Source organism: Apteryx mantelli, chromosome 34 (genome assembly GCF_036417845.1).
Source record: "Apteryx mantelli isolate bAptMan1 chromosome 34, bAptMan1.hap1, whole genome shotgun sequence".
NCBI lineage: Eukaryota > Metazoa > Chordata > Aves > Apterygiformes > Apterygidae > Apteryx > Apteryx mantelli.
The window spans coordinates 2,166,949-2,288,876 of NC_090011.1; the positions used below are offsets into that span (position 1 = coordinate 2,166,949).

Below are 121,928 nucleotides of genomic sequence, written 5' to 3' on the forward strand. Positions count from 1 at the left end.
CGAGCTGGTGCCGGACGGTGCCCAACTGGGACCGGGCGCCCTGGTTCGAGACGGTGCTGGGGCTGGGGCGGGCGCAGCGCAACCCGCCGCCCCGGCTCATCAGCTCCCACCTGCCCGTGCAGCTCTTCGCCAAGTCCTTCTTCAGCTCCAAGGCGAAGGTGGGGGCTGCTGGGGGAGGAGGGGAGGAGGGGGGGGGTCCTGCCGTGGGGCGCCCCGACCCACGCCGTGCCCCCCCCCGTGCCCCCCCCAGGTCATCTACACCGTGCGCAACCCCAAGGACGTGCTGGTCTCGCTCTACCACTTCGCCCAGATCTTCCGGCCCTACAAGGACCCCGGGAGCCTCGACCAGTTCCTGGACAAGTTCCTGGAGGGCGACGGTGCGCGGGGGGGGTTATGGGGGGGCTATGGGGGATACAGAGGGGCTATGGGGGGTCTGTGGGGGTCATAGAGGGGCTATGGGGGGATGTAGGGGGCTGTGGGGGGTCATAGAGGGGCTGTGGGGGGACATAGGGGCCTCTGGGTAGACATGGGGGGGCTATGGGGGACAAGGGGGCTATGGGGGGATGAGGGGGCTATGGGGAGAAATGTAGGGGGCTATGGGGGGCTGTGGGGGGGTCATAGAGGGGCTATGGGGGCAATATAGGGGGCTATGGGGTGCTGTGGGGGGAACCTGGGGGGCTCTGGGGGGGGACATAGAGGGCCTGTGGGGGGACATGGGGGGGCTATGAGGGGATGAGAGGGGGCTATGGGGGTCATAGAGGGGCTATGGGGGACAAGGGGACTATGGGGGGACGAGGGAGCTATGGGGGGGAATGTAGGGGGCTGTGGGGGGAACATGGGGGGCTCTGGGGGGAACATAGAGGGGCTATGGGAGGACATGGGGGCTATGGGGGTAACATGGGGGGCTGTGGGGGGACATGGAGGGGCTACAGGGGGGGTGAGGGGGCTATGGGGGGGGAATGGGGGGGCTACAGAGGGTAACATGGGCTGTAGGGGGGGAACCTGGGGACTATGGGGGGGACATGGGGGGGCCTGTGGGGGACAAGGGGGCTATGGGGGGGCTGTGGGGGGGGGACACGGGGGGCTGCAGGGGATCAGTGGGGGCCGGCAGGGTTGCTATGGGGGGAGCTTGGGGGGCTCTAGGGGGTAGCAAGGGGGGAGTGTGGGGGGGACGTGGGGGCTGTTCGGGGCCCCCCCGGCCCCGGGGGCAGAGGCGAGACGTGGGTCGCCCCCCCCGCCCCCCCCCCCCCCCCCAGTGCCCTTCGGCTCCTGGTTCGACCACGTGCGCGGGTGGCTGCAGCTGCGCGGCCGCGACAACTTCTTCTGCATCAGCTACGAGGAGCTGCAGCAGGTGCCACCGCCGCCGCGACGCTTCCGACCCGGTTCCGACCCGGTTCCGACCCACTGCGGGTGGTGCTGGGGGGATCCGGGGGGGCTGCGCCGGTTCCGACCCGCTGCGAGCGGTGCTGGGCGCTGGGGGGGTCTGGGGGGCTGTGACGCTTCCGACCTGGTTCCGACCCGGTTCCGACCCGGTTCCGACCCGCTGCGAGCGGCACTGGGCGCTGGGGGGGATCCGGGGGGCTGCGACGCTTCCGACCCGGTTCCAACCCGGTTCGGGTGGTGCTGGGTACCGGGGGGCTGCGCCGGTTCCGACTCAGTTCCGACCCGCTGCGAGCGGCGCTGGGCGCTGGGGGGATCCGGGGGGCTGCGCCGGTTCCGACTCGCTGCGGGCAGCGCTGGGTACCGGGGGGCTGGGCCGGTTCTGACCCGGTTCAGGAGGTGCTGGGTACCGGCAGGGTCCGGGCTGCTGGGCCTGCTTCTGACCTGATTCGGGTGGTGCTGGGCACCAGGGGGGCCCGGGGGGCTGCGCCGGTTCTGACCCGGTTCGGGTGGTGCTGGGCTCTGGGGGGTCCCGGGGGTCTGGGCCCAATTCTGACCCGTTTTGGGTGGCGCTGGGTACCGGGGCGGCTGCGCCGGTTCTGACCCGGTTCTGACCCGGTTCGAGTGGTGCTGGGTGCCAGGGGGGCCCGGGGGGCTGGGCCCAATTCTGACCCGGTTCGGGTGGTGCTGGGCGCTGGGGGGGCCCAGGGGGCTGCACCGGTTCTGACCCAGTTTGGGTGGCGCTGGGCGCCAGGCCAGCCCAAGGTGCTGGGCCCAATTCTGACCTGGTTCTGACCCGTTTTGGGTGGCGCTGGGCGCCGGGGGGGTCCCTGAGGCACTGGGCCTGGTTCTGCCCCGGTTCTGGCCTGGTTCTGACCCGGTTCGGGTGGTGCTGGGTGCCGGGGGGGGGGTCTCCAGGGTGCTGGGCCCAATTCCGCCCCGGTTCGGGCCTCGTTCTGCCCCGGTGCCGGGGCCGGGGGGGGGGTCCTGGGGTGCGGGGGGGTTTTGGGGTGGTCCCAGGGGTTTTGGGGGGTCCCGGGGGGTCCCGGGGGGGTCTGACCCGGTCCCACCCCCACGCAGGACCTGCGGGGCAGCGTGGAGCGGCTCTGCGCCTTCCTGGGCTGGCGGCTGGGCCGGTTCCGCCCCGGTGCCGGGTGCTGGGGGGTTTCGGGGGGTTTTGGGGTGTGGGGGGTTTTGGGGGGGGTCCCGGGGGGTTTGGGGGGTCCTGGGGGGGTCCCGGGGGGGTCCTGACCCGCTCCCGCCCCCCGCGCAGGACCTGCGGGGCAGCGTGGAGCGGCTCTGTGCCTTCCTGGGCCGGCGGCTGGGCTGGTTCTGCCCCGGTGCCGGGGGGTTTCGGGGTGTGGGGGGTTTTTGGGGGGGTTTTGGGGGGTCCCAGGGGGTTTCGGGGGGGTCCTGACCCCGCTCCCGCCCCCCGTGCAGGACCTGCGGGGCAGCGTGGAGCGGCTCTGCGCCTTCCTGGGCCGGCAGCTGGGCCGGTTCCGCCCCGGTGCCGGGTGCCGGGGGGTTTCGGGGGGTTTTGGGGTCCCGGGGTTTTTGGGGGGTCCCGGGGGGGGTTGGGGGGTCCCGGGGGGGTCCTGACCCTTTCCCGCCACCGCGCAGGACCTGCGGGGCAGCGTGGAGCAGCTCTGCGCCTTCCTGGGCCGGCGGCTGGGCCGGTTCCGCCCCGGTGCCGGGTGCCGGGGGGTTTCGGGGGGTTTTGGGGTCCCGGGGTTTTTTGGGGGGGGTCCCGGGGGGGTTTGGGGGGTCCCGGGGGGGTCCTGACCCGGTCCCGCCCCCCGTGCAGGACCTGCGGGGCAGCGTGGAGCGGCTCTGCGCCTTCCTGGGCCGGCGGCTGGGCCCGGCGGCGCTCGACGCCGTGGTGGCCAACGCCTCCTTCGCCGCCATGCGCCGCAACCGCATGAGCAACTTCAGCCTCTCGCCCGCCTTCATCCTCGACGTGCGGCGCACGCCCTTCCTGCGCAAGGGTGCGACTGGGGGCACTGGGAGGCACTGGGAGGCACTGGGAGCACTGGGGGGGACTGGGGATGGGGATGGGGAACGCCCTTCCTGCGCAAGGGTGCGACTGGGGGCACTGGGAGGCACTGGGAGCACTGGGGGGGACTGGGGATGGGGATGGGGAACGCCCTTCCTGCGCAAGGGTGCGACTGGGGGCACTGGGAGGCACTGGGAGGCACTGGGAGGCACTGGGGGGGACTGGGGATGGGGATGGGGAACGCCCTTCCTGCGCAAGGGTGCGACTGGGGGCACTGGGAGGCACTGGGAGGCACTGGGGGGACTGGGGATGGGGATGGGGAACCCCCTTCCTGCGCAAGGGTGCGACGGGGGCACTGGGAGGCACTGGGAGGCACTGGGAGGGACTGGGGGGACTGGGAATGGGGCTGGGGGGGGGGCCGGGAGGCCTGGGAGTGGGTTTGGGAGACTGGGGACACGGGACACTGGGGACACTGGGGACACTGGGAATGGCACTGGGGGCCCTGGCCCAGGTTGGGGGTTGCAGGGTTGGGGGGGTCTGGGGGAGTCTGCAGAGGTCGGGGGGATCAGGGGGCTCTGTGGGGCTGGGGGGGGTCCTGGGGGGTCCCAGGGGGTTCAGGGGGTCCCGGGGGGGTTCAGGGTCCCGGGGGGGTCCCGGAGGGGGTTCGGAGGGGCGCGGGGGGGTCCCGCACCCCCCCCCAGCGCCCCGCGGCCCGCAGGCATCGCGGGGGACTGGAAGAACCACGTGACGGCGGAGGGGGACCCGGGGCTCCGTGGGGCTGGGGGGGGTCCCGGGGGGTCCCGGGGGGGTTCAGGGGGTCCCGGGGGGGGGGTTCAGGGGCGCGGGGGGGGGTCCCGCACCCCCCCCCAGCGCCCCGCAGCCCGCAGGCATCGCGGGGGACTGGAAGAACCACGTGACGGCGGAGGGGGACCCGGGGCTCCGTGGGGCTGGGGGGGGTCCCGGGGGGTCCCGGGGGGGGGGTTCAGGGGGTCCCGGGGGGGGGTTCAGGGGCACGGGGGGGTCCCGCACCCCCCCCAGCGCCCCGCGGCCCGCAGGCATCGCGGGGGACTGGAAGAACCACCTGACGGCGGAGCAGAGCGCCCGCTTCGACCGCGTCTACCGCGAGCGCATGGCCGGCCTGGGCGTCGCCTTCCCCTGGGACGCCCCCGCGCCCCCCCCGGCGCCCCCCCCGGGGGCCCCCCCCGGACCCCCAGCCCGGGCCCTCACAGCAGCCCCCCCCCGCCCCCGCCGACCCCCAGACCCCCCCGGAGCCCTGAGCCGCGCCGGAGCTGGGGGCCGCCCGGACGCCTGGGCCCTCTGCCCGGCCAGGGGCAGGCTGGGGGGGGGCGGGCTGGGGGGGTTAGGGGCCCCCCCCGGGGGAGTGGGGGGGCCCTGGGGGCCCCAGATCGCACGCTTTGGGCCTATTCCAGCGGTTTTTAATAACCTCTGGGCCCCCCCCCCCCCCCCGTGGCATGTGATGGGTTTAGGCCCCCCCCGACCTGCCCGCCCAGGGGTGCCACGGGGCTGGGGGTGCCCTGAGGGGTCTTGGGGGGCTCCTGGGGGGGTTGGGGCGTCTCTGGGGGCCTTGGGGCCCCCCCAGGGGGTTTTGGGGTGCCCTGAGGGGTCTTGGGGGGCTCCTGGGGGGGTTGGGGCGTCTCTGGGGGCCTTGAGGCCTCCCCCCAGGGGGTCTTGGGGTGCCCTGAGGGGTCTTGGGGGGCTCCTGGGGGGGGTTGGGGTGCCCCCGGGGGGTTTTGGGGTGCTCCTGGGGATCTTGGGGCTCCCCCAGGGGTTCTTGGGGTGTCCCCTGGAGGGGTTGGGGTGCCCTGGGGGGGGCTGGGGTGCCCCCCCAGGGTTTTGGGCTTCCCCCCCAGGGGGTCTCAGGGTGCCCCCCCGGGGTTTTGGGGTGCCCCTGGGGGTGTTGGGCTGCCCCCCGGGGGTCTCAGGGTGCCCCCCGGGGTTTTGGGGCACCCCCGGGGCCGGGGCTCGCCTGGACGCAGGTGGCGCTCGGGGCCGGTCGACGAGGCTCCCGCGACGGTCCCGCGTCCCGGCAGGCGGCGAAGCCGAAGGTGTCGGGGTGCAGCTGGGCGGCGTCGGGGGGGACCCCGAATCCCCCTGCCCCCCCAAACCGCCCCCCACCCCCGCCGCGGCCCCCTTGCTCCTGTGGGGGACGCGGGAGACGACCCCCCGGCTCGGCAGGCGGCTCGGGGGGGGGGCTGGAGTCCGGCCCGACCTGCGGGGGGAGAAACAGGCGCAGTTTGGGGTGAAACAGGCGCAGTTTGGGGGTGACGCCCCCACTGTGTTGTGCCCCGGCTGTATCCCTCTGTCCCTGCGTCCTTCCATCCCTGCGTCCCTCCGTCCCTTCTCCGCCCCGGGGGGAGCCACCCCCCCCCCCGGGGCCCCCCAGCCCCCCACCGCTCCCCGAGGCGGCACTGGCCCGGACGCCTGGGTCCCGTGAGCACAACACGCTGCTTCTCCCCCCCGGGTGCGTCAAGTTCAAACTTTATTTTGTTCTTGTTGTTCCAAAAACAAGATTTTTTTTTTAAACCCTTAAAAACGATAAAAAAGGGGCCGAGAGGGGCCCGAGTCAATAAATTACTGCGGGCGGCGCCGGCCGCTCCGGCCCGGGCTCCGCGCCGCGTTTTCCCGGGCGCCGCCGAGCCGCGGCCGCGCTGCGGGCCCGGCGGGGCGCGAGGGAAGACCCGGCGCGGAGCCGCGCGCGCGGCTGGGAGCGGAGCGGAGCGATTAACTTAAGGCATTAAAAAATAACATTAATTAATTAATAATAATAACAATAATAAAATAAAAATAAAATAACGACAATAATACAATAACGGAGACCCGACGGTAATAAATAAATAAATAGCGCGTCGCATAAATAGGCCGGCTCGGCTCGGCTTGGGGGGGCCCGGACGCCGGGGCCCCCGGGCGGCCGCCCGCCCGCCCCCGCCCCCCGTCACAGCTTGTTGCGGAGGAGGACGAGGGCGCGCGAGGCCCAGTCCAGGTAGAGGTGGAAGCTGTGGAAGACGGCGTGGCTCGCCTGCACCGCTGCCCAGGGCGAGCCGGCGGGCGGCAGCGGCGGCAGTGGCGGCAGCGGCTCGCTGGGACGCGCCACGCTCAGGCGGGACAGCTGCGCGGGGGGGGGGGGGCGTCAGCCGCCGCCTCCGCCGCCGCTGGGGGGGGGGGTCGTGCGGGCAGAGCCACCCCCTGCGTGTGCAGCCCCCCCCCCCCGGCCGCCCCTGTGGGCGCACACATGCGTGGGCAGGCACCGTCCCAGTCCCTGCAGCCAGCAGCTGCCAAAGCCCCGCCCCGGCACGCAGGCCCCGCCCCGCGGTGCAGAAGCTGCGCCTCATTAATGCAAGCCACGCCCCACCAGGTGAAGCCACACACAATGCAGAAGCCCCGCCCTTCAGCCCCACCCCACGATGCAGCCCCCACCCAGCAGAAACCCCGCCCCACCCAAGCCCCGCCCCAAGACACAGAAGCATGGCGGTGCATAAGCCCTGCCCACTCCAAGCTCCGCCCTGCTGTGCAGCCCCTCCCACCCTGCTTAAGCCCCACCCACTCCACTGAAGCCCTGCCCACTCAGAGAAGCTTTGCCCTGCAGTGCAGTCCCACCCACCCCATTGAAGCCCCGCCCACCCCAGAGAAGCTGTCCCACGTGCAGCCCTGCATAAGCCCCGCCCCACCCCAGAGAAGCCCCGCCCACCCCAGAGAAGCTCTGCCCATGTGCAGCCCCGCTGAAGCCCCGCCCCCCCCACAGTGGGCACCCCGCCCACCCCAGAGAAGCTCTGCCCCACATTCAGCCCTGCTGAAGCCCCGCCCACCCAGAAGCCCCACCCACCCCAGAGAAGCTCTGCCCCATGTGCAGCCCCGCTGAAGCCCCGCCCCCCACAGCAGGCACCCCGCCCACCCCAGAGAATCTCTGCCCCACATTCAGCCCTGCTGAAGCCCCGCCCCACCCTACAGAAGCCCCACCCACCCCAGAGAAGCTCTGCCCTGCATGCAGCCCTGCAGCTCAGCCCCGCCCACCCCAGAGAAGGCCCGCCCCACCCCGCAGCTCAGCCCCGCCCCCCGGCTCAGCCCTGCCCCTACCAGGTGGTCGAGGCGGCGCAGCAGGCGGTCGAGGCGGGCGTGCAGGGCGCCCAGCTCGGGCTCCAGCGGCCGCAGCGCCGGCCCCGCGCGCCGCAGCCACTCCAGGTGCCGCTGGTAGCGCTGCAGGTCACCGCTGAGCCGCGCCAGCACCCCGGGCGCCTGCGGGACCCGTGTCACCGTCAGGGCCCGCGGGGGACCCCCGGGGGACCGCGCTCCCCTTGCAGACCCAAACCCGGACCCCCGGGGGACTCAGGCAGCCGGGAACCCCCCGCATCCCCCCCGTGGACCCAGGCGTCCGGGCTCCCCCCCCCCACGGACTCACGGGGGTCCCAGGCTCCCCCCCACTCCCCCATTGAAGGACCCCTGGGGGACTCAGGCAGCCGGGGACCCCCCTGCACCCACTCCCACGGACCCAGGTGTCAGGGCCCTCCCCGCGGGGGTCGCAGGCGTCCCCCCCCCCCCCCCCCCCCGCGGCGGCGGCTCACCTGGATGTTGGCCAGCTCCAGGGCGCCCATGGCGAGGACGGGCAGCGAGTCCAGCTTGTGCTCCCCCTCGGCCGGGAACCGCGACCTCTGCGGGGCGAGGAGGGCTCAGCCCCGCGTGGGGGGCACAGCGGGCCGGGGGGCAGAGCTGGGGGGCAGAGCTGGGGGCACAGCGGGCTGGGGGGGCAGAGCTGGGGGGCAGCGCAGGGGGCATGGTGGGCCAGGGGGGCAGAGCTGGGGGGCAGCGCGGGGGGCACGGCTGGGGGGCAGAGCTGGGGGGCAGCGCACGGGGGGCATGGTGAGCCTGGGGGCAGAGCTGGGGGGCAGCGTGGGGGGCACAGCGGGCCGGGGGGGCAGAGCTGGGGGGCAGCGCACGGGGGGCACGGCTGGGGGGCAGAGCTGGGGGGCAGCGCAGGGGGCACAGCAGGCCTGGGGGGCAGCGCGCCGTGGGGTGGGAGACCTGGGTGGGCCAGGGGGACGGGGTACGGGCGAGATGGGACAGAGTGGGGCAGGGTGCCGTGGGGCAGGATGCCATGGGGCAGAGCAGACCCAGGTGGGTCAGGGCACCGTGGGGCAGGCGGGATGGGGCAGCGGCGTGGGCAGGAGGCCGTGGGGCAGAGGAGACCCAGGTGGGCCGGGGTGCCGCAGGGCAGGTGGGCCGGGGCAGTGGGGGCAGGTTGCCGCGGGGCGGGCGCGGGGGCCGCGTGGGTCGCCGTGGGGCGCCGTGGGGCGCGCGGGGCGCGGCGGGTACCTACGAGGTGGGCGAGGAAGGCCTTGGTGTCGCTGAGCAGGGCCTTGGCCAGGTTGACGACGCTGTCGAGGTCGGCGCGGGCGTCGGGGGGCCGCGGGCGGGGGGCGGCCGCCGCCGGGGCCGGCCACAGGCTCAGCAGCGCCAGCAGCACCCGGCACGTGGCGCCTGCAAGAGGGGGGCGTCCGTGGGGCTGCGGGGGGGGCGGGGGGTCCCGCTGGGGGGGGGGGCCACGGCCGCGGGGGGAGGGTCCCACGGAACGGGGGGGCCCGACGCGAGGAGCCCGGCGACACCCGGGGAGCCCCACAGCGAGGAGCCGGCGGCGAGCGGCGGCCACGGAGTGGGGCCACGGAGCGGGGTGAGACCAGGAGCCACGGAGCGGGGCCACATCCCGCGGCCACGGAGCGGGGTGAGACCAGGAGCCACGGAGCGGGGCCACATCCCGCGGCCACGGAGCGGGGTGAGACCAGGAGCCACGGAGTGGGGCCACGTCCCGCGGCCATGGAGTGGGGTGAGACCAGGAGCCACAGAGCGGGGCCACATCCCATGGCCACGGAGCGGGGTGAGACCAGGAGCCACGGAGCGGGGCCACGTCCCGCGGCCACGGAGCAGGTGAGACCCCACAGCCGCAGCCGGGGGCCGGACCCTGCAGCCCCGAAGCAGCGCGGGACCCCCCAGCCGTGGGCGGAGCTGCGGCACCCAGGGAAGCGCTGGGCCGGTGCCGGTGCCGGTGGCAGGAGCGTGGCGCGGCACAGGGCACCCCGGCGTGCTGTGTGCTCCGGCGCATGGGGAAGCCCGGTGCCGGTGCCGGGTCCCGGTGCTGCACGGCGCGTGGCGCTCCGGCACGCTGCAAGGTCCGGGCGCGTGGGGAACCCGACGCAGCACCGCATGGGGCCACCCGGCGCGCGGAGGTCCGGCTGCACGGGGAAGCCTGGTGCCGGTGGCAGGTCCCGGCGCAGCACCGCATGGGGCCACCCGGCGCGCGGAGGTCCGGCTGCACGGGGAAGCCTGGTGCCGGTGGCGGGTCCCGGCGCGGCGCAGGGGGTCCTGGCGCGCTGAGGTCCAGCGCGCAGGGAAGCCTGGTGCCGGAGCCCAGCGCATCCCGGCGCACTGTGAGGTCCGGTGCACGCAGGGAAGCCCGGTGCCGGTGCTGGGGGCCTGGAGCATCCCGGCACACTGTGAGGTCTGGCGCACGGGGAAGCCCGGTGCTGGAGCCCAGCGCATCCCGGTGCGCTGAGGTCCAGCACGCGGGGAAGCCTGGTGCCGGTGCCGGGGCCCGGCGCATCCCGGCGCACTGTGAGGTCCGGCGCGCAGGGAAGCCCGGTGCCGGTGCCGGGGCCCGGCGCATCCCGGCGCGCTGTGAGGTCCGGCGCGCAGGGAAGCCCGGTGCCGGTGCCGGGGCCCGGCGCATCCCGGCGCGCTGTGAGGTCCAGCGCGCGGGGCCGCGCGGCACGGCGCGGCGCGGCGCAGCTGGAAAGAGTGATGCGGGGCGGTGAGTCAAGGTGGTTTCATGGAAAAGGAGCCGTGTGCGCCGAGGCGCCGCTCCCCGCGGAGGAGCCCGCGGCACCGCTCCAGCGCCCGGCGCCGCCCGCCGCACACGCGTGTGGGGCACGCGCATGTCTGTGTGTGTGTGTGTGCACGCGTGTGTGTGTGGCAGGCGTGTACCTGAGACACCTGTGTGTGTGTGTGCGCGCGCAGGGTGTCCGTGTGCGCCTGCATCTGTGGGCACACTGTGCCCGTGCGTGCACACGCGTGTCTGCGTGTGATGTGGCTGTGCATGCACGTGTGCCTGTGCGTGCGTGTGCCCATGTGTGCACGCGTGTCCGTGCAGCACCTGTGTGTCCACGCAGGCGTGCGTGTGTGCGTGCACGTGTGGGCGCCTCCAGGTGTGCTCACACCTGGGTGTGCGTGTGCACACGTGTGCACCTGCATCATGTGTGTCTGCACGCACACGTGTGTCCATGCGTGCACACCTGCGCGTGTGCGCGTCCGTGCACAGGAGCGGGTGTCCGTGCACGCACAGCTGTGTCCGTGCACACGAGCAGGTGCCACCGCGCGTGTGCGTGTGTGTGTGTGCGCACAAGCGTGTGCTGGTGCCGTCACGCGTGCGTCTCCCCGGGTGCGAGCGCCCAGCGGGGCCGGGAGGGTCCCTGTGCCGGGTGGGAGCTGGGGCCGGGCCGGGTCTCACCGCGCCGCACGGCTCCAAGCCGCACGGTGCCGCACCGCACCGCGCCGTGTCACACTGCCCCGCGCCGTGCCGCACCGCACCGCGCCGTGTCACACTGCCCCGCGCCGTGCCGCACCGCACCGCGCCGTGCTGCACCATGCCGTACCGCACCACGCCGCACCACACCACGCTGTGCCGTGCCACGCTGCCCTGTGCTGTGCCACACGTCGCCACGCCGTGCTGCACCGTGCCGTGCAGTGCCACACCACACCGTGCCAGCCGGGCCGTGCCACGCCGGGCCACGCCACGCCACACCACACCACACCACAGCGTGCCAGGCCGGACCACGCCATGCTGGACCATGCTGTGCCGAGCTGCACCACGCCGTGCGATGCCAGGCCGGGCCACGCCGGGCCATGCCGTGCCGAGCCAAGCCGAGCCGAGCCGTGCCGGGGGGCAGCGAGGCGCGGCCGCCGCGGGCAGGTGCGCTCAGCGCCCAGGAATGAGCGGCGCGGGGCGGCTCGGCGGGCCGGGGCCGTTTGCGGTTTGAGGCGCGGCGGCGGCGGCGGCAGCTGCTCGCGCCCCCGAGGCCCCGGGGCGGTGCTCGCCAGGCCCCGCTCCCCCCACGCCGGGCACCGGGGCTCCGAGCGGCGCGGGCGCGACGGCACGGCCAGGATGCGGGGCTGCGCTGCAGCCGTGCGGGGCAGCGCCCGGGACCCCGGCGGGACACCCGGGGGCGCTGGGACCCCCCGCCCCGCGGCATGGGACGCCCCCGGGGGGCCGAGGCAGCACTTACTTGTCATGACGGGGCGGCGGGCGCGGGCGGAGGCGGCAGCGTCCTTCCCCGGGCGCCAGGTAGTGCCGGGGGTCGCGGCCGGGACGCCGGGGCTCCTCGCGGGCTGCGGGCGCCGCGCGCCGGGGCTGGGGGGGCCGCGCCGCAGCCCCGACCCTTCGCACCTGCGCTGCCACCCCTCGCCGGGGCCGGGGGGGCTGCGGGGCGGCGTGGGGGGGTCCTGCCCTCGCCCCGCGCTCGGGGGCACGCTCACACTCGCTCGCACACTCGCTTGCACGCACACACTCGCTCTCTCGCACACTCGCTGGCGCTCACACACTCGCTCTCTCGCACAGCCGCTCACTCTCACTCACTCTCACTCACTCACTCTCACTCACTCTCGCTCTCGCTCGCGCTCGTGCTCCCGCTGGCGCCCCGAGCCGCCCCGAGCCGCGGAGCGAGGCGGCCGCCGGCGGAGGGCCGTGGCCGGGCGGGCGGGCGGGTGGGTGCGTGCGTGCGGGCGGGCGCCTGTCCCCCGCATGATGCCCCGCCGCGCTCCGGCCCTTATATCCCGGCGCGGGTCCCGCTATGTGTGTGTTTGCGGATGACACACGTTTGAGTCATGGCTTTTCCATTCAGCAACACACACACCAGGCGAAGGGAAGGGAGAGAAAAAAAAGCCCGAAAAAAGAAAAAAAGCAAAAAAGCCCCAAACACGCGCGACCACTGCCCGGCGCGGCGCGGGGGGGGGGGGCCGACGCGCCGGGGCCCCCCGGGCGGGCGCGGGGGGGCGGCGGGTCGCGGCCGGGGGCAGGACGGCGGCGGGGCCGGGCCGGGGCCGGGGCCGGGCCGGGTCGGGGCAGCCCGGGGCGGGCGGGGCTCCGCGGTCCAGCCCCCGCCCGGCCCCCGCCCCGCCCGCCGCCGCCCCGCGCCGCCGCCGCCGCCGCCGCCGGAGCCGCCGCTGCGCTGCGAGCCGCGGGCGCGACCCGGGGGGGGTCGTTGCGCCCCGGGGGGGGGGGGGGGTCGCTGCCCCGCAGCCGGGGGTCACGTCAGTGCCGCCCACGCGCGGCGCCGGGACCGAGCTTCCCCCCGCGGCAGGGCCGGGGCAGCGCGGGGACCCCCCGCTCCACGGGCAGCCGCGGGGTTCGCTGGAGCCGGGCCCCGACGGACGGGGCCTGCCCGGACGCCGGGGCCCCTGCACCGGGGGGGGGGGGCCGGACTCCTGGGCCCCTGCCCGCGAGGGCGGCTGAGTCAGGGCGGTGTGAGCGGCCGGGGGGGGGGGGGAGCCCCGTCCCCCGCCCGCCGCGGCGCTTCAAAGCGGCGGCCGGAGCCCGCGGCCCGCGTGGGCCGGCGCTGCGTGCGCAGCTGCCCCCCCCCCCCAATCCCCCCCCGGGGCAGTTGCACAACGGCCCCGCGCAGGTACCCGCCCCCCCCCCCGCGCTGACTCAAAGCCCCCCCGGCTCCGCGCGGCCTCCGAGTCACCGGCCCGGCCGCAGCCGCGGGACCCCCCGGCCCGGCGATGTGTCACCCCCCCCCCCGGGCCGCCGCGCGCGTCACCGCCGCCCCCCCCCGGCCGCGGGGCTCCCGGGGGGGGGGGAGCGGCGGGGCCCCCGCACCCCCGGGCGGCCTGCAGGTGCCTCGGCGCGGGGCCCCGGCTGGGGGCCGCTGGGGCAGGGCTGCCCCCGGCGCACAGCCCCCGCGGCGAGGGCGCCCGGAGCCCCCCGGGCGCGGTGGCCGCGTGCGGGGCGGGGGGCGGCGGGGGGGCGGCGCGGACGTGCGAGGGCCCGGCGGCGGCGGCGGCGGCGGCGGCGGCGTGCCGGGGGGGCCCGGCGCCAAGGCAAACACCCGCTGCGAGGGTAAATATTTGGCTCCCAGGTGACGGCGGGCAGCGGCGCTCGCTGCTGGCCGCCCGCCCGCGGCCTCCTGCCCTCACCTGGCGCCCGCGGCCCGGCCCCGCCGAAGCCTGCGCCGCGCTGTGCCGCGCCGGACGCGCTGCCCGGGGCTGTGGCGGCGGCGTGCGCCCGCGCCGCGCTCCTCTCCCCGCCGCCGTCCGTCCCTGCGGCGACTCGGCGCTGCCGCCGCCGCCGGACGGCACCTCGGGGGCGCGCGGGTGCCGGGCGGGACGTCTCCGCGCCGAGGTGCCCCCGGCACCCCCGGGCGGGGAAGCCCCGGCTGCGACCGGGCCCCCGCGGAGGGGCGGTGCGGGAGCCGCGGCAGAGACGGTGGCACCGGGCGGGACGCGGCTGCGGGGGTGACTCTGTGAAGAGCCCCCGATACGGGCGGGAAGGGGGCGACCGCTCGGAAGAGCCTCCGATCCGGGTGGGAAGGGGGCGACCCCTCGGAAGAGCCCCCGATCCGGGCGGGAAGAGCCCCCGGGAGCCTGGCACTGCTCAGAAGGGCAGTGAAACCCAACGCTGAAATCCGGGACAACCGGCGGCAGCCAACACCGCGCGCTACAGTGAACTGCGGCACGCTGTAACGCTCTGTCGAACAGGCAGAAAGGACTCAAGGGAGGCTGGATGGCTCCCGGCACACGGAGCCCGTGGGGCTGAGGACACCGGACGCTGCGCGGCCACGCGGCTGGGACGGGCCCCCGTGGCACCCGCTCTGCCAGGTGGCGGAGGGCTGCGTGCGTCTGGCTGTGCGTCTGGCTGTGCGTCTGGCTGTGTGTCTGGCTGTGCATCTGGCTGTGCGTCCGGCTGTGCTGTTGCACAGGGCACGGGGTTGCTGGCACTGTGGCAGTGTCCGGACACCGCACGGGCCTGGGGAGACCGGTCGCTGCCGGAGGCATGAGCCTGGACCAGGGCGGACGGATGAGCCACACCGCGCCGCGCTGTGCCGCGCCGCGCCGGGGGGGCTCCACGGCAGGCCGGGTGCCGGCCGCGGCAGGAGCGAGGGAGCGGGCGCCGCAGCCCGGCTTCCCCCTTCCGCCGGCGGCTCCCTCCGCCTGCCCTGGGGAGGAAGCGGGCAGGGGACGTGCGTCAGGGGAGGCCAGCGCTGACGCCCGAGGAGGCTGCGCGGAGCGCGGGGGCCCTCGAGGACGCACGGCTGCACCGGCGGCCCCGGCCCCCACTGCCCTCCCGGCGGCCCCCCCGGGCCTCTGCGCCCCCAGGGCTGCCGGCCGCCCCCCGGCCCCCCCCGGCCGAGCGCGAGCGGGGCGGTGGCGTCAGCGCCGCGGCTCGCACAAACATATGGTTCATATCCGCGGCCCCCCCGGCGCGGCCGCGCACACGCACCGGGGCGCGCGCACACGCACGCAGGCACACGCGCCCGCCGGCGCTGAATACACAGGAAGCCGGGGCTGCCCCGCGGGGGGGGGGGGGGGCGCCTTTGACGCAAATGCCCCCGGCCGGCCCTGCCGGGGCAGGCCCCGGCGCACCGCAAGGCGGGGGGGGGGGGGGCTGGCCCCGAGCCCTGAGGTTTGGCCGGGGCGGGCTGGCGGGGGGACGGACGGGGAGGGGGGCCGGCCGGACAGATGGAGAGCCGCGTGGGGGGAGCCGCGCCGGGAGCCGGGAGCCGGGAGCCGGGCGCGGGGGGGGGGCGCCCCGCGGTGCTGGCCCCCCCGCCGCCGAGCCGGGGCCCACCCGCGGCGCTGCCCCCTGCCCGGGGACGCCCTGGCCGGGCGAGGGAATCCCGGCGGGCTGCCCCGCCTCCGCCTGCGTCTAGACATGCCGGGAAGCGCCGGGCCAGGGCGGGCGGGGTCTGGCGCCCGCCCTCGCGGAGCTGATGAGTCGGGCCGCGCCGGCAGCGAGCGGCGGCCGGGGGAGGCGCGCGGGGCCCCGGCGTCCTGCTCCCCGGGGCGCCCCTGCTCCCGGCCGGGCGGCGCTGCCGGGGCGCCGTTCCCCGCGGGCCCCGGCGGCCTCCGCAGACCCCCCCGGGCCCCGGTTGGGCTCCGGCACTGCACAGCCCTGCCCGGCGGCTGGCCCGGCTCCGGCTCCGGCAGCTGAACCCTCCTGAGCGGGAGCACGGACGGGACCTGCCGGCGGCTCCCTGCCCCTCGCCTGCCCAGGGGCTCGGCTCCCGGCCCCCTTCCCCTTTCCTGTCCCCCCGGAACGGGGCAGGAACCCAGAGTGCCGGCGCCGCTCCCGGCAGCGCTGCTGTCAGGGGCGCTCGGGAAAGGGGGAAGCGGCGCGGTGCCGCTCCGCTTGGGGAGGCTGTTTGGAGACGGCCACGTGCGGGGCGGCGCAGCAGGGCACCGGGAGGGCAGCTCCGCACATCTCAGCACCACGCGGGCCCTTACAACACCCCCCGACAACCCCTCACAAAACGCGGTATCGATAGGGACACAGTACAACGTGCAGTGTGCGCACAACGCAACGCAACACAACACAACAGCACACCCCTGGGGTTCGCCGCAGTCCCGCGCAGCACCCGTGGGGAGACGCAGCACCGCACGGTCACGCCTGGGCCGTGGGCCGGTGTTGCGGGGGGGCACGGAGCTCCCCGCTGGCAGAGTCGTGCAGCGCCGCGCAGCACGCCAGGCCGCGCGCAGGCCCGGTCCTGCCCACTGACCCCTACGCTCCTGGAGGAAAGGTGCGCACCGCAGCGCAGCCCAGCCCAGCCCAACCCAAGTATGTGGAGCGCGCGGGCTCCTCCGGAAAGCGCCCGCTGAGGCGCACGTTACGGGACATTGCGGCAAGGAGCAACGGGAGAGGGAGGGAGCCGGTGCGAGTACTGTGTGTGTGTGTGCATCACGCGTGTGTGCCTGTGTGTGAGCACATGTATGTGTGCACTGGGGCGGTATGTGGCTCTGTGCACCAGCATGTGCAGATGTGTGTGTATATACGTGTGTATCTGCATTTCTACATGTGTGTATGTGTGCATGTGCATCTGTATGTCTGTGTGTGTGTGGGGGGGGGTCTGTGTGCATTCCTCTGTGTGCGTGTCCGTGGCCCTGCGTGTCCGGCTCCCTGGGTGGCTCCGCGTGTCCACGTGGGAGCGCCCGCGCGGCCCCGGGCTTCCGCAGGCCGCCGCAGCGGCGCCCCCCGGCGGCGCAGCCCCGCACCGCAGCGAGCCCGGCGCAGGGCGGAGGGGAGGCGGGGCCGGAGCGGCGGAGGGGCGGGGCCGGAGCGGCAGGTGGAGAGGCGGGACCAGGAGGCGGAGAGGCGGGGCCGGGAGGCGGAGAGGCGGGGCCGGAGCAGCGGAGAGGCGGGGCCGGGAGGCGGAGAGGCGGGGCCGGAGCAGCGGAGAGGCGGGGCCGGGAGGCGGAGACGGACAGCCGGGCACCGCGGCGGCGCCGGGCCGAGGGGAGCCGCAGCGCGGGGGCTCCCGGGGAGGGGAACCGGGCCCGGGGGTGCCCGGCGCGGGCAGGGCGGCCCCCGGCGAGGCGCGGGGGGGGCAGTGCCCGAGCCCCCGCGCGGAGGTGAGCGCCGGCCGCGGGGGAGGCGCTGGTCAGCTCCAGGGGGCTCCGGGCTCCCCCCCGCGGGGGCCGGGGCGGGAGGGGACGTGGACGCGGCCGCGGCCCCGTTCCCGAGCGCTCGCTGGCTTCTCCCGACGCAGCGTTTCAGAGACAAGGCGCCTCCTCCCCGGGCAAAACGCTCCCCGTTCCGAACAAGTGGAACTGTCTCGCTCACTGTGTCCGAGAGTCCTGTCGCCCGGGAGCGGCCCGCGGTCCCTCCGGCTGTCAGGGCGCAGCTGCCGCGGCCGGGTGCCGGGGGCGGCGGCCAGTCCGCTCCCCGCGGAAACGCTCCGGCGGCATCTTCAAGTCTGCGTTAACCGGGAGAAAGAGCTGAGCGGCCTCCTCGCCTTCCCCGAAAGCAGCACCGAGGGACTGGAGCCCCCCGGGCAGCCCCAACGTCCCCTCGGAGCCCCCCGGGCAGCCCCAACGTCCCCTTGGAGCCCCCTAACCAGCCCCAACGTCCCCTTGGAGCCACCAATGTCCCCTCAGAGCCCCCCAGGCAGCCCCAACGTCCCTTCAGAGCCCCCCGGGCAGCCCCAATGTCCCCTCGGAGCCCCCCAGGCAGCCCCAATGTCCCCTCAGAGCCCCCCAACATCCCTGTCCCAGGGGATGGAGGTTTTCTGGTGGAGCCCGCGAGCCGGAGGAAGGCTTGGACGGACGGCATTTCCCTCAGGGGGAAGCGGACAGGGCGTTTCAGGGGCCGAAGCTCTCACCATGCTGCCTGTGGCCTCCGATGCCGGTGCTGGGGGGAGCGCGGCGAGGGGTTGCTTTGATTTGGGGGCGAAGGGAGAAGAGGGGAGATGGGGAGGGTGGGATGGGGCAGGAGGGAGCAGGAGCTCTAGGGAGGTGAGCCTGGGGCTGGGTCCCGGCCCGGGGGGGCTGCGGGGGCTGCTGAGGGGAGCTGATTTGGGGGGCTGGTTCTGGGGCGGGGGGGGAAGCCAGGTTTGGGGTGAGGACCCCCAGTTAGGGGGCTGTGGGGAGGACGAGGGACCATGGCTTGGGAACTGTGAGGTGGAAGGGTCCTGTTGGGGTCTCTGAGGGGAGGTTGGGGTTTCTGAGGAGATATTGGGCGTCTCTGAGGGGAGGTTGGGGTCTCTGAGGGGAAGCTGGGGCTGACTGGGGTCTCTGAGGGGAGTTTGGGGGATCTGAGGGGAGTTTGGGGTCTCTGAGGGGATACTGGGGGTCTCTGAGGGGAGTTGGGGGTCTCTGAGGGGAGGTTGGGGTCTCTGAGGAGATTTTGGGGGATCTGAGGGGATACTGGGGGTCTCTGAGGGCAGGTTGGGGTCTCTGAGGGGAAAGTGGAGGTCTCTGAGGGGAGGTTGGGGTCTCTGAGGGGAGCTCGGGGCGCTCTGAGGGGAGTTTGGGGGATCTGGGGGGATATTGGGGTCTCTGAGGGGAGGTTGAGGTCTCTGAGGAGGAAGTGGGGGTCTTCGAGGGGAGTTTGGGGGATCTGAGGGGAGAGTGGAGGTCTCTGAGGGGAGGTTGAGGTCTCTGAGGGGAGCTCGGGGCGCTCTGAGGGGAGGCTGCTCGGGGGGCGGGGTCAGCCCGCTGCGCGTTCTGATTGGCTCGGGCTCCCCCTTCCCGCCAAAACACCCCCCTCCCCTGCCCGCGAGGGCGCCGCCACCGTTGCTCCTAACGGCCACGAGGGGGAGGGGAGGGCGGTGCAGCGCGAGAGGGCTCTCCGCGCTCTCATTGGCTCGCGCCCTCGGCGGCGGGAAGGGCTCGGCCAATGGGAGCGCTGGCCGCGGTGCCGTGGGCGGGCCCGGCTCTGAGGGAAGAGAGGCAGCCATGGCGGCGGGTGCCTGCGAGGGTCGCGGTCGCGGTCTGGGGTTGTGTGGAGGGGGGGGATCGGGCAGGCCTGGAGGGGGACCGGGCCGAGGGTTATGTGTGAATGTGGGGGGAGCCCGGTGGGGCAGGCGCCTCCCTTCTGCGCTGGCGCCATCTGGGCCGTGTGACAGTGGGGCCGCAGCGGCTGCTGTGGGCAGGGTCCGAGCCGGGGCTCTGGGGTCCCCACAGCTGAACCTGCCTCCTTCCCCGCAGCCGTGCAGTGTGTCTCGGACGCCGGGGACAAGAAGGGTCCCAGGGGAGCCCTGAGCCATTACTTGACGGCCCCGTTCGACTCCCGCTTCCCCAACGCCAACCAGACCCGCAACTGCTTCCAGAACTACCTGGGTGAGTCTCGGGGGAGGCCGCGGGGTACCCAGGGGTCTCTTATTGCGCCTGGGGAGCCGGGATTTGGGGGGCAGAGGCATCTTGTCTGGGAGGGACAGGGGTGCTTGACCCCTCACTGATGCCCCCGCAGACTGTCACCGCTGCATGAAGACCCTGACGGCAAAGCGCCGGGACGTCACCCCGTGTCTCTGGTACTTCCGGGTCTTCAAGTCCATCTGCCCCACTTTTTGGGTAGGTAGGGCAGGGCCCAGGGGCGGCTTGGGACTGGGAAGCCTGCGTCCCCCTTCTTCTAGCTCCGCGTGGCTCCGTGAGCCAGGCCTGCTCTTCCCCGAGCGCCTGGGCCGGGATCCGAGCCGGTGCCCTCAGGTGGACATGCGCCTGCCGCCAGGCCCTCCACCCTGTCCACGCGTCTTCCTCCCAGATCCAGTGGTGGGATGAGCAGCGGGAAGAAGGAACCTTCCCCGGCAGGATCTAGGCCCAGGCACCAGTCGGACTGAGCGACCCTAGGCATCCCTGGCTCCGGCCTCCTTCCCCGCCGCGGGGACATCCGCGCTCGCTGCCGCCTCACAATAAAGCGCCTGTGCACCGTCCATCCCGCGTCCGCGTGTGCCGCGCTCTGCCTGGCCCGGGGCCAGCCCCGCCGCTCCTCGCCCTCGAGCGGGGCGGCCTCAGCGCTGCCTGCGCACGTGCTGGCGGCCCCCCTTCGCCGCCGGCTGGCCATGGGCCCGCTTCCCTCCCCTCCCCGGCCGGTCCTCCCCGCGGGTCCCCTCCCAGCCCCCCAGCCGGTGCTCAGCCCGGCTTCCTGGCCTGGCTCGCCCTTTCCTGCCCCCCCGCGCCGCGCCGCACCAGCCTTTCTCCGAAGGGAAATCCTTGCTCAGTGACCCTGCCGGAGCCGAGCCGGAGGCGCGGAGACAAAGAGGGGCCGCGGAGCCCCGAGGTGGGCTGCAGGGTGGGGGCTCGCTCCAGCTCCGGGAGCCCATGGGGCAGCGCCGGGAGCCCCCGCGGCGCGGCTGAGCGCGGCGACGGCCGGGACCACGAGGGATTTACCGCGAGACTGGGTAACGCTTGCGATTCTCGGCGCGGGGGGGAGCGCGGGGGGCACCCAACCCCGTTTCGTGTCGCCCCGGACGGGGGCCTCGTCCCCTCCGAGGGGGGGCAGGGGGTGTCCTGGCGCTGGCGTCCCCTCCTGCTAACCCCCCCCCACACACACTCCTTTCTCCGGGCGCTGGGAATCCCTCCCGGCACGTCCCCAGTGGGGTGCAGCCGGTGCCCAATCGTGGCCTCTGTGGGACCCAGAGTCCGGGCTGCCCCCCGTCCCCGCCGGGTCCCCTCGGCACTGTTCCCACATCGGTAACCCGGGGGTCCCGGCGCGGTTCGGGGGCTGAAAGGGGGGCTTTGGGGCGCGGTGCCCCCCCCCGTGCCCGCAGGAGCCGCCCGCCCCGGCGCCATGTTCCCGGAGGAGCGCAAGGAGGGCAGCCCCCGCTTCGGGAAGCTCCACTTCCCCGTCGGCCTCTGGATCAACTCGCCCAAGAAGCGCCTGGCCAAGATGAGCCGCCGCTGGCCCAGCGTGGGCTCCGTCAAGTAAGAGCGCCGGGCGCCCCCGCGGCGATGCCGACCCCCCCACGGCAACGCCGAACCCCCCCACGGCGGCGCCGAGCCCCCGCGGCGGCACCAAACCCCCCCACGCCCCTTCTCCGCCCCAGGTCCACGTCGTCGGACACGGCCAGCCGCGGCAGCGAGACGGTGGAGCTGCGGCCCCCCGGCAAGAGCAAGGCGGCGCGGCACAAGCGCCTCTCCAACCTCTTCCACCGCAGCGCCAGCGCCGGCGGCGGCGTGGGGGCGGCGGGCGGCGGCGGCGGGCGCTGGGCCAGCGAGAAGAAGCTGGCGGAGCTGGCGGACCCGGTGCCCGAGGACCTGGCGGAGCTGTGCGGGCAGCGGCAGCCGCCCGGCGTCCTCAAGATCTTTGGGGGCGACCTGTCGCGCGGCGCCAACTACAAGAGCGTCCTGGCCACGCCGCGCTCCACCGCCCGGCAGCTGGTGCGCGAGGCGCTGGAGCGCTACGGGCTGCCGCCGGAGCAGGGGGCGCCCGGCGACTACGTGCTGTGCGACGTGGTGGGCCGGGCGGCGGGGCCCGGCGGCGCCTGGCAGGCCGAGCACCTGCGCCCCGTGGGCGACGCCGAGCGGCCCCTGGTGCTGCAGGACGTCTGGAAGCCCAAGGCCGGCTGCTCGCGCCGCTTCGAGATCCGCCGCCGGCACGAGGTGGAGCGGGCCTGCGAGGCCGAGGACGAGGAGCCTGCCGGTGAGCCCCGCCGTGCCGCGCGCACCCCCCAGCACCCCCCGGTGCCCCGCGCTGACCCGCTCTCCTCCCGGCAGGCGCGGAGGCGCAGGCGCGGCGGCTGCAGAAGAGCCGCTCGCGGGCGGCCTCGGGGGGCCCGGCGCCGCCCAAGGAGCGCGCCGACAACCTCTCGCTGCGGCGCAGCATCAGCGACATGAACCTCAGCGCCAAGAAGCGGCGGGAGCGCAAGAACGTGCTGAGCGTGGCGGGGGGCGAGCCGGGGCCGCCCCCCTCCTCCGCCGACGCCGGCAACGGCAACGCCGCTGAGGAGCCGCCGGCGGAGCCCGGCGCCGCCGAGGAGCCGGCCGAGGGCCTGGAGCAGCTCTCGCAGTGCCTCATCCGGCCGCCCAGCCGCCACCCCTACTTCCTGCTGCTGCAGGGCTACGACCCCCAGGTGCGCGCGGGGCGGGGGGGGACGGGGGGGGACGCACGGCGCCGGCCCCCTCCCCGAATCGCCCCCCTCACCCCCTCACCCCCTCCTCGCGCAGGACTTTGTCATCTACGTGATGACGCGGCCGCAGCACGTCTTCGGGCGGCCCGAGCGCCGGGGGCCGCTCGAGAAGGGCAGCGGCGGCGGCTGCGGCGTGGACACGTTCCTGGAGGCCCCCGACATCCTGCCGCGGCACTGCGTGGTGCGGGCGGGCGAGCCGGCGCTGGTGCGGCCCTTCCGCGGCGCCGCCGTCACCCACAACGGGGCCCCGCTGCTGCGGCAGGCCCCGCTCGGCCCCGGCGACCTCCTGGGGCTGGGCCGCCACGTGCTGCTCGTGTACAAGGACCCGCGGGCGGGCGCCGCCGCCGCCGCCGTGCCGCCCCCGCTGCCGCCCTGGGTGCCGCGCGCCGGCCCTGCGCCGGGCGCCCTGGGCTGCGCGGCCTGCGGGCGCTCGCCGCAGGAGCGCCAGGAAGCCCTGCGGGCCTACGTGGAGAGCCGGCGGCCCGAGCTGCGCTTCCGGCCCCAGGACGAGGAGGCGCTGCTGCGCGAGATCCTGCGCCTGCCCGCCACCGCAACCGCAACCGCGACCGGCACCACCGGCACTGTGACCGGCACTGCGACCGGGAGCGGCGCCGGAGCGGGGCTGGCGCCCGCCTTCCTGCTGGGGCTCTGCCTCGAGCACTCGGCCCGCGCCCTGGAGCCGGCCCACTTCCCCGCGCTGCTGGCCCGCGTCGCCCGCCTCGTCAAGGAGGCTGTCTGGGTAACGAGGGGGGCACGACGGGGAGGACGGGGGGGGGGGGGGCCGCGCGCCCCCTCCCACCCGCCTCACGGCTCCTTCTGCCCCCCCCCCCAGGAGAAGATCAAGGAGATCGGCGAGCGGCAGCCGGAGAAGTGAGTGTCCCCCACGGGGCTCATCCCTGTCCCCCAGCCCTGGGGACGTCGCGGTGACGTGTCCCCCCGCCCCAGGGACATCGCAGTCCACCATGGGGACGTGGGGGGTGACGTGTCCCCCTGCCTTGGGGACATCGTGGTCCGCTGCGGAGACGGGGTGACATCTGCCACCCTGGGGACGTGGGAGCGATGGCTCCACCCGCCCCGGGGACATCGCAATCCACCACGGGGACGTGGGGGTGACGTGTTCCCTCACCTTGGGGACACGGGGGTGACATCTCCTGCCACCTTGGGGACATGGTGGTGACGTGCCCCCCCGCCTTGGGGACACGGGGGGTGACGTTCCCCCCGCCGCAGCCAGCAGGAGAAGGGCGCGGAGGCGCCGGGCATCGCCGAGGTGGCGGCCGACCTGCGGCCCCTCATGCTGTGGCTGGCGAACGCCATGGAGCTGCTGAACCTGGCGCAGGGCTGCGTGCTGGAGCTGGAGAAGGAGCTGGAGCTGGAGCTGGAGCTGGAGGGTGAGGGCGGCGCCTCCGCTGGGGGGGACGGGACGGGGACGGGGACGGGGACGAGGGGGGGACACGGCACAGCCCCGGCTTGCGCCCCCCTCCCCACCCCGCGGCCCCCCCCGCAGGCCCCGGCCACGACGCCCCGCTGGCCGGCGACCTGGAGGCGTGCGACGAGGCCATGGCGGTGCTGGACGAGGTGATCATGTCGACCTTCCAGCAGTGCGTCTACTACCTGACCAAGGTGAGCCCCCCCGCCGTGCCCCCCCTCCCGGGGCACCGCGTCCCCCCCCCACGGCGCTCACGGCCTCCCCCAGTGCAGACCCTGTACGCGGTGCTGCCGAGAGCAACCCCTTCCTGGGGCCGGGCGAGCCGAGCGCGGCGCCCGAGCTGGGCAGCCTCCCCGAGGGGCTGCGACCCGGCGCCCTGCCCCCCCCCGGGGCGCCCCGTCCCCCCCCCACGGCGCTCACGGCCCCCCCGCCCCCCCGCAGACCCTGTACGCGGCGCTGCCCGCCCTGCTGGAGAGCAACCCCTTCCTGGGGCCGGGCGAGCCGAGCGCGGCGCCCGAGCTGGGCAGCCTCCCCGAGGGGCTGCGAGCCGCCCTGGCCGTCTACGGCGCCACCCTGGAGCTGGGCCGCGACTGCCAGCTGCACCCCGACCTCGTCTCGCAGACCTTCGGCTACCTCTTCTTCTTCTCCAACGCCTCCCTCTTCAACACTCTCATGGAGAGAGGTGGGCGCCCCGGATGCCTGGGCCCCCGCGGGGGCTGTGCGGGGGGCGCCCCGGACGCCTGGGCCCCCATGGGGCGAAGGGGGGGTGTCCCAGATGCTTGGGCCGCTGTGGGTTGTGGGGGGGGTGCCCCGGACGCCTGGGTCCCCAAGGGGGCTGTGGGGGGCGTCCCGGACGCCTGGGTCCCCAAGGGGGCTGTGGGGGGTGCCCGGACGCCTGGGCCCCCGTGGGGCGAGGGGGGGCATCCCAGACGCCTGGGCCCCCACGGGGGGAGGAGGGGCGTCCCGGACACCTAGGCCCCCAAGGGGATGAGGAGGGGAGTCCCGGACTCCTGGGCCCCCGTGGGGTGTGAGGGGATGTCCCGGACGCCTGGGCCCCCCTGCGGAACACAGAGGGCCGGGGCTGCAGGCAAGGGGGGGGCCCGGACGCCTGGGCCCCAGCCCTACGCAGCGGCGCCCCCTCCCTTCCCCCCCCCACCCCCCCCCCTGCCCCGGTGCCCCCAGTTTCCTCCCATTGTCCAGGCCGGTATCTGCAGGAAGCCGCCGGTTTCCGTCCCGCTCCTTCCTGCGGGAAGCGGGGCCCGGAGGGGGGGGTTGTGGGGGGGAGGGGGCGCAGCAGCAGCGGCCCCGCCCCCCCCGCTGACCCCCCCCCTCCTCGCCCCCCCCCCCCCCCAGGCTCCGCAGGCCCCTTTTTCCAGTGGTCGCGGGCCGTGCGCATCCGCACCAACCTGGACCTGGTGCTGGACTGGCTGCAGGGCGTGGGGCTGGGCGACATCGCCGCCGAGTTCTTCCGCAAGCTCTCGGCCACCGCCAACCTGCTCTGCACCCCCAAGAGCAGCCTCAGCAAGGTGCGTGGGGGGCCGGGGCTGGGGGGGGGGCTGCCCCCAAAGCGGGACCCCCCCCCGACCCCCCGCTGTGCCCCCCCTCCCTTCCTCCGCAGGCCACGTGGGCCCGGCTGCGCGGCGAGTACCCGGCGCTGACGCCGGCGCAGCTGCACCACGTGCTGAGCCACTATCAGCTGGGGCCGGGCCGGGCCTATCCCGAGGGCTGGAGCCCCCCGGCCGAGGAACGGGAGCAGGTCGCCACCGGTGAGTCCATCCGTCCGTCCGTCCGTCCCCCCGCGTGCGTCCCCCCCCCCTCTCCGCGGCCCTCGCCCCGCGTCCCGTCACCGCCCGCCTCCTCCTCCTCGCGCAGGCGACATCTTCGAGAGCTTCACGGAGCACCCGCCGCTCATCCTGCCGGGCGACGGCTTCCGGCTGCGGCCCGGCGAGGCCGTGAGCGACGAGGCGCTGCACCGCCACCTCTGCCGCCTGCGCCGCTTCCTCTGGGAGCTGGAGCAGGGAACGCTGCCCGCCAACCAGCGCGCCGCCTATGGCCTGGAGGGCGCCGCCTGACCCCCGCCCGCGCCCCGGGGGACAGCCGGACGCGCCGAGGGACCGCCGGGCACCCCTGGGGAACAGCCGGATGCGCCGAGGGACCGCCGGGCACCTCAGGCCACTGCCGGCTCCCCCGGGGAACAGCCGGACGCACCGAGGGACCGCCGGGCATCTCAGGCTGCTGCCAGCTTCCCCGGGGAACAACCGGACGCACCGAGGGACCGCCGGGCACCCCTGGGGAACAGCCGGATGCACCGAGGGACCGCCGGGCATCTCAGGCTGCTGCCAGCTTCCCCGGGGAACAACCGGACGCACCGAGGGACCGCCAGGCACCTTGGGCCGCTGCCGGCTTCCCCGGGGAACAGCCGGACGCACCGAGGGACCGCCGGGCATCTCAGGCTGCTGCCAGCTTCCCCGGGGAACAACCGGACGCACCGAGGGACCGCCAGGCACCTTGGGCCGCTGCCGGCTTCCCCGGGGAACAGCCGGACGCACCGAGGGACCGCCGGGCATCTCAGGCTGCTGCCAGCTTCCCCGGGGAACAACCGGACGCACCGAGGGACCGCCGGGCACCTCGGGCCGCTGCCGGCTCCCCCGGGGAACAACCGGACGCACCGAGGGACCGCCGGGCACCTTGGGCCGCTGCCAGCACCCCCGGGGAACAGCCGGACGCACCGAGGGACCGCTGGTTGTCTCAGGGGAACAACCGGACACACCAAGGGACCACCGGTTACCTCGACCTGTTGCCGGCACCCCTGGGGAACAACTGGACGCACTGAGGGACCGCCAGTCACCTCAGGGGACTGTTGGCACCCTCAGGGAACAACCGGCTACACTGAGGGACCGCCAGTTGCCTTGGAGGAACAACCAGCGACCCCGGGGAACAACTGGACGTCCCAAGGTACCGCCGGATGCCCCGAGGGACCTGTTGCCCCCCAAGGGCGCCCCCGGAGGACCCGTGGGGTGGGGGCTCCAGCTGCCCCCCCCCCGGCACCGGCCGGCACCTCCGTGTCCCCCCAGCAGCCAATAAACAGCCTGGCGCCACCGCTGCCGCCCGGACGCCTGGGTCCTCACCGGGGGGGGAACACGCCTGGCACACGCATGTGCAGCCCCTGCGTGTGTGTGGGGGGGGCCCGGGGGGGGGAAACGCCGCCACCAAACCCTATCGGCCACATTGGGGCTGGGGGGGGGGACAGGTGGCATCTGCCACTGCCACAAAGGACCCCCGTGCTGCCCCCCCCGGATGCCTGGGTCCCCTGGGGGGGGGTTGGGGGGGTCCCGGATGCCTGGGCCCCGCCTTTCCCTGGGGAAGGCGCGGAACCCTGGGGGGGGGGAAGGGGCTGGTGTTGGGTGTCGCAGCAGATGGTGGTGCCCCGTGGTGGGGGGGGGGCAGGAGGGGGGAGGTCCCAGCTGCTGCCCCCCTGAGTGATGTCACCACCCCCAAAAAGGGGGGGGGTCCCTCCACCCCCCCTGGACAGACAGACCGCAGCCCCCAATGCTGGTGGGTGTGGGGGGCCCTGGGACCTCCCCCCCCAGGACCCTGCCGGGCCCAAATCCCCCCCCAGAGCTCCCCAAAACAGAAAGGACCCAGGCGTCCGGGAGCTCTGCGGGTCCCTTTATTGCTGCGGGGGGGGGGTCCGGGGGGGCCCCGCCGTCCCCGGAGTCGCCCCGGCGGCGCAGGCAGGCCCTGGGGAGGGGGCGGAGACAGCGGAGTGGGCGGGGCCAGGCCACGCCTACGCCCACCCGGCCGCGACCACGGGTACAGTGGCACCTCGAGCCCCGCCTTCTATCCCTTTGGCCACGCCCACAGAGGCGGAGCACCTCCGCGGGGAGTCCAGTGGGCGGGGTTGGGGGAAATGGGCGTGTCCTCTCAGGCCCCGCCCCCTCCCCCTCTCACCAGGCGGCGGCTGCGGCGGCGACAGCGGCGAAGCCGGAAGCGGCGGCGGCGGCGGCGGCTCGGGCGGGCGCGGGGCGGCGCGGCGGCGGCGGGGCCGGGGGGCGCCAGCGGGGCTCCGCCGCCGTCACTGCAGGGGGAAGGGGGGGGTCAGCACCGGGACGCCGCGGGCCTCCCCTCCCCCGGACGCCGGGGCCCCCCCGTGCCGTCCCGTCGCCGGCGACCTGTGACGGTGAAGCGGAGCTCGGAGCAGAGCTCGCCCCGCGGGTTGCGCATCTCGCAGCGGTACCGGCCCGACTCGTTGCCCGTCACCTGCTTCTGCACCAGGAAGGCGTCGGGGCCGGACACGAGCCGCTGCTCCCCCGGCGGCGCCGCCTGCGGGGCCGGGAGCGTCGGGGGGGGGGTCTGGGGGGGTCTCCCGGTGCCCCGGGGGGGGGGTCTCCGGTGGGGGGCCCAGCCGTACCCGGTAGAAGATGTAGGTCTTGGTGCCGTGGGCCGCCCGGTGCCAGGCCAGGCCACAGTCCAGGATCAGGTCTTCGTCCTCCGCCACCGAGAGCCGCCGCTCTGCGGGGGGGGGGGCAGAGTCGCCACCCCCGGGACCCCCCCAAACCTGCGCCCCCAGGATCCCCCAAACTGCACCCCAAAACCCCCTCAACCTGCCTCCGCCGGAACCCCTGAACTGGGTCCCCCGGGACCCCCAAAGCTCCCTCCTCCAGGACCCCCCAAAATCTCCCCTGGGCCCCCCAGACCTGCATCCCCTGGGATCCCCCAATCCTGCCCCCTGGCACCCCCAAACTGTGTCCCCCCAGGAGCCCCCAAAGCTGCATTTCCCAGGACCCCCAAACTGGGTCACCCGGGACCCCCAGTCCTGCCCCCCGGGGCCCCCCAGTCCTGCCCCCCGGGGCCCTGCTCACCGCCACAGAGCAGCCCCCGCATGCAGGAGAAGAGGGAGGTGTTGCAGGACCAGCAGTCGATCCAGACCTGCTCCATGCGCCCTACGCGGGGGCCGACCAGGTGGGGGGGGGTCGGGGGGGGCTGTGACCCCCCCAACCGGCCCCCCCCACCCTGCCCCCCCCCCACTCACCGCAGTTATTGGGGCAAAATGCTGCAAGAGGAGAAAAGGGGGGGGGTGAGACCGCAATGGGGCTGCGGGGGGGGGATCCCAGGGGGAGGTCGGGGTCTTGCCTTCGCTCTGGAAGCGCCGCATGAGCTGCTCGAAGTGATCCTTGACCTCCTGCAGCATCCAGTAGAGCTCGTTGAAGACCCGCTCATCTGGGGGGGGGAGGCAGCCCTGTGAGCCGCCGCTGCCACTGACCCCACCATTAGGTTCCAGAGTTAACACACCCTCCTGCTAGTGCCCGCCATTAGGTTCCAGAGTTAACATCTTCCTCCCTTTTGAGCTGCTGCTCCTGCTGACCCCCACCATTAGGCTCCAGAGTTAACACCTCCCTCCCCTGTGAGCTGCTGTGCCTGGGACCTGTGCCTGAACTGGGACCATTAGGTCCCAGAGTTAACACCCACCTCCCACTGATCCCCACCATTAGGATCCAGAGTTAACACCCCCCCGTGGGGTTCCTGGTGGGGTTAGTGGTGCCATTTTGCACCCCCCCCCCACTGGGGGGGGTTCTGGGGGGGGATCTGCTGTCACCTTGGTAGTTTTGCTCCATGACGCGACCCACGGTCCGGCGGAAGTGGGTGGAGGCTTCGTGCAGTGTGTTCTCGTCTGGGAAGGGGGGCGCAGGGTTTCGGGAGGGGTTCAGGGGGGTTTCAGGGCGCCCAGCCGGGGACGGGGCCCCCCCTCACCAATGACGCCCATGAAGGTGGCAGGGTGGCGGGGCAGGGCGGCCAGGCCGCGCAGGCCGCTGCGCAGCAGGGCGGCCACCCGGGCCCGGAGCTCGGGCTGCCGCGGCAGCGCCCGCGCCAGGTAGGGCCCCACCAGGGCGCCCAGGGCCCGCGCCGCCCCCGGCTCGCACAGCAGGCACCCGCCGGCCCCCGCCGCCGCCGCCAGCGCCAGCGCAGCGCCGCCGCCACCACCCCCCCGCATCCTCCCCGTGGGATGCGCCCCTGGCAGGCCACGCCCCTGGCAGGCCACGCCCTGGCAGGCCACGCCCCCAAGGGAACACCCCCCCCCCAAGCCCACACTCCCTGCAGGGAGCCCTGCTGCTAGGCCACGCCCCCTTCGGGGAGAATCTCTGTGAGGCCACGCCCCCCAGAGAGGACCACTATGAGGTCACACACTCTAGGCCTCACCCCACAGGGAGAGCCCACTAAGCCACGCCCCTGCTAGCTCCTCCTCCCCCCCACGGTGCCCTCCTACTTGGCCAAGTCCCTGCAGGGAATCCTGCCTAGGCCACGCCTCCCCGCTAGGCCACGCCCACCAGGGGACCCTCCATGGGGTCATGCTGCTATAAGCCACGCCCCACTCTAGGCCACGCCCCTGCTAGCGGGGGGGGCAGGGGAGCCCTTCCACTAGCCCAAGCCCCTGTGGGGAAACCCTGCTAGGCTCCGCCCCCTCTAGGACATCCCCCAATAGGCCACACCTCCAGCAGGGGACCTCCCATCAAGCCACGCCCCTCATAGGTGCCCCCCCTTGCCAATTGGCCACACCTCTTGTGGGGACCTTCCTGCTAAGCCCCACCCCCTGTGGGAAGCCCCACCCCCTGTCCTGGCCACACCTCCAGCATGGAGACACCCCCACCATAGCCACGCCCCCCCAGAACTGCTCCACCCCCAGCAGCACCCTAGGCCTGTCTGGGATGACATCACCGCTAATCTGTTTCCATGGTAACAGGCTGGGTGGGGCTGGGGTCCGGGTGACTGTGTTCCCCCCCAGCCAGCCTGTTTCCATGGTAACAGGCAGGCCAGGACTCTATGGTCTGGATTCTGGAGGTCCAGGTCTCTATGGTTTTTGGCTGGAGGGACCAGATCTCTATGATTTTGGACCTGGAGGACCAAATCTCTATGGTTTGGAGCCCGGAGATCCAGATCTCCCTGGTTTTGGGCCTGGAGGTTGGGGCGCCGTCACTGCCAGCCCGTTCCCACGGTAACGGGGCAGGGCGGGTGGGGGTTGCCGCTACCCCTAGGTCGTGTCTCCATGGCTACGGGTCAGGGGTCACCCCTGGGCTGTCTCCATGGTAACAGGCCGGGGGTGGGGCCCACAGTGACACTGGGGGGGGGGGGTGACAGCTTCCCGCATACCAGAGCGCCCCACACTCGCCCCATGGACCCCGACCCCACCCCCCAGGGGACCCAGGCATCCGGGCGCCTCCCCCTTCCCCACGCTCGGGTTAAAAACAAGAAGTGCGCCTGGCCCTTTAAGGGCTCCCTGCTTACGTCACCACCACCGCCCCCTCTTCTGATTGGCGGAGCTGCTGCTGGGGGCGTGGCCTTGAGAACTTTCCACTAATACCGCTGATGCGACCTCTGACAGGCTTCTGGGGAGCATGTCCCGCCCCCTCCTTCTCTGATTGGCCAGTGCTCCATAGGGGGCGTGGCTTAAGAGGCCGGCAATGGGGGGGGTGGAGGTGCTGCTACTCCTCTCTGATTGGGCAGAACTGTGTCAGGGGCGTGGCCAGGAGGAGAGCGCTGCTGGGGGGGCGGGAGCGGCGCCTTTTGATTGGCTGGGAGCGGGAAGGGAAGGGGCGGGGCCTGGGGGTACCTGGGGCCCGGCGGGCAGCGGGCGCTGATTGGCTGCGGCAGGGGGTCGCGGAGCGCAGGTGAGGGGGGGGCGGCCCGGGTCAGGGGTCACGGGGGGGGGGGGCGCCCACACGTGTGCATCACGGTGCACACGCGTGTGCCGGGCGCGAGGCAGGAGGGGCCTCCCGGCCCGTGACCCCCGGGTTGTGTCCTCGTGCGGGCCGCACGTGGGTCGCGCAGCCCCGGCGTGCACGGGGGACAGGTCACACGCGTGCGCGGGGCAACTGACACGCATGTGCAGGGCGGCTCACGCGTGTGCGGGGCAGCTTGCACACGCGTGTGCCTCACGCGTGCGGCGCTCGCAGGGCGGCCATGGCCGGGGCCCGGCTGGGCAAGGTGACGCCGGCAGCAGCATCCTCTTCCTCTGCGACATGCAGGAGCGTTCCGGCCCAGCGTCGCCTTCTTCCCCCAGATCGTCGCCGTCGCCGCCTCTGCTCCAGGTACCCGGGGCCCAGGCGTCCGGGAGCCCGACGCCCCTCTGACCCCGCCCCCCCCCAGGGCCCAGGCGTCCGGGAGCCCGATGCCCCTCTGAGCCCACCCCCCCTAGGGACCCAGGAATCCAGGTGGTCCCACTCCTCCCTCCCTGCCCCCCCCCCAGGGGACCTAGGTGTCCGGGCACCTTTGCAGGGGACCCAGGCGTCCAGGTGTCCCTGATCCACCCCCCCTGGCTCCCCCAGGGGCCCAGGCGTCCGGGTGCTCCCACTTCTTTCCCCCCTGCGTCCCGGGGGGCCCTGGCATCCGGGCGCCCCCGCTCCTCCCCCCCTGCCCCCTGGGGGGCCCCGGCGTCCGGGCGCCTTGGCGGGCAGTGACGGGTGCCCGCAGGCGTGCCGGGAGCTGGGGGTGCCGGCGGTGGTGACGGAGCAGCACCCGCGGGCGCTGGGCCCCACCGTGCCCGAGCTGGGCGCCCACGACCTGCCCAAGCACCCCAAGACCTGCTTCAGCATGGTGGTGCCGGCCGTGGAGGCCGAGCTGCGGGCCCGGCCCGGCCTCGCCTCCGTCCTGCTCTGCGGCATCGAGACCCAGGCCTGCATCCTGGTGCGCCCGCGCGGGGGGCCCAGGCGTCCGGGGGGGCCCATGGGGAGGGGGGGACCCAGGCGTCTGGGGGAGGACTTGGGGGGGAGGGGGAGGACCCAGGCATCCAGGGGGGGCCCAGGCGTCCGGGGGGGTCCACGGGGAGGGGGGGACCCAGGTGTCTGGGGGGGGACTTGGGGGGGAGGGGGAGGACCCAGGCATCCAGGGGGGGATGCGGGGGGAGGGAGGGGACCCAGGTGTCCGGGAAGACCCTGTGGGGAGGGGGGTTGTTCCTGGAGCTGGGATCCAGGCGTCCGGGGGCCCCCAGTGGGTGCAATGCCCCGTGGGTGGTGGTGGGGGGGATGGGCGGGCTCGCCCGGACGCCTGGGCCCCCGGACGCAGCGTGAGTGTCCTCGTCCCCCCCCAGAGCACGGCGCTGGATCTGCTGGAGCGGGGCCTGGACGTGCACGTGGTGGTGGACGCCTGCTCGTCCCGCAGGTGGGGACGCGGGGGGGGGGATGGGGACGTGGGGGGACACACGGCGCTGTGGGGCGCCGTGGGGTGACGTGGGGTGACGCCGAACCGCAGCCAGGTCGACCGGCTGGTGGCCCTGGGCCGCCTGCGCCAGAGCGGCGCCTTCCTGACCACCAGCGAGAGCCTCATCCTGCAGCTGCTGCGCGACGCCGCCCACCCCCGCTTCCGCCAGGTGAGCCCCGCCCCCCGGGAGCCCCGCCCCCCTGGGCCACACCCAACGGGAGCCACACCCACCAAGCCCTGCTTGGCCACGCCCCACACAACACCCCCACCCGACCCAAACGCAGGGTCATGGTTGGCCACGCCCCCAGCCCCACCCACCTGCTAGACCCGCCCACCAGGTTGCCCAGCCCCACCCACTAAGGCACTGCCCTTAGCCCCACCCACCAGGTAGCAGCACTTAGCCCTGCCCACCCAGTAACCTGGCCCCGCCCACCAGAGCACTCAGCCCCGCCCACCACACAGCACCCCCCTTCCCAGCCCCGCCCACCAGGTAACATGGCCCCGCCCACCAGGGAGCTGCCCCAAAGCCCCACCCACTGGGTAGCCCCGCCCCTCCAGCCCTGCCCACCACATAGCTACCTGCCAGCCCCGCCCCATTGGCCAGTCTGGCCCCGCCCACCGGGTGTGCTGGCTCCGCCCACCACAATGCCACCTCCTAGCCCCACCCACCAGGCACCCCCCCCCAGTGCCACCCCCAGGGAGTCCTGCTGGGCAGATAGCCCCGCCCCCTCCATGTAGCCCCTCCCCTAGCCCCGCCCTCCCCCTAGCCCTGCCCCCCACGGGTTCGTCAGCGGCTCGTTAGCAGCGGGGGGGGGGGGTCTCATTGCAGGTCCAGCAGCTCATCAAGGAGCCGGCGCCGGACAGCGGGTTGCTGGGGCTGCTGGGGGGCCCCGGCGTCCTGCCGGGGGAGCAGTGAACCGCCACGGTCACGCGTGTGCACACGCGTGTGCAAGGCGCCAGGGAGCAATAAACTCCGCCATGGTCACGCGTGTGCACACACGTGTGCAAGGCGCCAGGGAGCAATAAACACCGCCGTGGTCATGCGTGTGCACACGTGTGTGCGGGGCACCGCTGGGAGGGCAATAAACTCCACCATGGTCATGCGTGTGCACACGCGTGTGCAAGGCGCCGGACGGCAGGGGGACCATGTCGGCATGGTGGGGGGAGGTCGCATCACGCGTGTGTCGGCGTCGCGTCGGGGTCACATGTGTCGCGTTATGGGGGGCGTCACACGTGTCCGGCTGTGGGGGGGGAGGTCACGCGTGTTGGGATGTGACCTGCCGGGGGGGGGGCAAAGATGGGGGGTTTCCCCGGGGGGGGGGGTGTTCCACCCCCATCGCCCCCCCCCCGCTCCAGTGTTTTGGCCCCGCCCCTCCCCCGCGGCGCCCCGCCCCCGCAGATCGACAGGCGCCGCGGCCAATCGGCGCCGCCCCCCCGCCCTCGCGGGCACCGGCCCTTTTCTTAATGAAGCCCCGGGCTGTGGAAGGGGGGGGAGGCCCCGCCCCCCGCCCGCCCCCCGCCCGCCCCCATTGGCTGCGCTCAGCCAATGAGCGCCGCCTCGCGCCGCCCCCCCCCCCCGCGAGGATCCCCCCCGCCCCCCGGGTAATTACCCCGGCGGGTCCGTCCTGCCGCGCCGGGACCGCGGCGCCGCGCCGCCCCCGCCGGCACCGGCACCGGCACCGGCACCGGCACCCGGGGGCAGCGGCGGCAGCGGGGCCGCTTCGGCTCGGCTCGGCTCGGCTCGGCTCGGTAAGCGGGCGCGTGGCTGGGGCTGGTTGCCGTGGCGACGGGGGGGGGATGAGCGTGACAGCGAGTGTGATGGTGATGAGCGTGACACCGAGTGTGTGTGTGTGTGTGTGTGTGTGTGTGACACCGCGACACCGCGACACCCCGTGCGCGAATGTGTGTGTGCGCGCGGCACCGGGTGTGATGGTGAGTGTGACAGCGGGTGCCTGTGTGACACCGGGTGTGAGACACTGTGCGACACTGTGACACCGAGTGTGTGTGTGTGTGACACCGAGTGTGACACTGTGAGAGCGTGACACTGTGTGGCTGCGTGTGACACCCTGTGTGCGACTGCGTGTGTGCGCGACTGTGCGTGTGGCACCGAGCGTGTGACGATGAGTGTGTGTGACACCGTGACGGTGTGCATGACACCGTGTGAATGCGCGTGACACCGTGACACCCTGTGTGCGAATGTGTGTGTGTGTGTGCGGCTCCGAGCGTGTGCCACACTGAGCGTGACACCGTGACAGTGTGTGTGTGACACCGAGTGTGACACAGGAGTGTGACAGCATGTGACACCGAGTGTGTGGTGATGAATGTGACATGGGAGTGTGACTGTTTGTGTGACAGCGAGTGTGACACCATGATGCTGTGTGTGTGACATTGAGTGTGACAGTGTGTGACAGCATGTGACTGTGTGTGTGTGACACTGTATGTGACACCATGACACCCTGTGTGTGACTGTGTGCGTGTGCACGACTGTGTGTGGCACCAAGTGTGACACCGTGACACCGAGTGTGTGCCACCGTGGCAGTGTGTATGACACTGTGACTGTATGTGACACCGTGACACTAAGTGTGTGCGACTGTGTGTGTGTGCGGCACCGAGTGTGACACCATGACAGCGTGTGTGTGACACCAAGTGTGTGACGATGAGTGTGACATGGGACTGACTGTGACAGCGTGTGTGTGATACTGTGTGTGTCTGGGTGACAGTGAGTGTGACACGGGAGTGTGTGACTGTGTGACAGCGTGTGACACCGTGCAGCTGTGTGTGACGTGACAGCGTGTGACTGTGTGTGACTGTGTGTGTGTAATGTGTGGCAGCGAGTGCGACAGCAAGTGACACCGTGACAGCGAGTGTGACAGCGTGTGCGACACGGTGTGCGACGCGGGGGTGTGCAGCGGGGTCCAGGTGTGACACGGACGGTGATGCTGTGCGCGCGCGGCCCTGTGTGTGCGGCCGTGTGATGGGGCAGCGGGTGACACCAGTGGCGGGTGACGTGTGTCCCGCTGCGTGTCACCACGCGTGTGCGCCTGGTGCTGTGTGTGCGACGCGTGTGCGACGCGTGTGCAGGCTGCAGCCGTGTGCGTGTCCGTGCTCCGTCACATCCGTGTGCACGCGTGTTCGCCGGGAGCGTGGGGGAGCGTGTCTGCGAGCACACGCGTGTGCTGGGCGCGGCCGGGTGCTGCCGCTTGTGCACGCGTGTGTCCGCGATCTGGGGCTCACGCGTGTGTCAGGCGTGTGCGTGTGCCCCACGCGTGTGCTTGGCGTGTGCCCGGTGCGTGTGGCAGCGTGTGCGGGGGGTCCCGGCGCTGGGGGCACCGTTGGGAACCACCGGGGGAGGGAGGGAAGGAGGGAGGGGAACAGGCGGACGAGGAGGGAGAGACGCAGGGATGCAGGGATGGAGAGTGGAGGGATGGGTGGGGGATGCAGGGATGGAGGGACGATGGAGGGAGGGATGGAGCGGATGAACAGATGGAGGGATGGAGCGAAGGAGGGATGGGGATGGAGGGAGCGAAGGAGGGATGCAGGGATGGAGAGTGGAGGGATGGGTGGGGGATGCAGGGATGGAGGGATGGGGATGGAGGACATGAACAGATGGAGGGACAGGACAGAGGGATGGAGCGAAGGAGGGATGCAGGGATGGAGGGATGATGGAGGGAGGGATGAAGCGGATGAACAGATGGAGGGATGGAGCGAAGGAGGGATGGGGATGGAGGGAGGGATGAAGGGGATGGAGCGAAGGAGGGATGCAGGGATGGAGGGACGATGGAGGGAGGGATGGAGCAGATGGACAGACGGAGGACGGGGATGGAGGGATGGAGCGAAGGAGGGATGGGGACGGAGGGGTGAGGATGAGGAGGGATGGGGATGGAGGAGGCAGGTTCGGAGGGACGCTGATGGAGGGATGGGGATGGAGGGATGGGGGATGGAGGCAGGACGATGGGATGGAGGGATGAGGATGCATGGAGAGATGGAGGGATGGATGGAAGGATGAATGGGGGGATGGATGGGGATGGGTGAAGGATGGAGGATGAAGGGGGGATGAAGGATGCATGGAGAGATGGAGGGATGGATGGAAGGATGAATGGAGGGATGGATGGGATGGATGAAGGATGGAGGATGAGGGGGGATGGGGTGACGGGGGGTGACGGGGGGGGGACGGAGGGCGGCGAGCGGGGGAGGGGCCGGCGGTTGCCGGGGCGCCGTTGCCATGGCGACGGCACAGGCTGCCTGGCTGCTCCGGCGGGATGAGCGGGGAGCGGGGGAGGGGCCGGACGCCTGGGCCCCCCCCCCCCCGGGGGGCGACCCGCCGGGAGCGGGGCATTGTGGGTAACCCGGGCCTGGGCCGGGGCGCAGCAAAGCACTCTGGGTAACTGCTGCCCTGCGGGGCGCAAGGCATTGTGGGTAGTGCCCGGGTCCCCTCCCCCCCCCCCGTTTGGGGACGTTTTGCCCCGTTTCGGGGCCCAGGAGGGACGTTGGCTGTGCGAAGCGGCGCGGGAGGGCTCCCGGCGCGCACACGCCTGCACACGCCTGCACACGCCCGAGCGCATGCTTACACACGCTTGCACACACACGCTTGCACATGCTTGCACACGCTTGCACACACACGCTTGCACGCACATGCTTGCACACGCTTGCACATGTTTGCACACACACACGCTTGCACACGCGTGCACGTTTGCGCACACACACACCTGCACACACTTGCACATGTTTGCACACACACACGCCTGCACACGCCCTGAGCGCACGCCTGCACACGCCTGCACACGCCTGAGCGCACGCCTGCACACGCCCAAGTGCATGCTTACACACGCTTGCACACACATGCTTGCACACGCTTGCACACACATGCTTGCACACGCGTGCACATGTTTGCACACACACACGCCTGCACACGCCTGCACGGCTCAGCGCGGCTCCTCCCTCCGCAGGTCCCGGCCCGGCCCCGGCTCCTGACCGGGATCCCTATTCCCATCCCGGCGGCTCCCAGTTCCAGTTGGGGACCCCCTTTCCCTACCTGGGACCCCCCCTCCCCAATTGGGACCCCCGTTCCCAGTCTCAGGGACCCCCCTCACCTTACTGGGACCCCCATTCCCAGTGCTGGGACCCCCATCTCCTAACTGGGACCCCTGTTCCCTTACTGGGACCCCCATTCCCAGGTCCAGAACCCCCCATTCCCTTTCTGGGACCCCCCCTGCCCTAACTGGGACCCTCATTCCCTAACTGGGACCCCTGTGCACTTACTGGGACCCCCAACCCCAGCCCCAGGACCCCCCATCCCCTATCTGGGCCCCCCATCCCCCAACTGGACCCCCATTCCCAGCCCCAGGACCCCCCATCCCCTATCTGGGCCCCCCATCCCCCAACTGGGACCCCCATTCCCAGGTCTAGGACCCCCCCTCCCTAACTGGGACCCCCATTTCCAGCCCCAGGACCCCCCATCCCCTAACTGGGACCCCCCTCCCCTAACTGGGACCCCCATCACCTTGCTGGGACCCCCATCCCCAGGTCCAAGACCCCCCCTGCCCTTACTGGGACCCCCATCCCCAGCCCCAGGACCCCCATTCCCAACCCCAGGACCCCCCTCCGCACCGCCGGGCCCCCCCGTCCCGGTGCCGCCATGCACCCGGCGGTGGCGGCGCTGCTCTGGGCCGGCCTGGCCGCTCGCCCGGGGCTGCTGCCGCCGCCGCTGCCGCCCTCGCTGGCGGCGCCGGGGCCCCCGCGGTCGTCACCGTCGTCACCATCGCTGCCGCCGCCGCCGCCGCCATCGTCGCCGTCGTCCCCGGCGCCGGCGCTGGGCCACCTGCGGCGCGCGGGGAGCGCGGGGGCCGAGCTGTGCCAGGGCTACTACGACGTGATGGGGCAGTACGACGCCGCCTTCAACTGCTCCACCGGCGCCTTCCGCTTCTGCTGCGGCACCTGCCACTACCGCTTCTGCTGCGAGCACCGCGGCCGGCGCCTGGAGCAGGCGCGCTGCACCAACGTGGAGACGCCGCGCTGGGCCGCCACGCCGGCGCCCGGGGCCGCCGCCGCCGCCGCCGCCGCCGCTGAGCCTGGTGCGCCCGCCCGCCCGCCCGCCGCCCGCCCCGGCAGCACCGTCTACGTGGTGTGCGGCGTCGTCACCTTCGCCCTGGCCGCCGGCGTGGCGCTGCGCGTGGCCTTCGGCAAGGCGTCGCGGCGGCCCCGCGCCCGCGACATCAACGTGCCCAGGTGAGCCGCCGCCGCGGGCGTGCGCGCGTGCGAACGGGAGCGCGTGCAGACGTGCGCGCGGGTGAAGGTGCGTCCTCGCGTGCACACGTGCAGACGTGCAAAAGTGCAGACGTGCAAACATGCACCCGTGCAAGCACGCACACATGCAGACATGCAAAAATGCACCCATGCAAAACATGCACCCGTGCAAGCATGCACACCTGCAGACGTGCAAAAATGCACACGTGCACATGTGCAAGCATGCAAACATTCACATGTGCAAACATGCCTGAGTGTGAAGGTGCATCCTCACATGCACCCGTGCAAGCATGCACACCTGCAGACGTGCAAAAATGCACGCGTGCATGTGGGAAGTCGCGCACACGCAGGCATGCGCACATGCACATCTGCAAACATGCAAAAATATACATGTACATGTGCAAACGTGCACACGTGCAAAGGGATCAGAGCCAGATCCCGACCCATGTGCAAAGGGATCAAGGCCAGATCCTGATCCTGGCCCACATGCAAAGGGATCGGGGCCAGATCCCAGTCCAGCCCACGTGAAAAGGGTCCGGGGCTGGATCCTGACCCACATGCAAAGGGATCGGGGCCGGATCCCAGTCCCAGCCTACGTGGAAAGGGATCAGGGCTGGATCCCGACTCACGTGCAAAGGAATCAGGGCCAGATCCCGATCCCAGCCCATGTGCAAAGGGATCGGGGCCGGATCCCGACCCACGTGCAAAGGGATCGGGGCCGGATCGTGTGCGTCCCCCCCCCCCCCAGGGCGCTGGTCGACATCCTGCGGCACCAGGCGGGGGGCAGCGGGCGCCCCGAGCGCCCCGAGCGCCGCAGCAGCGCCGTCCTCGCCGCCGGCCCCCCGGACAACGGCCCGGCCTGGCCCCCCACGACCCTCTACGGCGCCCCCAAGGCCTGCAAGGGCAACCACGGTGGGGCTGGGGGGGCTGGGGGGGGTCCCCGTGGGGTTTGGGGGGTCCCATGGGGCAGGGAGGGGGATTTGGGGGTCCCATGGGGCAGGGAGAGGGGGGCTATGGAGCAGGGAGGGGGATTTGGGGGCCCCATAGGGCAGGGAGAGGGGGGCTATGGAGCAGGGAGGGGGATTTGGGGGTCCCATAGGGCAGGGAGAGGGGGGCTGTGGGGCAGGGAGGGGGATTGGGGGGTCCCTGTGGGATTTGGGGGGTCTCCATGGGGTTTTGGGGTTCCATGGGGCAGGGAGGGGGATATGGGGGTCCCACGGGGCAGGCAGAGGGGGGCTATGGGGCAGGGAGGGGGGTGCTGGGGGGTCCCCCTGGGGCCTGGGGGTCCCGTGGGGCAGGACGCGGGGCTGGGGCCCCGGTAACGAGGGGGGCTGACGAGCCGGGGGGGGTAATTAGCCCCGGTGGGGGGGGTAACGGCGCCCCGTCGCCCCGCAGAGAACTTGCACAACTACCTGCACCTCAGCGTGGGCAGCCCCGAGCACCACGGCGCCACCCTGGGTACGGGGGGGGGGGGCTGGGGGGGCTGCCCCACGGCGCGGGGGGGGGGAGGCTGGGGGGACTCTGCCCCACGGCGCGGGGGGGCTGGGGGAGACCCACGGCGTGGGGGGGGGCTGGGGGGGCTCTGCCCCACGGCGCGGGGGGGCTGGGGGAGACCCACGGCGTGGGGGGGGGCTGGGGGGGGCTCTGCCCCACGGTGCGGGGGGGGCTGGGGGAGACCCACGGCGTGGGGGGGGGGCTGGGGGGGCTCTGCCCCACGGCGTGCAGGGGGATGGGGGGGGTCTGTGCCCCATAACATGGGGGGGGGGTCTGGGGGGGTCTCTGCCCTACAGCATTGGGGGGGGGTCTGGGGCTGCCCCATGGCACAGGGGGGGGACGGGGGTGCCCCATAGAGGGGGGGGCTATAAGGGGGCTCTGCCCCGTGGCAGAGGGTTATTGGGGGGGGGTCCCTGCCCCATAACATGGGGGGGTCCAGGGGGTCCCTGACCCATGATATGGGGGCTTATGGGGGGGGTCTCTGCCCCATATTGTGGGGGTGTCGGGGGGTCCCTGCCCCATGACATGGGGGGGGTTATGGGGGGGGGGGTCCCTGCCCCATATGGGGGGGGGGTTATGGGGGGGGTCCCTGCCCCATGGCATGGGGGGGGGGTCGGGGGTCCCCGCGCCCCACGGCTCCCCCCGCGCAGACTGGCGGGTGCCGCCGACGCCGTCGAGCCGCCGGGCCGGAGCCCTGAGCTGCTCCCGCTCCTTCCACAACCTCTCGCTGCTGCCGCCCCCCCCCGAGAGCGGCCTGCGGGGGGGGGGCCCGGCGCGGGGGGTCTCGCTGCAGCGCCTCGGTGAGCCCCCGCGCGTGTGCGTGTGTGTGCATCCATGTGCATGCGTGTGCATCCATGTGCATGCGTGTGCGTGCGTGTGCATGCGTGTGCATGTGTCTGCACCCATCCCGCGGCCCCCACACCCCCCCTGAGAGCAGCCTGTGGGGGGGGGGGGCCGGCGGGGGGGGGGGTCTTGCTGCAGCGCCTCGGTGAGCCCCCGCGCGTGTGAGCCCATGTGCATGTGTGTGCGTGCGTGTGCATCCGTGTGCGAGCATGTGCATGTGTGTGTGCACATGTGTGCATGTGTCTGCGCCCATCCGTGGCCCCTGCGCCCTCCCCGAGAGCGGCCTGCGGGGGGGGGACTGGCGGGGGGGGGTCTTGCTGCAGCGCCTCGGTGAGCCCCCGCGCGTGTGCACCCATGTGCATGTGTGTGCGTGCGTGCATGCGTGTTGCACCCATGCGTGCGCATGTGTGCGAGCGTGTGCACGCGTGTGCGTGCGTGCATGTGCCCCCCCCCCCGCTGGTGCCCCCCATGTGCTGGCGCCCCCCGCACCCTCGTGCCCCCCCCCCCGCCTGACGCTGTCCCCCCCCCCCCCGCAGCGGAGCAGGAGGCCGAGGAGGGCGGCGCGTGGTGGCGCCCGGCCTGGGAGGCGCCTCGGGGGACGCTGCCGCTGCCGGGGGGCCGCGGGGGGGTCGCGGGGGGGCCGCCGCGCCGCGTCGCCTCCCAGGAGCTGCTGGCCGGGGGGGGGGGCCCGGGGGGGGGCGGCGGCACGATGCCGCGGGCCTGGGGCGGGGGGGCATCGCGGCCCCCCTCGCCCCGCCGCCCCCCGCCCCGCGCCGCCTCCCAGGGCAGCCTGGCGCCGCCCCCCCCCCGGCCCCCCCCCCGCCGCCGCCCCCCGCCACCGCCGCCCCGCCGCCGCCCCGCCGCCCGCGGCCCCCCCCCGCCGCCGCCGAGCAGCTGCAGCTGCTGCCCGGGCCCCCCCCGGGCCCCCGCCTGCGCACCGGCAGCCGCAACGAGGTCACCGTCTGAGCCCCCCCCCCCGCCCCCCGCCGCTGCCGTCCCCCCCCCCCGCACCGCACCGCACCGGGGGACGCGGCACCGCGCTGCGTCACGGGACACGGCACCGCACCGGGGGACACGGCACCGCACGGTGCCACGCGACACGCTGCGACACGGCACGGTGCAGCACGGCACGACGTGTTGTGACACAGCGCGGTGCGACCCGGCACGACGTGTTGTGATACGGCGCAGTGCGACACGGCACGGTGCAACACAGCACATGTGATACAGCACGGTGCAGCACGGCACGACGTGTTGTGACACAGTGCGGTGCGACCCGGCACGACGTGTTGTGATACGGCGCAGTGCGACCCGGCACGGTGCAACACAGCACGGTGCGACGCAGCACAGTGCGACACAGCACAACCTGTGATACAGCACGGTGCGACACGGCACGAAACGTTGTGACACGGCACGGTGCGGTGTGACCCGGCACGATGTGTTGTGATATGGCGCAGTGCAACATGGACCCGTGCAACGCGGCACGGTGCAACACGGCACAACGTGTTGTGACACAGTGCGGTGCAACGCGACATGATCGGTGCAACACGTCGCGGTGTGACACGTCGCGGTGTGACACGTCGCGGTGTGACACGGCACGGTGCAGCGTGGTGCGGTGTGACGTGTCGCGACGCGCTGCGGTGTCACAGCCTCAGACTCAGCTTTGCGGCGCTCGGCTCAGCAGCTAATGATGTCACGGCTCCGGACTTGGTGGCTGATGACATCACGCCGTTCAGCTCAGCAGCTGATGACGTCACAGCCTTGGGCTCGGTGGCTGACGGTGTCACCTCCGGACTCAGCAGCCGGTGATGTCACAGGCTTGGACTCGGCGGCTGATGATGTCACAGCATCCAGCTCGGCAGCTAATGACATCACGGCCTCGGGCTCGGCGGCTGGTGGCGTCACCCTTGGACTCGGTGGCCAATGACGTCGCAGCCCTGGACTCGGCAGCTGATGACGTCACAGCGTTCGGCTCGGCAGCTAATGACGTCACGGCCTTGGACTCGTCAGGTGATGATGTCACAGCCTCGGGCTCGGCAACCGATGACGTCACGGCCTTGGGCTTGTCGGCCGACAGCACTGCAGCCTCGGGCTCGGCGCGCGATGATGTCAGCCTTGGCCTCCGTGGCTGATGACGTCATCGCACGGAGCTTGGCGGCTGATGACATCGCAGCGTTCGGCTCAGTGGCTGACGGTGCCGCAGCCTTGGACTCGGCGGCTGATGACGTCACGGCCGCGGACTGTGATGTCACAGCACTGGACTCCCCGTCTCATGATGTCACAGCGCCGGACTCGCCGTCCGATGATGTCACGGCAGCCGCTTCTCGATGATGTCAAGCCCGGGGGTCCCGCGGCCCCCGATGATGTAAACACTGTGGATGCCCCCCGATGACGTCAGCACCGGGGACTCCCGTCGCCCCGCCCCCCGATGACGTCATCGGCCGGGGCGGCGGCGTTGGCGTCGGTGATGTCACAGCGGCGGGGATGCCCCTCCCCCTGGCGGTGATGATGTCACAGGGCCCGGGCGCCCGCCTCACCGCGATGTCACTGCCAAGACTCCGCCTCCCCGTGCCGCGGGGGGGGGTGTGGGGTGGGCGGAGCCCTTTTTGATGATGTCACCTCTCTCCGCTGATGTCACCGGAGAGAGCGCCCGTTTTTAACCCCCCCCATGACGTCACGGCCCCCCCCCAGCCTTGTACATATCCGTCCCAGTGAGTTTGTCAGGTCTCAGCCCCCCCCCCGGGCCAAACCAAGGGCTCCCCCCCCCCGCCGGGCCCCGGCACACGCGTGTGCACACGTGTCCCTGCACCCACACGCGTGCCCAGGGCGCTCACACACGCGTGTGCCCCCCCCCGTCCCCACCGAATCGAAGCCATAGAAAAGGGGGGGGGCCCAAATCTGGAGCCGGGGGGGGGGAAGGGGGCTGCGTGTGCGGGACGCGGCGTGCGTGTGCGTGCACACACGTGTGGCTGCATGTGCGGGAGGCGGTGTGTGCGTGTCGCTGCACACGCGTGACCCCCCCCTCCGTGTCCCCGCGTTCCCCCCCCCCTGAGGCCCATGTGCCTTAGTGTCCCCCCCCCCCCCCGGGCAGGGGACATGAGGGGTCCCGGGGAGGGGCGGCAGCACACGCGTGTGCGCGTTCCCCCGCGACACGTGGCTGCGCGTGGAGGGGGGAGACGACCCGTGACACGTGTGCACACGCGTGTGTGCCTGCGGGCAGCGTGTGCTCGCCCCCGTGCCGGGTCCCGCTTGTACATGCGTGTTCCCCCTCGCACACGCGTGTTCCCTCCTCGCACACGCGTGTTCCCCCCTTGCACACGCGTGTTCCCCCTCTTGCACACGCATGTGCCCCCCCCTTAGCACGGGGGTGTTTTTAAGCCCGATTTTAAGCAAAAAACCTCGTGGCCTGCGGGGGGGGGGGGGGAGGGGGGGCGCCCCGAGGGCGGGAGGGTTTTGGGGGAATAAACGGACATTTCCTGGCCTGGGACTCGCCTGGATTCAATGGGGAGACGGGGGGGGACCCCAAATGTGGGGCCTGGGGGGGGGCGCCGGGGGGCCATGGGGCTGGTCTGGGGTCCCGGTTTGGGGGGTCCCGTGGGGCTGGGGGGGCTGGTTTGGGGGTCCTGGTTTGGGGGGTCCCGTGGGGCTGGGGGGGCTGGTTTGGGGGTCCCAGTTTGGGGGGTCCCGGGGGCTGGGGTGGGTTTGGGGCGGGGGGGGACACTTCACCCCCCCTCCCCGGACGAGGCTTTCCCATGAGCCCCCGCGCCAGACCTTATTTGCATACTTCATTTGCATACATTAATATGAATGAGGCAAGGAGAGGCCGTTCCTCACGCCTTCCTCGCTGATTGGCTGCTCCGGCTGCCGCTCAGTGACGCACACCCCTCCCGGCACCGGAGGGAAGTCCCGCCCCACCGGCGAAGCCCTCCCCTCCCTCCCCCTTCCCGTCCCACCGCCCCGCGCGGCCTCTCGCGCCTCCCATTGGCGGAGCCGCCTGCCAATCCGCCATTTCAAATGCTCCCGCCCCGCCCCTTCCCGCCGACCGTTACGGCGTAAACAACCGCCGCTCCCCGCCCCGCCCCTTCCGCCTCGCGACCTTCGTATTCCAAACCCACCAATCAGCGCGCAGCGCCCGCCCCCTTCCCTCTTCCCCCATTGGCCCGCGTCCGCCGTTGACATCGGAAGCCAAGCTCCACCCCCCGCCGGGAAGGGGCGGGACCGAGCCGCCAGGCCCCGCCGGCACTGATTGGCGCGCGGCGCGGGGAGGCGTGGCCAGCGGGGCCCGGAGGCTATAAAGGGCGGCGCTGGGCACGCGCCGCGCTCAGTGCGACGGGTGGGCGGCGGCAGCCGGGCCGGCGGCGGGAGCGAGCGGCGGCGCCGCGGATCGGCAGGGACCTGCCGCTCTCCGGTGGGGAGAGGGGGGCCCTGCTGCGGACCCTGCCTCTCCCCACCCCCCTGGCCACCCGGCGAGGCCCCCCCGGGGGAAGGGGGGGCCCCTGCGCGGCCTCTGCCGGGCCCAGCGCCATGGTGAGTGCTCCCCGGACGCCTGGGCCCCCTCCGTGCATTTGGCGGGGGGGAGGAGGGGGGTGGGACCTGCTGTTTGTGGCCCGCCCTGAGCTGGGCAGGGTTTGAGGGGCGAAAAGGACCCAAATCCCCTCCCTAGCTGCCTCCCCCTTTCCCCCCAGCGCCCCTTTCCCCTCAGGCTGACCCGGGGGGGCGGATATGGCCCCTTCTTCCCCCCCCCCCCCCCCACACTCCCCAGCGTGGTTGTGTCGGACTCTGCCCAGAAAAGGCTGAAACCAGCCCAAAGAGGGGGAACAGCCTGAAACTTTCTGCCTCTGTTCCTCTGGGCCTGTTTATTTTGGGAGGGGGGTTAAACGCAGCCCCTGGATCTCCCCCCCCCCCCATGCCATGAGCTGCTGGTGCAGCAATGTCTCATTTCATCCCTTTTCCCTTCTTTTGCAGGAGACTCGAGGCGCCTGGCAGGTGAGTGTGAAAGCAGAGTGGTTTGGGGCTCGGGCCTGGCACCCCCCTTTCCTCCCCCCCCCCCCCCAGGGCCTGGTCTGGGGGAGCCCTCAACCCCCGGGGCAGCACCAAAACCTCCAGGCGCTGCCGCCCGTTTCCCCGCTGCAGGCCGGGACGGGAAAGTTTTGAGCGCGTGGAGTCGTTCCCTTGGGCCGCAGGAAGAGGAGGAAAAACAGCGGCCGTGGGTGCTCGAGCTTAAATAAAAACAAGGGTTGCGTGAGGCTGCCCCGAACCCGCAGCCCTCGCCGGCCGGGCACGGCCAAGCCTCCGCCGCTTCCCCCCTTTTCCGGCCTGTTTGGGGGGCTCAAATCCCGGTCCGGGCCTGCTCTTGCTCCCGCTTTGGCAGGCCGAGGCCGGAGCGGGGGGGGGGAAGGAGGTGCCGGAAGCGACCTGCCCTTGCGTGAGGCCTTTGCTCCCGATGGACGTTCTCGCTCCCGCTCCGTTTCCCCCCTCGCCGCCCCGTCGAGGCGGCTCTGCGCCTGCGAAGGCGTCTCGGAGGCCAAGCGCCGGGCGAGAGCGGCCCGGCGGCCGCCTAGGCCTCGAGGACCGTCCGCTAAATCGACAACAAGTCACGGGGGGGGGGGGGGGGGGGGGAAGGGCCGCGCTTGGCCGCGGTGCCTGGCGGAGGTGGGCTTGTGGGGGGGGGGGGCAGCTTGTTTTGCTGCCCGAATCGTCTTTTGGAGGCTCCTTCCCTGCGCGTTGAGGTCCGGGCGGCCCCTGGGGGGGGGCTCAGGATGGAGAAGAGGGGGGAGTTTGGGGGCATTCGGGGAGCCCGGAGCCGGCAGCGGCCCCTTTCTCGCCGCTCGCGGTCTCGCCGAGGCCTTGTTGGCCTTCTCGGACGTTTCGTCTCGAGCGCGGCGCCGCTTCTCCGGCGCTTATTAGCGATGGTGGTTGGGGGGGGGGGGCAGGCTGCTAACGGTCCCCCCCCCCTCCACCGGCAGCACCCGCTGCCCAAACTTTTGCCGGCCCGGGCTGGCGGGTGGGACGCGCTCGGAGGTTCGTTCCTCGTGCGGCTGTTTGCAGGCAGGGTGGTGGGGTGCCCTCCCCCAAAATATACCCCCTGTCGGGGGGGGGGGTTCTGGCATGGAGCGAGTTGGCCGGTCTCAGCTCGGGAGGGGGGGCCCCTTTGGTGCTGACAGAGATGGGCCCACGCGGGGCGCGGAAGGTGCTGCCGGGGGGGGTCTCTGACACTCCCTTCCCGCCCCCCCTGGCAGAACTCCAACGTGGAGAACCTGCCCCCCCACGTGCTGCGGCTGGTCTACAAGGAGGTGTCAACGCTGACGTCCGACCCGCCCGACGGCATCAAGCTCTTCCCCAACGAGGAGGACATCACCGACGTGCAGGTCACCATCGAAGGCCCCGGTGAGCCGGCGGGGGGGGGGGGAGGTGGCCCCCTTTTCCCCCCCCTTCCCACCCAGCGTGGGGCTGGTGGGGGTCCCTGTCCCCGAAGCAGCCTCCGTCCCGGGGACGGGGCCCCCCCAGACCAAGCGGAGCGGGAGGGGAGCGCGCGGGACCGGCTCTCACCCCTCTCCCCTCTCTCCCCCCCCCCCCAGAAGGGACCCCCTACGCGGGGGGGGTCTTCCGCATGAAGCTGGTGCTGGGCAAGGAGTTCCCGGCGGCCCCCCCCAAGGGCTATTTCCTCACCAAGATCTTCCACCCCAACGTGGGCCCCAGCGGGGAGATCTGCGTCAACGTGCTCAAGCGGGACTGGAAGGCCGAGCTGGGCATCCGGCACGTGCTGCTGGTGAGCGGGGGGCAGAGCCGGGGGGGGGGGGGCTGGGGGACCCTGGGGCCTCGGATCCCCCGGCTGCCCCCACCGGGCACTGGGGGGGTTGCGGTTAAATTAGGGGTGTCCCAGGGCCAGACTGGGGTTAAATTAGGGGTGTCCCAGGGCTGCACTGGGGGATGTGGGGTTAAATTAGGGGTGTCCCAGGGCTGCACTGGGGGATTTGGGTTAAATTAGGGGTGTCCCAGGGCTGGACTGGGGTTAAATTAGGGGTGTCCCAGGGCTGCACTGGGGGATTTGGGTTAAATTAGGGGTGTCTGAGGGCCGGACTGGGGGATTTGGGTTAAATTTTAGGGGTGTCCCAGGAATGACCTGGGGGATTTGGGGTAAATTAGGGGTCTCTTGGTGACCTCAGAGGGGCTCTAAGGGCTGAGGCACCTTGTGGGAGGTCAAAGGGGGGGTTGGTTGGGCTCCTGCCCCCATGGGGGGGCACCTGGCAGGGCCCCCTCCCAGGAGAAGAGCCCAGGCGTCCGGGTCCTCCCCCCTAACCCCATTTCCCCCCCCCCCCCCCCCCCCCCCGCAGACCATCAAATGCCTCCTGATCCACCCGAACCCCGAGTCGGCGCTGAACGAGGAAGCGGGGCGGCTGCTGCTGGAGAACTACGAGGAGTACGCAGCCCGCGCCCGCCTCCTCACCGAGATCCACGCCCAGGCGCCCGCCCTGCGCCCCGGGGGGGCCCCCCGCGACCCCCCGGACCCCTGCGCCTCCACCTCGGCCCCCGCCACCCTCCCCGAGGGCCCCATGGCTAAGAAACACGCTGGCGACCGTGATAAGAAGCTGCTGGCCAAGAAGAAGACTGATAAGAAACGGGCCCTGAGGCGGCTCTAGGGGGGGGGCCGGGGGGCCCCGTCTCCCCATGGACCGGGGGGGGGGCCCTGTCCCCGTCCCCTCCCCACACAGACCCCGGTGGGGGGGGGGGGTGGCCTGGGCAGCTGCCTAATAAACTGTCCCTTTTCTCTTCCCACCTACTAATTTTTTGTTTGGGGGTGGTTAGGGGGGTTTGGGGGTGTTTTTTTGTTTTTTTTGGGGGGGGTGCAGGGGGGTGAGATTTCCCCCCCTTTTCTCTTTAAGTTATTTAAATTATACAAAACACCAAAAAGGACAAAAAAAAAACACACTGCAAGTTATTAAAGGCATTTTTTTTTTCTAGTGCTGCTGTAGTCTCTGTTCCCTGTTGCGGGGGGGGGGGGGGGAATCTGCCCCGGGGGGGGGCAGATTTGGGGGTATTGGGGCAGAGCCAAAGCCTGGCCTGGACTCCGGGCTGGGCCCTGGCAGGGGGCAGAACCCGGCCTGGATTTCCTCGTGCCTGGGTTGGACTCAGGCTGCTGGAGCTGGTTGGAAGCAGAGTCCGGCCTGGATGTGCGGAGCGGGCTGGAGCTGGGGGTGCAAAACCAGGCCTGGATCACGGAGCAGGATGAAGCCTGGATTCAGGTGGGTCGAGGCAAAATGCAGCCAGGATCATGACCGGGATTGGGTGCTGGGTGCAGACAAAACCCGGCCTGGTGGTCCGGACTGGATGGGGGTTGGAGAAAAAGCCCGGTCTGGATCCCCACCGAGCTGGGCTGAGGGCCAAACCTGGCTTGAGTTTCCCTTTGGGGCCGGAGCGGATTCAGGCTGAGGGGGGGTCAGACCTGGCCTGGATCTTTCTCCGAGGCCGGAGGCAACTCCCGGCTCTCCCCACCCGGTGCTGCCCCACACTGGGGGTCTCGCGTGGATGCTCCCACCCGTGCGTGTGCTGCACACTTGCCTGCCCTCGTGCGCTCGCGGTCCCTCGTGCTGCCCATCATGCCTCTGCCCCCCCCCACCCCGGGGACTCGCTCTCCCATGATGCTCTGTGGCTCCCTGCCAGCTGGGGCTGGGGCCTGGCTGCCCCGGGGCATGCTGGGAGTTGTAGTTCCTACACTGCCACCTCCCATGATGCTTTTCAATCTGATTTTTCTCCCTTCCCACCCCGTTCCCCCCGGCTGCCCCCCCCCAACGTTGATTAATTGGCCCCGACATTAATTAGCTTTTGCAGGTGCTGCCCCCCCCCCCCCCACAGCACTGTGGCCATCTGCTCCTGGCACCTGCTGCAATGGGCTGGGGGCTGGGTGGGGGGCGGGGGGGGGGGGGGCTGCACACTCATGACGGGGCCCCGGATGCCTGGGTCCCCAGGGGGCCATGGAGGGGAGCAAGGGCCTCCCCCCCCCCAAAATGCCTGGGTCCCTGGGGGGCGTGGCCACAGACAGGCTCCACCCCTGCATGTGCGGTTGACTTCAAAATCCACCTGGCAAATTGCCCCAATTACCCCCCGGGGGGGGGAAATTACATAAGAGCTTCCACCTGCCCCCCCCCCCCATGGTCCCTGCTTTGCTGGGAGGGGCCCAAGCACCTGGGCTCCCTGGGCTGGGAGGGAGCTGGGTAGGAGCCCGGACACCTGGGTTCCCCCCTGCAGATGCCTGGGGGTCTCCCCCAAACACCTGGGTCCTGCCCAGATGCCTGCCCCCCCCCCCCCCCCCCCCCGGGTGGAGTGGAGTAGGATTGGGGGGGGGGGAGCACAACCCTATATTAGCCACTAGAGAATCCCATTGCCCAGGTTAATCCCTGCCCTGTCCCCCCCCCCAATGTGTGTATATATATTGGGGGGGGGGGGGTGTCTGGCTGCCTGAACCCTCACCCCAGCCATGGGGGGGGGGGGGGGGAATCTCCAGGGAGGGGCTGCTGAGTTGGGGTGGGGGGGGGGTCAGCTGGGTCCGGCTCAGCCCCTCCGGCTCCCGCTAAGCCCAGATCACCCTCATCCCCCACAAAGGTGCTCAGCAGGCCCAGAATAGCCACCCCGGGGGGGGGGGGGGGGGGGGAACGCAACCCCCCCCCCCCCCCCCCCCCCCCGGGGTGGTTATAAGAGGCGGCGCGGCGGTGGTGGCGAGGGGGGGGCTCGCAGGGGCGCCGCGGCCATGGGCAACAGCAAGAGCGGGGCCCTGTCCAAGGAGCTGCTGGAGGACCTGAAGCTCAACACGCGCTACTCGGAGCAGGAGCTGTGCCGCTGGTACGAGAGCTTCCGCAAGCAGTGTCCCGACGGGCGCATCAGCCGCGCCGAGTTCGAGAGGATCTACGGCAACTTCTTCCCCAACTCGGACCCGCAGGTCTACGCGCGGCACGTCTTCCGCAGCTTCGACACCAACGGCGACGGCACCCTCGACTTCCGGGAGTACATCATCGCCCTGCACCTCACCTCCTCCGGCAAGACCCACCTCAAGCTTGAGTGGGCCTTCGCCCTCTTCGACGTCGACCGCAACGGCGAGGTCAGCAAGAGCGAGGTGCTGGAGATCGTCTCGGTGAGCCGGGGCCGCCGTGCCGCGCCGCGCGGGGGCATGCGGCTGTGTGCGTGCTGCTCCGTGCACACGCATGCGGCTCCGTGCAGGCACATGCACACGCACATGGCTCTGTGCACACACACACGGCTCCATGCAGGCACATACATACATGCACATACACACGGCTCTGTGCAGGCACAGCTCCATGCTTGCGTGTACGCACGCAGCTCTGTGCAGGCACATACACACGCACACGGCTCTGTGCAGGCACATACACATACGGCTCCGTGCTTGCATGTAGAGATGCATACATGTACGTACACAGCTCCGTACAGGCGTGCACGGCTCCATGCACACGCATACAGCTCCGTGCATGCACATACACACACACACAGAGCTCTGTGCACACGCACACGGCTCTGTGCAGGCATGCATGGCTCTGTGCAGGCACATAAACGCACGCACACAGCTCCGTGCATGCACACGCAGCTCCACGCTTGCATGTAAAGATGCCTACATGTACGCACACGGCTCTGTGCAGACACACACAGCTCCATGCTTGCACACACAGCTCCGTGCATGCATATGGAGATGCATGCACATATGTGCACAGCTCCGTGCATGCACATAGACACATGCAAACAGCTCCGTGCACATGCACATGGCTCCGTGCAGGCAGAGCTCCATGCTTGCGTGTACGCATGCAGCTCTGTGCACACACATGCGGCTCCGTGCACATATACACATGCACATGGCTCCGCGCACACACATGTGGCTCCATGCAGGCGCACACGGTCCCACGCTTGCATGTGGAGATGCATGCATGCACACGCACACAGAGGGATCCACGCACGCACACCCGTGTGGCTCCGTGCACGCTCATACGGCTCCACGCTTGCACACGCACAGATCGAGGCACACGCAGAGCGCACGCATGTAGCTCTGTGCTTGCACGCACAGATCCCTCCATGCACACACAGATCCATGCACACATACGGACACACGCATACGGCTCTGTGCACACGGACACACACACACACACAGACCCACGCACGCATGTGGGACCCTGTGCACGCACATACATGCATCGATGCATGCAGACACGCACACGGGAGCCGTGCATGCATGTGCATGGACCCCCCCACGCACACGCGTGGAGCTGTGCATGTGCACATACATGTGCATGGAGGGGGGCAGGCACTCGTGCACGGGAGCCGCGTCCCTCACACAGGGGCCGCACACACGTGTGCACAGCATGTAAAATCCCCCCCCCCATAGAGCAGGTGGCCGGGATTAATCCCCCCCAGCAGCTTTAGGGTTAATGGGATTACTGCCCCCCCCCACCCCCCCCTGCACCTCGTTAGGGCAATTAAATCCCCCCCAGCTAATCTCCCAGGATGGAAAATTCCCTGGGGGGGGGGCCGAGGCACCTCCCCCCCCCCCGGGGGTAAATTTAGCCCCAGCTCAGGTGGCTCCATGGGGTTAAGCTGCTTGCGGGGGGGGGGGGGGGTGTCACATCCTCACCCCCCCCCCCATAGGGACTGACCCATAGACCCCCCCACGGCCTCCTAATGCCGCAGGGGGCCCAGGCATCCGGGCAGTTCCTGCACAAGCCCCAAAGTGTGTGTGGGGGGGGGGGGGCTGGGGGGCCCTATGGGGGTCTCTGTGGGGCTGGGGAGCTTGGGGGGGGGTCCCTGGGGGGCTCCCTATGGGAATGGGGATGCTATGGGGCTCCCTATGGGGTCTGTGGGTCCCTGGGGGCTCCCTATGGGGCCTAGGGGGCTCCTGGGGGTCCCGGGGGGGGGTTGAGGGCTCCCCCCGGCGCTGACCCCCCCCCCCCCCCGGCGCCCCCCAGGCCATTTTCAAGATGATCCCGGCGGAGGAGCAGAAGCTGCTGCCGGAGGACGAGAACAACCCGCAGAAACGGGCCGACAAGCTCTGGGCCTACTTCGGGAAGGGCGACAACGGTACCGGCCCCCCCCGGCCCCCCGATACCCCCCCCTGCACCCTGATACCCCCCTGAGCGCCCCCCCAGCCCCCCAATAACCCCCCCAACCCCTCCCCACACCCCCATATCCCCCCCGGCTCCCAATACACCCTTAGCACCCTGATACCCCCCCCAGCACCCCGTGATATTCCCCCCCCCAGGCTCCTGGTACCCTCCTGGCACCCCAATATCCCCCCCAGGGCTCCTGACCCCCCCCAGCACCCCAATATCCCCCCCAAGGCTCCCAATACTCCCTTAGCACCCTGATACCCCCCCCAGGGCTTGCAATACTCCCCCCCAGCACCCCAATAGCCCCCCCAGGGCTCCTGATCCCCCCCCAGCACCCCAATGCACCCCCCCCGGGCTTTCAATATCCCCCCCAGGGCTCCTGATTTGCCTCTGGGACCCCAATATCCCCCCCTGGGGCTCCTGGTACCCCCCCCAGCACCCCAACATCATCCTGGGGCTCCTGATCCCCCCCCAGCACCCCAATATCCCTCTATCGCTCCCAATATCCCCCTGGTATTTGCCCTGGGCTCCCCAATATCCCCCCCAGCACCCCAATACCCCCCCCCAGCACGGAGGGCCCAGGCTGACCCCCGTTTTCTCTCTTTTCCCCCCCCAGACAAGATCGCGGAGGGCGAGTTCATCAACGGCGTCATGAAGAACGACGCCATCATGCGCCTCATCCAGTACGAGCCCAAGAAATAGGGGCCGGGGGGGGGGGTTGCGGGGCCCCCCCACGCTGGGGGGGGGGGCCGGGGCAATAAAGAGCATCCTGCAACCGCCGCCGCCTCCGAGCTGCTGCTGTGGGGGGGGCCCCAAAATCCTGCTGCCGCCTCCCAGCCCTCCACCCCCCCCCCCAGGTCAGCGAAGGGCCCAGGAATCCGGGCCGTTATGCAACACAGCGTCATCTTCCCCCCCCCCCAAGTTGGATTAACCCTAATCCTCAGCACCCAAATCCCCCCCCAGCAGTGAAGGGGGGGGAAGCAGGACGCCTGGGCTCATGGGAGGGGGGGGAATTGCTGCACCCGGATGCCTGGGTCCGCTCTGGGGGGGCAGCGCTCCGGATGGGTTCCCATCCCCGTCTGACACTCCGGATCTCGTCCCCCAGCTCAGACACGTGGGTCCCCGCGGTGTCCCCCCCCCCTCCCCGGACGCCTGGGCCCCCCCCCCCAAAAACAGAGACGGAGCCGCGTTTCGGGGCCATCCGGAGCCTTTATTGCGCTCAGGGAGCCTTGGCCGCGCGGACCCGCTTCTTCTTCACCACCACCGGCTTCTGGCTGCGCAGGATGGCGCTGGCGCGGCGCAGGGCGGCCTGGGGACACCGCGGGGGGGGGGGGGGGGGCACATGGTCACGGGGGGGGGACACGCAGGGATGGGACCCCCCCCTGCAGGGCTGAGCCCCATCCCAGGGATTCCCCCCCCCCCATCCCGCTCAGCGCAGGGATCTGCAGGCCCCGGCTCCCCCCCTGGGGTCACCCCACACCCAGGGCAGCCGAGCGCCCCCCCTTCCCCCCCCCCCCCCGCGGCGAGGGGCCCCGGCGTCCGGGCGCTCACCATGCGCAGGTCCTTGCGGTACTTGTTCTTGCGGATGATGTGGCGCAGGCTGCTCAGCGTGGCCCGCGCGTTCTTGTTCACCGTGATGCGGTCGTAGGAGGTGGCCGGCTTGCGCTGGCCTGCGGGGGGGGGACACGCAGGGGGTCAGGGCTGGCGGGGGGGACACGCCACACGGTGTGGGGAAGGGGGGGGGGGCCGTTGCCCACCTGCCCGTTTCTTCAGCACCACCACGACGCCTTTGCCGTCAGCCGCCGGCTCCACGCCGACCGTCTTGCGGTGGATGAGGCCGTTGTAGCGGAAGGAGTTGCGCGCCTTGAGGTTGTTCGGCTCCTGCGGCGGGGAGGGGGGGGGGGACACGCTGGCGGGGGGGGGGGGCCCGGACGCCTGGGTCCCTCCCCCTGGGGGTGGGGGCACCCGGGTTCTTTCCCCCCCCCCCCCATTCCATCTGGGTCATGGAGGGGCACCCGGACGCCTGGGTCCCTCCCTGTCCAGGCTGGGACATCGGGGGGGGGGCCGGACGCCTGGGTCCCTCTGCCTCCAGGCTCAGCCATTGTGGGAGGGGGCTCAGACACCTGGGTTCCCCCCCCCCAAATCCCATCTGTGCTATTGTGGGGGGCCCGGACGCCTGGATCCTCCCCCCCCCCCCTCACTACGTATGGGTCGCTGTTGGGGGGGGCCAGGACGCCTGGGTCCCTCCCCCTCCGGGCTCAGCCATTGGCCGGGGGGGGGGGGCGGACTCCCGGGTCCATCCCCGTCCGGACCGGGCCGTGGGAGGGGAGGGGAGGGGAGGGGAGGGGAGGGGGGCCCGGACACCGGGGCCGCTCCCGCCGGCGGCGGCGGCACTCACGGTGCTGTAGGTCTGGTTGTTCCTCTTGATGAGGAAGCTGGAGCAGTTCCGCACGATCATCCACTGCAGGTGGGACGACATGGCGCCTGCGGGGGCACCGAGAGCGCCCTCAGCCGCCGCCCCGGGCCCGGATTCCCCCCCCGGATCCGCCTTCCCGCCGCCCCGGGCCCAGATCTCCCTCCCCCGGGCCCCGATCCGGCCGCCCGGGCCCAGATCTCAGCTCGGACCCGCCCTCCCGCCGCCCCGGGCCCGGATCCCCCCCCCCTCAGACCCGGATCCCGCCGCCCCGGGCCCGGTGAGGCCTCTCGGGCCGGAGCCACGCGCGCTACCTCCGCTCGCCGCTGCCGCCGGAAACGGAAGGAACGCGCGAGCGCGCCGGAACCAGCCTCCACTCGGCAATCTCCGCCCCGCGCTCGGCGAGCCCCGCCCACCGGCGTTCGGCGATCTCCGTCAAGGCTCGGCGATTCCCGTCAGCGTTCGGCGATCCCCGTCAACGCTCGGCGATCCCCGTCAAGACTCGGCGATCTCCGTCAGCGCTCGGCGATCTCCGTCAGAGCTCGGCCATCCCCGGCGCCGCTCGTCCATCTCCGCCGCCGCCTCGGAAGCCGCCGGGCGGCGTTCGGGCGCCTTCGGCTCCGCTCGGGGACTCCCGGCGGGGTGGGCGGGGCTTCGGCGGCCGCCCTGCCCGCTGGGCGGTTTTCGCGCCTCGCGCGTGAGGCGTCGGGGCGCGCGGGCGACCGTTGGTGGCCGTTAGAACCGTTGGGGGCTCGTGTGGAGCCGTCGGGAGCGCGGACTCCCGTTAGATGTGCCGGGATGAGCCGGACCGGCTGGAGAGCGGGTCTGTCACGGCCTTCCCAGCCCCTCAGTCCTGGCTTCAGGGGGGCTCCGTCTCCCCTGGTCTAAAAAGGGGCAGGAGAAGGGGGCCGTGGGGCAGGAGAAAGGGACAGTGGGTCAGGGAGAAGGGGCTGTGGGGCAGAAAGGGAGACAGTAGAGCAGGATGGGGGGGCCGTGGGGCAGGAGAGGGGGCTGTGGGGCAGGAAGGGAGGCCGTGGGGCAGGGAGGGACCCGTGGGGGCAGGAGGGCGAGGACCCAGCCGCCCGCTCGCCTGCCCGAGGCTGTTATCGATGGCGAGGACGGAGCGGCCGTGGGGGGTCGATAGTCCCGGGGGGGGCGCGGGGAGGAGCCGGGACGCGGGGCTGTGCCGTGCCGTGGGGCGCAGTGGCCATGGGGCCGTGGGGCGCGCTGGCGCTGCTGGCGCTGCTGGGGGCCGGGGGGGCCCCCTTCGAGCTGCGCGAGGCGCTGCGGGCGCTGCGGGCCGAGAACGCCCGGCTGCGGGGCGCCGTCTCCGACCTGAGCCGGGCCCTGGGGCAGCTCCGCGCCCGCCTGCGGGACCCCCGCGGTGAGCCGGGCCCCCCCCCGGCCTCCCCCCCCCCACACACATCGCCCCACATTAACCCCACGTCCTTCTCCCCACAGATCCCGCCCGGACGCCGGAGCCGCCGGAGCCGCCGCTGCCCCCCCGCTGCCGCCTGGATTCGGCCGCCCCCGGCCCGCAGCCGCTGGGGGGGGCCCCTCGTCCTGGGGGCCGCCACCGTCGCCGCGCGCCGCCTGCTGCTGCCCTGACGCCGGGCCGGGGCTGAGGGGGGGGTGGGTCCTGCCTGGCCCCCCCCCGCACCCCGCCGGACCCTTCTAGGACCCCCCCCAGCACCCAGGACCCCCCCCCCGGAGAGGACACCCCACCGCCGAGACCGGCTCAGGACCCACCACCCTGCTGGTAGGTGCTGGGGGGGGGCGCAGGGGACCGCGGGGGGGGCGCAGGGGTGTCCGGGGTCATCCCCCCCCCCCTCCAAGGGGCGCTGCCGAAATGGGGATGGGCTCGTTGGGGGGGGGCGATTGATTGGGGCCCCCAAATCCTACCTGGGCTGGAGCGGGTCCTGAGCCCTCCCCATTCCCTGCTAATTAGCAGCCACGGTTAATTACACGGGGAATGTGGGTCGGTCGATGGCTCTTTCCATCCCTCTGGGCACAACCCCCCCCCCCCAGCTCCCACAATGCCCTGGGGAAGCCAGTTTTTGTGGGGGGGGTGGGTGGGGTGGGGGGCGCCCGGACGCCTGGGCCCTGCTGCTGACGGCGTGGCACCCACAGGGCGGCCTGGCTCCCCCTGGCGCTCCGCACGGCGCTGACCCGCGACTCCCGCACCGAGACCCTCCCGGAGCGGTGGCGGCCCCCCCCGGATCGCTGCGGCCCCCCCCGCAGCCCCCCCCCCCCCCGCGGCTCCAAGTAATTAAAACTTCATTAAAGCTCAATGAGGCTCTGGGGATTGAGAGCGGGGAGCGATGGGGGGGGTCACGCAAGTCCCTGGCCCCCCCGGAGCCCCCCGGCTTTATTGTGCCCGTGAGCGCCCCGGATTCGCTGCCGGATCGGGTCCGGAATGGGTGCAGCGGGGCCGGAGCACCGGGATCAGGTGGGAATCGCCTCGCGTCGGGTCCAGATAGGCTGAATCAGGTCAGAATCACCTTGGATCGGGTCTGGATTGCTGGGATCAGGTCAGAATGGCCCCGGATTGGGTCAAATCGCCCCAGACTGGGTCAGAATTGCCACGGATCGGGTCAAATTGCCCTGGATCAGGTCTGGATCACCCCAGATTGGGTCAAATCGCCCCTGGATCGGGTCTGTGCTGCAGGATCAGGTCAGAATTGCCCCAGATCAGGTCTGGATCGCTGGGATCACGTCTGGATCACTGGGATCAGGTCAGAATGGTCCCGGATTGGGTCAGAATCGCCGCGGATCGGGTCCAGCAGGGCCCCAGCCCCGCCGGGCGCCGGGATCGGCTCCGGATGCGGCCGGGGGCGGTGCCGGGGCGAGGTCGCCCCCGCGGCAGCCCGGACGCCTGGGCCCTGCCGGGGCCTAGAGCAGGGCGCAGCGGTCGGGGGGCGGCGCCGGGGGCCACTGCGCCCGGGGGGCGGCGGGGGGGGCGCCAGGGCCGTGCGGGGGAGGCGGCGCGGGACGGCGGCGGCGGGGGGGGACGCACGGCGCGGGACGGGGGCGGCGGGGGGGGACGCACAGTGCGGGATGGGGACATGTATGCGGAGAGGGACGCGGTGCGGGATGGGGACACGGATGGGGACATGGATACGGTGCGGGATGGGGACACGGATGGGGACAGGGACACGGTGCGGGATGGGGACACGAATGGGGACACAGATGGGGACGCAGATGGAGACAGGGATGTGGTGCGGGATGGGGACATGAATGGGGACACAGATGGGGACAGGGATGCGGTGTGGGATGGGGACATGGATGGGGAGAGGGATGCGGTGCAGGATGGGGACACAGATGGGGACATGGACACAGTGCGGGATGGGGACGCGAATGGGGACATGGATGCGGCACGGGATGGGGACACGGATGGGGACACGGACGTGATGCGGGATGGGGACAGGGATAGAGACACGGATGGGGACAGGGATGCGGTGCGGGATGGGGATACGAATGGGGACCGGGACATGGCGCGGGATGGGGACACGGATGGGGACAGGGATGCGGTGCGGGATGGGGATACGAATGGGGACCGGGACATGGTGCGGGATGGGGACACGGATGGGGACACGGATGTGGTGTGGGATGCAGCTGGGGACAGGGCCCGGGACACGACGGGGGACGCGAGAGGGGATGGGGCAGGGGACGGGGCAGGGGACGTGACCGGGGACGCGAGAGGGGACAGGGCAGGGGACACGACGGGGGATGCGACAGGGGATGTGACCAGGGACGTGACAGAGGCCGGGGCAGGGGACACGACGGGGGATGTGACCAGGGGATGCGACAGGGGATGGGGCCGGGGACACGATGGGGGCCGGGGGATGCCGCGCAGGCCGGGCCGGGGGCCGGAGCAGGGGCCGTCCCCGCCGGCAGGGGGGCGGCTGCCGTGTCCCCCGGGGCGCGTCCCCTCTCCGCGCGCCCCGGGGGCGGTGGCGGTGGCGGCGGCGGCGTCGGCGTCGGGGGGCGCGGCGGCGGGCAGCACGCGGGTCTGCACGCCGCAGCCGCGCAGGCGCACCACGTCGGGCAGCTGGCGCAGGCGCTGCTTGGCGGAGGCGGCGGCGCCGAGCGGCAGCGGGCGCTGGAAGGCGGCGCTGTAGGCCGCCCGCAGCTCGAAGAGCGACAGCCCCCCCGGGCGCCCCCGCCAGCAGCGCCGCCAGCTCCCGCCGCAGCGCCGCCAGCTCCCCCTCGCCGCCGCCGCCCCCCCCGCGCCCCCCCCCGCCGCCCCCGCCTGCGGGGCGCTCGGCCGGCCCTCGGACGCCTGGGCCCTCGGCGCTGCGGAGGCGGCGCTGGGGCAGCTCTCGGGCGCCTGGGCCCTCGTCTCGGCCCACGGCGCCGTTGAGGTGGCGCCAGACTGCGGCCCGGACGCCTGGGCCCTCGTCCCGGACGCCTGGGCCCTCGTCTGGGCCCAAGGGGCTGCGGAGGCAGTGCCGGGGCGGGTCCCGGACTCCTGGGCCCTCGTCTCGGCCCACGGCGCCGTTGAGGTGGCGCCGGACTGCGGCCCGGACGCCTGGGCCCTCGTCTGGGCCCAAGGGGCCGCGGAGGCAGCGCTGGGGCAGCTCTCGGACGCCTGGGCCCTTGGCACCGCAGAGGTGGTGGTGGGGCGGCTCTCGGACGCCTGGGCCCTCGTCTGAGCCCAGGGAGCCGTGGAGGCGGCGCCGGGGCGGGTCCCGGACTCCTGGGCCCTCGCTCCCCCCGGGCTGGAACGGCTGTTTTGCAGGAAAGGCCCAGACGCCTGGGCCCCTCTGTCCACGGATGCGGCTGTTGGCGGCGGTGCGGACGCCTGGGTCCCGTTTACCAAAGGGCTGCAGCGCTCGGCGCTCCCCGCTCCCCGGACGCCTGGGCCCCTCCGTCCGAGGAGGCGGCTGGCGACGGCGGCCCGGACGCCTGGGCCCTTCGGGTAGGTTCTGCGGCGACAAGCGAGGGGTCAGCCGGGGCGGGGGCGTCCCGGGGGGGGGGGGCGGCGGGGGCTGCCGGACGCCGGGGCCCGCTTACCGGGGCCGAGGCGGATGACGAAGTCGTGCTCGGCGTCGGGCCGGTGCCACTCGAGCGCTGGGCAGGTGGCGGCGCAGGAAGGCGGCGGCGTCGCCGTGGCCCCCGGCGCGGGGCGAAGGCCTCCAGGTCGAGGCGGTGCCACTGCGCCAGCAGCCCCTGCAGCTTGCTCAGGCGCAGGCCGGCCCGGAAGCCGCCGGAGCTCAGCACCGCCCGCAGGGTGCTCAGCACCTCCGCCAGCTCTGCGGGGAGGAGGAGAGGGGGGACGATGAGCCGGGTAAGCGAGGGCATCGCGGCCCCCGAGCGGAAGCCGGGGGGGGGGGGGGGCCCGGACGCCTGGGTCCCCGGGGCGGTACCTGCGTCGGCGCCGTCGCCGTCGCTGCCCGGGGAGCCCGGGCGGGCGCTGGGCACCAGCAGGTCCAGCGTGTCCAGCCCGTCGCCCTCCACCCACACGAGGGGCCCTGCGGGCGAGGGGGCTCAGTGGGGGGGGGGGGGACGCGCACACGCCTGCGCACACGCACACGCCGCTCCCCCCCCTCTTTGGGAATTCCCCCCCCCCCCCAATCCCAGGGTGCGGGAGAGGGACAGCCCGGACGCCTGGGCCCCCTGTGGCCTGATGGGTGGAGCAGGGGGAACCTGGATGCTGGGGTCCCGGGGGGCGCGGGAGGCTGGAAACTGGGGTCCCCCAGGGTGTTGGAGCCCGGACGCCAGGGCCCTTCTCATCCCAGGACACCGGGGTCCCCTGGGGTGCAGGGTCCCGCCCGTCCCGGATGCCAGGGCCCTTCCCGTCCCGGCCGCCGGGGTCCCACCTGTCCCAGACACCGGGGCCCTTCCTGTCCCAGACACCCAGGTCCCACTCGTCCCGGACACCGGGGCCCTTCCCAGACACCGGGGCCCTTCCCATCCTGGACACCGGGGTCCCACTTGTCCCGGACACTGGGGCCCTTCCCATCCCAGACACCCGGGTCCCACTCGTCCTGGACACCGGGGCCCTTCCCATCCCGGACACTGGGGCCCTTCCCGTCCCGGACACCGGGGCCCTTCCCGTCCCAGACACCCGGTCCCACTCGTCCCGGACACCTGGGTCCCACTCGTCCTGGACACCGGGGCCCTTCCCATCCCGGACACCGGGGTCCCACTTGTCCCGGACACCTGGGTCCCACTTGTCCCGGACACCGGGGCCCTTCCCAGACACCGGGGGCCCTTCCCATCCTGGACACCGGGGTCCCACTTGTCCCGGACGCCGGGGGCCCTTCCCATCCCGGACACCTGGGTCCCACTCGTCCCGGACGCCGGGGCCCTTCCCGTCCCGGCCGCTGGGGTCCTCACCGTGGGGGCCGGGGGCGGGCGGCAGGACGAGGGGCCCGTGGGGGGGCGGCCCGGCGGGCTCCACGTGGGCGCCCAGGTCGGCGAGGAGGGCGCGGAGCGAGGGGAAGCCGCCGGCGCGGGGGCGCAGCGGGCGCCCGTGGCGCTGCAGGAAGGCGCCGGCCACGTGGCCCAGGGCGATGCCGTCGGGGTGGGCGCTGAGCACCGCCAGCACCCCGCGCCGCAGCTCGGCCCGCTCCGCCATGGCTGCGGGGAGGCGCCGTCAGCGGGGCGCCCGGACGCCTGGGCTCACCCCCGCGGGCAGGGAGGGGGGCGCCCGGACGCCTGGGCCCGGCCCTGTGGGGGGCACCCGGACACCTGGGCTCACCCCGGCATGTGGGGGGCGCCTGGATGCCTGGGTTTGTCCCCATGGGGGGAACCTGGATACCTGGGCTTGGCCCCACGGGCAGGGGGGCGCCCGGACGCCTGGGCCCGGCCCTGTGGGGGGCACCCGGACACCTGGGCTCACCCCGGCATGCGGGGGGCGCCTGGATGCCTGGGTTCGTCCCCATGGGGGGAACCTGGATACCTGGGCTTGGCCCCACGGGCAGGGGGGTGCCCGGACGCCTGGGCCCGGCCTTGTAGGCAGGGGGGGGCGCCCGGACACCTGGGCTCACCCCACGGGGGGAACCCGGATGCCTGGGCCCGACCCCATGGGGAGCACCTGAGGTCAGCCCCGTGGGGGGCACCCGAACGCCTGGGCCTGACCCTGTGGGCAGGGGGGGCGCCCGGATGCCTGGGCTCACCCCACGGGGGGAACCTGGACACCTGGGCTCCCCCCACGGGCAGGGAGGGGGGTGCCCGGATGCTTGGGCTCCCCCCAGCACGTGGGGGGCACCCAGACGCCTGGGTTCCCCCCATGGGGGGCACCCGGACGCGTGGGCTCACCCCACGGGGGGCACCTGGGTGCCTGGGCTCACCCCAGCACTTGGGGGGCACCTGGACACCTGGGCTCCCCCCACGGGGGGCACCCGGATGCCTGGGCTCATCCCCGTGGGCAGGGGGGGGGCACCCGGACGCCTGGGCTCACCCCAGCACGTGGGGGGCACCCGGGGGGAGCGCAGTGACCCCGGCTCGGCCCCCCCCCCGGCCTTGCCCCGCCCCGCCCCAGCTCGGCCCCTCCCCGGAGCTCGGTTCCCCCCCCCCCCCCGTCCCGGGCCCCCCCCCCCCAGCTCGGTTCCCCCCCCCCCCCCAGAGTTCGGGACCCCCCGGCGCGGCGCCCCCCTAACCTGGAGCTCTCGGGGCTCGTCCGCCACTTTCTGTTTCGTTTCCCGGGGAAACTTCCCGCCCCCCACGTGGCCAGGGGCGGGGCCTCCCCTGGCCCCGCCCCCTCCCCAACCCCGCCCCCGCTCCCACCCCCTCCCCTCCCCGGCGTGTGCACTCGCGGGAACTTTGCCCGGACGCCTGGGTCCCCTGCGGGGGGGGGAACGGGGGGGGGGGTCCCGGACGCCTGGGTCCCCTGGGCGCGCCCCCACCCCCCAGATCAGCCCCCCCGCCCCATAGAGCCCCATAGAACAACCCCAAACCTCCCCCCCCCGAGGGCCGGGCCGGGGGGGGGGGCCCAGGCGTCCGGGAGCAGCGGTGCCCGGACGCCTGGGTCCCTCGCAACGCCCTTGGGGAAGGGCGGGGGGGGGCGGGGGGGAAGGGGCGGGGCTGCGCCCGGACGCCTGGGCTCCTCGGCGGCGCGGGGGCTGCTGGGAGCAGCCATGGCCGGGCTGGGCAGTGAGCGGCGCCGGGGCCGGGGGGTCCGGGGGGGGGGTTACTGGGGCTGCAGGGGGGTATTTGGGTGCCCGGGGGGGGCATCTGGGGTGCAGGGGGGCTGTGGTGCAGTATTTGGGTGATGGGGGGTTATTGGGGCTGCAGAGGGGTATTTGGGTGCCCGGGGGGGGCATCGGGGGTGCCGGGGGGGTTATTGGGGGTGCAGGGGGGCATTTGGATGCCCGAGGGGGGGTATCGGGGGTGCGGGGGGGTATTCGGGTGCCGCGGGGGTATTTGGGTGCTAGGGGGTATTTGGATGTTGGGAGGCCTTTGGGGGTGCAGGGGGGTATTTGGGGGCTGGGGGGGCTTTGGGGGTGCAGGGGGGTATTTGGGGGCTGGGGGGGCTTTGGGGGTGCAGGGGGGCATTTGGGGGCTGGGGGGGCTTTGGGGCTGTAGGGGGGTATTTGGGGGCTGGGGGGGCTTTGGGGGTGCAGGGGGATATTTGGGGGTGCGGGGGGGGGGCTCTGAGCCGCTGCCTCCCCAGGGATCGGGGCCGCCCTGAAGAACCTGTGGGCGAAGGAGCCCGTCATCACCGTCAGCATCGCCATCGCCGCCGTGGGTGAGGCCCCGGGGGGGGGGGGGAAACACGGGGGGGGCGCGGGGGGGGGGGACAGGGGGGTCCCCGCGGCCCCCCCCGACCCCTCTGCCCTCCCCAGCCGTGCTGTCGCCGCTGCTGAGCCCCTACGCCAAGTACTCGGGCATGATCAACCGGGCCACCCCCTACACCTACCCAGGTAGGACCCCCCCCGGCACCCCCCCAATTCCCCCCCGGACCCCCCAATCCCCAATCCCTCCTGACCCCCCCAGGGCCCCCCAATGTCCTTGGGACTTGCCCAGGGCCCCCCCAGGACCCCCCAATTTTCCCCCAGGGCCCCCCTGGGATCCTCTTGGGGCCCCCCAATCTCCCCAGGACTTGCCCAGGGCTCCCCAATTCCCCCCCCCAGGACCCCCTATTGCCCCCCCAGGGCCCCCCAATCCCCCTTGGGCCCCCCAATTCCCCCCAGTTCCCCTCCCAGGTTCCCCAATACCCCCCAATCACTCTCAGGACCTCCTATCGCCCCCCCAAGGCCCCCCAATTCCCCTCCCAGGACCCCCCAATCCCCCTCAGGACCCCCTATTGCCCCCCCCGTGCCCCCCAATCCCCTCTGGGACCCCCAATTCCCCCCATTTCCCCTCCCAGGACCCCCAATACCTCCTAATCCCCCTCGGGATCCCCTACCGGCCCCCCCCTGCACCCCAATTCCCCCCCATGGGGTCCCTCAGCGCTGGGCAGGCCCAGGGGGGAGAGAGGCCCCCGAGGGACACGCGGGGGGGGGAGTTGGGACCCCCGCGGCCCCCCCCCGACGTGCCGTGCTCCCCCCCCAGTGCCGCTGCGGGACGACGGGAACCTGCCGGACGTTCCCGCGCACCCCTGCGACAAGGAGGGGCCCAGCCTCGAGTGGCTCAAGAAGCTGTGAGCGGCCCCGAAACCGGGGGGGTGTCGCCCCCCCCCTCCCCGACCCCCCCAGCTCATAAACTGGGGCTGCGGCGGGCGGGGGGGGACCCAGGCGTCCGGGCTCCCCCCTTTTCCCCCCCCATAAACACGTCACGTTCTTGGGAAACGTCTGTTTATTGAACCCGGAGCAGCGATGGGGGGGGGCCCTGGGGTGTGTTGGGGGGGCGAAATCCGTGTCCCCCCCCCCCAAATCCATGCGGATCCATCCTGGGCTTAGTGGTGACTGCAGTGCCCATGGTGCCGGGGGGGTCCCTGCACCCCCAGGTCCGTCCCAGGCTCCTCGAGGGGAGGGGGGGGGTCCCCATGGCGTGGGGGGGTCCCACAGCGCCTGGAGGATCCCTGGGCCCCCCCAATCCATCCTGGGCTCCTCGGGGGGGGGGGTCCCAGTGCCCCCAGGTCCGTCGCAGGCTCCGTGGGGGGGGGTCCCCACATTCCTCCCCCCCCCCCGGTCCGTCTCAGTCGAAGTCGGCGCAGCCGCCGGGGCTGGAGAACTTGGGGAAGCGGAGCAGCTTCTCGGGGGGGCTGTGGGGGGGCCAGGCGGGGGGCAGCCCGGGCGGGGGGCACAGCTCCTCCTCCCCCTTGAGCTGCGAGAGAGGCGTCAGCGGGACCCCCCCCAAATCGCCTGGACCCCCCCCAGAGCACCTGGGCCCCCCCCAAGAACCTGGGTCCCCCCCAAAACACCTGAGCCCCCCCCAAAGTATCTGGTTTCTCCCCCTAGAGCATCTGGGCCCCCCCCCCAAAGTACCTGGGTCCCCTCCTAGAGTGCCTGGAGCCCCCCCAAAGTGTCTGCCCCCCCCCAAGAGCTCCTGCCCCCCCCCCAGAACATCTGGGCCCCCCCCACGCCTCCCCCCCCCCACCTAGTTACCTGCGGGGGGAAGTCGTCGGGGGGCAGGAGGGCGGCTGCTGCCCCCCGCCGCCCCCCCCCCGCCCCCCCCGCGGGGCTCCTTGTCCTCCCGGCCCTGGCGCCGGCGCCGCTTGGTGCTGGGGGGCTCCGGGGGGGGGCTGGGGGGCTCGGGGGGGCCGGGGGGGGCCCGGCCCGGCTCCTTCTCGGGGGGCTCGTTCTCGGCGTTGCCGGGGGTGGGGGCGTCGGTGCTGCGGCTGCCCTCGTCCTGCGCGGTGGGGGGGAAGGGGAGGATGTTAGGGGGGGCGTTGGGGGCCTGTAGGGGGGGACATGGGGGGGGCCCGAGGGGGGGTCCCTACCTCCAGGACGATGGTGAGGTGGCTCTGCCTGTACTCGTCCCCGTAGGAGTCCAGCACCTTCATGAGGAACCTGCCGGGGGGGGGAGCGGGGTCGGCGGCGCCGTGGGGCAGCGCCGTGGGGCAGGGAGGGCTCGGGGCTGCCGGGGCGCCGCGTTTGGGCCCTGCGCGCGGCTGTTGGTGCCGCGGGTGGGCGCTGCGCAGCGCTGTGCGCGGTGTCGGTGTCATGTACGGCGCTGTGCGCGGTGTCAGTACCACATACAGCGCAGCGCGCGGTGTCGATGCCGTGTGTGATGCTGTGTGCGGTGTCAGTACCACATACAGCGCAGCGCGCGGTGTCGATGCCGCGTGTGATGCTGTGTGCGGTGTCAGTACCACATACAGCGCAGCGCGCGGTGTCGATGCCGCGTGTGATGCTGTGTGCGGTGTCGGTGTCGTGTACAGCGCCACGCGCGGTGTCGATGCCATGTGTGATGCTGTGTGCGGTGTCAGTACCACATACAGCGCAGCGCGCGGTGTCGATGCCGCGTGTGATGCTGTGTGCGGTGTCAGTACCACATACAGCGCAGCGCGCGGTGTCGATGCCGCGTGTGATGCTGTGTGCGGTGTCGGTGTCGTGTACAGCGCCACGCGCGGTGTCGATGCCGTGTGTGATGCTGTGTGCGGTGTCAGTACCACATACAGCGCAGCGCGCGGTGTCGATGCCGCGTGTGATGCTGTGTGCGGTGTCGGTGTCGTGTACAGCGCCGTGCGCGGTGTCGGCGTCACCGTGCCCCCCGGTACCTCCGCTCCTGCTGGAGGCGCCGCGTGATCTTCTGCACCTGCTGCAGCCGGTTCAGGACCCTCTCGTTCACCTGGGGGGGGGGGGGGAAGGGGGCGGGTCAGGCCCTGCTTGGGGGCGGGGCCAGGGGGCAGTGGGAGGGGCTAGATGTGTGGGCGGGGCACTGCAGGGAGAGGCAGAAGGGAGAGCTGGGGAGCAGGGGGAGGAGCTGCCTGCAGGGGGTGGGGCCAGAATGGGGCAGTGGGAGGGGCTAGCTGTGTGGGTGTGGCTAGCTGTGTGGGTGGGGCTGTGCCCTGCAGTGGGGGGGGCTCCCTGCAGGGGGTGTGGCTTCCAGGTCCTGAGGGGCGGAGCCAAACCTGAAGGACAGAGCTGTTGGCATGTAGGAGGCAGCTCCCTCCACTTGGTGGGCGGGGCCAGAGGTAAAAGGGGTGGGGCCTGCCCAGAGTGGGTGGAGCCTGATCGCTGGGGGTGGGACCAGCCCTATCAGGGCCTGGAAAAGCAGGGGCAGCTCTTAAACAGGTAAAGCTCCCAGAAGGTGGGGCCCAAAAGCGGTAGCCATATCAGAGATGTGACTTAGTGAGGGTGGCCGTGTTGGAGACGTGGCCTAGTGGGCGTGGCCACGCTGGGGTGTGTCCGGTGGGCGTGGCCGCACGCACAGGGGGCGGGGCAGGCACCTGCTCGATCTCGCGGCAGCGGCGGCCCAGGGCCTGCAGCTTGCGGCGGGCGAGCTGGCGCTGGTGCTGGCGGCTCTCGTCCTGCTCGGCGCCGGGCAGCGCCTCCCCGCTCAGGCCGCCGTCCACGAACTCCACCTCCGTCTCCAGCTCGCTCTCCAGGATGTTGCCCCCGAAGAGCGGCGGCAGCGCCAGCTCCGAGCCCGGCGGCGCCGAGAACTCCTCGAAGCCCACCCCCGCCATGGCGCTGCGGGGGGGGGGGGGGACACGGGACACCCCCCAGCCCTGTTAACCCCCCCCAGTGCATCCTGGAGGCCTCCCTTCTTCTCCCCCTCCCCCTCTGGTGCCCCCTTCACTGCCGGTGACCCCCCCCCGGTGCCCTTCTGCCCCCCCCCGGGCACCACCCTTGAACCCCACAGTCTCCCCCTGAGCTGCCCCTTCACCCGGGTGCCCCCCTGCCCGCCCTCCGTGCTCCCCCTTCACCCCCAGGGCCTCCCCGGTACCCCTGCACCCCTGTTCCCTCCCCCCCGGTACCTTTCTGCCCCCTGCCGGTGCCTCCTTCACCCCCGGTTCCCCCCCCCCGGTGCCCCCTTCACCCCGGTTTTCCCCCCCGGTCCCTCCCCCTTCCCCGCCCCCCTCCCGCCACATACCCGGCGATGACGTCACCCGCCGCCGCCGGTCCCGGCGCGCGCCGCCGCCTCGGCGACGGGCAGGGGGTGCGTGTGTGTGTGGCGGGAGGCGGCGCGCGCTGATGACGCAGCCCCCGCGGCGGGGGAGGGAGGAGGGGAGAGAGGAGGCGGGCGCGGCGGTGATGACGACGCGAGCGCGGATTGGGCGGGCGGGGAAAAGGCTCCGGGGAGAGAGGGGGAGGGAGGGGAAGTGACGTTTTCGTAGCGCGCCCGGCCGGAAGTGAGGTCATCAGGCGACGACGCGGCGCGGGGAAGCGGCTCCCTGAGGTAACAGCGGCGGCGGGAAGGGGGAAGCGGGGCCGCGCCGGCGGCAGCAGCAGCGGCGGCAGCGCCTTGAGCCCCCGCCCGCTGCCGGCGCAGGCCTGAGCCATGTCGCTGGCGGACGAGCTGCTGGCCGACCTGGAGGAGGCGGCCGAGGAGGAGGAGGAGAACTTCGCCGACGAGGAGGACGAGCCCGCCATCGAGGATGTGCAGGAGGAGACGCAGCTCGACCTGGCCGTGGACTCGGTCAAGAGCATCGCTAAGCTGTGGGACAGCCGCATGGTGAGGGGGGGCCCAGGAGGAGGAGGGGAAGAGGGGGGACCCGGGGGGGGAGGAGAAGGAGGAGGGGAAGGAGAATAAGGAGGAGAAGGAGAAGGAGGGGGGAACAGGGGGGTCCTGGGAGGAGGGGGAGACCCGAGGAGGTGCAGGGGGGGTCTGGGGAGAAACAGAAGAAGAGAGGGGGGGTCATGGGAGCAGAAGAAAGAAGAGAAAAAGAGAAGGATCCTGGGAAAAGAGAAAACTTCTAGGAGAAAGAAAAGCAGGAGAAGCAGAAGACGCTTCTAGGAGGAGTTGGGGGGGTCCAGGAGGACAGGAAAGGTCCTGGGAGGAGAAGGGGGTGGCCCAGAAGGATGGGGTGTGGGGGGAGAGCGGGAAGCCCCCCCAGGAGCCCTGGCGGCGCTGTGGGGGCCCTGGCTGCTGCTGCCGGTGGCGGCGGCGTCTCCGGCCGCGACCCAGCGCCCTGTGGCCCCGCAGTTCGCGGAGATCATGCAGAAGATCGAGGAGTACATCAGCAAGCAGCCCAAAGCCACCGAAGGTGCGGCCCCCCCCCCGATCCCTGACCCCTGTCCCGGGGGGGCCCCGCGCCGCCCCATGGCAGGGATCGCTCCCCCCTCCCCGAACCGCGCCGGGCGCTGAGCTCGGCCGCTCTCCCGGCAGTGCTGGGGCCGGTGGAGGCGGCGCCGGAGTACAGGGTCATCGTGGACGCCAACAACCTCACCGTGGAGATCGAGAACGAGCTCAGTGAGTGCCGGGGGGGCCCGGGGGGGGGCCGGCTGCCACGGGGGGGGGTTCCCCACCCACTTCTCTCTCTGCGGAGGGACTGGGGGGACACTGGGGACGTCCCGGCACCCCCAGAGCGTCCAATGGGGGGGGGGAGGCTGCTCTTTCCCCCTCCCTGTGGTGCCGGGAGCCGCGTCTCAGCGCTGACATGTTTTGGGGGGCTCCGTCGTTCCCCCCCAGACATCATCCACAAGTTCATCCGGGATAAATACTCGAAGCGCTTCCCCGAGCTGGAGTCCCTCGTGCCCAACGCCTTGGACTACATCCGCACCGTCAAGGTAGCGGGGCCGGAGTGGGGAGACGGCCCGGACGCCTGGGTCCTCTGCCGCCTCCGGAGAGAGGCAGCCGGGAGCCCGGATGCCGGGGAGGGGAGGGGAGGGGAGGGGGGGCTGTCTCAACCCTCTCCCGCCGCCCCGTCTGCCCCCCCCCCCCAGGAGCTGGGGAACAGCCTGGACAAGTGCAAGAACAACGAGAACGTGCAGCAGATCCTCACCAACGCCACCATCATGGTGGTGAGCGTCACGGCCTCCACCACCCAGGGGTGAGTCTTGCGCGGGCGCCGGGGGCCGCGGAGCCCGGACGCCAGGGCTCCATCCCGCTCCGTTCCGCTCCGCTCCGCAGGCAGCAGCTCACAGAGGAGGAGCTGGAGCGCATCGAGGAAGCCTGCGACATGGCGCTGGAGCTCAACCAGTCCAAGCACCGCATCTACGAGTACGTGGAGTCCCGCATGTCCTTCATCGCCCCCAACCTCTCCATCATCGTCGGCGCCTCCACCGCCGCCAAGATCATGGGTGAGCCCCCCCGGCGCCCGCCGTGCCCCCCATCCCGGGGCCGGGGGCCGCTGCCTGACGCCTCCCGCCTGCCCGCAGGCATCGCCGGCGGCCTCACCAACCTCTCCAAGATGCCGGCCTGCAACATCATGCTGCTGGGGGCGCAGCGCAAGACGCTCTCGGGCTTCTCCAGCACCTCCGTGCTGCCCCACACCGGCTACATCTACCACAGCGACATCGTGCAGTCGCTGCCCCCGGTATGGCAGCCCCAGCGCCCCCGTTTTTCCGTTCGTCCCCCCCCCAGTCCCGCGCTGACGCCCCCCTTTTCCCCCAGGATCTGCGGAGGAAGGCGGCGCGGCTGGTCTCGGCCAAGTGCACCCTGGCGGCGCGGGTGGACAGCTTCCACGAGAGCCAGGACGGGAAGGTGAGGGGCGGGGGAGGTTTGGGGCGCGAGGGGGGGGTTCTCCGCACCCTCCCGGGGTTCTCCGCACCCTCCCGTCCCCTCCCGGCAGGTCGGCTACGACCTGAAGGAGGAGATCGAGCGCAAGTTCGACAAGTGGCAGGAGCCGCCGCCTGTGAAGCAGGTGAAGCCGCTGCCGGCGCCGCTCGACGGGCAGAGGAAGAAACGGGGGGGCCGCAGGTGAGCGTTGGGGTCTCCCCTAGGTGGGGGGGGGACTTGGGCCTCCTGGGGAGCGTCCCCCCCCCCCCCCAACGCGCTGCCCTCTGCTCCCTCCGCCCCCCAGGTACCGGAAGATGAAGGAGCGGCTGGGGCTGACGGAGATCCGCAAGCAGGCCAACAGGATGAGCTTCGGCGAGGTGGGACCTGGGGGGGCGGCGGTGGTGGTGGTGGTGGTGGGGCCCCCCCCTCGCTGCCGCCGCCGCCCCAGCTCGTCACCGCCGCGCGCTCTCGTCCCCTCAGATCGAGGAAGACGCCTACCAGGAGGACCTGGGCTTCAGCCTCGGCCACCTGGGCAAGTCGGGCAGCGGGCGCGTGCGGCAGACGCAGGTCAACGAGGCCACCAAGGCCAGGATCTCCAAGACCCTCCAGGTGAGGGTTTGCTGGGGGCGGGGGCGGCCTCCCCGTCCCCCTCCGGAGCCGGATCCGGCTGCGTCCCCCCTTCCCTGGGCCCCCCCTGGCTAACGGCCGTCTCTTCCCAGCGGACGCTGCAGAAGCAGAGTATGGTCTACGGCGGGAAGTCGACGATCCGCGACCGCTCGTCCGGGACGGCCTCCAGCGTGGCCTTCACCCCGCTGCAGGTAAGGGGGGGCGACCGGGGCGGGGGGCTCCTTCCCTCCCCGGCCTCCTCCTCCTCCCTGGGGCAAAGGTTCCCCTCCAGCCAGTCCCGGTTTCTCCATCGCCAGAGCTGTTCAGGGACTGGGAGATACAGGGATGGGATGAGATGGGATGAGATGGGATGGGATGGGATGGGATGGGATGGGATGGGCCTTCTCATGTGGAAGCGGGGAGAAGCCGGTGCCAGGGTTCAGCCGCTCTCCCTCCCCAGGGCCTGGAGATCGTCAACCCGCAGGCGGCCGAGAAGAAGGTGGCCGAGGCCAACCAGAAATACTTCTCCAGCATGGCCGAGTTCCTCAAGGTGAAGAGCGAGAAGAGCGGGATCCTCACCAACTCCTGAGCCGCCGCACGCGCTTCCCACCGGATGCGTTCCCACCGGACTCGCCCCCGCCGCCCTTCCTGGGGCCGGCAGGGGGGGGGACCATACCCTCGGGGGCTTCCCCAGCGCCGGGGCAGGACAAGCCCTGGAGCGTCCCCCTCCCTGGCTCCGGGATCTCCCCCTCCCTGGCTCCAGGATCTCCTCCGGCTCCGGGACGGGGCTCCGGCGCATGGGAAGGGGGCCAGGAGCCGCCGTTTCCCCCCCTTCCATCCGCAGTTGGATCGGGTTTTTCAGCCTCGATAAATCTCTGCTGCTGGACCAAGGCGCCGTGTGGGGCCGCGCTGCGCCGTGAGGGGCCCAGGCGTCCGGGGAGCCCCCTCCCCCCCCCCCCGGGGGACACCCCAAGGCTTGCAGGCTCCACCCCCATGGCTTGGCTGGCCCCGCCCCTGGGGTGTGTCCACACGTGCCATTGGCTGCTTCCCCATTGATTTGCTTCCCCATTGACTGCCAGCTTGGTGAATGGTAGTGCTGCTTGGCCACGCCTCCTCCGTGCGTCGTTTGGCCATTGGTTTTCTCATCTGACAGTTCAGCCTATTGCTGTTCAGGAAAGAACTGTGGGCGGCCCCCTCCGGGGTTTGGCCAATGGGGGCCCGGAGGCAGTGGCGGCGCCGCCCCCGCCGCTGGGGGAGCCTGCCGGGGAGCGCTGCGCTGTGAGTGGCGGCGGTCCTGGCCAATAGGCCGCCTCCGCTCCCAGGTTGGGCTGGCCTCTTACTTCCTTGTCTCTCGCTTGGGGGCGTGGACTCCTTGTCGCCCCGCCCCCTAGTCTATAAACACAGCAGAGGGTTGACGGGTCCGTGGCTGAGCCAATGAGGAGGGAGAGCGGCGCTGAGTGACAGCAAGGGAAGGAGGCGGGGCCCCGCGGGCTCACTCCCCGCCCTTTCCTGGCCGCTGCCAATCAGAGGGCGGGCTCTCCTAACAGACGCGCGCGTTGGCCAATGGCAGTCAGCGGAGGGGCGGGCTCCGCCGCCGGGGCGGAGAGGCGGACGCAGGGAGCCCGCCGCCATCTTGGATGCCGCGGAGACCGAGTCGGCGGTAGGAGAGGGGGAGGGGGCTGCGACCCGAGCGATCCGCGACACTATCGCGATAATCCGCCTGACAGGCAGCGGCAGGGGACCTCGCCCCGGGCCCCGTCGACCACAGGAGCCTCCGGTGAGGACCGGCGGCGCTGGGCGCTACCGGGGCGCCGCGGGGGCCCGGGGAGGGCAGCGGGGGCCGCCGAGGGCCCTGTGGGGGCCGGGGGGGGGGAGGGCTGCCGGGGCCCGTCCGGGGGGGAACCTATAGGAGCTGGGTCTGTCGTTCCTTTGAGATATAGGCGCCCTATAGGGCCCCCGGGGGCTGCTGGGGTCCCGGCGGGAGGAATCCCGGAGGGGAGGGGGGGGTCTATAGGGCTCTATAGGGCACTGGGGGGGAAGGGTCTATAGGGGCCCTAGAGAGGGGAGCCTATAGGGGCGGGTCTATAGGGGTCCTGGAGGAGGAGCCTATAGGAGCCCTGGAGGAGGAACCTATGGGGCGGGTCTATAGGAACCTTGGAGGAGGATTCTATAGAGGCGGGTCTGTAGAGACCGAGGAGAGACTTATGGAGCAGCTCAGTAAAGACTCTGGAAAAGGAACCTATAGAGCCAAGTTTGTAAGGGTCTAGTAGGAGAAAGCTATAGGAAACAGGTTTATAGAGGTTTATAGGGTGCACAGTGAGTTACCATAGGTGTGTAGGTGCTTCGAGGCTGTGTCTAGCAGTGACATGGTATAGGGAGCAGGGGCTGAGGGAGCAGGATCTATAGGTGACGTGGGGGGCTGTGGGGCAGGGGGCTCCATACGTGCCTGGGCAGGGCGGGGGGACACCGGTATAGGGGGCAGACGGCGCGGCAGCAACGGCAGGGAGAGGCGGCAGAGCGGGGCCTGTATAGCGCCGCGAGCGCAGCCGTATGGGGCAGAGCATCTGCGTGGGGATGGGGCTGCTGTGGGGCGGGCGGTTTTTGGGAACCCCACGGGGATTTGGATCTATATATGAGTATTTACATGTAATAAAACTGCGTTTAGAGATTAAGGCATGTTCGGTGCCTATAAGAAAAGCCCCTACAGACAAGATTTCTATAGGGGCCTGAAAGCGGGAGCTGCCGGGGCCTGTCCCGGGCAGGGTCTGCGAGAGGGACCTATAGGGGCTGTGGGATCCGGGCGCCAGGAGGGATGAGGACCGTGCGGGCGCCGCAGCAGGGCTCCCGTGTCCCCGGAGCGGGGGGGCCCCGGCGTCCGGGGGGCTCCTGGCCCCGCTGTGACCCCCCCGTCCCCCGTGTCCCCCCCCCCGCAGCAGCCGCCCCCTGAAGTGATGCCGAGAGCCCCCCGCTAGGCACCAACATGGCAGACAAGAGGAAACTCCAAGGTAAGGGGGGGGCGGGGGGCCGCCCGGACGCCTGGGCCCTCTCCCCGTGCGCGGGAGGGGGATAACGGCGAAAGCGGAGCGAGCCCGGAAGCCTGAGCTGCCTCCCGACGCGGCTTGGGAGGGGAGGGGGGGGCTGCAATTAGCCTAACGAGGCCGGGGGGGGGGCCCGGCTCCGTCCCTCCCGCAGGTGAGATCGATCGGTGCCTGAAGAAGGTCTCCGAGGGCGTGGAGCAGTTCGAGGACATTTGGCAGAAGGTGAGCGGGGGCCCCCCCCGCCCCCCCCCCCCACAGCGCGGGGCTCCCCGGCCCCCCCCACGACCCCCCCTCACCCCGTTTTCCCCCCCCCCCCCCCACAGCTCCACAATGCGGCCAACGCCAACCAGAAGGAGGCGTTGGCCGCATTGTGGAGAGTCGAGGCGCGGGAGGAGGGGAAAACGGAGGTGAGGGGGGGACGTGGGGGGGCGCCGGGGGCCCCCGCGCGTGGCAAGGGGAGGGGGCGGGGGGCGACCCGGGCGTCCGGGCGGATCCGTGGGGGCTGCCTGTCCCCCCCCCCAGGGACCTGCCTGACCCCCCTCGTCCTCCGCAGAGGCTGAGGGACCAGATCAAGACGTGGGTGGCGTCGAACGAGATCAAGGACAAGCGGCAGCTCATCGACAACCGCAAGCTCATCGAGACGGTAATGGGGTGGGGGGGACCCGGGGGGGTGTTTGGGGTGGCGGGGTCCCAGCTCTGACCCCCCCCTTCTCTTTCCTGCCCCCAGCAAATGGAGAGGTTCAAGGTGGTGGAGCGGGAGACGAAGACGAAGGCGTATTCCAAGGAAGGGCTGGGGCTGGCCCAGAAGGTCGACCCGGCCCAGAAGGAGAAGGAGGAGGTCGGCCAGTGGCTGACGGTGAGGAGCCGCAGGGGGGCTCAGGGGGTCCCGCAGGGGGCTCAGGGGGTCCCGCGGGGCCCCCAAACCCGCCCCGTCCCCGCCGCGGGCCGGGCCTGACGCCGCTTCCCTCTCCAGAACACCATCGACACGCTGAACATGCAGGTGGATCAGTTCGAGAGCGAGGTGGAGTCGCTCTCGGTGCAGACGCGGAAGAAGAAAGGCGACAAGGACGTGAGTGGGGCCGGGGGGGGGGTGTGGGGGGCGTCGGAAGGGTCTCCGGGAGCGCTGAGCCCCGCCGCCGCTCTCCCCGCAGAAGCAGGATCGGATCGAGGGGCTGAAGCGGCACATCGAGAAGCACCGGTACCACATCCGCATGCTGGAGACCATCCTGCGCATGCTGGACAACGACTCCATCCTGGTGGACTCCATCCGCAAGATCAAGGACGACGTGGAATACTACGTGGACTCCTCGCAGGACCCCGACTTCGAGGGCAACGAGTTCCTCTACGACGACCTCGACCTAGAAGACATTCGTAAGTGGCCGCCAGGGTCCCACCGCGCGGAGCGTCCGGGCGCTCGCTCCTGTTTTCCGAGCGTTGGGGTTTTTTTTTTCCCCCCACGTTTGCAAGGCTGCCGCCTCGCTGGGGGCCGGCGGGACGCTCGGCGGTGCCCGCAACGGCCCGTCCCCCTGTTCCCCTCCAGCGCAGGCGCTGGTAGCCACCTCCCCGCCCAGCCACAGCCACATGGAGGACGAGATCTTCAACCAGTCGAGCAGCACCCCGACCTCCACCACCTCCAGCTCCCCCATTCCTCCCAGCCCGGCCAACTGCACCACGGTAAGGGCCAGCGGGACGGGATGGGACGGGAGGGGAGGGGAGGCCGGGGCCTCGCCGCGGGGGCCGCGCTCCCCCCGGAGCCGCCGCTGACGCCCCTTCGCCTCCCGCCAGGAGAACTCGGAGGATGACAAGAAGCGAGGGCGCTCCACGGACAGCGAGGTCAGCCAGGTGAGGAGGGGGCCCGGCGCGGCGGAGGCGCCCCGCGTTCCCGTGTCCCCCGCGCCGCCGCCTGACTCTCCGCCGCTCCTTCCTGCAGTCGCCGGCGAAGAACGGTTCCAAGAGCCTCCACAACAACCACCACGCGCCGTCGCCGGCGGTGACGCCCAGCTACCCGCTGGGAGCCGGTTCCGGCGCCTCGGCCTCCCTGGGCAACGGCCCCAACGGGGGGGTCCCGGCCGGCGCCTCGGGGGGCTCCGGCGCCGCCGGGGGCAAGAGCAACCCCGCGGCGGGCCACGCGCCCAGCACCCCCACGCCCTACGCCCAGGCCGTGGCGCCGCCGCCCCCCGCCGCCAGCGCGGCTCAGCCCCGGCCCCCCAGCGCCCAGCAGAACGCCAGCAAGCAGAACGGTGCTACCAGTGAGTGCTGGGGGGGCCCGGCGCCGCGGTTCCCCTCGCCGGGGGTGCGTCCGCGACGGGGGTAGTGGGGGGCCCAAATGCTGGGGTTCCCCTCGCTGGGTGTGCGCCTGGAACGGGGGTACGGGGGGGCCTAAATGCTGGGGTTCCTCTCGCCGACTGTGTGTCTGGGACGGGGGTACGGGGGGGCCTAAATGCTGGGGTTCCCCTTGCCGGCTGTGCGCCCTGGGCAGGGGTATTGGGGGGCCCAACACCGGGGTTCCCCTCGCCGGGTGCCCACCTGGGACGGGGGTACGGGGGATCTGGGGCATCCGGGTGCTCCTGGTTTGAGGAAGACGGAGCAGGCAGCTGCCACCAGGCCGCCTGGGCTCCCTCGGGGCTGGGGGGGGATGCGGGGGGGGGGTCTGTTAATTTTGGGGGCGGCGGGAGCCCCCGGCCCGGCCTGGCCTGGCCCCGCTGAGCCCCGTCTCCGCCCAGGTTACAGCTCGGTGGTGGCCGACAGCTCGTCGGAGCCGGCGCTGAGCGGCAGCTCGCAGCCGCTGCCCAGCCAGCCGGCGAGCCACAGCGCGCCCAGCAGCGCCCCGTGAGTACCGCCGGGCCGGGATGGGGGGGGGCGCGGGACGACCCCCCCCCCGGCTCAGCCGCCCTCTTCCCCCCCCCCCCCCCCCAGGAAGGAGCCCAGCGGGGCGGCGCCGCCCCCCAGCTCCGGCGTGGGCTCCGGCGCCGGCTCCAGCCTCCTGGTGCCGCTGACGGCGAACCCCCCCAGCTCGCCCACGCCCAGCTTCTCCGAGGCCAAGCCGGGGCAGCCGCTCCTCAACGGGCCCCCCCAGTTCAGCTCCACGCCCGAGATCAAGGTGAGGCGGGGGCGAGGGGCTCGGACGCCTGGGCCCTCCCCCGGCGGGGGCGGGGGAGGCTTCCCCGGCACCTGGGTCGGGGCAGGGATTAACGGGAGGGGCCGGGAGGGGCCAGGAGGCTCCGGGAGGGCAGCGCCCGCTTCCCACCCTTCCGCCTCTGCCTCTGCCAGGCCCCGGAGCCCCTCAGCACCTTGAAGTCGATGGCGGAGCGAGCGGCCATCGGCTCCGGCCTCGAGGATCCGGTACCGTCCCTGCACCTCGCCGAACGGGGTAAGGCTGCCGCCGCGTCTCCCCGAAATCCGCCGGGGCTCCCTGAACCCTGCCCTGGCTCGGAGAGCACGCTGGGATGAGGGTGGTCCCAAAACCTGCTCCAACTTGGAGCACGCTGGGATGGTCCTGAGACCCGCCCTGGCTTGGAGCCTGCTGCAGCCGGGGCTCCCCGAATCGCAACAGGGCTCCCTGAAACCTGCCCCAGCTTGGAAGCACGCTGGGATGAGGGTGGTCCCAAAACCCGCTCCAGCTTGGAGCCTGTCCCAGCTGGGGCTCCCCAAAACCTGCCCCGGCTTAGAGTGCGCTGGGAGGAGGGTGGCCCCGAAACCTGCTCCAGCTTGGAGCCTGCCCCAGCCAGGGCTTCCCAAAACCTGCTCCGGCTTGGAGCGCACTGGGATGGTCCAGAAACCTGCTCCGTCTTGGAGCCTGCTCCAGCTGAGGCTCCCCAAAACCTGCTCCAGTTTGGAGCACACTGGGATGGTCCCAGAACCTGCCCTGGTTTGGAGCCTGCTGTAGCTGGAGCTCCCCAAAACCTGCCAGGGCTCCCCAAAACCTGCTGCGGCTTGGAGCACACAGGGATGGTCCCAAAACCTGCTCCAGCTCGGAGCCTCCCCTAGCCAGGGCTCCCCAAAACCTGCTCCGGTTCAGAGCACACCGGGACGGCCCTGAAACCTGCTCCAGCTCGGAGCCTGCCCCAGCCAGGGCTTCCCAAAACCTGCTCCGGCTTGGAGCACATGGGGATGAGGGGGGCTCCGAAACCTGCTCCAGCTCGGAGCCTGCCCTAGCCAGGGCTTCCCAAAACCTGCTCCAGCTTGGAGCACATGGGGATGAGGGGGGCTCCGAAACCTGCTCCAGCTCGGAGCCTGCCCCAGCCGGGGCTTCCCAAAACCTGCCCCGGCTCGGAGCCTGCTGGGATGAGGGTGGCCCCAAAAGCTGCTCTGGCTCGGAGCCCTCCGGAGCGCGGGGGAGCCCCGGCATCGCCCCCCCCGGGCCGCCTCCGACGCTGCCGCCCCGCAGACATGCTGCTGCCGAGCAGCGCGGCGCCGCCGGCCTCGAGCCAGGCGCCGCTGCCGCTCTCGGAAGTGAACATCCCGCTGTCGCTGGGCGTCTGCCCCCTCGGCCCCGTGCCCCTCTCCAAGGAGCAGCTCTACCAGCAGGCCATGGAGGAGGCCGCCTGGCACCACATGCCCCATCCCTCCGACTCGGAGCGCATCCGGTACGCCGGCGGGAGCGGGAGCGGGGCGCCGGGGGGGCGGCGGGGAGGGGAGGGCAGGGGGCCTCGCTGACGCTCTTGCCCCCCTTGCCCCCCCCTTCCCGTGCAGGCAGTACCTGCCCCGGAACCCCTGCCCCACGCCCCCCTACCACCACCAGATGCCCCCCCCGCACTCGGACACGGTGGAGTTCTACCAGCGCCTCTCCACCGAGACGCTCTTCTTCATCTTCTACTACTTGGAGGTAACGGCTACCGCGTCCCTGGGGGGGCCCTGAACCCCAACATCCTCTCTGGGCACGTCCTGACCCCCCCCCGAACCCCTGGGCATGTCCCGGACTCCCTCTGGGGTGTCCTGACCCCCCCCCCGGGTGCTCTGAACCCCTCTGGGCACGTCCTGACCCCCCCCCCCGAACCCCTGGGCATGTCCCGGACTCCCTTTGGGGTGTCCTGACCCCCCCCCCCGGGTGCTCTGAACTCCCCCCCCAGGCATGCCCTAAACCCCCGGGCCTGTCCCAAATCCCTCTGGGGTGCCCTGAAACCCCTGGGGAGGCTCTGGACCATATCGGGTGCCCTGACCCCCCCCCCCCCCCCAGGCATGTCTTATATTTCTCTAGGGGGCCTCCACCCCCCCTGGGTGCTTTGAATCCCCCTGGGGATGCCTCAATCCTCCCTGGGATGCTCTGAACCCCCCCCGGCATGTCTAGAATCCCTCTGGGGTGCCCTGAACCCCCCCCGGCATGTCTTACATTGCTCTGGGGTGCCCCAAACCTCTTTGGGGTGCCCTGAACCCCCCTAGGGTGCTCTAACCTCCCCCAAACATGTCTTATATCCCCCTGGGGTGCCTCAACTCCCCCCTGGGATGCCCCAAGCCCCCCCCCCAGGGTGCTCTGAACCCCCCCGGCATGTCTTAACTTGCTCTGGGGTGCCCCAAACCTCTCTGGGATGCCCTGACCCCCCCCCCGGGGTGCGCTGAGCCCCCCTGCCCCGTCCCGCTGGTGCCCTGCCCCTGCCGCGTTTGCCCCCCCGGGGGCCGCTGTGCCCCCCCCCGGGCTGACGCGGCGTGCGCGCGCAGGGCACCAAGGCGCAGTACCTGGCGGCCAAGGCGCTGAAGAAGCAGTCGTGGCGCTTCCACACCAAGTACATGATGTGGTTCCAGCGCCACGAGGAGCCCAAGACCATCACCGACGAGTTCGAGCAGGTGAGGGCCGCGGGGGGGCCCCCGCCGGGCGCTGCCCCCGCCCCGGGGCCCCCCCGCTGATGCCCCCCCCCCTTTCACCCTGCCCAGGGCACCTATATCTACTTTGACTACGAGAAGTGGGGCCAGCGGAAGAAGGAGGGCTTCACCTTCGAGTACCGCTACCTCGAGGACCGCGACCTGCAGTGACGGGGGCAGCGCCGGGCCCTGATTCCTTCCCCCCCCACCCCCCAAAACCGGGGTGGGGGGGGGCCGGGGGCAGCCCGGGGTTCCCTCCCCTCCCCTGCCCCCCCTGCATGCAATTCCCGGGGGGCGCCGGGGCCCCGGGGCCGTGGGGTTAGACCCGAAAAAAAAAAAGCCGTTAAAAACCAGCAGAGTCGTTTAACCCCCCCCCTTCCTCCCCCCCCCCCCCCAATCCCAGCTGGGCTGAGCATTTGGGGGGGGGGCCCTGCCCCGGCACCCCCCAAACCCCGGGCCCCCGGCCAGCGTCTCCCGCCCCCATCCTGGGGGTGGCACGGAGGGGGAGGGGGGGTCCCTGGGGGCAGATGGGGGGGTTGGAAAGTCGCTTCCTGCCCCATTCACCCCCCTCAGCTGCTCCCCGCCCTCCTCCCCCCCCTCCCGCGCTGGCGGTTTAAGATATTTTTCGTAAACCTATTTTCATTTTGGAAAATATTTATGAATAAATAGTTTTATATGGACGGGGTTGTCTCGTGGGGGGGGGGGGCTCAGCCCATCCTTCCCCCCCTTTCCCCCCCCCCCTTGGCACTGAGCTGCTCCGGTCCCGATACAGCATCTCCCCCCCCCCCTTGGTTTACGGGATGGTTCGTTGCAAGGCTCGAGGGACCCAGGAGTCCTGCAGCCCAGTTCTGGGGGGTCCGGGGGGGGGGTTCAGCGGGGTTTGGGGGGCCCCCGGCGCTGCCGGGCCAGGTGGGGGTTGAACTGGGAGTTGTAGGGCCGCGTGCGGTCGTCGGCCGGGGGGGTGGCGGCGGCGGCGGGCGGCTCCCGGGGCCCCGCCAGCAGCGCCCGCGTCCTGGCCCGCTCGGCCTCTTCCCGCTGCAGCCGCTCCCGGCGCAGCTCCTCCAGCGACGGCGGCCTGCGGGACGAGGGCGGCAGCTGCCACCGGAGCCCCCGCGGCGCCACGGGGGCCCCTGCTCCGGGGGCACGAAGGGAGGAGATGCCCCGGCTCCTGGGGCAGTTGTGACCCCCCTACTCGGGCAGAAAGGGAAGAGACGCCCTTGTCCCTGCCCCAAAAGGCTCTAGGGGGGCAGTTGTAACCCGCTATGGGGGCAGCAGATGGGCAGATGCCCCCACTCTTTGCCCCAGCAGGTTCCGGGGGCAGTTGTGACCCCCTACCCGGGGCAGAAAGCGAAGACGTGCCCTTGTACCTGCCCCGAAAGGCTCCAGGGGGGCAGTTGTGACCCGCTATGGGGGCAGGAGCACAGGAGATGCCCCCATTCCCTGCCCCAGCTGGCTTTGGGGGCAGTTGTTACCCCCTCCCTGGGGCAGAAGGGGAGGAAATGCCCCGGTCCCTGCCCCAGCCAGCCCCCGGGGGCAGTTGTGACCCGCTCTGGGGGGCAGGAAGGGGGGGAGATGCCCCAGCTGTGGGGGGGGGGGGGCCGCTGCGGTGGGAATTGCTGGGAGCAGGTGCCGGCTCACCCTGCCGCCCGGCTCTCGGGCCGCCGCTCCCGCTGCCGCCGCTGCTCCCGCTCCCGGCGCGCTCCCTTCTTCCGCAACTGCTTCTCCATCTCCCGCAGCGGGTCCAGCTTCGCTTTCTGGCCCTCGTCGCGCTCCGCCACCTCCGCCGCCGCCGCCTCGGGCGCCCGCTGGTACCAGGGCGGGCAGGTCTGGGCCTCGGCCGCGCTCTGGCCCAGGTAGGTCAGCAGCCCCAGGGCCTGTTCCCGGCGCTCCTGGGGGGGGGGACGAGAGGCAGCGTCGGGGGGCGGCGGAGGGAGGGTGGCTGCCTGCCTCCCTCACCCCCGGCCGCCGCCACCCCGGGGTCCTTCCTCACCTGCTCCTGCCGCTTCTCCTCCTCGTGCTCCTTGTTGGGGGCCGGGGTCCCGCCGGCCTCGGCCGGGCTGGGGAAGAGCTCGAGGTGGCCGGGGCCGCCGGGGACCAGGGCGGTGCAGTCTGGGGGGCCGGGCCCCCCTCGCGCCTTCTTCCGCAGCAGCTGGGTCCGGGCCTGCGGGACGCGGTGCGGCTGAGAACCCCCCGCTTTCGACGCAGGGAGGTGTTTTGCCCCCCGTTTTAAAATGGTTTGGCCCATTCCCCCCCTGCCCCGGTGGAAATAGATTGATCAACCTCCCCCCCTCCCGGGAATGGTTTGATCCCCCCCCTCCAGGGAATGGCTTGACCCATTCCCCCTTAGAGAATGGTTTGATCCAACATCCCCCATCAAGGAATGGTTTGATCCAACCCCTCCCCAGGGAATGGGCTGATCCAACCCCCCCCAAAGGGAATGGTTCGACCCAACCCCCCAAAGGAATGGTTTAATCCAACCCCCTCCACCCGGGAATGGTTTGATCCACCCCAAGGGAATGGTTTGATCCGCCCCGCCCCCCGCACGTGCGCGATGGTCGGGTCCAGCCCCGCCCCCACGTCACGTGGGCGCAGGGCGGGAAAGGCGCCCGCGGCAGCACTGCGCAGGCGCGGCGCGCGCACGGCCGTTAGAGCAGCAGCGCGCATGCTCATCCGCCCCCCCCCACACACACACAGCCGCGCATGCGCGGTGCACTCGCCTCCTGCTCCGCCAGCAGCGCCCGGGCCTCCCGTTTCCGCCGCTCGGCCTCGGCCTCGGCCTCGTCGCGCCGCACCCGGGCCACATTGTCCTTGTTCCGCACGTGCCACGACTTCTTCGGCAGGATGTTCATGGCCGCCGCCGCCGCGCCGCTCGCCTCGCCGCGCCTTCCGCGACGCGGCCTCCCCGCCTGCCCGCAGCGCGCGCTGCCATTGGCCAGCGCAGGCCCGGCCCGCGCCGCCTGATTGGCTGGAGGAGGCTGGCCGGGCCGCGCGGGTCATGCTGGGAGATGTAGTCATCCGCCCGCGTGCCCCCCCCCCCCCGCGGCATGCTGGGAGCTGTAGGCTTTCCGGGCCGCCATGTTGCGCTCTGTGGTGAGGCGGGAGCGGCTCGACGGAGGCGGCTCGGCGGGGGCGGTGCTGCCCCGGGGGGGCTCCGGGCCCGGTTTAACCCCCCTCTTCCCGGCCCCAGGGCCTCGAGCTCGGCCTGGCCTCGCCCCCCACCCCCTTCTCGGCCTCGTTCCCCCTCTTCCCGGCCTCGCCCCCCCATCCCGGCCTCGGCCCCCCATCCCCAACGTCGGCGCCACCAACACGGAGCCGCTGGGATCACTCGAGCGCTTTATTGAGCTCAGTTTCCTTCCCCTCCGTTCCAGCCTGCGGCCCCCCGGACGCCTGGTCCCCCAAAGCCTCCCTTTAAAAAGCACAGCCCCCCCCGGCACCCCAAAAGCTCCCCATTTCCCCCCAGGTGCGTATGCCCCCCCCCCCGGTATTGCTCCCTGGACACCTGGGTCCCTGCACTTGGGTTGCACCTGCAGCCCTGTTGCCCCAGCTCTTCCCGGCTGCCTGGGTCCCTTGGGGGGGGATTTAGGGGTGTCCCCCCCCCCCAAGTATCACTGCCCCCCGCCCAGCTTCACCCGGCTGCGGATCCCTGGATTCTCCCGGACGCCTGGGTCTTCCTGGATGGGTTCACCCTCCTCCTCCTCACGCCCCCGGACACCTGGGCCCCCCCGGATGCCTGGGTCCCCCTGGATGGGTTCACCCTCCTCCTGCTGCCCCCGGACGCCTGGGTCCCCCCGCTGCCCGGTGCCGCCCAGCTCCTCCCGGCTGGGGTCACCATCCCCCCCCCGGTCCCCCGGGGCGGCTTTGCGGCCGGGGTCCCCCGGGTCCCCCGGGCCGGGGCCCAGCAGGGCGGCGAGGGCCAGCAGCAGCAGCGGCAGCAGGTGGAGGCAGTAGTAGACGGAGGCCCAGTAGCGCAGCGTGTCGCCGGCGCCCAGCAGCACGAAGCCCATGCACAGGTAGTCGTAGGCGCGCATCTTGAGGAACCAGTGGGGGCCGCGGGCCAGGGCGCGGGCGCGGGGGCCCAGGCGCCCCCGCAGCGCCCGCTCCGCCGCCCCCTCGGCCGCCAGCCACAGCGGCACGCTCAGGAAGCTCAGGTAGTAGCCGGGGTGCAGCCCGTGCCAGTAGGCCGAGACCAGCATGGTCCAGGCGCTCCTGCGGGGGGGGGACGGCGATGGGGGGGTGGGGGTGGCGCAGGACGCCGGGGGCCGCTGCCCCCTGTTCTGCACCCGCAGCCCTTCGGCCCTGCTCCGCCCTGGATTTAGCGGCTGGGGGGGGCCTCCCTCCCTTTTCCTCCCTCCCTTTTCCTTCCTCCCTCCCTTTTCCTCCCTCCCTTTTCCTTCCTCCCTCCCTTTTTCTCTCTCCCTTTTCCTCTTTCTCTCCCTTTTCCTCTCTCCCTTTTCCTCCCTCTCTCCCTTTTCCTCCCTCCCTTTTCCTCCCTCCCTCCCTTTTTCTCTCTCCCTTTTCCTCCCTCTCTCCCTTTTCCTCTCTCCCTTTTCCTCCCTCTCTCCCTTTTCCTCCCTCCTTCCCTTTTCCTCCCTCCCTTTTCCTGTCTTCCTCTCTTCTCCTTTTCCTTCCTGTTTCCTTCTCTTCTTTCCTCTTTCCTTCCCTTTTCCTTTCTCCCTCCCCTTTTCCTTTTCTTTCTTTTTCCTCCTTCCCTTTTTCCTCTCTCCCTTTTTTCTCCCTCTCTTTTCCTTTCTTTTTCTTTCTCTCTTTTCCTTCCTCCCTTTTTTCTTTTGTCCCTTTTTCTTCTTTAGTTTCTCCTTTCCTTTTCCTTTCTCCCTCTTTCTTCTCTCTCCATTTTCTCTTCCCCTTTTCCTTCCTTCTCTCCCTTTTTCTCTCTCCCTCCCTTTTCCTCTCCCCTTTTTCTTTCCCCCCTTTTTGTCCCCCCCCAATCTCCCCTTTTCCTCCCCCCTCTTCCCCCCCCTCTTTCCTCCTCCCGCCCTCGCCGCCGCGGGCGGTACCGCAGGGCGGGGGGGTGCCGGGGCGCCCGCCGGTGCACGTAGTGCGCCAGCCACCACTGCACCGTCATGTTCCAGTGCTTCATGCCGTCGCGGAAGCGCACGCAGAAGTCGGTGCCCACCGGGTCGATGTTGCGGATGGTCTCGTAGTCGTACTGCTCCGCCGGCACCTCGTCCGCCCTGCGGCCCCGCGACCGTCGCTGCGGCGTCTGGGCGCCCGGAGCCCCCCCCACGCCCCCCAGGTAACCCCCGCTGTGCCCCACTCCCTCCCCCGGATCCCCCCGGGACCCAGGCGCCCCCAATTCCCCCCTCCCAGACCCACAGACCCACCGGGACCCAGGCGCCCCCAATTCCCCCCTCCCAGACCCACAGACCCCCAGGGACCCAGGTGTCCGGGGCCCCCAATTCCCCCCCTCCCAGACCCACAGACCCCCCCAGGGACCCAGGTGTCCGGGGGCCCCCAATTCCCCCCCCCCCAGACCCACAGCCCCCAAGGGACCCAGGCGTCTGGTTGCCACCCCCCCCCCCAGGAGGGGCCCAGGCGTCCGGGTGCCCCACTCCCACCCCCCACAAACCCCCAGGGGCCCAGGTGTCCGGGTGCCCCCCACTCCCGCCCCCCTCAGACCCACAGTCCCCAGGGACCCAGGCGTCCGGGGGCCCCCAATTCCCACCCCCCTCAGACCCACAGCCCCCAGGGACCCAGGCGTCCGGTTGCCGCCCCCAGGAGGGGCCCAGGCGTCCGGGTGCCCCATTCCCACCCCCCACAGTCCCACAGACCCCCAGGGGCCCAGGTGTCCGGGTGCCCCCCACTCCCGCCCCCCTCAGACCCACAGTCCCCAGGGACCCAGGCGTCCGGTTGCCGCCCCCAGGAGGGGCCCAGGCGTCCGGGTGCCCCATTCCCACCCCCCTCAGACCCACAGCCCCCAGGGACCCAGGCGTCCGGTTGCCGCCCCCAGGAGGGGCCCAGGTGTCCGGGTGCCCCCCACTCCCGCCCCCCTCAGACCCACAGCCCCCAGGGACCCAGGCGTCCGGTTGCCGCCCCCAGGAGGGGCCCAGGCGTCCGGGTGCCCCATTCCCACCCCCCACAGTCCCACAGCCCCAAGGGACCCAGGCGTCCGGTTGCCCCCTCCTCCCCCCGCCCCCGGGAGGGGCCCCGGCGTCCGGTTGCCCCCCATTCCCACACCCCGGGAGGGGCCCCGGCGCCCGGGCACCTGCGGGGGCGGCGGTAGGGGGCGGAGGGCCCCATGCCGGGGCGGGGGCGGGCGGCGGGCGGGTAGGCACCGAAGGCGGCGGCGAGGCAGGCGGCCTCGGCGCCCAGCCAGGCCACGTAGAAGCGCATGCGGAAGGCGAAGAAGACGGGCGCCATGTAGAAGAGGCGCAGCGGCAGCGGGCGGGCGCCGAACGCCGGGCTCCGCACGGCGCCCAGCGGGAAGAGCCGCGCCGCCGCCTCGCCCAGCGCCCCCAGCGCCGGCGCCGCCCGCACCCGCCCCAGCACCCGCCGCCACGACGCCGCCGGCACCGGCCCCCGCACCCAGTCCCGGTGCGTCCCGAAGCGGTAGAAGGGGCCTGCCGGGAGCGGCGGCAACGCGGTCGGCTCGGGAGCGACCCGGGCGCCCGGCAGCCTCAGCCCCGCCATGGAGGGGCCCAGGCGTCCGGGAGGGACCCATGCCACCCCCGAGGGACCCAGGCGTCCAGGGGATTCCTACACCACCCCGGAGGGACCCAGGCGTCCGGGAGCCTCAGCCCCACCACAAAGGGACCCAGGCGTCCGGGGCTCCACCATGCCCCCACCCTTACTGCCCCCAGAGGACCCAGGCATCCTGGGAGGGGCCCAGGTGTCCAGGGAGGGGCCCAGGTATCCGGGAGGGGCCCAGGCATCCGGGTAGGGGCCCAGGTGTCCGGGAGGGGCCCAGGCATCCTGGGAGGGGCCCAGGTGTCCGGGAGGGGCCCAGGTGTCCCAGGAGGGGCCCAGGCGTCCCAGGAGGGGCCCACGTGTCTGGGAGGGGCCCAGGTGTCCCAGGAGGGACCCAGGTGTCTGGGAGGGACCCAGGTGTCCGGGAAGGGGCCCAGGCGTCCCAGGAGGGGCCCACGTGTCTGGGAGGGACCCAGGTGTCCGGGAGGGACCCAGGTGTCTGGGAGGGGCCCAGGTGTCCCAGGAGGGGCCCAGGTGTCCCAGGAGGGGCCCAGGCGTCCGGGAGGGGCCCAGGTGTCCAGGGAGGGGCCCAGGTGTCCGGGAGGGGCCCTGGTGTCTGGGAGGGGCCCAGGTGTCCGGGAGGGGCCCAGGCATCTGGGGAGGGGCCCAGGTGTCCCGGGAGGGGCCCAGGCGTCCGGGAGGGGCCCTGGTGTCTGGGAGGGACCCAGGTGTCCGGGAGGGGCCCAGGCATCTGGGGAGGGGCCCAGGTGTCCCGGGAGGGGCCCAGGTGTCCGGGAGGGGCCCTGGTGTCTGGGAGGGACCCAGGTGTCTGGGAGGGGCCCAGGTGTCTGGGAGGGACCCAGGTGTCCATGAGGGACCCAGGTGTCCAGGAGGGGCCCAGGTGTCCGGGAAGGGACCCAGGTGTCTGGGAGGGGCCCAGGTGTCCGGGAGGGGCCCTGGTGTCTGGGAGGGACCCAGGTGTCCGGGAGGGGCCCAGGCATCTGGGGAGGGGCCCAGGTGTCCCGGGAGGGGCCCAGGCGTCCGGGCGCACCTGTCAGCAGCCCCAGGTAGCAGTAGCTGTAGCACAGGATCTCCAGCAGCCCCGGACAGGCCTCGAGGGAGCCAATGGGGGGCTCCGGCCGGCCCGATGTCACTTCCTGCGGCGGGGGCGGCGCCTCGCTCAGCTCCTGCACGTCACTGGCCAGGCTCACCATCTGGGGGGGCGGGGCCAAGCGGGGTGAGTCCTGCTGGCCCCACCCCTTATCGCAGCTGCACCCTTGCTAGCCCCGCCCCAAGCAAACCAGCCCTGCCCCCTGCCTGTTGGCCACACCCCCAGCCACACCCATTCCCATGGCCCTGCCCCCAACATGGCCTCCCCCCGCTGGCCCCACCCCCAGGGCCTGCTGGCCCCTCCCCCAGGGCCCCACCCTGCCCCAGGGCCTCCCCCTCCCCATGCCCCCAGCCTGGTTACTGCCCCCCCCCCCCCGAGCTGCCCCGCTGCCCCCAGCCCCCCCGATGCCCCTGGCGCCCCCCCCCCAGATCCCCCCAATGCCCCTGCCCCTCCCCAATGCCCCTGGCTCCCCTTGATGCCCCTCTCCCCCCCCCCCACAAGCTCGTGCCCCCCCCCGATGTCCCTGTCCCCCTGATGTCCCCCCCCCCCCAGACGCCCCCCCACCTTGAGGGTGAGCAGCAGCTGCAGGGCGTTGGCGTAGGGCGGCGGCTCCGGCAGCCCCCAGGCCGCGGCCGTGCGGAAGAGCAGCAGGTACCCGAAGGTCCAGGCCATGGCGGCCGCCCTGCACCGCCTGGGGGGGGGGGGGAGAAATGGGACACTGCCCACAATGCACTGGGGCAATGGGACCAATCCCACAATGCAGCGGGGCACCCACTGGTGCCAACCTACTGTGTGCGGGGGGGGGGGGGACCAATCCCACCATGCACTGGGGCACCTGCCCACACCGCCCCCAAAATGCACTGGGGCACCTAAAGCAATCCCATGATGCACCAGGGCAACTGAACCACTCCCACCATGCACTGGGGCACCCGCTCATGCCAACCCATGATGCACCAGGGTGACCAAACTGATCCCATGATGCACTGGGGCAGCCAAAGCAATCCCACCATGCACTGGGGCACCCACTCATGCCAACCCACAATGCACTGGGGCACCTAAAGCAATCCCATGATGCACCAGGGCAACTGAACCACTCCCACCATGCACTGGGGCACCCGCTCATGCCAACCCACAATGCACTGCGGTGGCCAAACTGATCCCATGATGCACTGGGGCAGCCAAAGCAATCCCACCATGCACTGGGGCACCCATTCATGCCAACCCACAATGCACTGGGGCACCTAAAGCAATCCCATGATGCACTGGGGTGACCAAACCAATCCCACAATGCAGTGGGGTGCCCCAGCTAGGCCCATGATGCACTGGGGGGGAACCAAGCCAATCCCATAGTGCACTGGGGCACCTGTTCTCACCAAGCCACAGTGCACTGGGGCATCCTAACCAATCCCACAATGCACTGGGGCATCTGAACCATCCCAGAATGCACTGGGGCACCCTAAGCAATTCCAGAATACACTGGGGCACCCCCTGCCCTGCATTCCCCCCCCTCCAATCCCACAATGCCCTGCAGGCAGCACTCATGCCAACTCCCAGAGTGCATTGCGCCATCCCCACGCCTCCCCCGCCCCCCAGGAACTCCCATAATGCCTCACTGCCCCCCCCAACTTCCCATATGGCTTCCACCAGCCCCCCCCGTTCCCCCCCCCCCCCATCCGGGCCATGGCGCAATAACGAGCCTGGCCGGCTTGACGAGCCCTGAACCCCCCCCTTGACCCACAGGAGGGGACCCCAGTGTCCGAGCGCGGAGCCAGGCGCCCCCCCGGGGCCCAGGTGTCCCCCCCCCCCCCCGTTGGGGGCCCAGGCGTCCGGCGCACCTGGGGGCGAGGTGCAGCAGGACCCAGGTGCCCAGCACGGTGAGCAGCGAGTGCAGCACGTGGGGGCCGCAGGTGACCAGCGCCAGGACCAGCCCCGCCGCCGCCCCCCCCAGCTGCCGGGCCCGGGGGCCTGGGGAGGTAAATTGGGGGGGGGGGGGGTTTAGCACTTGGGGGGGGGGGCATGATCCCCAACCTGCCCCCCCCCCAAAACCCCTCACTGCCCCATGGCAGCCCCAGACCCCCCAAGGGGCTCAAGAACCCCCTAAGACCCCCCCATACTGCCCCATAGCGTGACCCTTCCCTCGTTATTACCCTCCCAGATACCCCCGTGACCCCAATATTGCCCCATAGCATGATTCTCTCCTCATTATTGCCCCCAAATACCCCCACAGCCCCCTATATCACCCCATAGCATGAACCTCTCCTCATTATTTCTCTCCAGATACCCCCCTATAGCTTCCCATACTGCCCCATAGCATGTGCCCCCCCATTTTACCCCCCAGATACCCCCCACATACTGCCCCATAACATGATCATGCCCTCATTATTGCCCCCCAGATACCCCCGTGACCCCCATATTGCCCCATAGCGTGACCCTCCCCTCATTATTTCTCTCCAGGTGCCCCCTATAGCCCCTATACTGCCCCATAGCATGCGCCCCCCCCCATTATTACTCCTGATCCCCCCATAGCCCTACATATTGCCCTGTAGCATGATTTTTCCTTCATTATTGCCCCCCAGATTCCCCATATATTGCCTGTAGCATTAGCCCCCCCCCTTTATTGCCCCCCCAGATAGCCCCCCCACAGTCCCACAGCATGAGCCCCCCCCACAACTGCCCCACATATTGCCCCACAGCATAAGCCCTGCCCGTTATTGCCCTCCCAGATATTCCCACCCCCCGTAGCCCCACATTTTGCCCCATAGCATCCCCCCCATCAATTGCCCCACATATTGCCCCCCCCCCCTTCCAGCCCCGCTCACCGCGGCCCTTGAAGGCGAAGCCGAGCGGGATGGAGCCCAGCAGCACGGCCAGGTACGTGAGCTCCTCCGGGGTCATGGCGCCGCCGGACGCCTGGGCCCTCCCCACGGGGGGGTCCCGGACGCCTGGGTCCCCTGCAGCGGCCTGGGGGGGGGTCACCGGGGTCCCGGACGCCTGGGTCCCCCCCCGGCAGCGCGCACCCGGCAGCGGCAGCGGCGCTTTGGTGCCTGCGGGGGAGGAGTGGGCCCTGGGCGGGGCTTTGCCTCCGAGGGGGCGGAGCTACAACGAAACCCCGCCCATCGGGGGGAAGGAGCTGGGGGGGGGCGGCAACGAGAGGCGCGTGGGACCGGCCGCAGCCACCGGGCCATGGGGGACCCCGAGGTACCGGGGCCGGGGGGGCTCGGGGGAGGGGGGGGCGCTTTAATGGTTTTTTTTGGGGGGGGGGAAATGTCTTTAAAAGGAGTCACGAGATCTTTAAAGGGGGGCGTGGCGCGGATTTCGGGGGTGCTTTGATGGATGGTTGCTTAAAAGGGGAGCGGGGTGCGGGAGGGGTCTTTAAAGAAGTATCGATGGGGGGGGCTTTAAGAAGAGACAGACTGACTCCTTTAAGGCTTTTTTTTCTGGGGGGGGGGGGACTGATTTAATACGAGAGGGGGCGCGGCTCCTTTAAGAGGTCGTCGGGGGGGGGCGTGTCTCTTCAGCGCTGCATGGGGCGGCCCTTTTAAAGGGTTTTGGAGAAGGAGGCATTTAATATGAAGGGTGTGCGGCTCCTTTAAGAAGCCGCGTTGAGGGGCTCCCTGCAACACGGGACGGTGCGGCCCCTTTAAGAGGTTGTGGGCGTGGCGTGGCCTCTTTAAAGGGTTTGAGAGGGTGGGGCCCACTTAACATGGGGCGCGGCGCCTTTACGAGGCCTCTAGAGCAAGCAGTGGGCCACCCTTGTGGCAACCCCGTGCGGGGGCAGTACCCCTTTAAGGGGCACTTTCCCATCATCCTCCGGGGAGGCGGGAAACGAGGGTTTAAAAGGGGGGCGTGGCCGCCTAAAAGGGGCGGAGCCCCGCCAGCCCTCGCGCGGGGGACGGAGGGAAGGGTGGAGCCTTGCGGCGCGGGGCCCCGCCCCTCCTGGAGGACCGTCCCATAGTGCCCCGCGGCGCGCGTGCGCGGTGTGCGTGTGCGTTGGCTCCCAGAAGCCTGCGCGGCGGCGGCGGCGGGAAGGGGCTCAAAATGGCGGCGGGGGAGCGGGACGGCGGCGCCGCGCGCTCCGCGGGGCCCCCTCGGAGCCCCCCGGAGCCTCCGCTGTGCCCGGGGGGGGGCGGTGAGAGTCCTCCGTGACCCCCCCGGCCCCCCTTGATGCCGCCGTTGCTCCCCCCAGACCGCCCCGGAGCCGCCGCCGCTGGTGCTGGCGTTGCAGCGCGGCCGGGTGCTGGTGTGGGGGGCGGCGGCGGCGCGGGCGCTGCGGGAGCGGCACCGCGTCTCGGGGGTGCTGGTGGGGACCCCCCCGCGGCGCGGCGGCGCCCGCGGCCCCCGCCTGCCCCTGCAGCTGCTGCCGGAGGAAGCCCGGCTGCTGGCCGAGACCGGCGCCGCCGTCCTCGTGCCCCCCCCGGACCCCGGCGAGGGGCCCCCCCCGGTAAGGGGCGGGGCGGGGGCTATGGGGCACCAAGGGGGCCCTGAGGGAGGTGGGGGGCTCTGACGTGTCACGGGAAGCGATAAGGGAGTGTAGGCGCAATGGGGGGGCTGTGGGGCAACCATGGGGCAGTGGGAGGGCGCGGGGGGGGGCTGCAGGGCGTCAAGGAGGCATTAAAGGCTTTGGGGGAGCAACAGGGGTTGGGGGGAGCTGTGGGGCATCGGGGGGGCTGATGGGGGCAAGTGGAGCTGGGGAGGGGGGGGCTGTCCTGCCCCACAGCATGGTGTGGGGGGGAGGATCCCATGGGGCTGCAGTGTTGTTCTATGGGGTGTGGGGATAGCGGGGGGGGCTGCTGTGTGGTGGGGCAGATCTGTGGGGCAGGAGCCACGTGCAGGGCTGTGGGGCAGCGCTGTGGGGCAGGATCCATAGGCAGAGCACAGAGCAGGCTATAGGGCAGGGATGTAGGGCAAAGCCGTGGGGCAGAACTGGGCCTAGGCAGCGGGGCAGGATGAGGGTGGGCTGTGGGGCGGCCGTGGGGCAGCTGTGGGGCAGCGCTACCCCCCGCAGGCGGCGGAGGCCGCGCGCTACGCGGCTGAGCTGGCCCGGAGCTTCGCGGAGCAGCAGGAAGCGGCCGAGGGGCAGCGGCAGGCCCAGCTCCAGTGCCTGCCCCCCAACCAGCGCCCCACAGGTGGGGGGGGGGCGGAGGGGACTGGGTGCTGTGGGGCTGGGGGGAGGGGGGTGCTGTGGGGCTGGTGTTGTGGGGCTCTGTGCTCAGGAGTTTGGGTGCTGTGGGGAGCGTTATGGGGCTGGGGGGGGGGGTGCTATTGGGTTGGGTGCCATGGGGCTGGGGTAGGGGGCAGCTATGGGGCTGGCAGAGGGACTGTGGGGAAGATATCAGGGTGTCTGGGGGTGCCATGGGGCTGGGTGCTGGGTGGGGGAGCTGTGGGGCTGGGGGAGGAGCTATGGGGCAGATATCAGGGTGTCCATGTGCGCTATGGGGCTGGGTGGTGCAGCAGGGCAGTATCATGGGGGGGATGCTATGGGGCTGGGGGCTATAGGGTGAGGGGGGTGCTATGGGGCTGACGTAGGGGTGGCTGTGGGGGCTTTGGGGCTGGGTGCCATGGGGCTGGGTGCTGGCTGGGGGAGCTGTGGGCCTGGGAGGTGCTGTGGGGCAGGGTGTTGGGGGAGCTATGGGGCTGGGTGCTGTGGGGCTGGGTGCTATGGGGCTGGGTGGGCACCGTGGGGCTGGTTCCTGGGGGAGCTATGGGGCTGGGTGCCGTGGGGCTGGGTGCTGGGGGGGAGCTATGGGCTTGGGCGGGCGCCGTGGGGCTGGGCGGGCGCCGTGGGGCGCCCCACACGCCGCTCCCCGCCCCGCAGGCGCCCCCGCCGCGGCGCTGCCCCCCCGGGCGCTGCTGGTGCAGCTCCCCACGGCGCGGGGGGCCCCCCCGGCGCCGCCCCCCGGCCCCCCGGACTGGGGCCGCCCCGCGCCCCACTGGCCCCACGGCGGCCGCCCCCGGCACGAGCGCCGCTACCGCGTCTACCGCGACCTCTGGGCCCGCGGCTTCCACCTCACCGGCGGCGCCAAGTTCGGCGGCGACTTCCTCGTCTACCCCGGTGAGCCGCCGGGGGGCGGGGAGGGGGCAGGCTGCCGTGGGGCGGGAGGGGGGCAGGCTGCCGTGGGGCAGGGAGGGGGCAGGTCGCCGGGGGGCGGGGAAGGAAGGGGGCGGCCGTGGGGCGGGGAAGGAAGGGGGCTGCTGTGGGGCAGGGAGGGGAACAGGTTGTTGTGGGGCGGGGGGGGGGTGGGCTGCTGTGGGGCAGAAGGGGGTGCCATGGGACAGGGAAGGAAGGGGGCTGCTGTGGGGTGGGAGGGGGCAGGTCACCGTGGGGCAGGAGGGGGCTGCTGCCGTGGGGCAGGAAATGAAGGGGGTGGCTGTGGGGCAGGAGGGGGCAGGTCGCCGTGGGGTGGGGAGGGTGCCATGGGGCAGGGAAGGAAGAGGGCTGCTGTGGGGCAGGGAGGGGGACAGGTTGCTGTGGGGCAGGGAGGGAGGAGTGGGCCGCTGTGGGGCAGAAGGGGGTGCCATGGGGCAGGGAAGGAAGGGAGCGGCTGTGCGGCAGGAGGGGAGTGGGCTGCCGTGGGGCAGGGATGTGTGGGGTGGGCTAACAGGCAGGGGGAGATGAAGGGAGACGGGAGGATGTGGGGCGGGAGCAGCTGAAGGGCGTCAGGGTGATGGGGGGCAGCAGCGCGTGGGGCAGAAGACGCCGCTGTGGGGCAGGGGGAGGCAGGATGCTGGGGGGCAGGAGGAGGTGGGGGGGGCAGGACGTGGGGGGGGAGTGGTTCTGTTGGGGGGCGGCCGTGGGGCGCTGGGGGGCAGAGGGGGCTGTAGGGGAGGCCCTGGGGCAGTATGGGGTGTCTGTGGGGCGGGGGGGGCCGGGGGGCAGTTGGGGGGCGCTAGGGGGCAGCCTCGACCCCCCCCAGGCCCCCCGGAGCGGTTCCACGCGGCGGCCGTGGGAAGGGGGCAGTAGGGTGCTATGGGGCGGCTGTAGGGCAGGGAGGGGCGCTATGGGGCAGCCGTGGGGTGCCGTGGGGCAGAGCTGACCCCCCCCCGCCCCCCCCCCAGAGCGGTTCCACGCGGCGGCCGTGGGAAGGGGGCAGTAGGGTGCTATGGGGCGGCTGTAGGGCAGGGAGGGGCGCTGTGGGGCAGCCGTGGGGCAGAGCTGACCCCCCCCGCCCCCCCCAGGCCCCCCGGAGCGGTTCCACGCGGCGGCCGTGGGAAGGGGGCAGTAGGGTGCTATGGGGCGGCTGTAGAGCAGGGAGGGGCGCTATGGGGCAGCCGTGGGGTGCCGTGGGGCAGAGCTGACCCCCCCCCCCGCCCCCCCCCAGAGCGGTTCCACGCGGCGGCCGTGGGAAGGGGGCAGTAGGGTGCTATGGGGCGGCTGTAGGGCAGGGAGGGGCGCTATGGGGCAGCCGTGGGGCAGAGCTGACCCCCCCCGCCCCCCCCAGGCCCCCCGGAGCGGTTCCACGCGGCGGCCGTGGCCCTGTGCCCCCCCCCGGGGGCCCCCCTGGCGCTGGGGGCCCTGGTGGCGGCCGCCCGGCTCGGCACCCACGTGCGCAAGACGCTGCTGCTGTGCGCCGCCCCCGCGGGGGGGGCCCCGGCCTACACCTCCCTGCAGTGGGGCCCGCCCTGACCCACGGCGACACCGACCCACGGCGACCCACGGAGGCACCGCGACCCACAGCACTCACGCGTGCAGGACGCTGCTGCTCTGTGCCACCCCCGCGGGGGGGGGGGGGGGGGGGAGCCTGCACCTCCCTGCAATGGGGCCTCTCCTGACCCACAGCCCCGACCCACAGCGACACCGACCCACAGTGACCCACAGCACTCACATGTGCAGGACGCTGCTGCTCTGCACCACCCTCGACTTCCCCCCCCTCCCCCCGCAGTAGGGCCCGCCCTGACCCACAGCAGCTCTGGACCTGCAGCACCGTGACCCACGGCGGCCCTGACCCACGGCGACCTGACACACTCGATGGGGGGTTGTTGTCACCTACAGCCCCCTCCAGTATGTGTGTGGGGTGTGTGTGTGTGTCTGCCTTGACCCACGGGGGGCCCCCCCCCCCCCCCCAACATCTGGACCCACAGTGCTATAACGCACAGCACATCCTGCCCCCCCCCCCACCAGGCCCAGCCTGCACTGCCAGGGCCCCACAGCCATGGGGCAGCTCCCCCCCCCCCAAGCTATGGGGCAGGAACTGGAACCCCCCCAGTTTCATCTCTTCTTTTTAATAAAAACTTTACTGAGACAAAAACAAATTGGGGGGGGGGGTCAGTGCCCCCCCCATGGGAAACCCCATCACTTTGGGGGGGGTCACCGCGAGCAACCAACTGCCCCTTGGGGAGCAGGAGGCCTGTGCCCCCAACACCCTCCCGGGGGGGGGGGGGGGTCACACCCCATTGACCCCCCCCAAGGGGATGGACCAGCCCATCTGGACTGGAGGGGGGGGTTGGGCACCCCCAATTCCACCCCCCAATAGCAGCCATTTGTGGGGGGGGGGAAGAGAAACCCCCTGATACCCCCCCCCCCCAAAAACAGGGGAGGTGTGTCCAGCCATGGAGGGCCTCAATGGAGGGGAATCCCCACCCCAGAGCCCCCATTTGGGGCCCCCCCATGCTCCCCCCCCAGCCCCTCAGACGCTGATGGTGCGGAAGACGGTGAAGCCGGAGAGCGCGGTGGTGAGCAGCAGCCCGGGGCACTGCGGGTGCCAGTGCAGCTCCTTGAGCTCCGTCTCGCCCTGGTGCACGAAGAGCAGCTGCGGGGGCAGCGCCGCCAGCGCCGCCGCGTCCTCCTTGTCCTCGTCACCGTCACCGTCGTCCCCCCCGGCGGCCTCGGGGTCCCGCTCCACCGCCAGGTCCCACTGCGTCACCTGGTTGTCGGCGCCCGCCGCTGCCAGCACCCCGCTCTCCGTGGGGTGCCACTCCACCGAGGTGATGGGCCCCGAGTGCTGCTTGAAGGTGGCCACGCTGGAGCCCGTCTGGGGGGCGAGGGAGCAGGGGGGGCGTCAGTGGGGCTCTGTGGGGCTGGGGGGGGTCCTATGGGGCTCAAAGGGGGCCCTGTGTGTGGGGGTGTCTCTGTGGGGCCATGGGGGCAGGGAGGTGCCTCACTGTGCTCTGGGGGGGGCCCATGGGGAGGGGCTCTGTGGGGCAGGGCTGCCGCTGTGGGGCAGCCATAGGGCCAGACCCACCTCCATGGGGCACCGCGGGGCAGCCGGACACACCCGGAAGAGGTTGGAGGTTCCAGAGGCGCAGGGCGCCGTGGGGCAGCAGGGAGGAGTCCGTGGGGTGGCCGTGGGGCAGCTGGACCCATGGGGGGAGCTCCGTGGGGCAGGGGGACGCACCCGGAAGAGGCGGAGGTCCCAGAGGCGCAGGGCGCCGTCGTCGCCGCCGCTGACCACGAAGGGGTCGTGGCGGCTCCAGCTGATGACGTTGACGTCGACGGCGGCGCCGTGGGCCGCGGCGGCCGTGAGCATGCAGGAGCGGCCTGGCGGCGCCCGCACGTCCCACACGCGCAGCGAGGCGTCCGCCGAGCACGAGCAGAACACCTGCGGGGCGGGGACACGGGGGGGGGGGACACGGGGACACCGGGGATAGGGACATGGGGGGGGGACACGGGGACACGCAAGGGATTGGGACACGGCAGGGAGGAAATGCAGAGGGAAACCAGGGATGAGGATGTGGGGAGGAACATGGGGGGCGGGGGGGGAGACCAGAGACAGGTACATGGTAGGGGGGGACATGGGGGGGGATGACAGGGACATGGAGGACAAGGACACGGGGACACCAGGGATGGGGACACAGGGGACATGGGGGGGTGACACAAGAAATGGGGGGGACGCAGGAGGAATGTGAGAAGAGGGAACAAAACGGGACGTGAGAAATGAGACAGAAAACAAGAGGGACCGAGGGGAGACGAGGGACAAGGACACGAGAGGCCACCAGGGATGGGGACACATGAAGGACACGGGGGGACACAAGGGATGGGGACACACGGACACAGGGGACACAGGAGGGACACAAGAGACAAGGACATGTGGACACAGGAGCCGCAAGAAGGGTTGTAAGAGATGGGATGCAACAGGGGACACAAGATCACGTGAGCCACGGCCCAGGAGCCCCCATCTGCCCCCCAGCCGCCCCCAGCCCCACGGCCGCCCCCCACGGCGCCCCCAGCCCCACGGCCGCCCCACAGCCACGGCCACCCCCAGCCCCACGGCCGCCCCCCGGCCGCCCCGCGCACCGAGGGCTCGTTGGGCGACCACTGCAGATCCTCCACGGAGGCCGCGTGGCCCCGCAGCGGCCGCTGGTCCACGGCCCAGGAGCCTCCGTCCCGCGGCTCCCACAGGTGGATGCGGCTCCGGCAGTCGCCCGACAGCAGCCGGCCTGGGGGGGGGGCAAAGGGGGAGGGAAGTGACCCACAGCGCAGCCCCCCAACCCCCCCTCCAGCCCCCCCGGGGGCCCCACAGCCCCCTAACGCCCCCCCCCCCAGCATTCCACTGCCCCCCAACCCTCCCCACAGCCCCCCCCGGTGCCCCATAGCACCCCCACAACCCCCCCAGCACCCCAAAAGCTCCCCAATCTCTCCCCCAGGCCCCTTGTTTGCCCCACAGAGCCCTGAACACCCATAGAACCCTCCCGATGGCACCCTTGGGTGCCCCCCAGCTCCCTCATCACCCCCCCCAGCACCCCCCAAGCTCCTCCCCCAGCCCCCCAACCCCCCCCATAGCCCCCCAACAGCCCCCTTGGGTGCCCCACAACACCCCCACAGTAGCCTTAGGTGCCCCATAGGCCCCCCCAGGCCCCTTGTTTGCCCCACAGAGCCCCAAACCCCCACAGCACCCCCCCGACAGCACCCTCAGGTGCCCCCCAGCTCCCTCATCACCCCCCAGCAGCCCCCCAAGTCGCCCCCCGGGGCGCTGACCGGGGACGGTGGGGGACCAGTCGAGCGCGAAGCCCTCGGCCATGTGGCCGGCGAAGGCGAAGAGCGGGGCGAGGGGGGGCTGCTGCCGCGGGGGGGGGGCGCCCCCGGGCCGGGGCTGCGCCAGCGTCGCCAGCGGCCGCCGCAGGTCGAACAGCTCCACCTGCCCCTTCTCCGACCAGGCCGCCGCCACCGGCGCCTCCCCCAGCTCCGTCGCCTGCGGGGACGCGGCACCGTCGCCCACGGCGGGGGTACAGGGAGGCTGGGGGGGTACGGGGGGCACGAGGGGGAAATAGGGGTCCCGGGGGGGATATGGGGGCCCAGGGCAGGGGTATGGGGGGGTTGGGGGGAAATAGGGGTCCCGGGGGGAAATAGGAGTCCCGGGGGGGGATATGGGGGGGCCTGGGGGCCCCGTGGCAGGGGTACAGGGGGGCTGGGGGGGAAATAGGGGTCCCAGGGGGGATACAGGGGTCTGGTGGGGGGGGAGAGGGGAACACAAGACCATCCCAAAGGGTCCTAGGGCAGATATGGGGGCCCGGGGGGGGAATAGGGGGGTCCAGGGGGGACACAAGACCGTCCCAAGGGGTCCCAAGGGGGATGCGGGAGGCCTGGGGGGGAGATTTGGGGGTCTTGGGTGGGATGGGGGGGGGCCAGGGGACAGAAAACTGTTGCCAAGGGGGTCCTGGGGCAGATGTGGGGGTCCTGGGGGGGATATTGGGGGCTGGGGGGACACAAGACCCTCACCCAGGGGGTCCTGGGGCGGATACGGTGCTTGTAGGGGGGGTACAGGGCTCCTGAGGGGGAGATTTGGGGTCCTGGGTGGGATTGGGGGGGCCCACGGGACACAAGACCACTGGCAAAGGGGTCCTGGGGGGGAAATGGGGGTCGGGGGGGGGATATGGGGGTCCAGGAGACGCTGGGCAGCCCCCGAGGGGGCCACAGGGCCACCCCACGGGGTATTTGGGGGGGGTCCGGGGCTACAGAGCCCCCCCCAGAGGCCCCAAGGGGGCTCTGAGGGGACGCGGGGGGGGATATGAAGGGTCCTGGGGGGCAAAAGGGGCTCACGGGGGGGCTGGGAGAGAGGGGGGGGTCCTGGGGGGGATATGGGGCAGATAGAGGGGAGTCTCCTGGAGGCCCTGGGGGGAATTGGGGGTCGCGGGGGGGCCGCACCCGGACGCGGTTGATGCCGCCGTAGTGGGGCACCATGGCGAGGTGGAGCTGGGGCTGCGTCGCCTCGTCCTCATCCTCCTCGTCCTCGTCCTCCTCGTCGCTGCTGGAGCTGCCGCCGCCCCGGCGGGTCCCGTGCAGGTTCAGCATCTTCATCACCAGCAGCCTGGGGGGGGAGCGGGGGGGGGCAGCACTGAGGGGCTGCCCCACGGCGCGGGGGGACCCCGTGGGGCGCCGTGGAGCAGCTGTGGGGAGCCCCGTGGGGTGCTGCTGTGCAGCCATGGGGGGCCTGTGGGGTGCAGGGGGGGCTGTGGGGCACCATAAGGTGCAGGGGGGGCCCGTGGGGACCTGCCGGGCAGCTGTGGGGCGCTGTCGGTTGCCATGGGGCGCGGGGGGAGCCCGTGGGGCGTCCGTGGGGCACTGCAGGGACCCCATGGGGCACCGCGGGGTGCACGGGGAGCCCTGGGGCGCCTGTGAGGCACCATAGGGACTCTGTGGGGCAGCCACGGGGTGCGGGGGAGCCTGTGGGTGCCGTGGGGCACCTGTGAGGCACTGCAGGGAGACTGTGGGGCAGCCGTGGGGTGCAAGGGCAGCCCGTGGGGCACCCTGGGACCCCGTGAGCACCGTGGGGCAGCCGTGGGGAGCAGGGGGAGCCCATAGGGCGCCTGTGGGGTGCAGGGAGGAGCCGCGGGGCACCGAGGGGAGCCCGTAGGGCAGCTATAGGGCACCATGGGACGCCATGGGGCACTGGGGGGAGCCTATAGGGCACTATAGGGACCCCGTGAGCACCGTGGGGCAGCCGTGGGGCGCGGGGGGAGCCCGTGGGGCAGCGGGGCGTCGCCGTGGGGCACCGGGGGGGGGGGCCGCCGCGGGGCCTCACCGGTTGGCCTGGGCGGTCTCGGCCTGGGTCCCGGCGCAGAGCAGCAGCGAGAGCGGCGGCTCCACGCGGCCTTCGCCCAGGTCGTCGCGCAGCACCGCGAAGCTGAGGCAGGGCGCGCCTTGGGGGGGGGGGGCGGGGGTCAGACCCACCGGGAGGCGGCGGCGGCCCCATCCCCGTCCCCCCCGGCCGCGGTACCGGTGCCGGCGCGGTGGTAGAGCACGTAGGCCTCCTCGTCCATGACAAGCTCCTCGCCGGGGGCGGGCGGGGGGCCGCGGCCCGGCACGTAGACGCGTCCCGGGGCCTCCTCCGCCTCCCGCCGCGCTCCGCCGCGCCGCCGCCGCGCCGCCGCCATCTTGGCCCCTCGCGCTCGCCTCGCTACGCACTTCCGGCCGTCGCCGCTCGGCCCCGCCCCGCGTCTCTACGCGCTTCCGGCCGGCGTCGCCGCTCGGCCCCGCCCCGCCCCGTGCCAACGTCACCGCCCGGCCCCGCCCCCCTGTGCCGCCATCTTGGCCGGGGGGCCGCTCGCCCGTCGCTATGGCGACGGGAAAATGGCTGCCTCTTCCCTCACCCCCTCCCTCGACGGGCCGCCTGGAGACGGCTAACGAGGGGCGGTGACGTCACCTCCCGCGTGGTGACGTCATCAGTGCCGCGGGGGAAGGGGTGCAGGGGGGCCCCCCTCCCCCTCCCTCCGGATCCTTCCTTTCTCCTCCTTCTCCATCTTCTTCCCTCTTCCATCTCCCTTCTCCTCCCCCCGCCAGGCCCAGCCCCCCCGTCCCCCCTCTCCCGGACGCCTGGGCCCCCCCGGCCCCCCCCCCCGGCGCAGGCGGCGAGGCCGAGGCCGCCGCGGGACTACAAAAGCTGTTTATTCCGGGGCGCCGCCGTGGCAGGTGGCAGCGGGGGACACGGGGGGGACACGGGGGGTTGGCAGGGACAGAGGCCATGGCAGGGGACACGGGGCAGTGACAAGGGGGTGGCTGGGGCCCCAGGGGTGGCCGGGGGCTGCGGCGGGTCGCAGGGGCACACAGTGGCAGGGGGACACAGGAGGTGGCACAGGGCCATGGGGCCGGTGGCAGGGGGCCGTGGTTGTGGCAGGGAGCCATGGGGACAGTGGCAGGGGGTGGCAGGGGACCACGGGGACAGTGGCAGGGGGCCGGTGGCGGTGGCAGGGAGCCGTGGGGATGGTGGCAGGGGGCCGTGGCTGTGGCAGGGGGCCGTGGGGACAGTGGCAGGGGGCCGGTGGCGGTGGCCGCCCCGGGATCACAGTTGCGCTTGCGCGGTGGCCGCGGTCACTCACAGTTTCGTCTCCCCCCCTCCCTCCCCCCCTCCCCCCCCCGCAAAAAATTACCTAACGAGTTAAAAAGTCGTCAGCAGCCGGCGGTGGCGCCGGGGGGGCGGGTGGCCGCGGGGCGCCGGGACGGTGCCAGCCGTCCCCTCCGCCAGCCGCGTCCCCGCGGTGGCCGCGAGGTCGCCCTCGGGGACGGTGGCGTCCTCGGCGGCCGTGACACCCCCCGGGGACAGCGAGGTCGCCCTTGGGGACCTGTGTCTGTCCTCGGTGGCCACGATGTCACCCTTGGGGGCGACTGTGTCCTCGGTGGCCACGATGTCACCCTCGGGGACCCATGCCTGCCCTCGGTGGCCACAAGGTCACCCTCGGGGACCTGTTTCTGTCCTCCGTGGCTGTGACGTCACCCTTGGGGACCTGTTTTTGTCCTTGGTGGCCGTGACCACAACGTCACCCTTGGTGACGGCTGTGTCCTCCATGGTCATGGCCATGATGTCACCCTCAGGGACCTGTTCCTGTTCTCCATGGCCACGATGTCACCCTTGGGCACCTGTTTCTGTCCTCCGTGGCTGTGACGTCACCCTCGGGGACCTGTTTTTGTCCTTGGTGGCCATGGCCACAATGTCACCCTTGGGGACCCGGCTTTGTCCTCCGTGGTCGTGACACCACCCTTGGGGACCTGTTCCTGTCCTCCGTGGCCACAATGTCACCCTCAGGGACTCGTTTTTGTTCTCCAAGGCCGTGACGTCACCCTCAGACACCCGCTTTTGTCCTCCGTGGCTGTGGCTGTGGTGTCACCCTCGGGGACCCGGTTGTTCCTCTGCAGCAGCAGCCGTGACGGGGCCCTTGGGGCCACTTGTCCGCGGTGGCGGTGACCATGGTGGCGTCACCCTTGGGGACCGGGAGACCCGCTGTTGTCCTCTGGGGCCATGGTGGTGGCGCTGGTGACACCCTCGAAGGCCAGGGGACCTGGTGTTGTCCTTGGTGGCCGTGGCACGGCCCTTGGGGACAAGGGGACCCGATATTGTCCTCAGTGGCCACGGCGGTGGCTGCGGTGTCACCATTCAAAGCAAGGGGACCCAGCCATGTCCTTGGTGGCCGTGGCATCGCTCGGCTTTGTCCTTGGTGGCCACGGTGGTGGCTTCAGCATCACCCTTGAAGGCGAGGGGACCTGGCCGCGTCCTCGGTGGCCGCAGGGGTGGCCGTGGCCTCGCTCTTGAAGGTGAGGGTGCCACCGAAACCGGGCCTTTGGTAACAAGGGGACCTGGCTGCGTCGTGGTGATGTCCCTAGCGTCCCCCTCGAAGGCGAAGGGACCCGGCCGTGTCCTCGGTGTCGTGGTGACATCCGTGGCCTCACCTGCAAAAGGCGAGGGGCCACGGCCGTGTCCGTGGCGTCCCCCTTGAAGGCGAGGGGCTGCGTCCACATCCTCAGCGTCCATGGCGTCACCCTTGAAGGCGAGGCGCCACGTCCACGTCCCTGGTGTCCCCATCAAGGTGAAAGACCACGCCGTGTCCTCAGTGTTCATGGTGTCACCCCTGAAGGCGAGAGATCGTGTCCGTGTCCTCGTCGTCCACGCTGTCACCTGCGAAGATGAGGGCACCCGGCCGCGTCCTTGGTGTCCCCCAAGAAGGCGAGATGCCATGTCCATGTCCTTGGTGTCCACAGTGTCACCTGCGAAGACGAGGGCACCTGACCGTGTCCTCGGTGTCCATGGTGTCCCCCAAGAAAGCGAGACGCCATGTCCATGTCCTCGGTGCCCACGGCGTCCCCGTGAAGGTGCCACGTCCGTGTCCTTGGCGTCCACGGTGTCCCCCATGAAGGCGAGGCGCCGCGTCCACGTCCTCGCCGTCCGCAGCATCCCCCGCGAAGGCCAGGTCCTCGGTGACACCGCGGGCGCCCGGCGGCGTCCCCGCGCCCCGGCGGGTCATACCTCGGACTCCAGGCTGGAGAAGTGGGCAGAGCCGCGGCGGGCGCCCAGCTCGGCGCCGCGCCGGGGCCGGGCCACCGCCGCCACCGCCGCCGGTGACGGGGCCCAGGGCCCCCAGCGCCCGCCGCAGCTCAGGTCCTCGAGGCTGCGCGAGGCCGGCGGCAGCCCCAGCTCGCAGGCCGCCTGCCGGGGCCACGCCGGCGGCGCCCAGGGCGGTCGGTGGCGGCAGCCCCGGGGCGCCAGGCAGCCGTGGGGGCCGCAGCGCCGGTGCTCCCAGTCCCGCCGCCGCTCCAGGCGCTCCTCGGAGCAGCTGCGGAAGCCCAGGGCCTCGGCCGGCGCCTCGGGGCCGGGCCGCTGCTGGCAGCCGGGACACGGCGCCAGCTTCTCCGCCGACCAGTAGCGCAGCGGCGGCGGCGGCGTGGCGGCGGCGGCGGCGGCAGGGCAGCGCTCCCGCCCCGGCACCGTGCAGAAGTAGTCGGCGGCGCCGAGCCAGCAGGCATGCGGCTCGCCGGGGGCCACCGGCGGGCTGGGGGTGCCGGGCGGCTCGGCACCCTCCGACTCCGAGTCGGAGAGCTCGGCGGCGGCGGCGGCGGCGGTGGCGGCGGCACAGCCCCAGGGGGGCGGCGGGTGCGGGGGGTGGTGGTGGTGGTGGTGGTGGTGGTGATGGTGGTGGTGGCCGCGGCAGGGGTGGGCGCGGGGCGGCCGCAGCAGCGGCTGCGCCTCGGGGTCGGCGCTGTTGGCGTTGGCGTCGCGCCGGGGCCGCCGGGGCCGCTCGCGGGGCGCTGGTGCCGGCGGCGCTGGCGGCGGTGGTGGCGGCGGCGGCGTGCGCTCGTCCTCGTAGGCCAGGCGGGCGTAGGCGCCGGGCGCCTCGGCGCCCTGCAGGCTCTCGCAGAGGCCGCGCAGCGAGCGCCGGGGCCAGGCGGGCGCCGGGGGCAGGCGGGCGGGCGGCGAGCGCGGCCCCCCCAGCCCCTGCGGCTCCATGGGGCCGTAGAAGCGGTGCAGGGCCTCGCCGCAGGGGCCCAGGCGCTCGGTGGTGGTGGCGGCGGCGGTGGCGGTGGCGGCGGCGCGCCGGGCCGGGGGGCTGCGGCCGGGCCGCCAGCGCTCGGGCGGGCGGCGCTCGCGGGGCGGCGTGGGCAGGGCGGGCGGCGGCGGCGTCCCCAGCGGCGGTGGCAGCGGCGGCCCGGCGCCCCGCGCCCCGTAGCCCGGCGGCGTCACCACGGGCAGCGGCGGCGGGGCCGGCGCCTCCTCGCCACCGCAGCAGCTGTACATGCCCTGGGGGGGGGGACGGGGACGGGGACGCGTCGTGGCACGTGACACCGCGGCGGGGGCACATGGTGGCATGTGGCGCCGCGGTGGGGACACGCGGTGGCATCCGGCTAATCCCCCGTTCCCATCCCGGGCCCCCTGCCACGATCCCTGTCCCCGTGTCCCCATCCCGGTCCCTGTCATCCCCATGCCCCCATCCCCGTGTCCTGTATCCCCACCCCTGTGTCCCCGTCCTCGTGTCCCCATCCCAATCCCTGTCGCGTCCCCGTTTCCCCACCCCCGTGTCCCATATCCCCTTCTCTGCGTCCCCATGTCCTTGTCCCCATCCCGGTCCCTGTCCTGTCCCCGTATCCCCATCCCCGTGTCCCGTCCCCATGTCCCCCAGTCCCTGTCCTGTCCCTGTATCCCCATCCCCGTGTCCCCATGTGTCCCCACGCGTCCCCCCGCGTCCCCCCTACCCGGCTGAAGGCCAGCAGGAAGTGGAGGCGCCCGGGGGGGCCCAGGCAGTGCCGCAGCTTCCAGTGCACCAGGTGCTCCCAGGCGAAGACGAGCAGGCTCAGCCCCATGGCCACGAGCAGCATGTAGAAGACGCCGGCCATGTTGTCGATGTCCAGCTTGCTGCTCATCACCTCGATCTTGTCGTTGTGGCAGATCCCCGAGAGCCACAGGCGCTCCAGCATCTCGATCTCGTCTGCGGGCACCGCGTCCACACGGGGCCCCGGCGTCCGGGCCCCGCCCCGCCCCGCCCCCCCGCCCCGTCCCGTCCCGTCCTGCGGCGAGGGGCCCCGGCGTCCGGCTGCCCTGCATGGACCCAGCTACACCCCACTCCGGCAGCGAGGGACCCCGGCACATGTGTGTACACACACACAGACGCTGGGATACCCCTGTGTGCTCTGGGACGTGGGACACGCGCATGCAGCCCGTGTTAGGACACCGGGCACGTGCACACCCGGTGGTACACACGTGCACGCAGCCTGCACCATGGTACAGCCAGAGGGGCGCACACGCGCAGGTTGTACGGTGATACACAGGCACACAGGTTGTACAGTTGTACACACACACACACACAGGTTGCGTGGTGGCACACACACACACACATATTGTGTGGTTGTACAAGCACACAGGTTGTACGATGATACAGGTAAGATGGTGATACACAGGCACACAAGTTGTACTGTCATACAGGTTGTATGATGGCACACGTATATACACACACACACAGGGAGCGTGGTGGTAGGCACACATCCGCACGCACGCACACACGCACTAAGAGGCTATGGGGTGCCACGAGCGTGAGCACGCTCACACATGTGATGGGACGCACGGACACGCGAGCACACGGGCGGCGGGGCGCGCAGGCGGAGGGGCGTGCAGGCGGCAGGGCGCACAGGCGGCGGGGCGCACGGGCGGCAGGGCGCACAGGCGGCGGGCGGGCGGGCAGGCGGGCGCGCGCGGCACCCACCGTCGCCGAGGAACTGGAGCAGGGCGAGGTCGACGGGGCGCTTCCAGCGCGAGCCCTTCTGCAGGGCGATGCCGTAGCCCGTGGTGGCGAACACCTTGCCCGAGCCGATGGTCACCAGCTTGCAGCCCTCGTCCTTGCGCGCCATGTAGTTGAGCACCGCCGCGTCGTAGATGAAGGCGTCCAGCTTCCTGGGGGGCGGGGCCGGCATCAGCCCCGCCCCCCGGGGCCAGGCCACGCCCCTCCACGCCACAGCCCCGCCCCCAGCCCCCGTAGTCCCGCCCCCCACGCCATGTAGTTCAGCACCGCCGCATCGTAGATGAAGGCGTCCAGCTTCCTGGGGGGCGGGGCGGGCATCAGCCCCACCCCCTGAGGCCCAGGCCCCGCCCCTCCATGCCACAGCCCCGCCCCCAACCCCCATAGTCCCGCCCCCCACGCCATGTAGTTGAGCACCGCCGCGTCGTAGATGAAGGCGTCCAGCTTCCTGGGGGTGGGGCCGGCATCAGCCACGCCCCCGGGCCCAGGCCCCGCCCCTCCTCACCACAGCCCCGCCCCCACCTCCCAGGCACCCCCTTGGCCTTGCTCCAGCCCTATGTCCAGGCCCCGCCCCATTCCCCAAGCCCTGCCCCCATTGGCCAGGCCCCTCCCCACAGCCCCACCCCCACCCCTATTTCCCTAGCCCCTCCCCATTCCCCAGGCCACACCCCCACCAGTCAGGCCCCTCCCCACATCCTCAGCCCCACCCCTATTCCCCTGGCCCACCCCCATTGGCCAGGCCCTGCCCACATCCCCAGACCCGCCCCTATTCCCCTGGCCCCACCCCCTTCTCCAAACCCCACCCACCCTGCCCCTTCCAGGCCCCTCCCCTTTGTCCCTGGCCCCACCCCCTTGTGCCAGGCCCCACCCCTTTCCCCATAGGCCCCACCCCCTCAGGCCCTTGCTCCCAGTCCTGCCCCCACAGCAGGCCCAGCTCCACCTGGTACCAGACCTTCTCCCGGGCCCCGCCCCCTCTCCCGGGCCCCGCCCCTCCCCCAGGCCCCGCCCCCTCCCCAGGCCCCGCCCCGGGCGCACCCCGTCTTGAGGTGGTGCAGGGCGTCCTCCACGCCGCGCTGGTTGTAGCGCACCATGTAGCTGTGCATGTCGGGGTAGTTGCTGCGGATGTTCTTCTCCGTGCTGCCGTTGGGCACCGTCCCGAACTTCAGCGGTGGGTACTGCTCCTGCGGGCGCTGGAACTGCCCCCACGGCGCCCCACGGCGCCCCACGGTGACCCACGGCGACCCACGGCACCCACTGACCCCCCCGCGGGCCCCCCAGACACCATGGCGCACCCAAGGGCACAAGCGGGCCAGCAAGAGGGGCCCGGGGGGCTTTTCGGTGGCTGAGCCCCGACACACTGTCTATGTGGGAGCGTGTGGGGCCGTGTGTGGGTCTGCAGGGGAGCGTGTGGGGCCGTGTGTGGGTCTGCAGGGGAGCACGTGCTGCGTGTGGGGTGCAACACAGGGCAGGGTACCGTGTGGTCGCTGAGCCCAGGCGGGACTGTGCGGGGCTGTGCGAGACGTGGGCGTCCGTGTGTGATGTGTGGGGCCGTGTGGGGCCGCGTGCCACATGTGGGGTGTGCCGTGGGACAGGGTACTGTGCGATTGCTGAGCCCCGAAACAGTGTCCACGTGGGACCGTGTGGGTCCGTGTGAGGCTGTGTGAGGTTGTGTGACACGCGTGGGTCTGTGTGGACCTGTGCGGATCCGTGTGACGCACGTGGGTCCGTGTGATGCGCGTGGGTCCGTGTGACGCGCGTGGGTCCGTGTGATGCGCGCGTGGCGGGGTACCTTGTGGTCGCTGAGCCCCGACACGGTGTCCACGTGGGACCGTGTGGGTCCGTGTGAGGCCGTGTGAGGTTGTGTGACACATGTGGGTCCGTGTGGACCTGTGCGGATCAGTGTGACGCGCATGGGTCCGTGTGACGCGCGTGGGTCCGTGTGACGCGCGCGTGGCGGGGTACCTTGCGGTCGCTGAGCCCCGACACGGTGTCCATGTACTCCTCCTGGATCATGAAGGCGGCCAGGTTGGCGGTGTAGCTGGCGAGGAAGATGACGGCGAAGAAGGCCCAGACCAGCACCATGATCTTGCTGGTGGTGCCCTTGGGGTTCTCCACCGGCACCGAGTTGTTGAACACCAGCGCCCAGAGCAGCCAGATGGACTTGCCGATGGTGAACTTGGAGCCGCCCGCGCCTGGCGACAGGCGGCCGCGTCACCCCGCGTCACCCCGTGTGTGCCTGTGTCACCCCCGTGTCACCCCCGCGTCACCCCCAGGTGACACCCACCCCCGCTGTGCCCCCGGGGACGTCCCGACGGTGAACGCGGAGCCACCTGTGCCTGGAGACAGGCGGCTGTGTCACCCCGCGGGTCCCCACGTCGTCCCGTGTGTGCCTGTGTCACCCCCATGTCACCCCCGCGTCACCCCCAGGTGACACCCACCCCCGCTGCGCCCCCGGGGACATCCCGATGGCGAACGCGGAGCCACCTGTGCCTGAGAACGCAGCCACCGTGTCCCCCGGTCCCCGTGTCACCCCCAGGGCCCCGGGGACATCCCGCTGGTGATGCGGAGCTGCCCACGCCCGGGGACAGGCTCATGGCGCGTCCCCTGGCACCCGTGTCCCCACCCCGGCCCCCCCCGGCCCCGGGGACGCCCGAGTGGCACTCACGCTTGCCGGCGGCCAGGCTGCGGTTGTAGCCCACGGGGCTGAAGTACTCGAAGATGAAGACGGTGACGGCCACGACCGTGAGGCACATGACGAACATCATCACCCAGACGGCCGGGCTGTAGGGCTCTGCGGGCACCCGCGTCACCTGGACGCCTGGGTCCCCCTGGATGCCTCCCCCCGGATTCCTGTGTCTTCCTGGCCGCCTGTTTCCCCTAGACGCCTGTTTCCCCCTGGATACTTGTCTCCCTGGATGCCTGTGTCCTCCTGGACACCCAGGTCCCCCGGATGCCTGTGTCTCCCTGGTCGCCTGTTTCCCCCCGGTTGCCTGTTTCCCCCTGGACACCCAAGTCCACCTGGATGCCTGTTTCCCCCTGGACACCTGTGTCCCCCCAGATGCCTGTGTCTCCCTGGCTGCCTGTTTCCCCTGGACACCCATTTCCCCCGGACGCCTGGGTCCCCCAAACACTTGTCTCCCTGGATGCTTGTGTCTCCCTGGACACCTGTTTACCCCAGACACCTGCTTCCCCCAGACACTTGTCTCCCTGGTCGCCTGTTTCCCCCGGTCGCCTGTTTCCCCTGGACGCCTGTTTTCCCCTGGACACTTGTCTCCCTGGTCGCCTGTTTCCCCCGGTCGCCTGTTTCCCCCTGGACACGTGTCTCCCTGGTCGCCTGTTTCCCCCGGTCGCCTGTTTCCCCTGGACGCCTGTTTTCCCCTGGACACTTGTCTCCCTGGACACCTGTGTCTCCCTGGACACCTGTTTCCCCCTGGCCGCCTGTTCCCCCCCCCGGCCGCCTGTTCTCCCCCCCGGCCGCCCGGGTCCCGTCCCCGCGCCCTACCCAGGAAGGCGGAGGGGGAGACGGTGCCGTTGCTGCGCGACACCATGACGCTGATGCCGGTCTCCACGAAGGGCACGGAGAAGTCGACGATCTCGGAGCGCTCCTCGTTGATGGTCAGCGAGCCGATGGCCATGTCGGCCCGGCGGTAAAACACCTGCGGGCGCCGAGGGGGCGGGGCCCCGGCCCCAGGGCCAATGAGAGGGCAGGGGCGGCGTGGGGCGGAGCCAAGCAGCGATGGGGCAGAGGAAGGGGGTGGAGGGAGGCGGGGCCAGCAGTGGGTGGGGCCACAGAGGGGGCGGGGCCACAGGCAGGGCACATCAGGGTGGAGACGGAGGGGGCGGGGCTCACACGAGGGCGAGGCCGGGTGATGTCCCGGACGCCTGGGTCCCCTGGGGGGTGGGGAGGGGGCAGGGCCTGGACACCACGGTTCCCTGGGGAAGGATCCCGGACACTGGGATTCCCTGGGGCAGATCCCAGATACCGGGATTCCCTGTGGCATCCTGGGGCAGTTCCCGGACGCTGGGGCCCCTCGCGCTCCCCAGGGCGGTTCCCGGATGCCAGGGCCCCTCGCGCTCCCCGGGGCAGTTCCCGGACTCCGGGGCCCCCTGTGCTCCCTGGGGCGGTTCCCGGACACCAGGGCCCCCCCGGGGCAGTTCCCGGCCGCGGGGCCCCGCGCCCACCTCGCCGATCATGCCGTTCCAGACGCCGTCGATCTTCTTGCCGTGCTTGCCGTTGGTGACCAGGTAGAGGTCGTAGGTGAAGCCCACGGTGCGCGCCAGCCGCTTGAGGATGTCGATGCAGAAGCCCTTGCAGCACTTCTTCTCGAAGAGCAGCGGCTCCGCGGGGCGGCTGCGGGCACGGCCGGGGCACGGTGCGGCGGGGCGCGGGGCAGATCCCGGCTCCAGGGCACCGCGGGGGCAGATCCCGGCTCCGGGGCACCGCGGGGGCAGATCCCGGCCCCGGGGCACTTCTGGGGGCAGATCCTGGCTCCTGGGGCACCACGGGGGCAGATCCCGGCCCCCTGGACACCCTGCGGGGGCAGCTCCTGGCCCCTGGGGCACCGTGGGGCAGCTCCCAGCCCCGGGGCACTTCGGGGGACAGATCCTGGCTCCCGGGGCACAACGGGGGCAGATCCCGGCCCCCTGGACACCCTGCGGGGGCAGCTCCCAGCCCCGGGGCACTTCTGGGGGCAGCTCCTGGCCCCTGGGGCATTTAGGGGGCAGTTTGCAGCCCCTGGGGCATTTCCGGGGCAGCTCACAGCCCTTGGGACACTGTGGGGGAAGCTCGCAGCCTCCTGGGTATTTTTGGGGGCAAATCACAGCCCACAGAGCACCGGGGGGAAGCTCACAATCCCCACGGATCATTTGGAGGAAGCTCACAGCCCCTGGGGCATTTTTGGGGGCAGCTCACAGCCCCTGGGGGCACCGTGGGGGAAGCTCACGGCCCCTGGGGCATTTTGGGGGGATCCTTGCAGCCCCTGGGGTGTTTCTGAGGGCAAATCACAGCCCCCAGGGCACTTTTGGGGGCAGCTCACAGCCCCTGGGGCGTTTTTGGGGGCAGCTCGCAGCCCCGGGGGCGCGGCGGGGCGGCGGCGCCCACCTGTCGGTGCGGTTGAGCTGCTTGCGGCAGGGCACGGAGTCGCGGATGCAGGTGCCGGTGGCCGGGTCGACGGTCTCCACGATGACGAAGGGCCGCTCCTCCAGCGTGGCCACCGTGAGGTGCTGGTCGTCGTCCACCGGCTGCAGGAACTTGCCGTAGCGCGACCACACCGGGTACTTCATCCGCAGGATCCGGTGCTCCCAGCTCCCCACCTGGCCCCGGGGGCGAGACAAGCGCCGGCGGGTGTTGCTACAGGCGGAGGCGGCGGCACCGGGCAGGCGGACGGCCCCTGCGCCGTGCTGGCCGCGGCCGGACCTGTGTCACCGCGACCAGACTAAGGGATGCGTACAACCGCGGTCAGGCACCCCTACAGTCAGAGAGACTGACACCGGGGGCAACTCACAGCCCCTGGGAGGGACAAGCAAACAGACAGACACCGCGATGGGGGAGACTTTCCCCCCAGGCCTGGGGAGAGATGGAGGGGGGTGATGGAGTGAGGAGCATCCCAAGAGGCGTCACCGCGATGGGACGGGAGGCATCAGTGTGACCAGCCAGGCGTTACCGCCGCCCCCGGGGACGCTTCACCGCGAGACGACAGCGCGACAAGGCAGCCGGGGGCAGGGAGGCACCGCCGGCACCCGCGGCTCGCGCACCGCCGCCAGATGCTGCCGCCTGCCCCGGGGGACCCGGCCCGGCAACGAGGCTGAGAGCAGCCAGCGCCACCAGACGAACAGCCAGACGTCACCGTGACCAGAATGACAAACAGCACGACGACCAGACGGGCGCCCCGGGGCAGGGGGGCGGGGGAGGGGGTGTCTCGCCGCGACCAGACGTCACCGCGACCGGATGTCACCGCGACCGGGCGCGCACGGCGGCACAGCCGGAGCCCAGCACAACCCCTCGGGACACCGCGGCGTGGCCGGGACGCAGCCCCGCGCACAGGCGCCGTCTCAGGGGAAAGGGAGACGGTGTCGGAGGAGCAGGGAGGGCTGCGGTACAGGCGGAGGCCGCACTCACCACCTCCCAGCTGCGCTCCTTGTTGAGCGAGATGACGACCAGCGAGGGGTTGATGAGGTAGCCGTCCTCGTTAAAGGAGAAGTCCTTTTGCCCCCAGGTGACGTTCATGAAGTAGCTGGGGGCGAGACAGCCGGACGGCACAGCGGGGCTCAGCGGCTGTGCGCCGCCGCCGCGGCCTGCGGTCCCCCCGGGCGGGTTGCCCCGCTCACCGGTGCAGGTTGTCGTTGATCTGGGTCACGTTGGGCGCCCGGCAGTCGTTGTTGAACTCGGGGATGAAGCCGTAGTCGCGGAAGAGCGCCTCGGCGCCCTTGGCCACGATGGCCACGCCGTTGTGCACCCGGTGGTGCAGGTCGTCGCGCCAGCCGGCCGACAACACCGTGAACAGCCCCACGGGCAGGTGCTCGGGCAGGTGCTCGGTGCCGCCCAGGTTGGTGCCCACCATGAACCAGATGTAGCCGGGCCCGGTGAGTCCGGCTTCCCGGGCCGCCCGGAAGATGGCCTCCGCCTCCTCCCGGGAGCAGTAGAGCAGGCGGATCTGGGCGCTGACCTCCCGGAGCTGGCGCTTGAGGCGCGAGCCCTCGGGGTCGTCGGTGAGGTTGAGGGTGAGCACGCCGCGGTGCTCCCAGCCGATGAAGCTGCTGTCGGTGAGCACCTCCACGTAGTCCACGAAGTCCTCGTAGCCGGGGAAGAGCGTGGTGACGACGGCGAAGGCCGTCCAGTCGTACTCCTCCAGCACCTCGAAGATCACCTGGAGCTGCTGCTCCGTGGAGGAGCCCAGCTGCAGGAAGGTCGAGCCCTTCTCCTGGGGAAGGAGGCAGGCGCTGCGGCCGGCTGGTGGCGCAGGGACCGGGTGACAACGGTGCCGGGACCGCGCGGCAGGCAGCCGGCTGCGGGACGGGCGGCAGCGGGGGACACCCGCGGCTGGGTGGGTTAACTGGGGCTGGGCCGGGGACAGTCGGGGGCAGTTGGGGACAGCTGGGGTTGGGCTGGGGTGGGTTGGGGACAGTTTGGGTTGGATTGCAGTGGGTTGGGGACAGTTTGGGTGGGGTTGGGGGCGGTTGAGGACAGTTTTGTTTGCATTGGGGATGGTTGGGGTTGTGTTGGGGACGAATGGGTTGGTCTGGGGACAGCTAGGGACAGCTGGGGTTGGATTGGGGTGGGCTGGGGACAGTTTGGGTTGGGTTGGAGACAGTTGGGGATGGCTGGAGTGGGTTGGGGACAGTTGGGGACAGTTTGGGTTGGGCTGCAGACAGCTGAGGTTGGATTGGGCTCAGTTGGGAATGGTTTGGGTTGGGTTGGGGATGGCTGGGGTTGGATTGGGATGGGTTGGGGACAGTTTGGGTTGGGTTGGGGACAGTTGGGGACAGTTTGGGTTGGGTTGGGGATGGCTGGGGTTGGGTTGGGGTGGGTTGGGGACAATTTGGGTTGAGTTGGTGATGGTTGGGGACAGTTTGGGTTGGGTTGGTGAGTTGGGGTTGGATTGGGGACAGTTAGGGATGGTTTGGGTTAGTTTGGGGATGACTGGAGACAGGCTGGGTTGGGGATGGTTGGGGACAGTTTGGATTGGGTTGGGGACAGCTGATGACTTGGGTTGGGTTGGTGAGTCGTGGTTGAGTTGGGGACAGTTTAGATTGGGTTGGAGACAGTTGGGGACGGTTTGGGCTGGCTCGGGCACAGTCGGGGACAGTTTGGGTTGGGTTGGGGACGGAGGGGACGGCCGGGGGCGGCAGGGCGGCGCACCTTGGGCGTGAGGACGATGGCGGAGCCGCCGTTGATGCCGATGATGGGCACCGAGGTCTGGGCCGAGATGAAGTCGAGGATCTGGGCCACGGCCTCGGAGCGCGTGTCGTCCTCGAAGACGACGCCGTGGATGCGCAGCGAGGAGAGGACGTCGCAGAGGCGCACGATGAGGCTCCGGGGGTTGGTGTCGTTGAGCAGCACCGCCACGGGGTTCACCTCCAGCGAGAAGCCGCGGAAGGCGGCGGGGGCGAAGCGGGCGCTCTCGGGGCCGTAGGAGGCGCCGCTGAAGATGATGGCGACGTTGAGGGCCCGGGGCCCCGCGGGCCGCGGCTCCAGGAAGGGGCTGGCGCAGGCCAGGGCCAGGGCGAAGAGCATCGTCGCGACGGGGCCGCCGGGCCGCGGGCTCATCTCGCAGCCGCTGCGCGCGCCGCCTGCGCCGCCGCCACCGCCGCCACCGCGGGAGACAGCGTCAGCGCCCGGCCCCGGGCCCTGCCCGCGCCCCCCAGGGCCCCCCAGCTCCCTCCTGCTCCCCCCAGCTCCCCCCAGTGCTTCCTGTCTCCCCCCAGTCTCCCCATCTGCCCCAGTTCTCCCAGTCCTCCCAGTTCCCCCCTATGCCCTCCCAGTCCCCCCATCTCCCCCCATCTCCCCCCATCTCCTCCTGGTCTCCCCAGTCCTCCCAGTTCACCCCAGTCCTCCCAGTTCACCCCCGCCCCCCCCTCCCCTCCCTGGGCGCGGGGCGGGGGCAGGGCCGCGGGGCCTCGTTACTGAAGGGGCTCGTTAACCCGGAATAGAAACACTCGAGCGCCGAGAGCCGAAGCCGCCCGCCCCGAGCCCTGCACACGCCAGGACACGCCAGGACATGCCAACACACGCCAGGACATGCCGGCACACGCCAGGACACGCCAGCACACGCTAGCACAGACCAGCACACGCTGGTGCACATCAGAACACGCCAGCAGTCTGGCACACGCTGGCACACGCCAGGACACGCTAACACAGACCGGCACATGCCACAACACGCCACAACACGCCAGCGCACGTCCCCACGGCCCCCCCGCGGCAGGGACGGGACCCGGGCGTCCCCCGCTCTCCCCCCGCCCCCGCGGGAGGGGACCCAGGCGTCCGGGCCCCCCCCCCCCCGGCACCGGTGCCACCGCCGCCGCCGCCTCCCGCCGCGGCGCTTTGTCCTTTTCTCTTTCGTTTCTCCCCGTCTCGTTCCGGCGCTCGCCGGCGGCCGGCGGGGGGACGTGGTTGGCGCACAGGCTGGGGGCTACAGGCGCACGGGGGGGGGGAGGCAGCGGGCAAAGCAACAGGCGGAGGCAGGCGGGGGGAGAGAAGCGGCCAGGAGACAGGCAGGGAGATCAACAGGCGGAGGCAGGCGGGGGGAGAGGGGCCGGCAGGGCACAGGTGGACGAGGCAACAGGCGGAGGCAGGCAGGGAGGAGAAAGAGCAGGCAGGGAACAGGCGGCCAGACCAACAGGCAGGGGAGAGAAGGACAGGCAGGGCACAGGCGGCGAGGCTGGTTGTGGCGGCTGCGGTGGCGTTGGGCCAGGAGCAGGCGGGTGGGTGAAGCGTGCGGAGAGGAGGGACAGTCGGAGCAGGCAGCAGGGATGGGGACAGGCAGATAGCAGCGGGGTGTTGGGGGGCTCTGCTGGGTGGGGAACACAGTGTGGCAGCGGGTGTTGGGGCAGCGTGTGAGGGCGGCGGTGACAAGCGTCCCTCGCGCCTGCCACCCTCCGATGGGGACGGCTGTCCCCGTCTGGCAGTGCAGAAGAGGTAGCACTGGGGATGCGCACGGTCCCACCACCCTGCAGGTGCTACAGCCGGGGGGGGGACAGCGGGAAGGGACCGGGGTACCTGCTCCCAGACAGCTGGGGAGGGTGTGCGACCACGCGAGGCTGGTTGTGAGCGGGTGCGGGCACAGACGGGGAGGCTTGTGCGCGGGCACCACCGGCAACTCCTGATGGCACGCACACCGCGACCGGAGAGTGCAGGGGACGCGAGCAGCCGCCAGACAAGGATGTGCAGGTACAACCGGAGCGTACCGGGTGCAGGTGGCAGCTACGACTGGCTGCCACATGGCAGCCTGAAAGTCTGCTTCCAGGTGTAGCCGTGTTGAACACCATCCTGTCTCAGTGTAGCACTACAGACACCCTCAGTGCAGCGGGCAGCAGAAGGCACTGCAGGCAGCACGGGGTCGCTGTACCCACACGTGTTGTGAGGCACAAACACCGAGCAGGCCCTTAGATACAGGCGGCTCCGACTGACGCTGACCTGCACTTTGCCGCACACACAATCCTTTGCACCCGCTTGTTGGCCCAGCGCGATCCTTGCAGGCGGTGCACTGCAGGAGTGAGGCGCGGGCGGTTCTCACTGACATACAGGCGGATGAGGAGGACTACAGGCACCCCGGAGCTGCAGTGTCCCACCGGGGAGGTGCACAGGGCGGCTGCGCTGGTGGGGAGACCCACAGCGCCGGCTGCGTGGGCGCCTGTGCCTGCAGCGGGTGTAATGTCACCCGCCTCCACACCCACGTGGCCTCCTGGACACCGGGGCTGATGGTGGGGGGCAGAGGAGGGTCCGGGAGCCCCACTGGGGGGTCAATCCGACCAGCCCGGGTGTCCGGGAGGAGGGTGACCTTGGAGACAAGCGCGGGAGAGGCTGCAGGACCCAGGCGTCCGGGTGACTGCGGAGCGCGGCGGGGAGGGAGGGAGCGGCGGGGCAGCCCCGGGGGTCCCGCACCGGCGGCCGCAGGCAACCCCCCGCCGCGCCGCAGCCTGACAAAGCCTCCGGCAGGCGCAGCCCAGACAGGCGGGGGCGCGCACAACGCCACGGGCGCCCGGACCCGCGGCCAGACCCCACCGGCGCCGCCTGACACAGACGCCCCAGACGGATCCAGCAGGGACAGGCAGAGACGCCGCGCGCGCCGCGAGCAGGGGGGTGCCGAGGGGCGCGGGAGGCTGTCCGCACAGCCGGACCGGCACAACACCGCGCAGCTGGACCGGCGCACACCTGCACCGGCGTGCCGCTGCCCGCGCCAGGGGGCGAACGCCCCGCACAGCCGGACACCCGCATCCGCGCGCCCCGGCACAAGCCCGCAGGGAGGGCTTCCCGCACAGCCGGCAGCCACACCGCGCTGCAGCAAGGGGGAAAGGTGACACGGAGGGAGGGGAGCCCGGACGCCTGGGTTCCCTCCCGGGGGACGCCTGGGTCCCCTGCCCGGCTCCGGCTGTAGCGTTAGGGCGGGGGGGCGCCGGCAGCCCGGACGCCCGGGTCCTTCCCCAGCCCGTTGGTGACCTTGAACAAGTCCCTTCTCGCCGTGACTCAGTGTTTGCCGGGTGACGCGGGAACGGGGCAGCGCGCCCACCCCGGCGGGTGACAAACCCCGCGTCCCCCGGCCCGGCCGCACCCCGCGCCCCAGCGGCGGGTGACAAACCCCTGTCCCACATCTGGCAGCACCCCGCGCTCGCCCCGGCGGGCGACAACCCCGCGTCCCCCGGCCCGGCTGCACCCCACACCCCAGCGGCGGGTGACAACCCCGCGTCCCCCGGCCCGGCTGCACCCTGCACCCCGGCAGCAGGTGACAACCCCGCGTCCCCCCCCGCGGGACCCACCTCGGCCGCGCTCTGCTCCCGGGGGCCCTGCCTCATCTCGGCCCCGGCTGCGCGGCGGCTGCCGGCCCCGGCGGGCGACGGGGGCGGCCCCGGCACGGGGGTCCCGGCCGAGCGGAGCGGGGGGACGGGGAGGGACGCGGCGAGGGAGGGCGAGGGGCTGGCGGGACGGAGAGAGGGGGGACAGAGGGACGGAGGGAGGACGCAGGACGGAGGGACGGCAGGAAGGAGGTTTGGGGGACGGGGAAGGAGAGGGAGCAGTGAGGATGGACGGACAGATGGACGGAGGGAGAGAAGCGACGGGGGGACGTGGGGACGGGGGGCAGCAGGGGGTCGGGGGGATGGCAGGGGACAGAGAGGGGGATGGGGGGCAGCAGGGGGATGCGGGGAGGACGGGGGGACAACGGGGGGACAACAGGGGTGATGCAGGAATGGTGGGGGACGGCAGGGGAGAGCGGGGAACGACGGGGGATAGCAAGAGACAGCAGGGGACCGTGGGGGGACACGGGGACGGCGGGGGATAGCAGGGGACAGCAGGGGACGGTGGGGGACGGCAGGGGACGGCAGGGGACAGCGGGGGACAGCGGGCGATAGCGGGGGGTAAATGGGGACGGTGGCGGATGGCAGGGGAAGGCAGGGAACGGCGGGGGATGGCAGGGGGGACACGGGGACGGTGGCAGATGGCAGGGGACGGCGGGGGAAGGCAGGGGACGGCAGGGGACAGCAGGGGACGGCGGGGGACGGCGGGGACGCGGGCGCGGGGATGAGTAGACAGAAACAGGCCGCCGGCCGGGGCAGACGACGGAGGCGGCTGGAGGTCGCCGGGCCGGGCTGCACCTGGGGGGGGGGGGGAGAGAGCGTGAGGGGGGGCCGGACCCCAGCGCCCCCCAGTGCCCCCAGGGTCTCCCAGTGCCCCCCAGGGTCCCCAACGCTCCCAGGATCTCCAGTGCTCCCAGCTCCCCAACACGCCCCCTTTGGGCAACAAGGACCCCCCAGGCCCCTCCCAGCACCCCCAGTTCCCCCCCAGCACCCCCAATCCCATCCAAGTGCTCCCAGTCCCCTCCCAGCACCACCAGTCCCGTCCCAGCACCCCCAGTCCCCTCCCAGCACCCCCAGTCGGGTCCCAGCACCACCAGTCCCGTCCCAACACCCCCCGCTCCCCCCCAGCACTCCCAGTCCTGTCCCAGTGCTCTCAGTCCCGTCCCAACACCCCCAGTTGGGTCCCAGCACCCCCAGCTCCCCCCCAGCACCCCCAGTCCCCACCCAGCACTCCCAGTCCTGTCCCAGTGCTCTCAGTCCCAGCCCAGCCCCCCCAGTTCCCTCCCAGCACCCCCAGTCGGGTCCCAGCACCCCCAGCTCCCCCCCAGCACCCCCAGTTCCCCCCCAGCCCCCCCAGCCGGGTCCCAGCCCCCCCCAGCGCCGTCCCAGCGCTCCCAGTCCCTCCCCGCTGCCCCCCGCACCCTGCAGCACCCGGCGCCGCTTGCAGAATACTAATGGGGCCGGAGCGCCCGGGCGGGCGAGTGTGCGAGAGCCGGGGTGTGCGGCTGTGCGACTGTGTGTGTGTGTGTGTGTGTGTGTGTGTGTACGACTGTGCGTGCAACTGGGAGCGCGTGTGCGCCCACGCGTGTCCCGCGTGTCCCCCGCCGCCTGTCCCGGGGCTCCCCGCGGGCGTCCGCCGCGCGTCCGCCTGTCCCGGTCCGGCGGTGCTGGGGGGGGGGGGGGGGGTGTCGCGGCGGGGGGGTCCCCGCGCGGGCGGGTTGTGCGTGTCCGCGTGTCGCGCCGCTCACCTGCTCGCCGTCGCCGTCGCCGTCGCTGTCGCCGTCCCCGCTGCAGCCGCCGCCGCCGGGCGCCCCGGACAGCGGCACCGGCGCCGCCCCCCGCCCCGGCACCGCCCCCGGGGCCGCCCCCGGCAGCGGGACCCCCCCCCCCCCCGGCACCCGCGACACCCCCCGGCACTAGGACCCCCCCCCGGCACAGGCACCGCGACACCCCCCGGTACCAGCACCGACCCCCCCCGGGACCGAGACTGGGACCCCCCCCCCCGGCACCGGGATCGGCACAGGGACCCCCCCCCGGCACCGGCACCAGCATCCCCCCCCGGCACCAGTAGCCCCCGGCAATGGCACTGGGGCCCCCCCCCCAGCACCAGCACTGACCCCCCCCAGCAGTGGGACTGGGATCGGGACCCCCCCGGCACTGGGACCAGCACCAGGGCCCCCCCCAGCACTGACACCAGCCCCCAGCAGCGCTGGGATCGGGACCCCCCCCCCCGGCACCAGGACCAGGATTGGGACCCCCCCGGCACTGGGACCAGCAGCAGGATTGGTACCACCCCCCCCAGCACCGGACCGGGATTGGGGCCCCCCCCCAGCACCGGGACCGGGACTGGGATTGGGAACCCCCCCGCACTGGGACACCCCCCCCCCCCGGCACCGGGACTGGGATCGGGACCCCCCCGCACTGGGACACCCCCCCCCGGCACCCGGATTGGGAGCGGGCCCCCCCCGGGATCGGGCCCCCCCCACCCCCCGGCGGCAGCGGGGGGCCGGCGCGACACCCCGGCGCACAGGGGCCCCCCCGCGCCGCTCGCACAGGTCATTAAGATTCACGGCGGATCGCTACAGCCAGACAGACGCGCACACCCGGCGCGCCACGCACCCCCTGCGCACACTCACACACACACACACGCACCCCCTGCGCACACTCACACACACACGCACACGCACCCCCTGTGCACACTCACACACCCCGCACACACACCCTGCACACACTCACACTCACACACGCCCTGTGCGCACACACACACACCCTGCGCACACACCCTCCCTCTGTGCACACACACGCACACCTCCTATGCACACACCTTCTGCGTGCAAGCACACATCTTTGCACACGCACACACACACCCTCTGCACACACACCCCCACAGCCTGCACACCCCCCCACCCCCCCTGCACACGCACACACGCACACCCCTTGCACAGACATACACACGCGCGCGCACACACATACACACACACACACACACACACACACACCCTCCAGCGTGACGTGGGGCCGGTGGGGCTACCCGTGCCTGCAGCGGGGGCTCCCTCCGCCCCACAGCCCCCACGGACCCCCCCCAGCACAGCGACCCCCA

At 72.1% G+C, this 121,928-nt stretch overlaps 19 protein-coding genes and 1 long non-coding RNA gene across 22 annotated transcripts in view; 11 read left to right on the top strand and 9 right to left on the bottom strand.

The window, feature by feature from the left end:
- Positions 1–4,650, top strand: part of SULT2B1 (sulfotransferase family 2B member 1) — a 5,114-nt gene extending 464 nt beyond the window's left edge. The window contains exons 2-7 of the mRNA XM_067314293.1: positions 1–158; positions 251–377; positions 1,257–1,351; positions 3,185–3,365; positions 4,429–4,541; positions 4,633–4,650. The exon at positions 1–158 is cut by the window's left edge and continues 51 nt beyond it. Of these exons, the coding sequence (XP_067170394.1) occupies positions 1–158; positions 251–377; positions 1,257–1,351; positions 3,185–3,365; positions 4,429–4,541; positions 4,633–4,650 (692 nt within the window). The remainder of the gene's footprint in view (positions 159–250; positions 378–1,256; positions 1,352–3,184; positions 3,366–4,428; positions 4,542–4,632) is intronic.
- Positions 4,651–6,326: 1,676 nt separating this feature from the next.
- IL11 (interleukin 11) lies at positions 6,327–11,225 on the bottom strand. The gene is made up of 5 exons (XM_067314294.1): positions 10,964–11,225; positions 8,703–8,863; positions 7,951–8,037; positions 7,466–7,624; positions 6,327–6,500 (listed from the first exon to the last, which is right to left on the bottom strand). Exons 1-5 carry the CDS (start codon positions 11,223–11,225, stop codon positions 6,327–6,329), a joined length of 843 nt encoding a protein of 280 aa, XP_067170395.1.
- Positions 11,226–19,857: 8,632 nt separating this feature from the next.
- Positions 19,858–25,584, top strand: RASIP1 (Ras interacting protein 1). The gene is made up of 12 exons (XM_067314368.1): positions 19,858–20,262; positions 20,632–20,785; positions 20,908–21,503; positions 21,578–21,933; positions 22,028–22,729; positions 22,823–22,860; positions 23,218–23,378; positions 23,495–23,610; positions 23,858–24,098; positions 24,770–24,942; positions 25,035–25,182; positions 25,289–25,584. Exons 2-12 carry the CDS (start codon positions 20,652–20,654, stop codon positions 25,486–25,488), a joined length of 2,865 nt encoding a protein of 954 aa, XP_067170469.1. The 5' UTR covers positions 19,858–20,262; positions 20,632–20,651; the 3' UTR covers positions 25,489–25,584.
- A 1,848-nt stretch (positions 25,585–27,432) lies between these two features.
- On the bottom strand, positions 27,433–29,408 carry IZUMO1 (izumo sperm-oocyte fusion 1). Its single transcript, XM_067314295.1, has 7 exons — positions 29,168–29,408; positions 29,013–29,087; positions 28,550–28,636; positions 28,449–28,469; positions 28,279–28,359; positions 27,828–27,928; positions 27,433–27,494 (listed from the first exon to the last, which is right to left on the bottom strand). Exons 1-7 carry the CDS (start codon positions 29,406–29,408, stop codon positions 27,492–27,494), a joined length of 609 nt encoding a protein of 202 aa, XP_067170396.1. The 3' UTR covers positions 27,433–27,491.
- A 2,511-nt stretch (positions 29,409–31,919) lies between these two features.
- Positions 31,920–33,709, top strand: ISOC2 (isochorismatase domain containing 2). Its single transcript, XM_067314366.1, has 4 exons — positions 31,920–32,095; positions 32,499–32,569; positions 32,660–32,777; positions 33,438–33,709. The coding sequence occupies exons 1-4, from the start codon at positions 32,003–32,005 to the stop codon at positions 33,522–33,524; spliced, it is 369 nt and encodes a 122-aa protein (XP_067170467.1). The 5' UTR covers positions 31,920–32,002; the 3' UTR covers positions 33,525–33,709.
- Positions 33,710–38,231: 4,522 nt separating this feature from the next.
- SHISA7 (shisa family member 7) lies at positions 38,232–42,994 on the top strand. The gene is made up of 5 exons (XM_067314296.1): positions 38,232–38,833; positions 39,600–39,763; positions 40,247–40,309; positions 40,996–41,145; positions 42,867–42,994. Exons 1-5 carry the CDS (start codon positions 38,244–38,246, stop codon positions 42,992–42,994), a joined length of 1,095 nt encoding a protein of 364 aa, XP_067170397.1. The 5' UTR covers positions 38,232–38,243.
- Positions 42,995–45,496: 2,502 nt separating this feature from the next.
- UBE2S (ubiquitin conjugating enzyme E2 S) lies at positions 45,497–49,146 on the top strand. The gene is made up of 5 exons (XM_067314348.1): positions 45,497–45,712; positions 46,151–46,171; positions 47,425–47,572; positions 47,764–47,954; positions 48,520–49,146. Exons 1-5 carry the CDS (start codon positions 45,710–45,712, stop codon positions 48,823–48,825), a joined length of 669 nt encoding a protein of 222 aa, XP_067170449.1. The 5' UTR covers positions 45,497–45,709; the 3' UTR covers positions 48,826–49,146.
- A 1,762-nt stretch (positions 49,147–50,908) lies between these two features.
- Positions 50,909–53,989, top strand: RCVRN (recoverin). Its single transcript, XM_067314357.1, has 3 exons — positions 50,909–51,311; positions 53,146–53,257; positions 53,903–53,989. The coding sequence occupies exons 1-3, from the start codon at positions 50,931–50,933 to the stop codon at positions 53,986–53,988; spliced, it is 579 nt and encodes a 192-aa protein (XP_067170458.1). The 5' UTR covers positions 50,909–50,930; the 3' UTR covers position 53,989.
- Positions 53,990–54,475: 486 nt separating this feature from the next.
- Positions 54,476–56,103, bottom strand: RPL28 (ribosomal protein L28). 2 transcript variants are annotated; one of them, XM_067314359.1, is made up of 5 exons: positions 56,014–56,103; positions 55,685–55,770; positions 55,044–55,167; positions 54,838–54,956; positions 54,476–54,595 (listed from the first exon to the last, which is right to left on the bottom strand). In XM_067314359.1, exons 2-5 carry the CDS (start codon positions 55,763–55,765, stop codon positions 54,506–54,508), a joined length of 414 nt encoding a protein of 137 aa, XP_067170460.1. In that variant the 5' UTR covers positions 55,766–55,770; positions 56,014–56,103; the 3' UTR covers positions 54,476–54,505. The 2 variants fall into 2 exon arrangements, with proteins under 2 accessions (XP_067170460.1, XP_067170461.1); XM_067314360.1 differs by lacking the exon at positions 56,014–56,103.
- A 2,082-nt stretch (positions 56,104–58,185) lies between these two features.
- Positions 58,186–62,773, bottom strand: LOC136994893 (collagen alpha-1(I) chain-like). The gene is made up of 6 exons (XM_067314297.1): positions 62,042–62,773; positions 61,069–61,173; positions 60,716–60,954; positions 59,816–60,627; positions 58,749–59,314; positions 58,186–58,220 (listed from the first exon to the last, which is right to left on the bottom strand). The coding sequence occupies exons 1-6, from the start codon at positions 62,280–62,282 to the stop codon at positions 58,186–58,188; spliced, it is 1,998 nt and encodes a 665-aa protein (XP_067170398.1). The 5' UTR covers positions 62,283–62,773.
- Positions 62,774–63,718: 945 nt separating this feature from the next.
- On the top strand, positions 63,719–65,436 carry NDUFA3 (NADH:ubiquinone oxidoreductase subunit A3). The gene is made up of 4 exons (XM_067314367.1): positions 63,719–63,799; positions 64,320–64,394; positions 64,492–64,569; positions 65,201–65,436. The coding sequence occupies exons 1-4, from the start codon at positions 63,784–63,786 to the stop codon at positions 65,290–65,292; spliced, it is 261 nt and encodes an 86-aa protein (XP_067170468.1). The 5' UTR covers positions 63,719–63,783; the 3' UTR covers positions 65,293–65,436.
- Positions 65,437–65,714: 278 nt separating this feature from the next.
- On the bottom strand, positions 65,715–68,709 carry TFPT (TCF3 fusion partner). Its single transcript, XM_067314371.1, is given in 7 exon segments — positions 65,715–65,914; positions 66,196–66,253; positions 66,255–66,439; positions 66,531–66,600; positions 67,311–67,381; positions 67,983–68,226; positions 68,630–68,709. Coding segments are annotated over 6 exon segments (753 nt in total). The 5' UTR covers positions 68,223–68,226; positions 68,630–68,709; the 3' UTR covers positions 65,715–65,785.
- A 173-nt stretch (positions 68,710–68,882) lies between these two features.
- PRPF31 (pre-mRNA processing factor 31) lies at positions 68,883–72,694 on the top strand. 2 transcript variants are annotated; one of them, XM_067314374.1, is made up of 14 exons: positions 68,883–68,935; positions 69,029–69,211; positions 69,683–69,743; positions 69,866–69,949; positions 70,169–70,266; positions 70,423–70,529; positions 70,610–70,779; positions 70,858–71,015; positions 71,093–71,182; positions 71,271–71,398; positions 71,502–71,574; positions 71,678–71,806; positions 71,917–72,015; positions 72,264–72,694. In XM_067314374.1, the coding sequence occupies exons 2-14, from the start codon at positions 69,038–69,040 to the stop codon at positions 72,390–72,392; spliced, it is 1,500 nt and encodes a 499-aa protein (XP_067170475.1). In that variant the 5' UTR covers positions 68,883–68,935; positions 69,029–69,037; the 3' UTR covers positions 72,393–72,694. The 2 variants fall into 2 exon arrangements, with proteins under 2 accessions (XP_067170475.1, XP_067170474.1); XM_067314373.1 differs by lacking the exon at positions 68,883–68,935 and having other exon boundaries at positions 68,942–69,211.
- Positions 72,695–73,422: 728 nt separating this feature from the next.
- Positions 73,423–81,317, top strand: CNOT3 (CCR4-NOT transcription complex subunit 3). The gene is made up of 18 exons (XM_067314323.1): positions 73,423–73,580; positions 74,737–74,808; positions 74,996–75,063; positions 75,165–75,199; positions 75,364–75,484; positions 75,569–75,697; positions 75,815–75,910; positions 75,993–76,212; positions 76,382–76,515; positions 76,627–76,683; positions 76,772–77,090; positions 77,565–77,670; positions 77,758–77,941; positions 78,112–78,211; positions 79,229–79,427; positions 79,534–79,666; positions 80,497–80,622; positions 80,710–81,317. Exons 2-18 carry the CDS (start codon positions 74,784–74,786, stop codon positions 80,806–80,808), a joined length of 2,151 nt encoding a protein of 716 aa, XP_067170424.1. The 5' UTR covers positions 73,423–73,580; positions 74,737–74,783; the 3' UTR covers positions 80,809–81,317.
- Positions 81,318–81,440: 123 nt separating this feature from the next.
- LENG1 (leukocyte receptor cluster member 1) lies at positions 81,441–83,543 on the bottom strand. The gene is made up of 4 exons (XM_067314305.1): positions 83,355–83,543; positions 82,628–82,798; positions 82,276–82,526; positions 81,441–81,712 (listed from the first exon to the last, which is right to left on the bottom strand). The coding sequence occupies exons 1-4, from the start codon at positions 83,484–83,486 to the stop codon at positions 81,508–81,510; spliced, it is 759 nt and encodes a 252-aa protein (XP_067170406.1). The 5' UTR covers positions 83,487–83,543; the 3' UTR covers positions 81,441–81,507.
- Positions 83,544–83,957: 414 nt separating this feature from the next.
- MBOAT7 (membrane bound O-acyltransferase domain containing 7) lies at positions 83,958–91,475 on the bottom strand. Its single transcript, XM_067314375.1, has 7 exons — positions 91,213–91,475; positions 90,229–90,358; positions 88,958–89,084; positions 88,334–88,496; positions 86,861–87,215; positions 85,653–85,829; positions 83,958–84,843 (listed from the first exon to the last, which is right to left on the bottom strand). Exons 1-7 carry the CDS (start codon positions 91,286–91,288, stop codon positions 84,243–84,245), a joined length of 1,629 nt encoding a protein of 542 aa, XP_067170476.1. The 5' UTR covers positions 91,289–91,475; the 3' UTR covers positions 83,958–84,242.
- LOC136994935 (uncharacterized) lies at positions 87,754–88,373 on the top strand. Its single transcript, XR_010886706.1, has 3 exons — positions 87,754–87,913; positions 87,973–88,029; positions 88,300–88,373. It is a non-coding gene; the product is annotated as an uncharacterized lncRNA (long non-coding RNA).
- Positions 91,476–91,525: 50 nt separating the features above from the next.
- On the top strand, positions 91,526–96,387 carry TSEN34 (tRNA splicing endonuclease subunit 34). Its single transcript, XM_067314306.1, has 5 exons — positions 91,526–91,591; positions 92,580–92,834; positions 93,399–93,519; positions 94,209–94,445; positions 95,833–96,387. Exons 1-5 carry the CDS (start codon positions 91,577–91,579, stop codon positions 96,015–96,017), a joined length of 813 nt encoding a protein of 270 aa, XP_067170407.1. The 5' UTR covers positions 91,526–91,576; the 3' UTR covers positions 96,018–96,387.
- Positions 96,388–96,993: 606 nt separating this feature from the next.
- On the bottom strand, positions 96,994–101,713 carry GRWD1 (glutamate rich WD repeat containing 1). Its single transcript, XM_067314304.1, has 7 exons — positions 101,545–101,713; positions 101,350–101,467; positions 100,473–100,635; positions 99,306–99,519; positions 98,625–98,767; positions 97,726–97,929; positions 96,994–97,362 (listed from the first exon to the last, which is right to left on the bottom strand). The coding sequence occupies exons 1-7, from the start codon at positions 101,699–101,701 to the stop codon at positions 97,018–97,020; spliced, it is 1,344 nt and encodes a 447-aa protein (XP_067170405.1). The 5' UTR covers positions 101,702–101,713; the 3' UTR covers positions 96,994–97,017.
- Positions 101,714–104,556: 2,843 nt separating this feature from the next.
- Positions 104,557–115,632, bottom strand: GRIN2D (glutamate ionotropic receptor NMDA type subunit 2D). Its single transcript, XM_067314298.1, has 12 exons — positions 115,179–115,632; positions 113,648–114,240; positions 113,439–113,553; positions 112,422–112,633; positions 111,503–111,671; positions 110,823–110,976; positions 109,986–110,111; positions 109,283–109,512; positions 108,356–108,516; positions 107,288–107,475; positions 106,284–106,516; positions 104,557–105,831 (listed from the first exon to the last, which is right to left on the bottom strand). The coding sequence occupies exons 1-12, from the start codon at positions 115,584–115,586 to the stop codon at positions 104,557–104,559; spliced, it is 3,864 nt and encodes a 1,287-aa protein (XP_067170399.1). The 5' UTR covers positions 115,587–115,632.
- Between the last annotated feature and the right edge of the window lie 6,296 nt (positions 115,633–121,928).

What these genes read in the sequence shown, in the direction of transcription:
- MBOAT7 (XM_067314375.1), bottom strand. Translation starts at nt 91,288, where the DNA reads ATGACCCCGGAGGAGCTCACGTACCTGGCCGTGCTGCTGGGCTCCATC. An exon ending in CTTCGCCTTCAAGGGCCGCG is followed by an intron (nt 90,359 to 91,212) that starts GTGAGCGGGGCT and finishes TTACCTCCCCAG; the next exon opens with GCCCCCGGGCCCGGCAGCTG. An exon ending in CTACCTGGGGCTGCTGACAG is followed by an intron (nt 87,216 to 88,333) that starts GTGCGCCCGGAC and finishes CGCTCCCGGCAG; the next exon opens with GCCCCTTCTACCGCTTCGGG.
- RCVRN (XM_067314357.1), top strand. Translation starts at nt 50,931, where the DNA reads ATGGGCAACAGCAAGAGCGGGGCCCTGTCCAAGGAGCTGCTGGAGGAC. An exon ending in AGGTGCTGGAGATCGTCTCG is followed by an intron (nt 51,312 to 53,145) that starts GTGAGCCGGGGC and finishes GGCGCCCCCCAG; the next exon opens with GCCATTTTCAAGATGATCCC. An exon ending in CTTCGGGAAGGGCGACAACG is followed by an intron (nt 53,258 to 53,902) that starts GTACCGGCCCCC and finishes TTCCCCCCCCAG; the next exon opens with ACAAGATCGCGGAGGGCGAG.
- RPL28 (XM_067314359.1), bottom strand. Translation starts at nt 55,765, where the DNA reads ATGTCGTCCCACCTGCAGTGGATGATCGTGCGGAACTGCTCCAGCTTC. An exon ending in ACAACCAGACCTACAGCACC is followed by an intron (nt 55,168 to 55,684) that starts GTGAGTGCCGCC and finishes TCCCCGCCGCAG; the next exon opens with GAGCCGAACAACCTCAAGGC. An exon ending in ACCGCAAGGACCTGCGCATG is followed by an intron (nt 54,596 to 54,837) that starts GTGAGCGCCCGG and finishes CGGTGTCCCCAG; the next exon opens with GCCGCCCTGCGCCGCGCCAG.
- SHISA7 (XM_067314296.1), top strand. Translation starts at nt 38,244, where the DNA reads ATGCACCCGGCGGTGGCGGCGCTGCTCTGGGCCGGCCTGGCCGCTCGC. An exon ending in CGCGACATCAACGTGCCCAG is followed by an intron (nt 38,834 to 39,599) that starts GTGAGCCGCCGC and finishes CCCCCCCCCCAG; the next exon opens with GGCGCTGGTCGACATCCTGC. An exon ending in GGTCTCGCTGCAGCGCCTCG is followed by an intron (nt 41,146 to 42,866) that starts GTGAGCCCCCGC and finishes CGCTCGGCTCAG; the next exon opens with CAGCTAATGATGTCACGGCT.
- PRPF31 (XM_067314374.1), top strand. Translation starts at nt 69,038, where the DNA reads ATGTCGCTGGCGGACGAGCTGCTGGCCGACCTGGAGGAGGCGGCCGAG. An exon ending in GGAGATCGAGAACGAGCTCA is followed by an intron (nt 69,950 to 70,168) that starts GTGAGTGCCGGG and finishes GTTCCCCCCCAG; the next exon opens with ACATCATCCACAAGTTCATC. An exon ending in ACGAGAGCCAGGACGGGAAG is followed by an intron (nt 71,183 to 71,270) that starts GTGAGGGGCGGG and finishes CCCTCCCGGCAG; the next exon opens with GTCGGCTACGACCTGAAGGA.
- IZUMO1 (XM_067314295.1), bottom strand. Translation starts at nt 29,408, where the DNA reads ATGCGGGGGGGTGGTGGCGGCGGCGCTGCGCTGGCGCTGGCGGCGGCG. An exon ending in CACCTTCATGGGCGTCATTG is followed by an intron (nt 29,088 to 29,167) that starts GTGAGGGGGGGC and finishes CCCCCTTCCCAG; the next exon opens with ACGAGAACACACTGCACGAA. An exon ending in CATGGAGCAAAACTACCAAG is followed by an intron (nt 28,637 to 29,012) that starts GTGACAGCAGAT and finishes TCCCCCCCCCAG; the next exon opens with ATGAGCGGGTCTTCAACGAG.
- LOC136994893 (XM_067314297.1), bottom strand. Translation starts at nt 62,282, where the DNA reads ATGGCGGAGCGGGCCGAGCTGCGGCGCGGGGTGCTGGCGGTGCTCAGC. An exon ending in CGGCGACGGCGCCGACGCAG is followed by an intron (nt 60,955 to 61,068) that starts GTACCGCCCCGG and finishes TCCTCCCCGCAG; the next exon opens with AGCTGGCGGAGGTGCTGAGC. An exon ending in CGAGCTGCGGGCGGCCTACA is followed by an intron (nt 59,315 to 59,815) that starts GCGCCGCCTTCC and finishes CCCTGTCCCCAG; the next exon opens with CTGCATCCCACACCACATCC.
- LENG1 (XM_067314305.1), bottom strand. Translation starts at nt 83,486, where the DNA reads ATGAACATCCTGCCGAAGAAGTCGTGGCACGTGCGGAACAAGGACAAT. An exon ending in CGCTGCTGGCGGAGCAGGAG is followed by an intron (nt 82,799 to 83,354) that starts GCGAGTGCACCG and finishes CGCGTCCCGCAG; the next exon opens with GCCCGGACCCAGCTGCTGCG. An exon ending in CCCGAGAGCCGGGCGGCAGG is followed by an intron (nt 81,713 to 82,275) that starts GTGAGCCGGCAC and finishes CTCGTCCCGCAG; the next exon opens with GCCGCCGTCGCTGGAGGAGC.
- GRWD1 (XM_067314304.1), bottom strand. Translation starts at nt 101,701, where the DNA reads ATGGCGGCGGCGCGGCGGCGGCGCGGCGGAGCGCGGCGGGAGGCGGAG. An exon ending in CTACCACCGCGCCGGCACCG is followed by an intron (nt 101,468 to 101,544) that starts GTACCGCGGCCG and finishes CCCCCCCCCAAG; the next exon opens with GCGCGCCCTGCCTCAGCTTC. An exon ending in GAGACCGCCCAGGCCAACCG is followed by an intron (nt 100,636 to 101,349) that starts GTGAGGCCCCGC and finishes CTCCCCCCCCAG; the next exon opens with GCTGCTGGTGATGAAGATGC.
- GRIN2D (XM_067314298.1), bottom strand. Translation starts at nt 115,586, where the DNA reads ATGAGCCCGCGGCCCGGCGGCCCCGTCGCGACGATGCTCTTCGCCCTG. An exon ending in CTCCCCCTCCGCCTTCCTGG is followed by an intron (nt 110,112 to 110,822) that starts GTAGGGCGCGGG and finishes GGGTGCCCGCAG; the next exon opens with AGCCCTACAGCCCGGCCGTC. An exon ending in GCTCCAGTTCCTCGGCGACG is followed by an intron (nt 106,517 to 107,287) that starts GTGGGTGCCGCG and finishes CGGTGCCCGCAG; the next exon opens with ACGAGATCGAGATGCTGGAG.
- IL11 (XM_067314294.1), bottom strand. Translation starts at nt 11,225, where the DNA reads ATGGTCCAGCATGGCGTGGTCCGGCCTGGCACGCTGTGGTGTGGTGTG. An exon ending in GGGCAGTGTGACACGGCGCG is followed by an intron (nt 8,864 to 10,963) that starts GTGCGGTGCGGC and finishes CCCCTCTTGCAG; the next exon opens with GCGCCACGTGCCGGGTGCTG. An exon ending in AGGCCTTCCTCGCCCACCTC is followed by an intron (nt 8,038 to 8,702) that starts GTAGGTACCCGC and finishes CTCGCCCCGCAG; the next exon opens with AGGTCGCGGTTCCCGGCCGA.
- NDUFA3 (XM_067314367.1), top strand. An exon ending in CATCGCCATCGCCGCCGTGG is followed by an intron (nt 64,395 to 64,491) that starts GTGAGGCCCCGG and finishes TGCCCTCCCCAG; the next exon opens with CCGTGCTGTCGCCGCTGCTG. An exon ending in CACCCCCTACACCTACCCAG is followed by an intron (nt 64,570 to 65,200) that starts GTAGGACCCCCC and finishes CTCCCCCCCCAG; the next exon opens with TGCCGCTGCGGGACGACGGG.
- UBE2S (XM_067314348.1), top strand. An exon ending in GGTCACCATCGAAGGCCCCG is followed by an intron (nt 47,573 to 47,763) that starts GTGAGCCGGCGG and finishes CCCCCCCCCCAG; the next exon opens with AAGGGACCCCCTACGCGGGG. An exon ending in GCATCCGGCACGTGCTGCTG is followed by an intron (nt 47,955 to 48,519) that starts GTGAGCGGGGGG and finishes CCCCCCCCGCAG; the next exon opens with ACCATCAAATGCCTCCTGAT.
- TSEN34 (XM_067314306.1), top strand. An exon ending in CCCCAACCAGCGCCCCACAG is followed by an intron (nt 93,520 to 94,208) that starts GTGGGGGGGGGG and finishes CCCGCCCCGCAG; the next exon opens with GCGCCCCCGCCGCGGCGCTG. An exon ending in CGACTTCCTCGTCTACCCCG is followed by an intron (nt 94,446 to 95,832) that starts GTGAGCCGCCGG and finishes CGCCCCCCCCAG; the next exon opens with GCCCCCCGGAGCGGTTCCAC.
- RASIP1 (XM_067314368.1), top strand. Translation starts at nt 20,652, where the DNA reads ATGTTCCCGGAGGAGCGCAAGGAGGGCAGCCCCCGCTTCGGGAAGCTC. An exon ending in CGAGGACGAGGAGCCTGCCG is followed by an intron (nt 21,504 to 21,577) that starts GTGAGCCCCGCC and finishes TCCTCCCGGCAG; the next exon opens with GCGCGGAGGCGCAGGCGCGG. An exon ending in CAACACTCTCATGGAGAGAG is followed by an intron (nt 24,099 to 24,769) that starts GTGGGCGCCCCG and finishes CCCCCCCCCCAG; the next exon opens with GCTCCGCAGGCCCCTTTTTC.
- CNOT3 (XM_067314323.1), top strand. Translation starts at nt 74,784, where the DNA reads ATGGCAGACAAGAGGAAACTCCAAG. An exon ending in AACGCCAACCAGAAGGAGGC is followed by an intron (nt 75,200 to 75,363) that starts GTTGGCCGCATT and finishes CCCCCCCCCCAG; the next exon opens with GGACCTGCCTGACCCCCCTC. An exon ending in AGAAGAAAGGCGACAAGGAC is followed by an intron (nt 75,911 to 75,992) that starts GTGAGTGGGGCC and finishes CTCTCCCCGCAG; the next exon opens with AAGCAGGATCGGATCGAGGG.
- ISOC2 (XM_067314366.1), top strand. Translation starts at nt 32,003, where the DNA reads ATGGTGGTGCCGGCCGTGGAGGCCGAGCTGCGGGCCCGGCCCGGCCTC. An exon ending in GACGCCTGCTCGTCCCGCAG is followed by an intron (nt 32,570 to 32,659) that starts GTGGGGACGCGG and finishes GCCGAACCGCAG; the next exon opens with CCAGGTCGACCGGCTGGTGG. An exon ending in CCCACCCCCGCTTCCGCCAG is followed by an intron (nt 32,778 to 33,437) that starts GTGAGCCCCGCC and finishes GTCTCATTGCAG; the next exon opens with GTCCAGCAGCTCATCAAGGA.